Raw genomic sequence first — 144,179 nt, 5'->3', positions numbered from 1 at the left:
ATACCAACCACGCTTCATATTTTCAAGCATGATGGTGACTGAATCATGTTATGGGTATGCTTGTCATCGGCAAGGACAAGGGAGTTTCTTAGGATAAAAAGAAAGAACACAACTTTAAGCACAGGCAAAATCCTAGTGGAAAATCTGTTTCAGTCTGCTTTCCACCAGCCACTGGGAGACTAATTCACCTTTCAACAGGGCAATTACCAAAACACAAGAACAAATCTTTACTGGAGTTGCTTACCAAGATTATATTAAATGTTCCTGAGTGGCCTAGTTACAGTTTTGACAACATTTTTAGAGTTTTGACTTAATCTTTTTAGTTCAGTGGGCTAAATCAGGGTTACACAGAGTGTTTGCTGGTAGTCCTAAACACATCTACTTTGAAACAAAAGTATACACCTCACACACTTGCTTATGATCTTAAAAAATAAGCCACCTGTACCATGTCAGATATAGAGTTTAAATGTATTCAATTTTGATATTACATGTTATATACATCAGAGACTGAAATAATACAAACAACCGTTTGACATAGACACCAGATTTTCTGCGTTATTAAAAAAAGTTGATTATTTATGAAATTATGAAAAATATTATATTAACTTTCCATCCATGAGGCCACTAGAGGGCGATTTGGTTATTTGACTCCAGGAAAGGGCTATATTGGCTTGAAAATCTACGACAACAAGAGGAAATCAACAATCATCTTGACAGAGCTTGAAGAATTACAAAAAAGAATAATGGACAAATATTTTATAATCCAGGTGTGCAACTCTCTTATACACTTAACCAAAAAGCCTCACATCTGTATTCACCACCAATGGTGCTTCTACAAAGTACTGACACAGGGATGTGAATGCTTTTTTACCTTTATTTAACTAGGCAAGTCAGTGAAGAACAAATTCTTATTTACAATGACTGACTGGGAACAGTGGGTTAACTGCCTTGATCAGGGGCAGAATGACAGATTTTTACGATGTCAGCTCAGGAATTCAATCTAGCAACCTTTCGGTTACTGGCCCAGCACTCTAACCTCTAGGCTACCTGCCACCCAATATACGTACGTATTTTCAACATATTTGCAAAAATGTTTTCACTTTGTCATTATGGGGTGTTGTGTGTAGATGGTTGAGAAAAAAATATATTTAATAAATTTTGAATTCAGGCTGTAACACAACAAAATGTGTAATACAGTGCCTTGCAAAAGCATTCATCCCCCTTGGCGTTTTTCCTATTTTGTTGCATTACAAACTGTAATTTAAATGTATTTTAATTTTTATTTCATGTAATGGACATACACAAAATAGTCCAAATTGGTGAAGTGAAAAAATAAATAAATGTATTGCTTCAAAAAATAAAAAAAACTGAAAAGGGGTGCATGTACTGTATGTATTCACTCCCTTTGCTATGAAGCCACTAAATAAGATCTGGTGCAAAACAATTACCTTCAGAAGTCACATAATTAGTTACATAAAATCAACCTGTGTGTAATCTAAGTGTCACATGATCTGTCACATGATATCAGTATATATACACCTGTTCTGAAAGGCCCCAGAGTCTGCAACACCACTAAGCAAGGGGCACCACGAAGCAAGCGGCACCATGAAGACCAAGAAGCTCTCCAAACCGGTCAGAAACAAAGTTGTGGAGAAGTACAGATCAGGGTTGGGTTATAAAAAAATATATACAACTTTGACCATCCCACGGAGCACCATTAAATCCATTATTTAAAAAAATAGAAAGAATATGGCACCACAACAAACCTGCCAAGAGAGGGTCGCCCACCAAAACTCACGGACCTGGCAAGGAGGGCATTAATCAGAGAGACAACAAAGAGACCAAAGATAACCCTGAAGGAGCTGCAAAGCTCCACAGCGGACATTGGAGTATCTGTCCATAGGATCACTTTAAGCCGTACACTCCAGAGAGCTGGGCTTTACGGAAGAGTGGCCAGAAAAAATAAGCAAACATGTTTGGTGTTCGCATAAAGGCATGTGAGGGACTCTTGATGGCTTTTTGGCCATCAAGAAAAAAGCCCAGACCTCAATCCAATCAATCCAATCTGTGGTATGACTTAAAGATTGCTGTACACCAGCAGAACCCATCCAACTTGAAGGAGCTGGAGCAGTTTTGCCTTGAAGAATGGGAAAAAATCCAAGTGGCTAGATGTGTCAAGCTTACTGTAATTGCAGCAAAAGGTGGCTCTACAAAGTATTGACTTTGTGGGGGGGGGGGGGGGGTGAATAGTTATGCACACTCAAGCTTTCTGTGTTTTTGTCTTATTTCTTGTTTTTTTTCACAATAAAAAAAAATATTTTGCATCTTCAAACTGGCAGGCATGTTGTGTAAATCAAATAATACAACCCCCCCCCCCAAAAAACAATATGTATTTTAATTCCAACAAAATAGCAAAAAATCAGAGGGGGTGAATACTTTCGCAAGCCACTGTAGGTCAAGGGGTATGAATACTTTCTGAAGGCACTGTGTGTTTCCTTACCCGGTGTTAGCTTTTCTCATTGGAAAACATGTCACAGTTAGCCACCTGGATACCATGAGTCACTTGTATTACCAGGAACAAATAACAAATCAATCAATGCAAAGAATGTATGGTAGTAGTGCGCCATCCAATGAAATGTCTTGAAACATGTAAGCTTGGCCACCAGAGGGAGATCCAAAAAAGGCTCAACTTGATCCTCTAGGTCTGGAACAACTGGACCAACGTACAGTGCATTCAAAAAGTAATCAGACCCCTTCACTTTTTCCACATGTTGTTATGTTGCAGTCTTATTCTAAATTTGATTAAATAATTTTTCCCCCTCATTAATCTACACACAATACCCCCATAATGACAAAGCAAAAACAGGTTTTTAGAAATCTTGCAAATGTATTTAAAAAAACAGAAAAATCACATTTACTCAAGTATTCAGACCCTTTGGTAGCGAGTACAGCCTCAAGTCTTCTTGAGTATGATGCTACAAGCTTGGCACACCTGTATTTGGGGGGTTTCTCCCGTTCTTCTCTGCAGAGTCTCTCAAGCTCTGTCAGGTTGGATGGGAAGCGTTGCTGCACAACTATTTTCAGGTCTCTCCAGATATATTAGATCAGGTTCAAGTCTGGGCTCTGGCTGGCCCAGTCAAGGACATTCAGAGACTTGTCCCGAAGCCACTCCTGCATTGTCTTGGCTGTGTACTTAAGGTCGTTGTCCTGTTGGAAGATGACTCTTCACCCCAGTCTGAGGTCCTTAGAGTTCTGGAGCAGGTTTTCATCAAGAATCTCTGTACTTTGCTCCATTCAACTTGCCCTCAATCCTGACTACATCCCACAGCAGGATGCTGCCACCACCATGCTTCACCTTAGGGATGGTGCCAAGTTTCCTCCAGATGTGACGCTTGGCATTCAGGCCGAAGAGTTCAATCATGGTTTCATTAGACCAGAGAATCTTGTTTATCATGGTCCGAGAGTCCTTTAAGTAAATTTTGGCAAAATCCAAGCGGGCTGTCATGTGCATTTTACTGAGGAATTTCTTCCGTCTGGACACTAACATAAAGGTCTGATTGGTGGAGTGCTGCAGAGATGGTTGTCCTTTTGGAAGGTCATCCCATCTCCACAGAAAAACTGGAGCTCTGTCAGAGTGACCATCGGGTTCTTGGTCACCTCCCTGACCAAGGCACTTCTCTCACGATTGCTCAGTTTGGATGTGCAGCCAGCTCTAGGAAGAGTCTTGGTGGTTCCAAACTTCCTCCATTTAAGAATGATGGAGGCCACTGTGTTCTTGGGGACCTTCAATGCTGTAGACATTTTTTGGTACCCTTCCCCAGATCTGTGCCTCGACACAATCCTGTCTCTGAGCTCTACAGACAATTCCTTCGACCTCATGGCTTGTTTTTTCTCTCTGACATACACTGTCAACTGTGGGACCTTATATAGACAGGTGTGTGCCTTTCCAAATCGTTTCCAATCATTTGAATTTACCACAGGTTGACTCCAATCAAGTTGTAGAAACATCTCAAGGATGATCAATGGAAACAAGATGCACCTGAGCTCAATTTCGAGCCTCATAGCAAAGGGCCTGAATATGTTCTGTTGTTTACAAAAATTCCTAAAAACCTGTTTTTGCTTTGTCATTGTGGGGGGTTGTGTGTAGATTAACAAGGATTTTTTATTTATTTAATCCATTTTAGAATAAGGCTGTAACGTAACTAAATGTAGAAGTAGTTGGTCTGAATACTTTCCGAATGCATGATGCATCCTTACGACTTGACAAAATTCAATAGCCATGTTTTTCTCCTTTTTGTCATTCACTGCCATGTGCTTTTAAGGATAAAGAAAAGTCCTGCTCGTCCTTCAGTCAAATAATGCATATGTGACCAAGTAGATCGTTTGAATAATGTTAAGCGTTGTACTGTTAATTGTACATGGCTATGGTATATATGTAATAATCATTATTATTTGCAGGGGTTAAATTAAGCCAGCATGGTCCGGTACTGTGCCCCGGGCAAAATAAATAGTGGGGGTACGCCATACCGGTCTATTACAATAATACATTTAAAAATATTTTTAAAATGTAGGCTATTACACCATTATTTATCATTACCACATGTTAAAGGCACGACGAATGAGCGAATGGACTTGTAAACGGGTGGTATACACTCTAAAATGCAATGTGGTTCAAAGAAAACACTGACATTTTGCCAAGACAGGGATGAGTGGCCGACACCAACATGCGTGGACAACAGTGAATGCATAAATTCTGGCCTAGTGACAATGGACAAATGTCATCATACTTTTTGGTGTTTTGTGTAACAGATGTCTCTTTCCATTCACCACTGTTTGGAGGCTGTAAATATGTGGTGAGTGGATGAACATGCGCAGGTAGCAGTAATGGAGCACTTTGGAGTGATCGTTTGACAATCAGATGACAACATCATAACTGGTTGTGTTTATGCCACAATAAAAGGTCATTTGTTTTAAAAGATTCAAGACAAATCTTTACGACTCGGTCCACAGAGATCCTATTGAATTAATAGTAATTCTATGTAATTCTGTGATCAGGCCCATACATGTTTTTCTCACACATAGAGGTATTGTATCTGGTCAGCTGGTGGTGTTAGCATAGTGGTTAAATGTGACAAGTTTTCTGGTGGGAAAATCTAGCACTAAGCATTTTTGTTTGAAAAGGTTTACACCTGAGGTTTAAGGAAGAGTTTGGACCCACAGAGATTAAAATCCACACTATTCACTGTCATCAACTGCTAGCATTTTTAACACAAAAAAAACAATAGATATCGATGTACCCTAGTTTAGAGTGTTTATTTTGGCATGCAATTCATATGATGCTTATATCGAGGGTGTTGACAACCAGTTTTATGAGGAGGGCAAACTGTGGAGCAACAAGGTCAATAATGGATTATTGTAGATGCCATCTCTATCTTATCAAGACAACTCAAGGTAAAATGAATTTCCTGGAAATAAGCTCAATCATCCTTTTAACTGTGACAATCATCTCGGGCTGCAACTACAACAACAACAACATGTACTCACATTTTTATGCTTGAGTAGTTCAACTTCATTCCCCAAATACTAAAATTAGTATTTTGGGGTCTACCCTAACTCTATTTAGCCACTAGCTAAACACCTCTGGTAAATACTAGCCAGCCCAGTAGTATCTGTAAGGGCAAGGTTCCTGTCTCAACTCTAGATGACCCAGAACGGAGCAGCCAGGATGCTCTCATAAACTACACAAAAAATCCACAATCCCTGTTTTATTCCATCACAATTGGCTTACTGTTCAATACAGGACTACATTTAAGATTCTGCTGCCCACCTTGAAGGTTCTACCTACATATATATGCCAACTTCTAGATAACTACTCCCCAGCATGCACACTTCCATCATTATTCAACCTAGTCACACCAGCCACAAACCTGTGCCAACATGGGTGACAGGTCCTTCTCACATGTAGCCCATCAGCTCTGGAAGGCTCTATCGACATATTTCAGCTTTAAGTTCCCTGTCTACAACACAACTAAAGACCTACCTATTCAAGCTAACATTTAATGGTTGATCGCATAATCTCTTTCAAGTCTATATTTTGCATTAGTAGTCAATGGTTTGATGTATTGTGATGTATTGTTTTTTATACTTTTTTATGTATTGTTGCTGTTTTTTGTTTTTGTTTTGCTTTCTCCCTTATGCACATTGAGTGTGGAAAATTTGCTGTACAAATTAAATATTATTATTATTATTATTCTAATAATCATTATTATTATCTAGCTTGCTATATGGCAGTAGCCCACGCTCAATGTGAAGCTTGTTGGTGCTTGCTTCTGTGCGCAAATCATTTGACCGGTGCAGTTTGAGATAATTTATTCCCTTATTTATGAAAAGAAGCTGGCCTTTATTATTTACGATTTATTTAGGATATTTTAGCTTAATCAAATTGATTATATTATGGTGTTTCTATTCCAAGAAAAACTAAAATACATATGACTATGTATCGCCTACCTAAAACATCCGTTAATACATTTGAAGTCCTTCAAAATAGAAAGTAAATATCTAATGGTAGAAAGTAGAATATTAACTAGATATAGGCTACTGTGGGTGGGGTAGGCTAAATCATTACAACCGAATATGCATAATTAAAAGAATGGTGATAAAGGAAATGTAAAATGCTAAGCAGAGCATGCCAGAGCTTGCGGCTGAGCAGTCCCAGAGCAAAATTGGTGAGGGAGAGAAGGCTAACAAATGTTTTTTTAATCTGCTCTAATTATGCCCTGCTGCTCACTCCACACTTGCCCACTTACATGCTCTGGCATTCAAAAGTAGCCCTTCTTTAGGTTAAAAGAACTGAAAATTAATAAGAATTTCAATGGATGGACTCAGTGAATGAATGGCTGCAGCAACCATTACATGGTATGACAAGTTGCTTAAATCTTCTTCGGGCTAGGCATCCCGCCAGCGGGACACCTTTTGACAACTTCCAGTGAAATTGGAGGGCGCGCAATTCAAATAAATAATCATAAAAATTATGGATATTAAACATTTAGGTACATACAAGTGTCTTATATTGGTTAAAAGCTTAAAGTCTTGTTCATCCTACTGCATTGTCTGACTTACAATAGGCTTTACAGCGAAAGCATGCCATGCGATTGTTTGAGGATGGCGCCCCACATCAAAATATTTTTCAACCAGCACAAGCTTCATAAAATCACAAATAGTGATTACATATTAACTTACTTTTTGAAAATCTTCCTCTGATTTTGCAATCCAAAGTGTCCCAGCTACAACATGCATGGTCGTTTTGTTAGATAAAATCCTTCTTTATATCACAAAAAGTCAGTTTAGTTGGCGCCATCGATTTGAGTAATCCACTCGTTCAACATGCAGAGAAAGGAATCCAAAAAGCTAGTGCTAAATCTTGTTAAAACAAGTCAAAATATGGTTCTATTTAATCCTCAGGTACCCAAAAATGTAAATAAACTATAATATTTTATACGCAAAGAAGTATGTTCAATAGAAAAGCAAAATTAGCAGGTACCCCTCCTCTTCGTCGCTCGCGCACAAACTAATTTCCAACTCTGACTCCCAGTACTAAAACTCAAAATTCTTCCTCGTTTTGGAAGTTACAAGCCTGAAACTTTGAGCAAAGACTGTTGACATCTGGTGGAAGCCATAGGAATTGCAATCTGGGAGCTGCATTTGGATATGACCCTATCTATACGTTCCATTGGAAGAGCATGGGTTTTTCCAGTTGGATTTTCTCCTACCATATCAATTGTTTTATAGTCTCATACATTATTTCAACATTTCTACAAACTTCAAAGTGATTTCTATGCAATGCTACCAATTATATGCATATCCTGGCTTCTGGGCCTGAGTAACAGGCAGTTTACTTTGGGTATGTCAGTCAGACAGGAAGTGGAGAAATATAGCCCCTTGCCTGAAGAAGATTTATATAACAAATGAGGCCTAATTAGACAAAATAACAATTAAGTCGTTCAAACAAAATAAGTAATTCATTTTTCCTATGTTATTTTTTTATTAATGATTCCTGACAGAAAATTGATGTACTGTCATTGAAACCTGAAAAATCTAAATAGTGATATTGGTAGCTACATTCGCTGCTTAATAATTCTTGAGAGTTTCTGGATTGAAAGACCTTTATGTAGAATATCAGAGTACTTGATGATATAGGGGGTAAACTCCACTCTTCCACCAGCAGTATGTAGCACCCACCTGGTCTATTCTCAACAACCTTTGCCACTGTGACTAATAGTCACATTTTCCCTACTTCTGTGGTGATTTAAGGACTATGCAGTCACTTATAATCATTTCTGCAGTACAGTATATGTGGGTAAATGCCATAATTGCATAGTGTGCTGCCCTGAATGTATTACATTGGAGTTAGAAGTGGGATATTGAGCTCTTTTCCTGGAATGTATTGTCTACTCTAAACAAAACAGATGTCATTGATATTTACTTTAAACTATGTATATAATTTGAATAAATACTTAAACCACTCATTGTGAGTAAGATGACATCTGTTATGTTATGAGAGTGGACATATTGTGGATTGACATGAAATGTGATGTCTAAATCTTAAACCCATAGGAATGTGGTAAGGACACACCTCATAATGTGCCACACCAAACTGGAAGTCTTCCGACTAGCTTGGAAAGACAGTACCGTGGAATACCGAAGAGCCCTTACTGCTGCTCGATCATCCTATTTTTCTAACTTAATTGAGGAAAATAAGAACAATCCGAAATTCCTTTTTGATACTGTCACAAAGCTAACTAAAAAGCTTTCACTTTAGCAGTGACAAATTCATGAACTTCTTTGAGGAAAAGATCATGATTATTTGAAAGCAAATTACGGACTCTTTAAATCTGCGTATTCCTTCAAAGCTCAGTTGTCCTGAGTCTGCACAACTCTGCCAGGACCGAGGATCAAGAGAGACGCTCAAGTGTTTTAGTACTATATCTCTGGACACAATGATGAAAATAATCAAGGCCTCTAAACCTTCAAGCTGCATACTGGACCCTATTCCAACTAAACTACTGAAAGAGCTGCTTCCTGTGCTTGGCCCTCCTATGTTGAACATAATATTTGTAAAGTGGCTGTTCCACTGCATGTCAGAAGGTGAATTCACCAATTTGTAAGTCGCTCTGGATAAGAGCGTCTGCTAAATGACTTAAATGTAAATGTAAATCTGACTATGGGATCAGAATGCGTGATCTGACTATGGGATCAGAATGCGTGATCTGACTATGGGATCAGAATGTGAGGTCTGACTATGGGATCAGAATGTGTGATCTGCCTATGGGATCAGAATGTGTGATCTGCCTATGGGATCAGAATGCGTGATCTGACACTATTGTAAAGTGGCTGTTCCACTGCATGTCAGAAGGTGAATTCACCAATTTGTAAGTCGCTCTGGATAAGAGCGTCTGCTAAATGACTTAAATGTAAATGTAATAATAAACGGCTCTCTATCCACCGGATGTGTACCAAACTCACTAAAAGTGGCAGTAATAAAGCCTCTCTTGAAAAAGCCAAACCTTGACCCAGAAAATATAAAAAACTATCGGCCTATATCGAATCTTCAATTCCTCTCAAAAATTTTAGAAAAGGCTGTTGCGCAGCAACTCACTGCCTTCCTGAAGACAAACTATGTAAACGAAATGCTTCAGTCTGGTTTTAGATCCCATCATAGCACTGAGACTGCACTTGTGAAGGTGGTAAATGACCTTTTAATGGCATCTGTCCTCGTGCTCCTAGACCTTAGTGCTGTTTTTGATACCATCGATCACCACATTCTTTTGGAGAGATTGGAAACCCAAATTGGTCTACACAGACAAGTTCTGGCATGGTTTAGATCTTATCTGTCGGAAAGATATCAGTTTGTCTCTATGAATGGTTTGTCCTCTGACAAATCAACTGTAAATTTTGGTGTTCCTCAAGGTTCCGTTTTAGGACCACTATTGTTTTCACTATATATTTTACCTCTTGGGGATGTCATTCGAAAACATAATGTTAATTTTCACTGCTATGCGGATGACACACAGCTGTACATTTCAATGAAACATGGTGAAGCCCCAAAATTGCCCTCGCTAGAAACATGTGTTTCAGACATAAGGAAGTGGATGGCTGCAAACTTTCTACTTTTAAACTCGGACAAAACAGAGATGCTTGTTCTAGGTCCCAAGAAACAAAGAGATCTTCTGTTGAATCTGACAATTAATCTTAATGGTTGTACAGTCGTCTCAAATAAAACTGTGAAGGACCTCGGCGTTACTCTGGACCCTGATCTCTCTTTTGAAGAACATATTAAGACCAATTCAAGGACAGCTTTTTTCCCATCTACGTAACTTTGCAAAAATCAGAAACTTTCTGTCCAAAAATGATGCAGAAAAATGAATCCATGCTTTTGTCACTTCTAGGTTAGACTAATGCAATGCCCTACTTTCCGGCTACCCGGATAAAGCACTAAATAAACTTCTGTTAGCTAAATACGGCTGCTAGAATCCTGACTAGAACCAAAAAAATGGATCATATTACTCCAGTGCTAGCCTCCCTACACTGGCTTCCTGTCAAAGCAAGGGCTGATTTCAAGGTTTTACTGCTAACCTACAAAGCATTACATGGGCTTGCTCCTACCTATCTCTCTGATTTGGTCCTGCCGTACATACCTACACGTACGCTACGGTCACAAGACGCAGGCCTCCTAATTGTCCCTAGAATTTCTAAGCAAACAGCTGGAGGCAGGTCTTTCTCCTGTAGAGCTCCATTTTTATGGAACGGTCTGCCTACCCATGTCAGAGACGCAAACTCGGTCTCAACCTTTAAGTCTTTACTGAAGACTCATCTCTTCAGTGGGTCATATGATGGAGTGTAGTCTGGCCCAGGAGTGGGAAGATGAACGGAAAGGCTCTGGAGCAACGAACCGCCCTTGCTGTCTCTCCCTGGCCGGTTCCCCTCTTTCCACTGGGATTCTCTGCCTCTAACCCTATTACAGCGGCTGGGTCACTGGCTTACTGGGGCTCTCTCATACCGTCCCTGGGAGGGGTGCGTCACCTGAGTGGGTTGAGTCACTGATGTGATCATCCTGTCTGGGTTGGGTTGGGTTGGCGCACCCCCCCCCTCCCCCCCTTGGGTTGTGCCGTGGCAGAGATCTTTGTGGGCTATACTCAGCCTTGCCTCAGGATGGTAAGTTGGTGGTTGAAGATATCCCTCTAGTGGTGTGGGGGCTGTGCTTTGGCAAAGTGGGTGGGGTTATATCCTTCCTGTTTGGCCCTGTCCGGGGGTGTCCTCGGATGGGGCCACAGTGTCTCCTGACCCCTCCTGTCTCAGCCTCCAGTATTTATGCTGCAGTAGTTCATGTGTCGGGGGCTAGGGTCAGTTTGTTATATCTGGAGTTCTTCTCCTGTCCTATTCGGTGTCCTGTGTGAATTTAAGTGTGCTCTCTCTAATTATCTTTCTCTCTTTCTTTCTCTCTCTCTCGGAGGACCTGAGCCCTAGGACCATGCCTCAGGACTACCTGACATGATGACTCCTTGCTGTCCCCAGTCCACCTGGCCGTGCTGCTGCTCCAGTTTCAACTGTTCTGCCTTATTATTATTGGACCATGCTGGTCATTTATGAACATTTGAACATCTTGGCCAGGTTCTGTTATAATCTCCACCCGGCACAGCCAGAAGAGGACTGGCCACCCCACATAGCCTGGTTCCTCTCTAGGTTTCTTCCTAGGTTTTGGCCTTTCTAGGGAGTTTTTCCTAGCCACCGTGCTTCTACACCTGCATTGCTTGCTATTTGGGGTTTTAGGCTGGGTTTCTGAACAGCACTTTGAGATATCAGCTGATGTACGAAGGGCTATATAAATAAATTTGATTTGATTTTGATTTGATTTAATGAATACAAATTGTTACACCCTGATCAGTTTCACCTGTCTTTATGATTGTCTCCACCCCCCTCCAGGTGTCGCCCATCTTCCCCATTATTGCATGTGCATTTATACCTGTGTTCTCTGTTGTCTGTTGCCAGTTTGTTTTGTTCGTCAAGCCTACCAGCAGTTTTCCCCCTTGTGCCTGTCTTTGCTATAGTTTCTGTTTTCTTGTTTCTAGGTTTTGACCATTCCTGCCTGCCACCTTGTACCTTTGCCACACCTATCTGGATTACTGTCCTCTGCCTGCCCTTGACCTGTCCTTCTGCCTGCCCCTGTTCGAATAATACACTTTTGTTCATTTGACACTGTCTGCACCTGTGTCTTACCTTAAACGTGATACAAATTCTGGACTCAGGCCATTTTGACATAGATCTGCAGGTGGTAATATGTTTATTAGGATAAAGCAGTTAGATAATTTTAATAAATATCAATAAACAATACTGTGGAAGGGTACAGTTAGTTCACTTTTGAAACACCACAGACTTCACACAAAGTCTAGTCTCTGATAAATGTATATATTTTGTGACAAACAGACAATTCATTTTAGGATTACATTTTTTTGCAATTTAAATGGCATATGTTCTCCAAATCTAATCAAGGGAATTAAACATTCTGTTATCCTACTGCACATACTACTATTTAGTTTTTTTAACACTTTCTAAAATATGCGTTTTATCCTCTTCCCTAAATCTTTTAAGCATGTACACATTAATTATTGCTAATGTCTGGCAGATTATGCTAAACCACATCTACGAAACAACGTTTTTGCTCTTGCCCTAAAGTAAACAAATCTGAATAAGTCAGTCCTCCATCGGAGTTCTGAGACAGGCAGACGGAAGCACTACTGTGTGAGCTGCTGTCTCACATTTCAGCCGATGCGAGCACAGTCTCCCCTGTAATGGTTGAGCCTGCTGTAGAAGACAGATGGAGAGGATGCAGGTGGAGGTCAGGAAGCCCACTGCCACTCCAAGACTTGAAGTTGAGTTAGAGTTGTTGAGTTAGAGTTGTGGAGTTAGAGTTGTTGCTGCCCATGAGTTGTTCTTTTGATGCTACAATGCTCTCTGCTTTGGTGGTAATGGAAGAATAAGTGATTGTTTTGTACTCTGTCACTCCATCTACAGTTTCAGGAACAACACTCCTTCTCCTCCTATCGTTACAATGCTTGAACTTACTGCAGGTTCCCCTCTGACAGAGACGGGTGATGCAGTGGACGAAGTAGGTGGGCACGGTCTCATTCTGCTCAATGAAGCGGAAGGCCGGGAAGGAGAAGCAGACATTATGACTATCTTCGTTTTCCTGCAGGGTCATCTGGTCCTTGTTGCTGGCGACAAACAGGTTGAAGTAAGTGGAGTTAGTGAGTGGATGAGAAATGGAGGGGTAGCATCGGTCCAGGAGCACATGGTACTGGGAGGTCAGGTTGGTTGCCTTGACTTGCACATGGACTTTGGTTCTCAGCTCAATACCCAGTTTCGGAATGACCATGGGAGTAGTGTGGTTGAGTTCAAGGCTCAAAGTGCTGATGAAACTACCATTGTTGTCCTTCACTGCAATGGAGGATGCTGACATCAATCAGGGTGTTGTTGATCAGGTACTCTAGGGGATAGGTGCAGGAGTAGTGATAGCTCAGCGTTATAGGTGTCAATCATATGATCAGACCACACCACTGATGTTGACTGTCTGGATGTTGGAGAAGTCAGAAAATATCCCTGTGCCTGGAGCGCTGGTTGTCCTGAAGAGGCTACCACAATAATTGGTCGTGTTGAGGGGGAATTTAAACCTTTAAGTTATTGAGATATCAGTGTATTCTGGGCGTCTTAAGTTTGTTCTGCATTCACTTAATTGTAGTTGACTGCTCTTTGCAACCATCATGGCCAAAAGGAAAAAGCTTGGAAGATGCATTTTGAGTTCCTTGCTGTGTTCGTATCTTGACTGGGACACTAAAATGTGTACTTTGCTGGTTGTCTCCTGCTTTTTGATTCTGTTGAGATGTATGGAGGTGTTTTCATAGCCATGCAGGGCTTCTTGGGATTGAACAGAAGCAAGCTCATAGTCGCTCTTTGTATTGAAACAATTGCATTGTTTTGATGGTTACGCCTCACCACGACTCACCACCTTCCCTCCCCTCAGGGAGTTTTAAGCAGATGCTAAAACCTACAAAAAATGTTGTTTGTTTATTTGGCTAGCTCAGTTAACGTTGTTTTGTTCTTTTTATTTTACTCTGCCTGCAAACACGCTGGATGATTCAGAATCCATTGAATAGCCTGAATGATTCATTGACGAGAGATACTTACGAACTCAAAGAAACATGTCGGTGGTTTCGGAGGATTCAAGGACTCAATGAAAGGCTTGTCAAACTTGATATCTTTGATATATTACGAGAGGACATCAATGCATTGTGCCAGTCTAGAATTCAGCCAACGTCAGATTGATGATCTAAGGAAAGAGAAACACGGAGCTGCAAGGTACTGTAGACTCTATTCATGGCAAGGTGGAGGTGGTGCAAAGGGAAAACAAACAACTAAAAGAAACCTTGCTTGATATACAGTGTCGATCAACGCGGGACAATCTAATATTTTCAGGGATACCGGAGAATGACCACAGCAGAAGCTGTGAGGACACTGTCCGATACTTTGTCAACTCAACTGAAACTGCCCACTGATATTGTGCATAATGCCACTTTCTCCAGAGTCCATAGAATAGGTAAGGCCTCTGGGAATGGTTGCATGTTTTGACAAATTTAAGCAAAAGGAAATGATGAAGAGCAGGGGCAGAGAACTCAGAAACACTGATTTTGGAATGAATTATCACTTCCCCACTGAGATCAATGAAAGCATTGGCTAAATCAATGAGTCTCCATGGTTATGGATCAACTTTACATCAACGGGCAATTGTTGTATCAGGACTCTAGAGTAACTCCCTGGTTATTTGAATTTAATGTTCAAATCTGAGTTTGTGTTGTAGTGTATCATGACAACTTCAACTATAATGAATACATGCTCTATTGATCTCCACTTGACAAGGAAAGGGTTGCATATAGCTCAGGTTAATGTATGTAGCCTTCCTAACAAATGCATGAGGTTTTTAACTTGGTCAACATGAATAATATTCATATTTTGGCTTTGACCGAAAAGCATTTAGATGCATCTGTAAATGATGGGCAAATTAACATTCAGGGATATAGTCTACTGAGAAGAGACAGGAATAGGAATGGTGGGGCTGTAGCACTGTATATTCAGAATCATATACCTTTTAAGAGGAGGGATGACCTTAATGTAGGTCAAATAGAGGCACTATGGGCTCAAGTACATCTGCCTCACCAGGCAGCCATATATTGGTAGGATGTGTGTATAGACCTCCTAGCTCTAAGGTGTCCTATCTGGATGACTTAAGCACTGGGTTTGACCAGGCCACAGACAGCAGCAAAGATGTATTTATCTTGGGTGATTTTAATATAAATTGGAAGAATCCTAATAGTTTGAATAGAACTAAATTGATGAGATATTCCGAGAACTGTGGTTTGAAATAAATGGTTAATGATGCTACTAGATCATCAACTTGGGTCATTGTTCAGACACATGCATTGATCTGATCTTCTGTAATATTCCATTGCAATGTTTTAAAGCCAGACCAATGCCAGTGGTCTGGACAGACCATAGTATTGTGACCATAACCATGAACACCACGGTTCTCTGGGATTGTGGTCAAGAGAAATCTTAAAACATTTAATTATGACCTATTTCAAAATTATTTGTCTGCTATGCCCTGGGAGCTGATTTATCTAGAGGATGATTTAAATCACGCTACAGAATGTTTTATTGATTTGCTCACTGAGGTAACGGACCATCATGCCCCAGTAAGAAAGAGTACAGATGGGGCGTGTCCATCTCCATGGATTGATGATGAACTGGGTGAGGCTTTTTATGGTTCTCTATGGTCAGGGCGTGACAGTATCAAATCAAATAAACAGAATTATCACATTTACAAAAGCATTCAGACTCTTTACTCAGTACTTTGTTGAAGGTTGTAAAACAACAAAATGTGGAGAAAGGGTCTAAATACTTTCTGAATGCACTGTAGGTTGCCTTGATATGATATGTCATGAAGTAAGCCACAAAACTCAGTCAATACTTTGGTGGTCTACTTTACTGGGTCTCAACAAAACCCGTCTGACCTCTAAATTCTTCTGACCCAAATGTTTTCATTATAAAGCACACAGTGCCGTGCCCTACAGGGTTATCTCATCACTTTGCAACTATGTCACTTTGACAATAAACAGAGGGAAAATTGACAACTTTTCTTGGATTCAGGCATTCTTTTTATTCAAATTATTTCCTTAATTTTAGCCAGCAACCTGGTTCCCAGTAACATGCACACCCTCACCATTCTCCACTGTCTGAAATGGAACATGAGTAGGGGTCATGGTTTAAATCGAAGAACCCTTTCCGCAGGAAGGTGAGAGAAAAGCAGCTACTCTTACCCAGAGCCATTTATGTGAAAGTCCATTCAGCTAAAACAACCACCTATAATATAACATACACTATATATATAAAAAGTATGTGGACACCCCTTAAAATCTGTGGATTTGGCAATTTCAGCCACACCCGTTGCTGACAGGTGTATAAAATCAAGCACACCGCCATGCAATCTCCATAGACAAACAATGGTAGTAAATTGGCCTTACTGAAGAGCTCAGTGACTTTGAACGTGGCACTGTCATAGGATGCCACCTTTCCAACAAGTCACTTCATCAAATTTCTGCTCTGCTGGAGCTGCCCCTGTCAAGTGCTGTTATTTTGAAGTGGAAACGTCTAGGAGCGACAAGGGCTCAGCCGTAAAGTTGTAGGCCACACAAGCACACAGAACGGGACCTCGGAGTGCCGAAGCACGTAGTGAGTAAAAGACCTCTGTCTTCGGTTGCAACACTCACTACCATGTCCCAAACTGCCTCTGGAAGCAACGTCAGCACAAAAACTCTTTGTTGGGAGCATCATGAAATGGGTTTCAATGGCCGAGGAGCAGCACACAAGCCTAAGATCACCATACGCAATGCAAGAGTCGGCTGGAGTGGTGTAAAGCTCGCCGCCATTGGACTCTGGAGCAGTGGAAACGCGTTCTCTTGAGTAATGAATCATGCTTCACCATCTGGCAGTCTGACAGACTAATCTGTGTTTGGAGGATGCAAGGAGAACGCTATCTGCCCCAATGCATAGTGCCAACTGTAAAGTTTGGTGGATGACTAATAATGGTTGCGGGCTGTTTTTCATCTTTTGGGCTAGGCCCCTTATTTCAAGTGAAGGGAAGTCTTAACACTACAGCATACAATGTCATTCTAGACGATTCTGTGCTTCCAACTTTGTGGCAACAGTTTGGGGAAGGCCCTTTCCTGTTTCTGCATGACAATCCTCCCATGCACAAAGCGAGGTCCATACAGAAATGGTTTGGCAAGATCGGTGTGGAAGAACTTGACTGACCTGCACAGAGCCCTGACCTCAGTAATGCTTGTGGCTGAATGGAAGCAAGTCCCCGAAGCAATGTTCCAACATCTAGTGAAAAGCCTTCCCACAAGAGTGAACAGCAAAAGGGGGACCAACTCCATATTAATGCCTGTGATGTGGGAATGAGATGTTCGACAAGCGGGTGTCCACATACCTTTGGTCATGTCGTATATTATTGCAAGTAAATCCTTGTTCTAAATTTGCTGCTACCGGCAAAACAGTTGTGGTTGAAGTTTTTTGTGCACACATCATTTTGTGTCAGACTCTTTTAATGTTGTTACTGTAGCTGTGCCAGCCGCTAGCTGACCTCTGGCTTTTACAAATGTATGTGCTTTGTCATGCCTATTGAATAAAATGCTTCCTCTCACTTTCTCCCCCAAGCCAGAATGGGTTCCTTATCATCCCTAAACCGTAAACGTATCTTTGTCTGCCAACAGAGCTGTATCACTTTGCTGTTAAGATAAGTCATTGACCACTTAACTCTCATGACAGTTTTCTGTCTTGTAAGGCTTTTCAGGAGTTGATCAGCTCATAAAGCCCACATTGTGCCCTTCACATTGTGTGGGAATTCTCTGTTCTTCATTCCACAACTACCTCCCTCTAAAAAGCAAAGTTTGAAATGTGTTCTCTTGTGACATTGAGTCGAGTGACTCTTGTCAAGGCTCTGGTCAGTCTGGATATATAGTTTGGCCAGGTGTGCTCATGCTACTAGGAGTGAAGGGCTACCACAGCTAATGATAATGAAATTGAATATGTAGCTTTTATTGATAAGGAGTAATTACATTTTTATATCAAATTAGGAATTTAATTTGGCTTGTTGCCTCATATTTATGTTAGCTTTCTAGGAAGTATTATCCACATTACAGTAAAATCTGTATAATATTTTGGTCAACCATTGTTTTTATTCTGAGTTTGTACTAAACTCTGTACTTTGCTGTACTTTGCATCATAACACTATCTTCCTGTAGACAGGTGAGACAAGGAATGATACCATATAAGTGGCCAAATAATACGTTTTACTGATCTAAATATACACAATAGCACATCTCCTAGGCAACAGAAACTGGCACAAATATGTCATATGCTGGAAATCATCTTGAACTACTGTTACGATAAACTAGGAGTGGTGGGTGGAATCAGGCGCAGAGAGCAGGGTTAAGTCGTTTGTCAATTTATTTCACCGGCGCAACAAAAACAGTCACGCCAACACACAGGGCGTGTACAAGTTCTCAGTCCAAACAACAGGACAAAATAGTCAGGAGAATAAAGACACGAACAAAAATAACACCATCCAAACAGAGTAACAAGCCCGCACAAATACCCAGCAGGACTAGTGCCCTTAAATAGCCTACAAACCAACCCTAACACAAAACAGTACCCAATTACCCAATAATCGAAACAAACGGAAAGGGAATCGATGGCAGCTAATAGGCCTGCGACAACGACCGCCGAGCACCGCCCGAAGAGGAAGAGGCACCCTCTTCGGCAAGGTTCGTGACAACTACATGTAACTACCCTCAGAAAATATCGGCATACCTAATTTTACTTTCTTTTTTTGTTGTTGAATTTTTACCCCTTTTTCGTGGTATCCAATTGTTGTAGTAGCTACTATCTTGTCTCATCGCTACAATTCCCGTACGGGCTCGGGAGAGACGAAGGTTGAAACACAGCGCGCATCCAACCCGGAAGCCAGCCGCACCAATGTGCCAGAGGAAACACCATCCCTACCGACCGACCAAGCCCTCCCTAACCCGGACGACGCTAGGCCAATTGTGCGTCGTGCGTCGCCCCACGGACATCCCAGTCGCGGACGGTTACGAACCCAGAGTGGGCGCGAATCCAGAGTCTCAGCTGGCGCTGCAGTACAGCGCCCTTAACCACTGCGCCACCCGGGAGGCACGCCTAATTTTACTTTCTAAAATGTTAACAAAGATCTATAATTAACCTGTCACCAGTAATTCTTTGCTGTATTTTCGGATTCCAGACTTTTTCATCTCACATGTGTACCTTAACAGTGTACATTCATCAATGGCTCTGCACAAAACTATAACATACTAGTATCTTGCTGTCTGTGGATCAGACCGGGAAATTCCACAGCAGACCTAGTTTACACATCTGACAAATACTTGAGGTGCGCTTGATTTAGCTTGCACTTTTGGGACTATTCATTGGTTCCATTGTACAGGACAAGCTAAATAAGGCACAGCTCAAGCATTCCAAAGTATTTGACTGTCACGTCTTCTCCTGATCTCCCTCTCTGGTACTTGAGGTCGCCAGGCTGACTCACACCTGTCGCCATTGTTAAGAGCAACAATTCTTCATCGGACTCACCTGAACTCCATCATGTTATTAATGACCTCCCCTATATTTGTCACTTCCTCAGTTTCTTTCCAGAGTCAGCATTAATGTTGTTATGTGTCCCTTGTCCAGACACTGTTCATGTTTTGTTTCCTGTCTGTTGATTCATTAAATATTCACTCCTTATACTTTCTTCTCATCTCCCAGCATCTAGATTAACATGTATTTGACCTAGGTGTCCCTCACCAAGAAGAGAAGGAGACGGAGGTTATGCTGGATACTCAGAGAGATGAGAGATGAGCACATACAGTATAATAATCCAATTTACACAAGGGAACAAAGAGATCCAATAATGGCCCTATATCCTATTAAAACACTCATTCTCAGCAAGTACTGTAGGTTATGGCTTTTGTGTGATAGAGGTCAACTGAAGACATTGTTAACAGGTACATTAACTGAGTCATATTAGTGCCACTGAAAACAAGAGAACCCGTTTTGATTCACTGTAATTGCTAAGTGAGTCAGAATGGCTATGCCAGCTGTGTGTTTTATAATGTGCATACAGTTCGATCGTAAATAGTCTGAAATTGTTTGATGTACAGGAACTTTTCATAATTGTCCTCTTTTAAAAACATTTCTTAAAGTTTTTGGGTGTAGGAAAGACAAATTATTTGGAGTTTCCCCGACAAGTGTACTAGCTCTTTTTCTTTATACTGTAAGAATTATTAGATAAAATAACTCAAGTATCCTCCATGCTAATTTACAACCGTCCCTTGGTCCCTCTCAGAAAATGCCTAGGTATCCCTGTCCCTGGACAACCCTGCCCCCACATTCCCCTTCGCTATATATACACCCTGTCTGTTGTGATGAAGACGGAGGGGAAGAGGAGAGGGACAGCGCCACGGATGGACAAATGCCTCAAGGTCTCCCATAGCTCCCCTTCTTCTCTGACTATGGCATGGGGGAGATTTATGGGGATTAGCATCACCACTTCCCTTTTCCTCACCTCCCTTATCCTCTCCCCTTCACCTCCCTCACCTCCCTCAACTCCCTCTCCTTCTCCTCCGCTCCATGGCATAAAACTGGTCCCTGGGATTAATGGAAAGACATACAGGTAGAACTTGAGAGTCTCAGGAGCAGATGAGTTGCAGCAGCGGAAATAGACAGGAAACTAGAGGGAGAGAAGGAGGAAGCAGTGAGAGTGCAGGGATTAGTTTAGTCCTTATAGATACTTGGTTAAGAACAAGCCTGTAGATTAGAAGGTAGGTGATGATAGCCACTGTCTGGAGACTGTAGTGCACTGATGGGAAAACGAGACGGCTTATACATTCACTTCAAATATATTTTAGTGTGTACCAGGCTAAAACATCAGCAAACATGATCCTTTTAGCCCTCATCTACAAACACATCCACACATGCAAATAATACTACCTTTTTAAATACCTTCACAAAGTTATACATACTTACAGTGCCTTCGGAAAGCATTCAGACCTTTTGACTTTTTCCACATTTTGTTACGTTATGGTGTTATTCTAAAATGTATTAAATAAATACAAATTCCACAGCAATCAACACACAATACCCCATAATGACAAAGCGAAAACATTTTTTTTTGAAAAAAACAAACAGAAATACCATATTTACATAAGTATTCAGACCCTTTGCTATGAGACTCGAAATTGAGCTCAGGTGCATCCTGTTTCAATTGATCATCCTTGAGATGTTTCTACAACTTGATTGGAGTCCCCCTGTGGTAAATTCAATTGATTGGACATGATTTGGAAAGGCACACCTCTCTATATAAGTGCCACAGTTGACAGTGCATGTCAGAGCAAAAACCAAGCCATGAGATCGAAGGAATTGTCCGTGGAGCTCCGAGACCGGATTGTGTCGAGGCACAGATCTGGGGAAGGGTACCAAAACATCTCTGCAGCATTGAAGGTCCCCAAGAACTCCATCATTCTTAAACGTAAGAACCTTCAAGAAGAACCTTCCAGAAGGACAGTCATCTCTGCAGCACTCCACCAATCAGACCTTTATAGTACATTGGCCAGACGGAAGTCACTCCTCAGTAAAAGGCACAGTAAAAGTTTGCTGAAAGGCACCTAAAAGACTCTCAGAGCATGTGAAACAAGATTCTCTGGTCTGATGAAACCAAGACTGAACTCTTTGGCCTGAATGCCAAGCATCACATCTTGAGGAAACCTGGCACCATTCCACCGGTGAGGCATGGTGGTGAAGCATTATGCTGTGGGTTGTTTTTCAGAGGCAGGGACTGGGAGACTAGTCAGGATCGAGGCAAAGATGAACAGAGCAAAGTACAGAGATATCCTTGATGAAAACCTACTCAAGACCTCAGACTGCGGCGAAGGTTCACCTTCCAACAGGACAACAACCCTAAGCACACAGCCAAGACAATGCAGGAGTGGCTTCGACACAAGTCTCTGAATGTCCTTGAGTGGCCCAGACAGAGCCCGGACTTGAACCCGGTCAAACATTCTGAAGAGACTTGAAAATAGCTGTGCAGCAACGGCTCCTGATCCAACCTGACAGAGCTTGAGAGGATCTCTAGAGAAGCAAGCGAGAAACTCCCCAAATACAGATGTGCTAAGCTTGTAGCATCATACCAAAGAAGACTCGATGCTAATTGCTGTCTAACGTTATTCAACAAAGTACTGAGTAAAGGGCCTGAGTTCTTAAGTAAATTTATATTTCAGTTTTTATAAAATGTATAAAAACCTGTTTTTGCTTTGTCAATATGGGGTATTGTGTGTAGAGAAAAAAAATATTAAATTAATTTTAGAATAAGGCTGTAATGTAACTAAATGTGGAAAAAGTCAAGGGGTCTGATTACTTTCCCAATGCACTGTTTTGTGTGTGTGTCATACACCCTGGCCGAAGGGGGTTGTGACTAAACTAAATTCAGTAGAATAGATCCGACTGCCTCACCCTAGGTTTACACCAAGAGCATACTTCTACCATAGCCTACACAGGTTCTTATCGTTTGGGATTAAGTGGAAGAACATGGAAGGAGGGTCCGAGGCAGATCACAATTCACTGTTTATTTTATTTCTCTCCCAATTTCCATAAATCAAGTTAGCGTTAGCTCTGCACGAAACATGGAGAGAGGCTATAACACAAAACAATTAACAAAGTGATCTCAGAGTCATCATTTCATTATAAGTGATACCTTCTTAGCAAAACCAATGTTTCCAAAAAGGCCTTAGCTTCAAAACAAAATGTCAGCTTCCCTTTCAACTGCACCTACCCCTGGGCAGCTGCATCTGAAAATAAAATAAACAAGGGTTATGAAGAGAGCCAATCCAATACAGTATGCACACACTCATACACCACACAGTCATTCTCTCATGAGGCCGTATTAATTCAGTAGTCATTTGTTTCATTCTTTACAATTTCCTCTAGTCCGAAGCGGTAGTTTAATTAGACCAGCTGACCTGGTTCACGGCAGATGATATATCAGATAATATATCAGGGTAAACTGAGCCCCTGTTGAAGTCAACCTGAGTAGAGCTGTTATGTTAAGGAAATGAAATGTCACATATAAAATGTGTTAACTCTCAGGGGTACAACATGCAACATGTTTAATAGTGGAATTTTTGTAAGAAAAAAAAATCATGACGACTTTAATATACAGTACAAGCTATTTAAAAACCATTGAGATGGGAACTAATGATACATCCTGGGTTTTCCTTAGTGGGATGAAGTAGAGGTAGGTATCCACACATGGATAACTCCTGAATAGAAACATCTTTTTCCAAGAAGTTCACACCTCACACCCATTCTGTTGTATTCATTATTTGATGTATTTAATCAGGTAGGTAAATGAACAACAACTTCTCATAATGACCTGTTTCCCCGACATCCCTTGACCCTGCCTAACAGGGTCACATTGCATAGAACAACAACTTATCATAATGACCTGTTTCCCCGACATCCCATGACCCTGCCTAACAGGGTCACATTGCATAGAACAACAACTTATCATAATGACCTGTTTCCCCGACATCCCATGACCCTGCCTAACAGGGTTGCATTGCATAGAACAACAACTTCTCATAATGACCTGTTTCCCCGACATCCCATGACCCTGGCTAACAGGGTCGCATTGCATAGAACAACAACTTCTCATAATGACCTGTTTCCCCGACATCCCATGACCCTGCCTAACAGGGTCGCATTGCATAGAACAACAACTTCTCATAATGACCTGTTTCCCCGACATCCCATGACCCTGCCTAACAGGGTCGCATTGCATAGAACAACAACTTCTCATAATGACCTGTTTCCCCGACATCCCTTGACCCTGCCTAACAGGGTCGCATTGCATAGAACAACAACTTCTCATAATGACCTGTTTCCCCGACATCCCATGACCCTGCCTAACAGGGTCGCATTGCATAGAACAACAACTTCTCATAATGACCTGTTTCCCCGACATCCCATGACCCTGCCTAACAGGGTCACATTGCATAGAACAACAACTTCTCATAATGACCTGTTTCCCCGACATCCCATGACCCTGCCTAACAGGGTCGCACTGCATAGAACAACAACTTCTCATAATGACCTGTTTCCCCGACATCCCATGACCCTGCCTAACAGGGTCGCATTGCATAGAACAACAACTTCTCATAATGACCTGTTTCCCCGACATCCCATGACCCTGCCTAACAGGGTCGCATTGCATAGAACAACAACTGCAAACCTGAAGTACCGTCTTAAATACAGGTCCATAGAAGAAGGAAGTGCATAGTGACAGGGGCTCCTAAAGGTTTTCTAGTCAGTTCAAGACCCTCGTTGGACAACCAACAGGGTCCATTGCACCATGGTTAGTATCTATGCAACTCAACGGCAAACCATAAACCTCCACAGTCAGAGAATTGGAACATGGCTTTACCATGATGAATGTCAACCGACCTGCCAACACTTGATCGGATTACAATTAGGTTACATTATGTGACTGTCCCTATAGGACAGAATAGTGAATACTTTGTCTGACTTTGTCTCTAAAAGAATGAGACACACATTCTCAGCCACACACACACACACACACACTGTTGTACATGTGTCTGGTTCTGTTAAAGCTATGCACCAGTACAGCACTGATTTACGAGGCACTGAATATTTCTTAGTGATGCCTTTTGCTGCCTTACTCTTTCATGTGTCTCACACACACACACACATACACACGCACACACACACTGTTCTCCACTGTTTCATGTGTGAAAGAGGGCAACTGTGGAGCAGCTGTTTGGATCTGTATCGGGACATGTCCCTCTTCCTGCCAGTGTCTCCACATGATAGTATCCTGCAGGTCACACACACGGGGGGAGGGATGTATTGTATTTCTATGATGGTAGATCAGGGCTATATCTGGACAGATATAATGAGGTACTGTACTGCATATCACATAGCTACTCTCCTCCTCCTCCTCATTCTCTGCACTTCAGATTATTGTGGAGTTTGTGGCCATCACCTGCTGAATCCCTCACCTCTTTCCCTGTTCCTCCCCCACCCCTCCATGGCCTCCAGTTTAGAGTTACACCAGATGTGGACCCCTGCTGTTTGGAAGACTAATTGATTTTGGCCTGCCACAATTCGACTATTGTGTTTGGAAAGCCCAAATAAATAAGTGTATTAGATCTCCTCTTTTTCCCTCTCTGTCTGAAAACTCCAGATATCCTCTATAACAACAGCAGTGGAGGGGGAGAGAAAAAGGTCCCATTTGGTGTACATGGAAAACATTTCTTCACTGGCTTAAGTCGTTTACGGGCCTGCTGTAAGGCAGGGTTCTGAGTGGAGCGGGGCCATAACCATGATAGATAGCCCCTTTGCGTCAGACCGCGCGCGCGCGCGTGTGTGTGTGCGCACGTGTAAGTGTTTGTGTGTTTGCATCTTTTTCGCGTATGCAAAAGTGTGTACTCTATGTGTATGTCAGCGACTGTGTGTGAACGTGTGTCTTTATGCACACTGCTGTGTGTGCACACCTACATGCCTCATGTCATGAGTGTGTGCTCGGGGGGACCCCTGTGTGAGTGTGTGAGTGGCGGTCTCTCTGGGCCGGGCCATAACGGTGATGGATGGGCCGTGTGTGGAGGCCATTATTATTTGTTATGTGAGCGGGTGTGTGTGACAGCCAGGCGTAGTGGGCCATACACCTGCTGCGCGTCCAGAGAGCCCGACCGGGAGAACAGCTGGATGCATTGATTTAGCAGCTCACTCCACGGGCTGCAGGAACAAATCAAGCAACAGCTAATAAAACCTGCCTTTATGATGTCTGCTCCATTTGCCCCCCAAACAACTGGCTACATCGTGTGTTTTTCTAACGCCATTTCACAAAATGAAATCCTGGACTAAGGTGTCACTTCTGGACTTTGTGGCCGTTTTCATGTCTGGGCTTAGTGCTGGGCTAATAGTGTGTGTGTGTGTGTGTGTGCGTGTGTGTGTGTGTGTGCGTGCATGTGTGTGTTGTCATATGTTTCTTTACACATGCATGTTGTTTTTCAAGTTTTATATGTGTTAGTTTTAGCACCTCGCTGTTAATACTTGAATACTTTCAGTAAAGGAAATATGTGTCTGTTTGTTTTGTGCTAAAGGCCACAGCTGTGAAATGAATGGCATGTGGAAGTGTGAGAGGATCTCACCGTGTGTGTGCTTCTATGACATAACTGATGGGTGTCTGTCTCAGTCCCATGTGTCTCAGTGCAGCTGTGTTGTGTCTCTGTGGACAGAGAGAACAGTGGCACCATTGTGCTGTTATTGTGAGGTTTGGCCTGGTAGAGAATGAGAAGGAACGATAGGGAGAGTGAGAAAGAATGGCAGAGGAAACGATACAGAGGAAGATCTAGAAAACCATTTGGCATCGCTCCTGTTGCAGAGCTAATGTCATGCATATGACATCATTTAGCTCTCTGTCTGGATCCTGAATGGGTATTTATCCCAATATGTCCATTCCTGTACATTTGGAGTTACTATGATCTGAATGCATCTGTCCTGCCCTAGCTCAACGAGATTAGACCCATAGAGCTACATATAGTATAAGCAAACAAGTGCGCAGGCATGCTAAAACTAACACATATAAAACTTGAAAAACAACATGCATGTGTAAAGAAACATATGTCAACACACACACACGCACACACACACACACACACGCACACACACACACACACACACACACACACACACACACACACACACACACACACACACACACACACACAGTGTAATGTGATGCCAAGCATTCCCCCTTGTCTATCCATACAATATCTAGGGTCTGGTGAGAACTGTTGAATACTAAGTGTTGTGATTTTGAGATAGCTGCAGCAGCTAGGGGAGCCATGCTCCCACACCTGCTGAATGCACAGGCCAGGCGCTATGTTGTCGTAGGAGCTGTAATATGAAATACTCCGGGTGCCATGGCGTCACTGGGCTGCTGTGTTAAATGGGCCAGGGTGAGATGCTGTGACAGTTACTGTAACATTGTTAAACAGACTAAGTGTTCCACTAGCAGTGTGATGTTGTGATGTTGTGAGAATGATGAAAGAAGACAGGCTGATTGTGCTTGCCCGCCCAGCTAGCCGGGGTAGGTTTGTTATTGGTGGGAGTGTCTTACGTTCCTGGGTGCTGCTATAAATACTTGGAAATAGCAGTTTTACAGGTCAACAAGCACTATTCCAAGAACTGATGAAAGATAAGTGTGAATAATGCATTCATGGTTCCAAATACCTCGGAATGAAAGACGAGGACAAATATTTACAGTAATATGTCAGCGTCTCACGCTCTCGCCAAAAGTTTAGCCACTGGTAGTAAAACGTGTTTCAAGAATTTGAGTTAAATAGAGGAACTGAGAGATTGTCTTTGACAGCACAGTCACACCAAATTTGGTTCACTGTGATATCTATTTCAGGATTCATGCTGGAAGGCCAGGACTGTAAAACACTAAGCCGGACTTGATATGTTAAAGCTATCAGCTGTGTGTGTGTGTGTACGTGTGCGTGCGTGTGTGTGTGTGCGTGCGTGTGCATGTGTGTGTGTGTGTGTGTGTGTGTGCGTGCGCATGTGTGTGTGCATATCACTGTGTATTGTCTGTTGACAATAATACTGAAATCAACAGACAGACAGATCTTCAGCTGAAGCGTAAAGCCACAACATTCCATCAATCTTTTCACCCTTCTGATAAAATGACTGGTGAATGTCACAGTGATGGCGAAAATGGGAAAGGACATGATTAGAGCTTCTTCTCATTTTGTCCCATCTCAGCAAGGATGTGATCTTCCTCATAAAACACTCCTCGCCCTCAGGCTCTGGTAATGTCCAGGACTGGACTTGGCCAGAACCAAGCTACCACAGCTAAACTGAACCCGAGCCATGCCACTGTGCTGCCTACCCAGAACCAGGGCCAACCCACTGTGCTGCCTATCCAGAACCAGGGCCAACCCACTGAGTTTGTATGTATTTACTGGTGTTGTGGAATAATTGTTTCAATCAGGTTTATAATTTATGATAGTAATACATTATGGAGTGCAGAATTCCAAATACATATTATTTTGTTCAATTAGCAGTTGATTTAGTTATTCTGATACAAATTTGATGTAAGTTATTACTGTATGTAACCTATACATGTGTACACATTCCATAGCATGGATTCCTGGATTCAAACATGGCATGCATGTCTGAGGACACACTGTACTATGGGGGGTTGGGGTCAAACAGACCACCCAGTTCTAAGGCCAGATGAATATAAGAAAAGGCATCTGATAACCTTTTACGAGGTACTGTATGTGTGAGGGAGGGGAAGGAGAGAGATACTCTCTACAACACTCACAGCACTACCAGTACTAACCCCTGTCCTTCTAAGCACTTAGCAACAGGTCTTTAGCTCTGTTAAAACCTCGACGCCAACGTGCCTTTGCATGAACCATGCATATACAGCTACTGTTGATTTAGTACTTTCAAAATGTATTTCAAATACCATCTGGCAGAATATTTGGTTTTTACAAAGGCATGTAAATACAGTACTTCAAATATAAGTAGTTGTTTTGAGCTGTATTTTCAAATGAGTTAAGTAATTATGTGTTTGAACCTAGGTGTGGCACGGATCCATATGGGAATTAATTCTATGAGGGATCAGGGCCCTAACCAGGGTTTGCATGTCAGTGAGATCCGTAAGGGGGCCATTATCACTTGTTGTAGGTTCATTCACCTCAGTCGATCTACAAACACAGAGCCTATTAGCTATACAAGTGTAATGTTATAGGGGGGAAAGGGGGGAAATGTGAGAACTGATTCACACTGACACGTAGCATCAGTGACTGTTTCGTCAGTTGTAATGATGAATTACATAAAATAGTAAACTAGTTACATAGATATCTCTTTTCTCAAATTACAAAGCGTTCACAATTGTCCTCCGAGGCACTAATCAAGCTCCGCACCAGCAGACATCAATGGAGCACACAGATGATCATATTATCACATTTACATGAGTTAATAGAATATTACTTACAATTCTGTATTCAGAACAGTGATTTAGGGCCAAAAAGAAATGGGTAATGGGTCAACTATAAACTCCAGTGGGCGATGAAGATAAGACAAACAACCACCGATATAAACAAAAACGATGACATTTTTAGAACTGCATTGCTTGCTTTTTAATGTAGGTATCGGCCTATAGGGAAGATAGGCCATGTGGGGATGTTCATACTGAAACATATCTTCCTAACTTGTTTGTTAAGATTAGTACAGATTTTCTCAGGGGACCCCACCTGAGGCCCCAGACCCCAAGTTTGGGAACCTATGTACTATCCGCTCTCTCTCTCTGTCTCCTCTGCTTCTCCTGCATGCATTGCAGCCTGCCTCAGCCTCACCACTGAGTGACACATCACTGTCTGTCTCAGTAGTCCACTCTCTGTAAAGCAGTTACTGACAACTTAGTAGACAATATTTTGCTCCTTCTGAGGTAGAATCCGTTTAACGTTAGCTTCTTACTTCATCCTTCTAGGATAAGGAATACTAGCCAGAGCCCTTCAACGTTACTGCAACAGATGTCTCTGCCGGCAGCTAGCCACCTGACTGACATATCAGTAAGCGACTATTTACCAGCAGTCATTCTCAGAGAGCTGTTTGTTTGGTGGATGTCTGTAGACACAGCAAGAGTCGCGGGACAGTTTTAAAATTGCATTTTGTCCAGCATCTAGCAAAAACACTGTCAGCAGCGTCTGTAGTTGCCTACTTGAGCCAACTACAAGCTAGGGTAGTTTGTTTCACATCTCCGGTCCTTGGTCTGTACTGCAAGAGGGCGGAGATAGCCATTTGAGAGATTGTTGGATGTGCTGCTAAAAAAAGGCAAATCTGGAGGCATGTTCGCGAGCGAACATAACAAACAAACCACTGTTCATGATTCCACTCATTCGCAGAGAGGCAGGCATGATTACAACTCAGTCAGATCAAAAATATAAGCACCTTGAGCTTTGATCAACGCTGGGAGCAGAATTGACAAGTTTACCACTAATTGATTTTCTTTATGTTGTACAAAAAATATAGTTTTATTATATTTAAAAAATATCAAATTAGTAAAAATTAGGTCTGAACCTTGGTGTTCTCATATGTAGTTACAGCCCTGTGAGGGATAGAGTTAAAAACAATGTATGTACTGTATACACAGACAGAGATCAGTGGTAGACCTACATATTAAACACACAGACAGAGATCAGTGGTAGACCTACATATTAAACACACAGACAGAGATCAGTGGTAGACCTACATATTAAACACACAGACAGAGATCAGTGGTAGACCTACATATTAAACACACAGACAGAGATCAGTGGTAGACCTACATATTAAACACACAGACAGAGATCAGTGGTAGACCTACATATTAAACACACAGACAGAGATCAGTGGTAGACCTACATATTAAACACACAGACAGAGATCAGTGGTAGACCTACATATTAAACACACAGACAGAGATCAGTGGTATACCTACATATTAAACACACAGAGAGAGGTCAGTGGTAGACCTACATATTAAACACACAGAGAGAGGTCAGTGGTAGACCTACATATTAAACACACAGAGAGAGGTCAGTGGTAGACCTACATATTAAAACACACACAGAAAGGTCAGTGGTAGACCTACATATTAAACACAGAGAGAGAGAGGGGACAGTGATAGACCTACATATTAAACACACAGACAGAGGTCAGTGGTAGACCTACATATTAAACACACAGAGAGAGAGGACAGTGGTAGACCTACATATTAAACACACAGAGAGGTCAGTGGTAGACCTACATATTAAACACACAGACAGAGATAAGTGCTAGACCTACATATTAAGCACACAGAGAGAGAGAGGACAGTGATAGACCTACATATTAAACACACACAGAGGCCAGTGGTAGACCTACATATTAAACACACAGAGAGAGAGGACAGTGATAGACCTACATATTAAACACACACAGAGAGAGGACAGTGGTAGACCTACATATTAAACACAGAGAGAGAGAGGTCAGTGGTAGACCTATATATTAAACACACAGAGAGAGAGGACATTGGTAGACCTACATATTAAACACACACAGAGAGAGGTCAGTGGTAGACCTACATATTAAACACACAGAGAGAGAGGACAGTGGTAGACCTACATATTAAACACACAGAGAGAGAGGACAGTGGTAGACCTACATATTAAACACACACAGAGAGAAGTCAGTGGTAGACCTACATATTAAACACACACAGAGAGAGGTCAGTGGTAGACCTACATATTAAACACACAGAGGGAGAGGACAGTGGTAGACCTACATATTAAACACACAGAGAGAGAGGACAGTGGTAGACCTACATATTAAACACACACAGAGAGAGGTCAGTGGTAGACCTACATATTAAACACACACAGAGAGAGAGACCTACATATTAAACACACACAGACAGTGGTAGACCTACATATTAAACACACAGAGAGAGAGAGTGACAGTGGTAGACCTACATATTAAACACACAGAGAGAGTGGTAGACCTACATATTAAACACACAGAGACAGTGGTAGACCTACATATTAAACACACACAGAGAGAGGTCAGTGGTAGACCTACATATTAAACACACACAGAGAGAGAGGACAGTGGTAGACCTACATATTAAACACACAGAGAGAGAGGACAGTGGTAGACCTACATATTAAACACACAGAGAGAGAGGACAGTGGTAGACCTACATATTAAACACACACAGAGAGAGGTCAGTGGTAGACCTACATATTAAACACACAGAGAGAGAGGACAGTGGTAGACCTACATATTAAACACACACAGAGAGAGGTCAGTGGTAGACCTACATATTAAACACACAGAGAGAGAGGACAGTGGTAGACCTACATATTAAACACACAGAGAGAGAGGACAGTGGTAGACCTACATATTAAACACACACAGCGAGAGAGGACAGTGGTAGACCTACATATTAAACACACACAGAGAGAGAGGACAGTGGTAGACCTACATATTAAACACACACAGAGAGAGGTCAGTGGTAGACCTACATATTAAACACACACAGAGAGAGGTCAGTGGTAGACCTACATATTAAACACACAGAGAGAGAGGACAGTGGTAGACCTTATTAAACATATTAAACACACAGAGAGAGAGGACAGTGGTAGACCTACATATTAAACACACACAGAGAGAGTGGTAGACCTACATATTAAACACACACAGAGAGGACAGTGGTAGACCTCAGTGGTAGACCTACATATTAAACACACACAGAGAGAGGTCAGTGGTAGACCTACATATTAAACACACACAGAGAGAGGTCAGTGGTAGACCTACATATTAAACACACACAGAGAGAGGTCAGTGGTAGACGTACATATTAAACACACACAGAGAGAGGACAGTGGTAGACCTACATATTAAACACACACAGAGAGAGAGGACAGTGGTAGACCTACATATTAAACACACACAGAGAGAGGTCAGTGGTAGACCTACATATTAAACACACAGAGAGAGAGGACAGTGGTAGACCTACATATTAAACACACAGAGAGAGAGGACAGTGGTAGACCTACATATTAAACACACACAGAGAGAGGTCAGTGGTAGACCTACATATTAAACACACACAGAGAGAGGTCAGTGGTAGACCTACATATTAAACATGTTCTCTCAGTGTTAGAGCAGCTAAGGGCTCAGTCTGTACGTGATTCATTCCCATGCCCACCCTTCCCCAGGAAGAGCCACTATATTATCCAGAGGGGAACGGCCTGCCAGACCACAAATTAAGGAGGAAAAAACTTTTCAACGTGAATTATTTGCTGGACATGACTGTGGTGCCCCAGACATCCCTTTATAGCTCCGACTCCCAGCTTCAGAATGGGTTTCCGTCCCATTTTTCCTACTTCAGGGAACTGTCTACACTCCCCCCTTTACCAAACACATACACACACACACACGATCACCTCCACAGTTTCATTATCGCTCAGAGATGTCAACAAAGCCAGTTCTCAGCCCCCGATTTACTGCAGATTTCTCCCTGCAGTGTTTTGGGACACTTGCTGGCCACCGTAAATGACATGCTCCAATCAGTGTTCGGCATTGCAGGAGATGCCATTTGGGAAAGCCATCAGGGCCACTTTACGCGTCTGACCTTCACGTGTCTACATGCTGTAAATATCCCCCTGGCCCCTTTGTAGACAAGCTCAGAGCACAGTAACTTGGAGCGAGAGAGAAAAAATAAGAGTGAGAGAGAAAGGAAAATAGTTGCCTCCTGCATCTGTCTGTCAATCAACCAGAACTACCAATCACCAGTCACGGATCATTCTCTGACCAAATAATTAGGGTTTGTCAATTAGGCCTTGTGATTGGAGTGTCCGCCCTGACATGGAGGGTTGGGGTTTCGATCCCAGGTTGATCCCCAGGACCCAGTCTGCTTGGCACTCAGCATTAAGAAGATTCATTTGTAGAAAGGCCCTGCGACAGACTAGCGTCTTGTCCAGGGGGTGTACTTGTACATCAAGCTACCTCACGCTACAGAAACAGGAGATAGGTTCCTGCTCTATTGGTCGTTATGGCTCGGGTCAAAGGGCGAGCCGAGCACAATCACATTATGGGTCCAAAGAGAAAAACAGGATAAAAAGTATGATAAACCAAGGATAAGGTTAGAATTAGGGTTAGGGTTGAGGCTAAGGTTAAAGTTGAGCTAGGATTAGGGTTATGTTTAGGGTTAGAGTTAGGTTTAGGGTTAGGGTTTAGCCAGGGTGTGAACATGAAGCTAGGGTTAGAGTTAGGGTAATGGCTAGGGTTAGGGTTGATCTGGGCTGTGGACATGAAGCTAGGGTTAGGGTTAGGGTAATGGATAGGGTTAGGGTTGAGGCATGCTGTGGACATGAAGCTAGGGTTAGGGTTGAGGCATGCTGTGGACATGAAGCTAGGGTTAGGGTTAGGGTTGAGGCATGCTGTGGACATGAAGCTAGGGTTAGGGTTAGGATAATTGATAGGGTTAGGGTTGAGGCCTGATGTGGACATGAAGCTAGGGTTAGGGTTGAGGCATGCTGTGGACATGAAGCTAGGGTTAGGGTTAGGGTTGAGGCATGCTGTGGACATGAAGCTAGGGTTAGGGTTAGGGTTGAGGCCTGATGTGGACTTGAAGCTAGGGTTAGAGTTAGGGTAATGGCTAGGGTTAGGGTTAGGGTTGAGGACTGATGTGGACATGAAGCTAGGGTTAGGGATTAGGGTAATGGCTGGACTGTGGACATGAAGCTAGATTTAAGGGTTAGGGTTAGGTTTGAAGCGTGCTGTGAACATGAAGCTAGATTTAGGGGTTAGGGTAATAGCTAGGGTTAGGGTTGAGGTGTACTGTGGACATGAGGCTAGGTTTAGGGGTTAGGGTTGAGCTAGGCTGTGGACATGAAGCTAAGGTTAGGGTTAGGGTTGAGGCCTGATGTGGACATGAAGCTAGGGTTAGGGATTAGGGTAATGGCTGGACTGTGGACATGAAGCTAGATTTAAGGGTTAGGGTTAGGTTTGAAGCGTGCTGTGAACATGAAGCTAGATTTAGGGGTTAGGGTAATAGCTAGGGTTAGGGTTGAGGCATGCTGTGGACATGAAGCTAGGGTTAGGGTTAGGGTTGAGGCCTGATGTGGACATGAAGCTAGGGTTAGGGTTAGGGTAATGGCTAGGGTTAGGGTTGAGGTGTACTGTGGACATGAGGCTAGGTTTAGGGGTTAGGGCAATGGCTAGGGTTAGGGTTAGGGTTGAGCTAGGCTGTGGACATAAAGCTAGATTTAGGGGTCAGGGTTAGGGTAGTGATTAGGGTTAGGGTTGAAGCGTGCTGTGGACATGAAGCTAGGGTTAGGGTTAGGGTTGAGGCCTGATGTGGACATGAAGCTAGGGTTAGGGTTAGGGTTGAGGCCTGATGTGGACATGAAGCTAGGGTTAGGGTTAGGGTTGAGGCCTGATGAGGACTTGAAGCTAGGGTTAGGGTTAGGGTTGAGGCCTGATGTGGACATGAAGCTAGGGTTAGGGATTAGGGTAATGGCTGGACTGTGGACATGAAGCTAGATTTAAGGGTTAGGGTTAGGTTTGAAGCGTGCTGTGAACATGAAGCTATATTTAGGGGTTAGGGTAATAGCTAGGGTTAGGGTTGAGGTGTACTGTGGACATGAGGCTAGGTTTAGGGGTTAGGGCAATGGCTAGGGTTAGGGTTAGGGTTGAGCTAGGCTGTGGACATAAAGCTAGATTTAGGGGTCAGGGTTAGGGTAGTGATTAGGGTTAGGGTTGAAGCGTGCTGTGGACATGAAGCCAGGTTTAGGGTTATAACATAAGAAGTGACATTTTCCCTCTCATTGATGTTCATTTATATCTGAATTAAATGTAAATATTAGGGAGCCAAACAAAATAATGACAAAAATAGATTCCTAATCTTTCACGTTCTTTCCTTTTATTTCCCCCAAATCCTGATTTGACTTTAGAAATGTTATGCCCCGGGATGCTCAGTGTGTGGTGATGGGATGCTGGGTGTACACTGTTCCTGTGGAGTGTGTTAGTGACCTGCTTAACGGGTCAGTGGGAACTCTGTGTTTGGATGAACGCTGTCATGTGTGATAGAGGGGTATTAGAGGTGAGTTAGCCAACCGACACACCCAGATCTTTCAAATAAGGTCACTTTCTCTTACATACACACCCTCACTTTCATTACACATGTGTGTGCATGTATTTGTGTGTGTGTGTGTGTGTGTGTGTGTGTGTGTGTGTGTGTGTGTGTGTGTGTGTGTGTGTGTGTGTGTGTGTGTGTGTGTGTGTGTGTGTGTGTGTGTGTCACTCCTCAGATGGTGGAGCGGTGTGTCTGTCCAGAGCTCAGGCCGTGAAACCGTCCCTCAACGGCACATCTGGACACCACACCACTACTACAACACACTACTCATACATGAGCTACTACTCATCCAGGATCAATAAGGCTACCAAAATAAGTTCTTCTAAGATTCAACTCATTTGATTTCATAACTAATTATTTATAACTCCTTATAACTTAATATGTAACTTGTAATTACATATTAATGCATATAAAATCATCCTGTATGCACAATTGACTTGAAGAGTGTTTAGAGCATATTTTTAGAGCATATTAAACGCACAGCATATTAAACACAAACACATTGTAACACCTTATGTATGGTGTTACAACTAATGTAAATTGCATTTTTTTAGAGGATAAATGGTTGAATCCAATTGAACTAAATAGCTTATTACGTGTTATTGTTTCAGCTTGTAATGGGTTTAAACTGATTTGACCTCTGACCTCCGAGACATGTCCTCATGTCATGGAGTGTTTAGATATGGAGGCTGACAGAAAACAAATGTCCCTGTGAAAATGTAAATAATTTAAAGCTGATGAAATCCCTGTGCTTCTGGGGAAAGTAATGTTCTGGAATGTTGGTTCTAGAAGGCAGATCCTTTGTTGGGGTTTTGAACCAGAACAAAAACATGTGGGGTAAAACAATGTCTCAATTAAGACAAAATCTGTGAAAAAACGTTTAAATCTAAACATTTACTCTACAGTGGACAGTTCTAGGAAAAAGAGAATGGCTCACAGTGTACAGTCTATCAAATGTGGATATAACATTAAAGAGCGCCTCGTTGTTTGTCAACAGAAAACAGCAGACAAGGACCAACCCTGCAATCCACCATCTCCAGCCCCTTGGCCACAGCTTGGCACAACCTCCCCTCCCAGTCGTCACACACAGTCCAAGCATTGGCAGGAGGTTCTGGTTGGTTGGAGTTAGTTTAAATGTGAAAGGTTACTGTGGAGGAAGCTGAAGAGAGGGAGTATCCGGATCAAAACCACAGAGCTGGGATATACTGAGCAGGTGTGTGCATGTGTGCTTGTGGACGTGCGTGTGTGTGTGTTTTGTGGAGGATATTGTTGAAGGTGGGAGGTGGGAGACAGAGGGGGGTCTGGATTTAACGGATACGGTTACACAGCGAATCACTTACCAGTGCCGATGGGAGGGAAGCTATAAATTGATGATGCTGCCCAGCGGCTGTACCTCCACTTATCTCCTCTATTCTGCTGGATGGAAACACACTCACCGTCACGCACAGTTAACATTCATCCTTAAAAAAAAAACTTTTTCAGCCTGCATGCAGCAAATAACAGCTCTGTTACGACAGAGAGAGAGAGAGAGAGAGAGAGAGAGAGAGAGAGAGAGAGAGAGAGAGAGAGAGAGAGAGAGAGAGAGAGAGAGAGAGAGAGAGAGAGAGAGAGAGAGAGAGAGAGAGAGAGAGAGAGAGAGAGAGAGAGAGAGAGAGAGAGAGAGAGAGAGAGAGAGAGAGAGAGAGAGAGAGAGAGAGAGAGAGAGAGAGAGAGAGAGAGATTATTTTTCCTGCCACAAATACCACTACACCCCCCGCCCCCTGCCATTACCCCTAAATTTAGTGTGGGTGTTCTGGATGACCACCCGTCCTGCGCCCTGCTGACATTCTGCTTTCATCCGTCTTTGTCAGACAGGATGATCTGTCAGGCTGGCGGTCCTGTGGACATCCCTGGGTGTGACATGAACTTTCTGATAAGCTGTGAACAATGTTGTTGCATGTTAAGGATCCCCCAACGGAAACATGATGTATTACCCCCCCAACCCCCTCCTCTGTCCCCTCAACCCCCTCCTCTGTCCCCTCACCCCCCTCCTCTGGCCCTTCACCCAGCAGAGCACCTCCCAACAGAACGTTGTCATCTCATTGGCTAAACACAGGTCCCCCTCTGGCCTTTTCTCTCTCTGTCTGAAAATTTGAGCTGTCTATGCTCTCCTTTCTCGATGATAATGTGCACGTCTCTTTGTCTGAACACTCTCAACATTGAAATACATACATGCGTAATTAATCAATCAATTCTTTCTGGAGTAGTTCTTTATCTCTCTCACACATACACACACACACACACACACACACACACACACACACACACACACACACACACACACACATACACACATACACACATACATACATACATACATACATACATACATGCATACATGCATACATACATACATACATACATACAATTAGCCCAGCACTAAGCCCAGGACCTTAACTCAGGGCCATCAGGGTGTGGACAGGCAGGTGGGGAGGATCCAACAGGGAGCTGCTTCCAGGGAGAGGCCCAGTCCAGCTGCCCTTTGTGTGTGTGTGTGTGTGTGTGTGTGTGTGTGTGTGTGTCCAGCTGCCCGTGTGTGTGTGTGTGTGTGTGTGTGTGTGTGTGTGTGTGTGTGTGTGTGTGTGTGTGTGTGTTGTGTGTGTGTGTGTGTGTGTGTATGTCTGAGAGAGAGAGAGATCCACAGGAATCCACAGAAGTCACATTCATAGCACTGTGCCTTTGGAGGACTCCCTCAGCTATCACTAGACCTGGAAACACTAATTTACAGTATGTAAAAACTTCTGGACTTAATCCTAACTTGAGATACACAGATGTCACTTTTTTCACTTAAGTCTGACATGCATATGTCAGAATCATATGTGCATTTAAATTTGGTTTGGATTTGTCCCTATGTGAACTGAGGAACATTAGAATAGCACCTACTCGATAGTTACTGCTTTCACCTCTACAGACCATGTAGTATCTATGGGGCATGGTTTGGAGGCTGTGTGTATTGCCTTGCCTGGGTGGTTGGGTGTATTGCCTGGGTGGCTGCTGGGTTGAGAGGGTTTGTTATCCCAGCTGTTTGGGGGAAAGCCTGCTCCCATGTGACCAGTGTTTCTCCAGCTGTTCCTGGATCAGCACCCCAGTGCCCTCTGCTCTGCCAGTAGGACCCACTGAACCTCAGACTACGGTACACTACAGCAGCCTGTTACACACAGCCAGTCTCTCACTGTGTAGGTACCCACGAGGCCTGAATCGCAAGGCCAGAGTCTGGAGCACCAGGCCAGACTACACTACAGCCTGCTATACTGAACTTGGTGGGCCTTAACCTCCAGGCCAGTCCAGACTACACTACTAGAGGTTACCTGAGCAGAGCCCCACCATGCCCAGGAAAAGGAAGAGGAACAAGAAGAGGAGAGGGACTCCAGATTTCAACAGGGAGCCAGAGGTGGTGATGACACAGGTGTTCTCCACACACATATTGCAGAACACCGATCCCCTTATCAACCACGTCATCTCACATTATCTGTCACATCTGCTCCTGCCATGCCCTCTAGTGCTCATCCTGTGTCTCCTTGACCTCCCGCTACTCCCCCAGTGCTATCTCCCTCTCTGTGTGTGTGTGTGTTTTTAAAATGTATTTATTTCACCTTTATTTAACCAGGTAGGCTAGTTGAGAACAAGTTCTCATTTGCAACTGCGACATGGCCAAGTGAAAAGCATAGCAATTCGACACATACAACAACACAGAGTTACACATGGAATAAACAAAACATACAGTCAATAATAAAGTAGAACAAAAGAAAACAAAAAGTATATATACAGTGAGTGCAAATGAGGTAAGATAAGGGAGTTAAGGCAATAAATAGGGATTGGTGGCGAAGTAATTACAATATAGCAATTAAACACTGGAATGGTAGATGTGCAGAAGATGAATGTGCAAGTAGAGATACTGGGGTGCAAAGGAGCAAGATAAATAAATACAGTATGGGGATGAGGTAGGTAGATAGATGGGCTGTTTACAGATGTACAGGTGCAGTGATCTGTGAGCTGCTCTGACAGCTGGTGCTTAAAGCTAGTGAGGACATATGAGTCTCCAGTTTCAGAGATTTTTGCAGTTTGTTCTAGTCATTGGCAGCAGAGAACTGGAAGGGAAGACGACCAAAGGAGGAATTGGCTTTGGGGGTGACCAGTGAGATATACCTGCTGGAGAGCGTGCTACGAGTGGGTGCTGCTATGGTGACCAGTGAGCTGAGATAAGGCGGGGCTTTACCTCGCAGAGACTTGTAGGTAACCTGTGGCCAGTGGGTTTGGCGACGAGTATGAAGCTAGGGCCAACCAACGAGAGTGTACAGATCGTAATGGTGGGTAGTGTATGGGGCAATGGTGGGTAGTGTGTGTGTGATTGTGTGGGCAAAGACAGGTGTACTGGAGTCAGAGCAGATCCCCACCAGCTGCAACCTGTTCCATAATCAAGACCTCTACATATACTCAAGCATGTCTCTTCCACACTGCCAGATCATACTCTCTGCTCAGTCAGTCCATGTCGTTTGTTCCCGTTGTCCTGTTGTGCCTGTTTTCGCTTGCCTGACACTGTTTTCCTCTCCGTTACAGTTCTGCCTGCTCTGACTCTGGTCCCTGTCTCCAGTCTGACTTCTCGTCAGTCCTGCTACTCTGTCCTGGATTCCCCACTCTATCCTCCCTTGGATGCCCTCCGGACCTGCTTACCCTGTCTCAACCCCTGTCGCTCCAGCCTCAGCCTCCGGACCTGCTTACCCTGTCTCAACCCCTGTCGCTCCAGCCTCAGCCTCCGGACCTGCTTACCCTGTCTCAACTCCTGTTGCTCCAGCCTCAGCCTCCAGACCTGCTTACCCTGTCTCAACCCCTGTCGCTCCAGCCTCAGCCTCCGGACCTGCTTACCCTGTCTCAACTCCTGTTGCTCCACCTCAGCCTCCGGACCTGCTTACCCTGTCTCAACTCCTGTTGCTCCAGCCTCAGCCTCCGGACCTGCTTACCCTGTCTCAACCCCTGTCGTTCCAGCCTCAGCCTCCGGACCTGCTTACCCTGTCTCAACCCCTGTCGCTCCAGCCTCAGCCTCCGGACCTGGTTTCCTGCAACCCGCCCAAGCTTCCCCTGACCTGCACTCAATCTTCCCCCGTGTTTCAATAAATACCTTGGTTACCTCATCCCAGTCTCCTCGTCTGAGTCTGCTCTTGGGTTCACCTGTTCTGCTCCGCGTGACAGTATCCCTGTTTATACCTGATGCTAGCATGTGTCCTTTGTCCTGATCTTGTCCACATTCTGATTGTGCCCACATATTTAGACAGCTGTAGACAAATAAAACATGCATTGTAATCTGACTGTGATCAGATATTATAAGTGTAATCAGACAAGAACAGGACAATATCAGGATGAAGGATGCATGTTAGAACAAGGTATAAACAGGGCTATAGACACATTAGTAATGAGGACATCAGGTCACAGCACATTGTTTCACTAGATGAATCGGTGTACGTGCGTCATGTCGGAGGGGTTAACTTTGATCTGCTGGAGGCATGTCCAATTAAAATGGCGAGAGCTCTGACTGTCAACAGCCAGGTGTCGTGAGTTAAGTGGAATTTAGCACATGACCGCGATGAAATTATACGCTCGTCTTACAAGGTATGAGACACCAGTCATTCAGCTAAATTCTGGACAAACTGTTTTGTCAGAGGAATACCCTCCCATGAGTCTGTGCGTCCAGCATAAGAATTTAAAAAGTTAATGGACCAGACAGCCTTACCATATTCAACAATAACAATCCTTATTTTCTTGCCTTTATTTACCGGGGCCCGGGGGTCTCTATTTACTTTGAATGTGTATTTATAAGGGTGTGTGTATGTGTGTGAGGGACCTGTTCTGCACAGGGGTTAAACTGTCCCAGCTGGTCCTACATGTCTGTCATCAGAGCTATTACAATCCCCCTGCGGGGGGGAGGGGGAGAGACATGGGCCAGTGACCTTGAAACCAGTGCTGAACATTACCCCCCCACACACATACATATATATATATATATATATATACCAATATACCTCTCTCAGACTTAGTTTCTATGTGTCTATATAAATGTGTTCATTTGCTACATGCAGGCTGATTGGCTACGAAGTTTGGCTGATTGTCAGACAGCCAGGAACATATTTTTCACACAGCCTGGCCATTTCAGCCAAAGTAGCATTAGCACCCTGCCCTACAGTATATTAAGAAACTCAGTGTGTTGCCGTGGAAATCTTTAACGGAGGACAAAGTGCTAATGCTACAATGGGACTCTAATGAGCGAGCGTCAGTGTTAATTTCTCTGTTCGACAAAGGGCCTCTGTGATCCGTCAGTGTGTCAGCGGTTAGCAGCTAAGGCCTGTGTGCTGCAGCAGGTGTGTCCTCCACACTTCCTCCGTGCTGAGACACACGGCATGTGTCAGCTCAAAGACAGCATGGGGGTCCGTGGCTGTGGAGGGGGCCGGGGGAGGACGGGGGGGTCAGCGGGCGGGAGGGGTCCTGCTGGGGGTTATTTGGATCATGCACAGAGTGGTCAGCCTGAACGACAGCTCATTTACATCTCCCTGCGTAACTCTGTAGCCATGACATCAGAAGCTCCTTATTTTCCCACCAGGCCCCTCTCTGGGCTGAGGCCTGATGATGATTGTTACCTGTCAAGGGTTGGGCTGAGAAACCCAGTGGAAAGAAGAAGAGAGAGAGAGAGGGATATAGTGAGACAATAAAAGAGAAGATGCAACAGTGCGAAGGCTCAGAGAAGAGTGAGGAGAACAGGATAAGAAAAGAGTGAAGAAGGCTGGCTGACTGGGTGACTGGGAGGCTGGGTGAAAGTGAGTGTTTGAGGGGCTTTGTGTGCTCAGGAGAGTGTTGGGGAGTGTTGAGTTTCTCAGAGTGTTGCTGTGAGTCTAATCACTCAGCAGCCATCGTCTCATCAGAATTGATAACGATAGAAGAGATTTAAACGTGTTACATGTCGATAATAATTTGTTACATGTTACTAGTCATTTGTTACACGTCATTCACAATCTGTTACATGTTATTTCAATTATGAATTCCAAGTAAGCCCTGCCCATGCAGAGATACTAATAGCCAGGACGGGACGGTAAACCTTTCCAATGCGGAGAACAGTAAGAACTGATCCAGCAGGGTACTCAAGATCTCTGGAGGAAACTTTGCCAGGGTCAAGTTCTGCTACCTCTCTTTCTCAAATTAGAGCCTCCAGTTGGTTTGGAACACCCATAAAATATCTCTCTCAATCCACTTCCTCAATCCACTTCCTGCAAAGGGCAGGAACCATTTGTTACTTAGGATGTATTTATTCTCACCAACAGCGCTGTTAGAGATCCACTGTCATAGGTACTATAAGGCTATTTTGGAGAATCAGGGAGTCACATTGTGATGTCATCATTCCTTTTTGCCAAAGAAAGGGCGATTTCACATTATGATGTCATCATTCCTTCTTGGGGCTCTGGATGGTTTAGCTTAGCGGTGGCTGCTAGGTTTTAAAAGTGGCTCAGTTGGGGATCCGGAGAGGAACACACCTCACCCAGTCTGGTGGCTTCTGGGTAGTAAAAAACGGCACAGGAATGATCCCATTTGTGACTTTTCATTGAGCCCGGTGCAGGAATCCAGCACGGCCCCAGTTAGCCAGTCTGATCAGGGTCCTGCCGTGAGCCCAGCGATGACTACCACATCATTAAAGTGACCCAAAACACCAACTGAAACAGAAACACAGCCGCAGTGAACCCTCTGAGGCCTACGCATGCCACTTCACCCTTCTTTAAAGACCAACGGTCAAATCAAATTAAAGTTTACAGAAATACATATATTCCAACATTGTGGTTCTGGGTGTGAAAACATTGTGCTGTTGTAACACACAAGTTGCGGTAAGAAAATTGATTAAAATGTATGTTAAATGATTTGGCTCATTTTCACACTGCTATCGGATAGCCGAGTGTGATCTATACCATATTACGGCTGGCATGGATTGGAGATTAGTCCGCAGCTGTCTCAGTGAACCTTATCGTGCCGAGATCTCCCGGTTTCCCGGAGAACAGGATAACCTTTTCGTCCCTTGAGGGCGAGCGGCTGGGACCACCTGACACCGGATCGCCTTCCTGGAATTTGGGGAACGGCGGTGTCCGTTCATAGAGCCCACCCCACGAGGGACGTGGCATCCCTGAATTGTGTTTATTTGTTGGCACCCTGTCGTGAAAACCTTCCCATCAACTGCATATTAATCTTGTCAGCGAATTTCCAAGGCTTTTTTTCTCCCCTCTCTTCAAAACCACTCCACCACTCCACGACCTCTTGATTAATTTATGACCCTCTCCTCACTTCTCCAGTCCTCCCTGTCCTCCTACCTCTTCTCTCCTCCATGTTCCTCTCTCCTGCCCTACTTATTTCTCAGTGTTCCTTTGCCCTCGTTACACACAAACACACACACACCTTACATACACACACATAAACACGTAGTAGCCCTGCCCTTTGCTGACACATCGGCCTGGCAGGCTGGTCAGGGCACACCAACATCAATTTATGGGCTCAGCACTGGGCACCTAGAGAACTGCCCTTTCACCCTCGGAGGAATGAAGGGATGAAGAGAAGCAGAGAGAGGAGGAAGAGTCATGGCAGAAGGTAGTCTCCTTGAACCTTTTTATCTCAGTGTACCTCTCTTGGCTTGCCAACACAGCAGTAGCGACAGGCTCTTGTAAAGTGGTGTGTATAAACAAGACAAGGCCTTCGATGCGCATTCCTATGCTTTTCCCTCACTTTTCTCTGAATTATCAGGTGCTTAATATGTGTGTTTTATAGGCTTGGGCCAAACATGTGTGCTGGGATTCGGGTTGCTGGGGTCTGGGAGTTTAGAGGCCCTGAGGGACCTATCCACACCATGAGACCACAGCACAGGCAGCACTGTGGGTCCCCCAGCACCACACACACACACAAGCACGCACACACATTTGGCACACATAGCAACTGCAAAATACTACACACACTACACTGGGAGATTGGACTCACGTTGAGGATCTGAGCAACCAAGAATAATACTGCAGACAGTAGTCAACAACATATCATGACATCACTGAGCTTATTTACTTGGGTGGGGAGATCAGCATTTCTGTCTAAATTTGGAATGATGTTGAGTTCCAAGCCACGTTGACAGGTTGACAACTAATGGAAAATGTCTCTGAAACAAAATGTCTGGCACTGAGGCTTGTGACTGTGGGTGACAAAAACAAGTCCAAAAAGACACACGGGCAAGTAATTAGTCAAAGCTGAAATTACTGACTATTCAGCTCCTCACGTCAACTGAAATGCAGAAACTCACACCTGGTGACAAGATCAGGAGTCAGAGGGTTGTCTGCCACTCAAAACCCAAAGGTCACCCGTGGTCATCCCATCACCACTCTGCCCCTGTCCTCCCACCCTCACCTCGTCTGCACTTTCCCCCTGTCCTCCCACCCTCACCTCGTCTGCACTTTCCCCCTGTCCTCCCACCCTCACCTCGTCTCCATTCTCCCCCTGTCCTCCCACCCTCACCTCATCACCACTCTCCCCCAGTCCTCCCACCCTCACCTCGTCACCACTCTCCCCCTGTCCCTCCCACCCTCACCTCGTCACCACTCTCCCCTAGTCCTCCCACCCTCACCTCGTCACCACTCTCCCCCTGTCCTCCCACCCTCACCTCGTCTGCACTTTCCCCCTGTCCTCCCACCCTCACCTCGTCTGCACTTTCCCCCTGTCCTCCCACCCTCACCTCGTCACCACTCTCCCCTAGTCCTCCCACCCTCACCTCGTCACCACTCTCCCCCTGTCCTCCCACCCTCACCTCGTCTGCACTCTCCCCCTGTCCTCCCACCCTCACCTCGTCACCACTCTCCCCCTGTCCTCCCACCCTCACCTCGTCACCACTCTCCCCTAGTCCTCCCACCCTCACCTCGTCACCACTCTCCCCCTGTCCTCCCACCCTCACCTCGTCACCACTCTCCCCTAGTCCTCCCACCCTCACCTTGTCACAACTCTCCCCCTGTCCTCCCACCCTCACCTTGTCTGCACTCTCCCCCGTCCTACCACCCTCACCTCGTTTCCACCTCCATATATCCTACCACCCTCACCTCGTTTCCACCTCCATATATCCTACCACCCTTACCCCATCTCCATTCTCCCCCTGTCCTCCCACTCTGGCAACTATGGCTCCAGCCTGCCAGCCTTCCAGATTTACCGCCACGCTGAAACATGGCGAAAGGGATCTGGCACTTTCTGAGTACACCATGCGAGAGACGGCTGCAAAGGCAGACGAGTGTCAGGGCGGAGAGTTCAGAGGGCAAAAATAACAGAGACAATGATCGCGGTTATAAATTCTGGCGCAGACGCATCAAGCTGTCCACGCGCTCCTTAGGTAGGGTGTCAGGCCATTGGAAGTGAAAACATTAACCCCATCCTGACTAAAAAGGTCATAACTCACAGCCCAGCTCTGACATGAGTTACTGTCGCTCATTACGGCTGGACAACCTGTCTTCTACTCCCTCTCTCTTTCTATCTCTCTCTATGTCTCTCTCCCTACTATCATTGATGTGATGGTGGGTGGATGTATCCATTGCTAGAGTCTCTGGAGTGTTAAAAGATACTCTTACCCCCTAAAAAATGTGAATGGCCCCCAGTGTGCAGCGTGAGGAACCGAAAGCAGCGGTGGTGTCACTTCATTTTTACAATTCGAACACAACGCTCTCATATGATATGGGCTGCTATTCGCCTCGGGTGTAATTTATATTCTACTCAGGCAGTGTGTGAGGCAGCTTCAGAATGAGGCTCCCCCACTGCTTAGTGGCACTCTGCCCAGGCCAGACCTCTCTGCCCTCACTTCACCAACACTCTGAAAACCTCACCAGAGAGAGAGGGAGAGAGAGAGAGCAGTCCTTAACACCCCAGACCATCTCTATTCAAGACCTGTCTTATCTACGATCACCTCATTTCCAACCTTTGATTTAACCTTTGCTAAATAGAAGGGAAACTCATTTATTTGTAAAGAAATATATACAAAAAGGATAGAAGGGACAAACATAGCATTCAAAGGGGTGGTTATGTGTTAATAATTCTTCTTAACTACTTGGCTAAACCCAGATGAAATACGAAGAACTTAAATCAACATAGACTTTGAATGGACTATAACAGTAGTAGTGCATGATAAATGAAGAATTTATATCGTTTTACAGATTTTTTTGTCACAGTAATTTGGGTATGAAATAAAAAGTGCTGCCAAAGTGGTGTAATCGAAGCGTGGGAGTCACTGTGTGCTTTAGATAGATTTATGGCCCTGCCGCAAGTTAGCCAGATAAAATGTTACTTGAGAGCAGCTGAAAATGTTAGTAAAATGAACAGAGGAATAGAGAGGAGAAGAAGGGAAAAGCCTAAAGAAAGCTTAGAGACCAGGATAACACATATCTAATGATCTCACACATGGCACTTATCTTCCCAACAGCTGAAAACACCATTTTTTGCTCCACCATCGATAAAACATCCAAAGGGAGAGTACTTTCAAAGAGATTTAATCTGTTTTCCTTCCTTCCCTCCCCTCCATCCATCCCTCCATCCCTCTACAGCTAGCACCAACCTCTGGAGATCAGGCCTGACTCTGTTTAGCCGGCTGGTGCTAAAAAGGTTATCTGCAATGTATGAAGGTGCTAAGCAGAGATCTGTCAGTGTGAGCACGCCTGGGGGCTAGTCAGGGATGGAGTGCGAGGTTAGAGAGGAGGGGAGGGAGGGAGGGAGGGAGGGAGTGAACCGCTTAATGGTTTTATTGAATTAATCACGAGTGAGAGATCAGCCATGGCCAGAGGCAACCACAAGGCCCTAGCTGTATAGCTGGAGCTACACGGCGGGGCGGACGGCAGGGCGGTGATCCCAGCCCATTGGAATGCCTGCTCAGAGCCATGAAAGAATAGACGACTTCAATTGGGTTATTGGTCTGTGGAGAGACTAGTGCGGCAGAGAAAGGAGAGGTCTTTTAACTTAATTAAACACTAATATGAAGCAGTCAGTGACTCTCCCTCTTTGTTCTGGGGGGGCTTTGGAAAGAGGGGGGCTGAAATCTCGACCTTTGTGAATCGTGATGTCCAGCATGAGGTGAGGTGGGGGGGGATTAGACGAGGATTAGACTGCGTGTTTTGGTGGTGTGTGTGTGCTTGTGTGTGTGCGTGTGCCCAAGCTGGTGTTGGCTGCCCGGTCCGGTCAGAGGTCTGATCACTGACACCAGGATTACCCTGAGCTCAGAGCCCAAACCTTCCTGCTGACAGATGACTGGGTCCAACACACACACAGGGGACACACACTTTGCACCCTCATCTGACCTCTGGATAGGAGTGTGTCTGTGTGCTTGTGTGCATTATGTGTGTGTTTGTTTGGATCAGTGATCGTAGTGAGCGGGCAATAATCCAACAGGCTGGCAGCCAGTCTAACCTTACAGGAGGATAAATATTAGCTATTCAACTCTGAAATATGGAAAGAGTGAATATACTAGCTTTATTGTCCCTGCAATCTGCCTACATTTACCTTTGCTGACAGTAGAGCTGCTAGAGAGTCAGAATCTACCCAATGTATAACATAGCAAAGATGTAAAACAACTAGATTCCAATGGTTTGGAATAGCTCATGAAAATATCTGTTAACTTTGCCCCATATTAAACTAATGCATCGGCATTCCCAGATAATTACTATATTGTATTTATCAGTTTCACGGTGGTAATAAAAGACTAAAGAGCATGTTTGTTTCTGGTTGACTGACAGTTCGACCCTGTTTCTGGGTGGTCTGGGGGGTGGGGGATCTTTGACAGGCCATCCTTACCCTCCTTTCAGACATTTATTTTATTTTCCTCTCTCTTTAAAAAAAAAGCTTTAAAGGGAATAGCCGTGCCCACGTCAGGCTTCAATTTCTCATCCCTAAAGGCTATCCTGACATGTTAGACACAGATTCCACATGTTCTCCTTTAAATGAGCCACTCTTTCCCTTTAAAGATTCAACCCCTTCTCCCTCTTGGGCTATTTTGACACACTTTGACATGGTTCACTCTGCACTCATTACTCACAGGCATTTTTGGAATAGCTTCTGATTCCGCCTGATTATTCCATGTTTCCTCGACTTTGTAGCTGGTTTTGACACCTTGATTCAATGGTAGGTCAAACCGAGACATGCCCACTGGAATAGAGCATCCATGCCATCTCTCTCGCTACACTACAGGATGTTTGGGTAGTTGGACTTCCTCAATGTGTGTTAATTGTTTGTGTGTCGAGGGGTAGATCACCAATTATCTCTCCAGTCCTCCTATGCTGCTGAAGTGAACTGATATGGGTAGTTATCTTCTCCTAGTCCATACAATATGTTCAACACACCTGCAGTTAGGCCTTACAGTATATATATATTTTTTTATTGAACATTTATTTAACTAGGCAAGTCAGTTAAGAACAAATTCTTATTTACAATGACGGCCTACCCCGGCCAAACCCTAACCCGGATGACACTGGGCCAAATGTGCGCTGCCCTATGGGACTCCCAATCCCAGCTGGTTGTGATACAGCCTGGAATCAAACCAGGGTCTGTAGTGACACCTCTAGCACTGAGATGTAGTGCCTTAGACCGCTGCGCCACTCGGGACCAATTGGTCAAATTAAGGTAAGGGAAGAACTACGTTCATGTACTATAGAGAAACATTCCAGTATTCAGGCTGACTCAATCATGCAACTCAAAATGAAACTTTCGACCTACGAGGTAAGGACAGCAGGGTGCACAAAGCCCTACAGTGTGTTTGTGAGTGTGAGTCTGTACAGTGCAATATTTATGATGTGGGTACAGGTTTTTGGGATTCTTTGATGTAAACTCTATATAAACCTGTATGTCATCGTTGCTATGTGTTTGTGGTTTGGTCCTATACGTACTGGTTCCTGTGTTCCCGGATCGCTGCGTTTATAGATCTATGCAGCCAGGCTTTTCTGACACAGGAAATTGGCTGTCTGTCTGGGGGATTGTGGGCCCTCTGTCCAGCCTCCTATGAGATTCACTCCCAATGTGACGGTAGGAACTTCATCACAATGACAGACGCACTGCACTCTACACTCCACTCCCCAGGAAAACATTCCACAAATTAGTTTCAGCCTTTTTAGAGCTTAGATTGATTATTTGTTTGGACGTTGTAATTTCTAGCACAGTTGTTTGCATTACTTTGTACATAGTTCTATGTCGGAAATACATTGTTTGTTGAGACCATTTACATTTAAATTAGTATAATTTCTGTGAAATACAGTGCTTTGAGAATGTATTCAGACCCCTTGACTTTTTCCACATTTTGTTACGTTACAGTCATATTCTAAAATGGATAACATTTTTTCAAATACTCAGCAATCTACACACTATACCAGATAATTACAAAGTGAACGCAGGTTTCTAGACATTTTTGCAATAGAAATAGCTGATTTACATAAGTATTCAGAACCTTTGCTATGTGACTCTAAATTGACCTCCGATGCATCCTATTTTCATTGATCATCCTTGAGATGTTTCTACAACTTGATTGTAGTCCACCTGTTGACTGGCAAATGACAGTATTTGCCAAAAGGCACCTAAAGACTCTCAGACCATGAGAAACAAGATTTTCTGGTCTGATGAAACCAAGATGAAACCCTTTGGCATGAATGCCACGCGTCACATCTGGAGGGAACCTGGCACCATCCCCACGGTGAAGCATGGTGGTGGCAGCATCATGCGGTGAGGATGTTTTTCAGCGGCAGGGACTGGGAGACTAGTCCGGATTGAGGTAAAGATGAACGGAGAAAAGTACAGAGAGATCCTTGATGAATACCTGCTCCAGAGCGCTCATGACCTCAGATTGGGACGAAAGTTCACCTTCCAACAGGACAACGACCCTAAGCACACAGCCAAGACAACGCAGGAGTGACTTCGGGAGAAGTCTCTGAATGTCCTCGAGTGGCCTGGCCAGAGCCCAGACCTGATTGAACATCTCTGGAGAGACCTGAAAATAGATGTGCAGCAACGCTCCCCATCCAACCTGACAGAGCTTGAGAGGATCTTAAGAGAAGAATAAAAGAAACTCCCCAAATATAGGTGTGCCAGGCTTGTTGTCATAACCAATAAGATTTGAGGCTGCCAAAGGTTCTTCAACAAAGTACTGAGTAAAGGGTCTGAATACCTATCACATTTACATATTTCAGTTTTTTTATTTAATAAATTAGCAAAAATTTCTAAAATCCTGTTTTTTCTTTGTCGTTATGGGGTATTGTGTGTAGATTGAAAAATTGAATATAAAAAAAATCAATTTTAAAATAAGGCTGTAATCTACCAAAATGTGGAAAAAGTCAAGGTGTTTGAATACCTTCCGAAGGCATTGTATGCCCCCTCCTAATGTTAGCTTTAATGATGCTCATTGCAATAAATGCTTTGTGTATTTAGGCTACTTCATGGTTTGTAGCATAATACGGTCTACTATATCCATTTATCCATTTGACAAAGATATTGTGCTCAGTAGCTACTTTGTGAAAGTGTATGTATTCCATTAGTTTCCATAGTGTTTTTCCTTTCACAAACTAAGTCCCCACTGCTTGTGTGTAATCCAGATTTATGTCAAAGTATATTTAGATAATAACTGATTAAACCTTTGACAAACATCTCATTCCATGTCATTTCATCCATCAGCCCTGCTGCTTTAAAACCTACTCCATAAAACCTCAGGCAGAGTGCCGTTGTTCAAGTGTTTTTGGAACAAATCGGAGCAGAGCTAGTCTAATGGGTTTGTATTTATTTTCTGTGTTTAATTGGACAAATTAATTGCATTCCCGCAGTGGAGTATAGTGGCATTATTGTTCTAGAGAATAAACACGGAGAGGTCCAGCATGGACTATAAAACTGTAGGATAAACAGGGCTCTCAAAGGAAAGTATTGAATGTCTGTTTATGGGTAGTAATATGAAGTGCAGGGCTCTAAAATGACTAATTACATCAGCTATGTGGATTTCTGGGGAGAGCTCTTGAAAGGTGAAAGTGTGTGTGCGTTTGTATGTCTGTTTTCAGATAATGGGATGGATGTGTGTCTGTTTCTGTATTTGTTTGTGTGTGCGTGTCCATGTCCGTGTCCATGTGGGGGGCTTCATAAGGGCCCAGGGAGGGTTGACCTCGGTGCGGGGCAGGGGGAGAAATGGTTTCCTCTCCCCTGATCTCTCCAGACTATTAAACCATGTTCCTCTTTTCCGCCCAGATGAGTGGAGGCGTGCTGCTGACCCACTCGACATGTGTGACTGCCTGACGCTGTGGAGGGAGCGCCACCACTTTCACCTCCTTGGGCTGCAGTATAACAGCCATGACTCTCTATGGAACACTACTGGAATGGATCATGAGGAAATGGGAATCCTATTATACAATATTTCCATCTACTTTTTCAAATGTTGAAAGTGGAGATAGCCTACAAATAATTAGATGGAAATCCTGGTTCATCCACATGACCGCTGTAGCTGTATGAATGTGGTGGGAGATAGAACAGAAAGAATGCAAGACACACTAACCGTACGGGGTTATTCAGAAAAATAACGCCACAGTGAATAAAAAATTCAAATAGAAACTAAAGAAAAAGAAGAGGTAAATAAAGAGAGTAAAAGGGTGGAGGCAGATAAAGGGAGCGTTCATATGGTAACTACCCCAGAGAGAGGTGGTCAGAGCTGGGCATGACTGAGCGTTCTGCCACCTCATCACTTAGATGACCACCAAAACCTCGCCTTCTCCTGCCGCGCTCCCACAGCAACCAGGTTATGACTCAGGGTCTCCTCGGACCGATCCGCCACCCCATATCTTAGTCAGGTAGCTGCAGGCTTATTCAGCTAGAGTGCTGGATGCAGATTTAACCTAACACACTATTGGAATGACTTGTGAAATGATTCACTCACTAACTGACTAATTGTTAACTTACTGTTCACTGTTTCAATCTGTTCAAAAAGCTGAACACGTCCTCCAGTTCAGCAGGTGTTGCTCATAGCTCATCTGAACAACTTCTCAGACTTGTTTGCGGTTGCTAAGCAAAAGCATCCAAACAGAGGCCAAAGAAATGCCACACTGACACTGTAATACTAGAAGACATATAAATCTATGTGAAAGATAGGGGTCATGTTCTGTTTGAACTTGAACACTATAGATAATGGATTATTTGGGGTCTGTCACCTCCATGCTGTGGTATGCAACTAATATGATGACGATGCTGTATTGATGTGGAGTTTGGATCAGTGGTCAGTCAGTGTTGGACCCTGTCCTAACCTTAACCATTATGAGCTGAACAGCAGAACAGGTGCTAGGGCTGTAATCTACACTTGGATAGGGGCCTTTAGATTCACATGGACACCATATGTGGCTACCGCCAAGTGTTTTGGGAAAGGTAAGCCTTCCACCCAGTGGTCAAGTTCAGTAGTGTAGCCTACTGTCTCAGCTCGGTCACCTGTGATACAAGTCAGTATTAGACTTTGGGAGATGTCATAGAAACCAGCCACTAGGACCAATAGTGAGTGTCTGCCTCACCATACGGTGTGCAAAAAGGCTGCATGTTCGAATCCAGTGATAGAATGTTGTTAAGCCTATCCCAAACCTCAACTCTTCAGCGTTAATGCCTACATTTTACCATAACCTTAAAAATGTGGATTTAATGCCTCTGGTGCATTAGAGGCCTGTTAGAAACCAGTGATAGAAAGTTGTTTTAAGCCTATCACAAACCTTAACCCTTCGGAGTTAATGCCTAAACTTAACCTTAAACTATTTGAAATTTGACATTTGGAACACCTTCGAAATTTGAGAAATATGAATGAACGTTTAATTCTGACGTGAGTCTGCGGGAGCTTGTGACTGTCTAAGCCAATACACTACGGAAGAAAAAAACTAGTTTTCTCTCTCGCTCCAATCCAACAGTGTGCCACGGCTGACGATTTTGGAAAACATTGTACATGGCACACCTGATACAGCATGTCATCATATTATCTGTACAGCCTCAACACTTCTGTACATATAGGAGGGGTCCTCTGCATGAATGCCGCAATTACGATACATATCTGCTTTCGACCTGACCTGTGCTTATAGCTTACTTTTTGATAGTTATTCCATTCTCTTATAAACACTGATCTTGAAACTGGATTTGTCAATCCATAGTAATTTATCCAGGAACACCTTTTAAATAAGACTACGAGAGGTAAGCACTTATTCTAAATTTCTCTTTGACAGTTTACTCATCTGAAGAGCCAAGAGTCTGTCATTTTCAAGAACAGTCACAGCTATGGAACCTACTGCCATTTCTCCCAGGTACACTGGCCTGTTGTCTGTGAAAAGCTATGAAGCTGAAATGAATAATAAACTCGGGGTCCATGAGTATCTGTAGCCACAGTGCAGATGACTGAGATGGAGGGAGGGAACACCATAAACATTTCACTCACTGTGTGCTATAGCTGTTATGGGTGTTCGGTTAACAGCCAGAATATGACATGTTGACGAAAACACCAGGGAAATATTGCTATGAAATCGCTCACTTTTAGATATTGTTTGAGGCAGAGAAAGAGATTACACACAATAAACTGGAAAAGTGCACTGGAGGCTGTACTGAATAAGACACGGTTAAATTTAATTCAGAGGTTTTACTGAAAAGTAACTTGGGGTAATTTTGGGGTCAAACTTTGTTTGCTAAATAAAAGTTTATCTAAAAGTTTTCATTCTGTTTTGATAATAAATGATGCATTCGAATGCCATTTACATTAGTTTTTGTAATCTATTGCTGTTGGTTTGTAACAGTGTGTGTGTGTGTCTGAGTCAGGTTTTTTCTGAAGAATTTTTAATTTTGGTAGGTGTGACATTTATGGCTTAAAGAGCCAAATCCAGCCTCATAAAGAGTTGCCGTCCCTTTTTACAGCCTTATAAATACAGAGTAAATTTTTTTTTTGTCTGACGCGAGATTAAAAAGTGAACAGAGGGAGGTGTTTTAAGGTGTCCATTTCATTAATTCCCGGCACCCTGCGGTCAGGATATAAACAGGATAAAAACGTGTTTGATGTAGGTGTGAAACACTGCTGTTACAAGATTAACATTCAGGGTTGGGTGGGAAAACGTAAGCAGTACATCTTTCAGCAAACTTTGGCGCTGAAAACTGAGATGGCAGATGTGGGTACTAGACTCTAGTCTTGCTAGACTTCTTGAAATATGTAGTCTATGTACACGAGGTATAGACCCCCTAAATTCAGCCTGGGTTACAAGAGCAGCGAAGTAAAGCTGAATCTGACTTTCTCCCACTGATGGCAGTATAAAATAACTGGAGAGAAGAGGGAGGGATTCCCAGTAGCTGACTGAATCTAGTTCTGTCCTGTGTGCTCTTTGGGAGCAGTAGTCTTGGTGGTCTGAGACTCTGGTGGCCTGTGACTGATCTGACACCCACCCCCCCGAAGCCCACTTGGGTCCGGTTTGGCCCTGATCCAGCCATGAATCACTCCCCTAGGCTGTGTTACAGGAAGACCCAGAGAAACAGGCCTAAATCATACCTGTCCAAAACCCATGTGACAGGAAGCTAAGACCAACCAGAGAGGGAAAAGTCCAACTCGAAATGTAACTATTAAAGAAGGAGTTTTATATGAATGTTTTATACGAGCCTGTGGTTGCAGAGGGATCTGCTGTGTATACATACAGTACGTCCTTTGGACTTGAGTTAGGGAGCAGTGGATTTATTCATTCACAGGCCTTCTGTAAAACCTGAGGGAGTGAGGCTCAACATGAGTAACTCAGACACAGTTTATTTGGGAAATGAAGCATGTCATTGAATAACACAGTGTTATGTCCTATCAGGATCCTATAACAGTTCAGATATAAAACTAACAGTGTAAATCTCTCTGCTTAAGGCCACCCCTGCAGTAGCCTACTGGTCATGATGTGGGGTATATATATATATATATAAAATCCTGTGGTGATTCAGGCAATAGTGAGAATAGCTCTCTCTCTCTTCTTCCTCTTCCTCCTCTTCTCTTTAAGGAGACCGGTGGCGTCCGCGAAAAACATGATCTCCTCTTTGCTCTCGACCTCCCTCTGGAGGAACTGGAGACCAGCACTGTTGAAACCCAGAACATCCTGGAGCAGAAGAAGTACAGTTTTATATGACTTGAGGATCATTAGCCTTTAGAGTACATTTTCTATATTTTCTGATTAGACTCACCCTGATCTCTCGGACTTTAGAAATGGTGTTGATTCTCAGATCGTCTATGACGGTCAGCAGCATCTGGTTACTGGAGATCTGGCCAAAGTGGATTCTGGAGAGACAAGGACAAGCACAGTGAAGACTCACCCTGACAGTACTTTAGGCTCATCTACTCACACTTCAGGTACCTTAGAGACACCAGACACATACTTGTGTGAGGTTGTTTGCATATGTGAGAAACACACAAACTGAGTAACAAACACTAATGATTGGTGCGAGGTTGTTTGTTAGCATAACCGTAGTCTCAAGGAGTCATCCTTCCAAATCTCGTTGTGTTGACTCAAATTTTGTAAGTCTGGAGAACTAAGAATTGGATTTTGCGATTGAAAGGAAGCGCTGGCTGTTAACGCTCACATTTTGTTGGCTCGGAGTAGAAATGATGTTTCCCTTCAGGAGAGGCATTTCCTTGTCTTCCCTTATTTTCCTACCGTGTGTCAGACAAAGATTTATTAGCCTATGCAGTGTCATTTGTTTTATCTTATGGTAGCTAGCTTGTTGCAAGCCAGACAATTATTCAGAAACAGCACATCTTTTTGGAACTCCACCCATTCAAAATAGTTGATTGGCTTGATAAGTGGCAATGCGTCACCTGTTTAAATCTAAACTCAACCTGGAGAAGTTCTCCTCAGGAAGAGGTGTTCACACTACTTGAGAAGCCTGGCGTCAGAGGCTAGCATACCTGAGCAGGAAGAAGAGACAACGGCACACTAGCTCCACCTCCAGGCCGTCCTGGACATAGCAGTTGAAGAGAGACAGCAGGTCTGGAATGTAGGGGAACGGCAGGACCAGCAAAGACACCTCCAGCTCACTGGACCGGACCTTCTTTATTACGTCCAAGACGTAGCGAGACGGCTGCAAGAGAGGGAGGAGGATGTGGTACCGAAGTTAACATGATAGTTCTGTTCCTCACTAATCTAGTACCCTGGGCTATGTATGTATTATGATAATTTCAGAAGGAATTAAAAACTTACAGAAACGTTTCCAAAGGCCACAAGGATAGGATTGGCCTTAGGTGGAGGCAACTGTTTTCCGGCTGACTGGCAGGCTATCTGATGCTCCTCCATTTTCCTGCTCTCTGATCTGTACAGCTCCAGAGCCTCCATGACACGCTCAGCCTAAAGAGACACACACACCGGCCATTACAAACTACACACACACACATACCTATCCGAACGTGCACACACACACAACCTTTCCATCTCTGCAGTCTAGTTACTTGACATGGAGACTCACAGCTTTGACTGTCTCTATGGTTTTCTTCGCCGCTGGTGCTGCCTCTGCATCCTTGATCTCTCCTGGAACCTGTGAGACACACAAGACATCAGTGAGACTGAACGACACTGAGAAAACAAACATTTTCATTTCCACTGGTTTGAAATAAAGTCAGCACTTACCACAGGCTCATCCCCTTTGGCCATGCCCTCCTCAAACTCAGCCTCTCTCTCCTAAAGAAAAACATTTGAGAGGGTGAAAAAGTTCAAGATAAAACCTGATTGGTGTCCACTATCTCCCTTCCCTTTTACCCACAGACAGAGCATGTTTCTGGGGCACCACTACCCACCATCTCCCTCTCTTCCTCCAGGATGATGGGTTCTCTGGTCCTCTCCCAGAGCCTCAGGGACTTGTCGTGAGACGAGGACACAATGTGGTCCCCGTTAGGACTGATGGCCAGACACCAAACCTCCCGATGGTGACCCTGAGGATAGCACGTCACACACATGGGTCAGCGGTTAAAGGTCAACACTAGGGGTGGGGTCAAATCCATTTTCAATTTAGTCAATTAAAGAAGGGAAATGTAATTCCTCCAATGGGAAAGAAAGAGCATTTAGGTAATTGGTTATGTCACAAAATGTTATCATGAACTCTAGGCCTCATCTCCATATGAGAAATGTAGCCAACAGCATGGGAGTGAATGTCACCTCTAAGGTCTGGATGTGCTCAAACTTGTCTGCGTCCCACTGTTTGATCTTCTTGTCCTTCCCCGCTGTGAAGAACAGATGGGTTTTGGGGACAAACTGAAGGAACATGACGCTGAGAAAAGAGAGAGAAAAAAGCAGACGAGAAATAAAAAATAAAAAACAGCGACATGAAAGAGCAGATGGGGGTGATGTCATCGGTCAGAGGCAGCTAACAAGGACAGTGTTTCTGAAACTGGAGATTAAATTAAATATTTTACTGGAAATGGGGAGAATGAAGCCAACATCTATTAAATTATATCATTCAAGACCGTTGGTCAAGCTTCCACACTGAGCCATTTACACTGACCATATGGCTGACAGCTTAGGACGAGGTGTTCTTGCAGTATATTCTATATTCATATTAATATATAAACTCAACAAAAAAAGAAAACGTCCCCTTTTCAGAACCCTTTCTTTCAAGGATAATTTGTAAAAATCCAAATAACTTCACAGATCTTCACTGTAAAGGATTTAAACACTGTTTCCTGTTCAATGAACCATAAACAATTAAATGAACATACACATGTGGAACGGTCATTAATACACAAACAGCTTACAGACGGTAGGCAATTAAGGTCACAGTTATGAAAATTTAGGACACGAAAGAGGCCTTTCTACTGACTCTGAAAAACACCAAAAGAAAGATGCCCAGGGTCCCTGCTCATATGCGTGAATGTGCCTTAGGCATGCTGCAAGGAGGCATGAGGACTGCAGATGTGGCCAGGGCAATAAATTGCAACGTCCGTACTGTGAGACGCCTAAGACAGAGCTACAGGGAGACAGGACGGACAGCCGATTGTCCTCGCAGTGGCAGACCACGTGTAACACCAGCACAGGATCGGTACATCTGAGCATCACAACGGCGGGGCAGGTACAGAATGGCAACAACAACTGCCCGAGTTACACCAGGAACGCACAATTCCTCCATCAGTGCTCAGACTGTCCGCAATAGGCTGAGAGAGGCTGGACTGAGGGTTTGTAGGCATGTTGTAGGGCAGGTCCTCACTAGACATCACCGGCAACAACGTTGCCGAAGGGCACAAACCCACCGTCACTGGACCAGACAGGACTGGCAAAAAGTGCTCTTCACTGACGCAAGACAGGAATGTCAGTGTTCTGCCATGGCTAGCGAAGAGCCCGGATCTCAATCCCATTGAGCACATCTGGGACCTTTTGGATCGGAGGGTGAGGGCTAGGGCCATTCCCCCACTGAAATATCCGGGAACTTGAAGGTGCCTTGGTGATAGAGTGGGGTAACATCTCACAGCAAGAACTGGCAAATCTGGTGCAGTCCATGAGGAGGAGTTGCACAGCAGTACTTAATGCAGCTGGTGGCCACAACAGATACTGACTGTTACTTTTGATTTTGACCCCCCCCCCCCTCCCTTTGTTCAGGGAGACATTATTCCATTTATGTTAATCACATGTCTGTGGAACTTGTTCAGTTTATGTCTGTTGTTGAATTTTGTGATGTTCATACAAATATTTAAACATATTAAGTTTGCTGAAAATAAACGAAGTTGACAGTGAGAGGACGTTTCTTTTTACCTGGGTTTAATACATACACATATACAGTTGAAGTCGAAAGTTTACATAGACTTATGTTGGAGTCATTAAAACAAATTTTTCAACCACTCCACGAAATTCTTGCTCACAAACTATAGTTTCGGCAAGTCCGTTAGGACATCTACATTGTGCATGACACAAGTCTTTTTTACAACAGTTGTTTAAAGACAGAATATTTCACTGTATCACAATTCCAGTGATACAACACGAAGTTGACTGTGCCTTTAAACAGCTTGGAAAGTTCCAGAAAATTATGTAATGGCTTTAGAATCTTCTCATAGGCTAACTGACATCATTTGAGTCAATTGGAGGTGTACCTGTGGATGTATTTCAAGGCCTACCTTCAAACTCAGTGCCTCTCTGCTTGACATCATGGGAAAACCAAAAGAAATCAGCCTAGACCTCAGAAAAAAACATTGTAGACCTCCACAAGTCTGGTTCATCCTTGGGAGCAATTTCCAAATGCCCGAAGGTACCATGTTCACCTGTACAAACAATAGTACGCAAGTATAAACACCATTGGACCACTCAGCTGTCATACCGCTCAGGAATTAGACGTGTTCTGTCTCCTAGAGATGAACGTTCTTTGATGCGAAAAGTGCAAATCAATCCCAGAACAACAGCAAAAAGACCTTGTGAAGATGCTGGAGGAAACAGGTACAAAAGTATCTATATCCACAGTAAAACGAGTCCTATATCGACATAACCTGAAAGGCCGCTCAGCAAGGAAGAAGCCACTGCTCCAAAACCGCCATAAAAAAGCCAGACTACGGTTTGCAACTGCACATGGGGACAAAGATGGTACTTTTTGGACAAATGTCCTCTGGTCTGACGAAACAAAAACAGAACTGTTCAGGCATAATGACCATTGTTATGTTTGGAGGAAAAAGGTAGAGGCTTGCAAGCAGAAGAAAACCATCCCAACTGTGAAGCACGGGGGTGGCAGCATCATGTTGTGGGTGTGCTGCAGGAGGGACTGGTGCACCTCACAAAATATATTGCATCATGAGGATAGAAAATTACGTGGATATATTGAAGCAACATCTCAAGACATCAGTCAGGAAGTTAAAGCTTGGTCGCAAATGGGTCTTCCAAATGGACAATGACCCCCAAGCATACTTTCAAAGTTGTGACAAAATGGCTTAAGGACAACAAAGTCAAGGTATTGGAGTGGCCAACACAAAGCCCTGACCTCAATCCTATAGAACATTTCTGGGGAGAACTGAAAAAGCGTGTGTGAGCAAGGAGGCCTACAAACCTGACTCAGTTACACCAGCTCTGTCAGGAGGAATGGGCCAAAAATCACCCAACTTATTGTGGGAAGCTTGAGGAAGGCTACCCGAAACATTTAACCCAAATTCAACAATTTAAAGGCAATGCTACCAGATATTAATTGAGTGTATGTAAACTTCTGACCCACTGGGGATGTGATAAAATAAATAAAAGCCAAAATAAATCACTCTCTACTATTATTCTGATATTTCACATTCTTAAAATAAAGTGGTGATCCTAACTGACCTAAGACAGGGAATTTTTACTATGATTAAATGTCAGGAATTGTGAAAAACTGAGTTTAAAAGTATTCAGCTAAGGTGTATGTAAACTTCCGACTTCAACTGTGTGTGTGTGTGTGTGTGTGTGTATATATATACACACACATATATATATATACACACACATATACGTATACATACACACATACACACACACACACACACACACACACACACACACACACACACACACACATATATATATATATACACATACACACACACACAGGCAAGAAAAAGTATGTGAACCCTTTGGAATTACCTGGATTTCTGCATAAATTGGTCATAAAATTTGACCTGATCTTCATCTAAATCACAACAATAGACAAACACAGTCTGCTTAAACTAATAACACACAAACAATATGTTTTCATGTTCTTATTGAACACACCGTGTAAACATTCTTAGTGCAGGGTGGGAAAAATATGTGAACCCTTGGTTTTAATAACTGGTGTGCCCTCCTTTGGCAGCAATAACCTCAACCAAACGTTTTCTGTAGTTGCGTGTCAAATATGCACAATGGTCAGGAGGACCATTCTTCTTTACAAAACTGTTTCACTTCAGCAATATTCTTGGGATGTCTGGTGTGAACCGCTCGAGGTCATGCCACAGCACTCAATCGGGTTGAGGTCAGAACTTTGACTGGGCAACTCCAGAAGGTGTATTTTCTTCTGTTGAAGCCATTCTGTTGATTTACTTCTGTGTTTTGGGTCGGTGTCCTGTTGCATCACCCAACTTCAATTGGTGGACAGATCGCCTTACATTCTCTGGCTTACATTCTCTGGCAAAATGTCTTGATAAACATGGGAATTCACTTTTCCGTCAATGATACCAAGCTGTTCAGGCCCTGAGGCAGCAAAGCAGCCCCCAGCAAAGCAGCTCCCTCCACCATATTTTACAGTTGGGATGAGGTTTTGATGTTGGTGTGCTGAGCCTTTTTTTCTCTACACAGTGTTCCTTCCAAACAACTCAACTGTAGATTCATCTGTCCACAGAATATTTTGCCAGTAGCGCTGTGGAACATCCAGGTGCTCTTTTGCGAACCTCAGACGTGCAGCCATGTTTTTTTGGACAGCAGTGGCTTCTTCCATGGTGTTCTCCCATGAACACCCTTCATGTTTAGTGTTTTACGTATTGTAGACTGGTCAACAGAGATGTTAGCATCTTCCATAGACTTCTGTAAGTCTTTAGCTGACACTAGGATTCTTCTTCACCTCATTGAGCATTCTGCACTGTGCTCTTGCAGTCATCTTTGCAGGACGGCCACTCCTAGGGAGAGTAGCAACAGTGCTGAACTTTCTCAATGTATCTTACCGTGGACTGATGAACATCAAGGGTTTTAGAGATACTTTTGTAACCCTTTCCAGCTTTATGCAAGTCAACAATTCTTAATCTTAGGTCTTCTGAGATCTCTTTTGTTCAAGACATGGTTCACATCAGGCAATGCTTCACGTGAATAGCAAACTTTGATTGATTTGACTCCAGGTTAGTTGACTCCTGACTCTGATTAGCTTATGAAGAAGTCATTAGCCTAGGAGTTCACATACTTTTCCCAACCTACACTGTGAATGTTTAAATGATGTATTCAATATAGACCAGAAAAATAAAATAAATGGTGTGGTGTTTGTTGAAGCACACTGTGTTTGTCTATTGTTGTGACTTAAGAGGAAGATCAGATCAAATTTTAAACAAATTTATGTAGAAATCCAGGTAATTCCAAAGGGTTCACATACTTTTTCTTGCAACTGTGTGTATATATAATATATGTTGTATTATTTCTGTACCTGTCATCGTGGGCAAACATAGATCTGTGACAGTCCCCAAAGTCCAGACCCCAGATCTTGACGTTTCTGTCTGCAGAGCCAGTTGCTATTAAGGCACTGTCCTGAGAGATGGACAAGTAACATTCAGAGTTAAGACAGATTGAAAACATACACGCAGCAACTTTAACCAACACATACTCAAGTATGCACATTCCATTTTCATCTACTGTCACTCATTACATTCGTTTTTCGTTTAGTTTGGGGTTGCTAGGATGAGTACCGGTACTCACATGAGAGATGTCCAGGCAGAGCACAGGCAGCTTGTGTCCATACAGAGATAAGAAGAACTTGAGTGTGTCTGTGTAGAAGACCTTGACGGTGCAGTCCAGCAGGGAGACAGCCAACAGTCTCTGGTCAGGAGAATATTTCACACACAACACATCCTCATCCAGCTGCAGTGTACGCATGTGTTTCACCGTCAGCCTCCTGCAACACACACACACACACACACACACACACACACACACACACACACACACACACACACACACACACACACACACAATTAGAGCAGAGTAAACAGAAACTCCAGTCAAGTGCTCACTTGATAAAAGCTCACTTGAATAACAGCGTGCAGCCTGACTGGGCATAAAACTAGTTGCCTCTAGTATGAAACTGCATTCTAAGTGTTATTGACACTATGTGAAACAGAAGGAATAAAGCTTGGCTTACTTCTGTGCAGCGTCTTCATCCTTAATCAGCTCAAACTCCCAGAACTTCACCGTCTTGTCAGCCCCGCCAGTCACTATCCCCCTCTGAGGAAATCACATAATTACAGTCAAATAAACAGTCAGAGCAAATGGGAATGTTGTTTATTTTATTTTTTTAAATACTTTTTTATGGGCTTTTGTCTACAGATAAGGGGCCTATGGAGTTGTAAACTACATTTATTGTGGATGATGTTGAACATAGACAGAAAGAGGCAGATACAGACAGTACCTGATCAGGAGACAGACAGAGGGACCACAGAGCTCCGTTATGGGCGTCGACAGTCTCCAAGAGGGTACCTGATGCCAGGTCAAAGATCTGAATCTTACCACTCTGATAGAGAGAAGGTTAGCCTGGGTTACACATAATAGATTAATACTGGATAATACACTTATACAGTAGTTTGGTGTATGTTAGTGTGTGCATGCGTGTTACCTTGGTCCCTAGGATGATCTGCCTGTCTCCAGGGACAAACAGGGAGCAGAGGGCGTAGTCACACGCCATGGTGCGAATCACCTGCAGGGTAGACCTGTGACGGGGTAGAGACTTCCCGTTAGACACCCAATCAGAATGTAGAAAACGGCTCATAATACAGTATGTGTCTAGGAGTCATAACATGTGTCACCTTTAAAAGAGGCTGGAAAGCCAGCTTAGTGAACTAGATTTAACTTGTATAGTGAAACCACACTGTCAGATCAGTCCTGTGTGACCTGACTTTCCCACCTGTTCCAGACTTTGACGGTGTCCCCAGAGGCAGAGAGGACAGCGATGTTGTCTGAGCTGAAGGCCAGCGTGCGGGCATCGGTGCGGTGGCCTCCCAGGGTGAGCCGGGAGGTCTTAATGCCCGTGGGATTCTTGTCAGACGTCTTGAGGCTGTAGGTCTCCACGGTGTTGTTCTGGAGCAGCATGGCTACCTTCAACTCCCCACCCGCACACATCAGGCAGTCCACCCATCTGGGATATACATGACACTAAATGTTGGTTGGTTGATTGATTGAGTGTGTGAGAGAGTGCACGTGTGTGTGTTGCTGTGTACCTGATATTGGCGGAGGCCTTGATGTTGGTTAGTCTCACAATCTCATTTGCCAGTTTCCTCTCCACCACAGGCTCTGGGGCGTCCTCTGCAAGCTGCGCATCCCTATACCAGAGGGCAGCAGCACCTCATCTTTACATTTCACCAATTTCATCAACATAACTTTATTTATAAACATTGGAAGTATTTAGTTTGATTGGAATTAGATTCCACACATTTTCTTATTTCAAATCATCTCTGAAGGCTTTGCAGTATCGGCCTGGCCCAACTTGGGCTATCTGCAGACTGGTCCCTGCCGTGGCTGAGGTGACAGTGTGATCTCTACTGTGTGCAACATACCTGGCCTTCTTCTTGGCTCTCTTCAGCTTCTTGGCCATCACCCTCTCCACCTCGTCCTCCGGCAGCACACTGAACACCTCCAGCACTGTGTCTGAGCCCTGAGAGAGAAGGATGTGGAAAAAGAGGAAAGATCAGAGGGAAGAATACACATTACATTAGTGATCTGAGAAATGTATGACAATAAATCAATATTACTTGAGGGTAAGTAAGACTGTACCAACATTAAAAGGTCAATACTTACATGGCACGCCAGGACCTTGGCCTTGGCATCGGTAGTCATGGAGACTACCCTGTCCCTGGCCTCTCTCAGCAAAGAGCCAGCTTTCTTACAACTCAGGATCCTCTGTGTGAGAGAGAGAGAGAGAGCGAGGGCAAGAGGGAAAAGTATGAAACACATACAGATTTCAGATACACATGTATTAGACAGCAACGATAACTAACAAACTTCCGTACTTGACAGTGTTCCGTACACGTGACCAAAAAAATGTATATACTAACAGGTCAACTGTAATATGAATACCATTGTAAGGCACAATTTCTCCTCTTACCAGCCAAATCAATGACGAGACCTTCATGCTGCCCATCTCTGCATGATTGAAGAAGGCAATGGAGCTCCGTCTGATCTTTTTAAAAATGGTGGGTGGGGAAGTGAAGGCTACTGAGTAATAGTGAAAAGGGGAGATATGTCGGATGCGGAAACGGCTTTTTTCACCCGATTTGTCCAACTGATCACCTCTAAAATTGTTATAAAACACTATAAAGAGTTTATATAATGTGTCATCACATACCTATTTGAAGATTTATGTTGAATTTGAGGACTTTTAGGGCGACAGTAAAGTGATCTTCAGATGAAAACAGCGGCTGTCATGGCTTTTGAGTCATGATGGCTTGCAGTGATGACGCAAACAATGAATGCATTCAGTTGACTACAATTGACTCGGTATCCATTCCCCTTTGCTTGTCGCGGACACTTTCTTGTTTTGTTTTTTTTTATCTGCGAGAGAAGTGCTACCCCTGGTGGAAAGGCTGTATGGCACACGTGTTGCATAATGCGCCATACAATACGTTGTGATACGTCACAATGTATCGTACAGCGTCAGAGGGGTCCGATTTTTTCAACTTCTCAAACTATTGGTCTATTAACATGTCAATCAATGCTTGAATAGAAACTTAGTTTACACCCCGGATTTTGATGCCAACAATCACTCAGTCCCATTAGTTTTCATCGCAGCCTCGTTTGAATGCATCGGTACACAAAATCTGTACGGAAACAGTGTTAGCTACCGTTACATATGCCATTCATTACTAGCTACTATACTTCTTCAGAGTTATTTTCTAGATGAACTGATTCACTTGTGCTGCAGGTAACCAATCATGGTGTTTTGCCCTGTAGTGGATCATGGTCTGTCCTACCTCCTCAGGGCTCTCGTCCACAACTTCCTCCTCCTCCTCATCATCATCATCAAGTAGGCTTTTTCCTTTCTTCTCCTTTGGTTCACCAGCCTCTCTGCCCTGAACGATGAACAAACCGAGAGAGAGTGAAGGACTCAACTAGCATTTTATTCAGATAAGATATTTTAGACCTTTTCATTATTGTCCAAAATATGTAGTTATGTGTGTAGAAGGCTCATTGTAGCTCCTCTGTGCTTACCTCCTGTAGGTAGTTGATGTCCCAGGCCCGGAGCTCACTGTCAGCTGAGCCTGTTATCAATCTACTCTCTTGGTTCAGCAGTGCCATGCCCCAGACCTGACAAACACACAACCAAGGTGATCCAATCAGATGTGTCTCTCAGACATGACTAACTAATCAGACAAGAGATCCAATCACCTCTTAGTACACCATACAATGTCAACAACACATGTGACAATCAAATGTTAAGATAGGCAGGAGCACTCACCTCACTGCGATGTCCCAGCATGGTCTTAAAGCAGTGCTGAGTGTCCAGGTCCCACCACTTTACAAAGCTGTCCTTGGAGCTGGAGAAAACAACAGAAAGATAATTCAGACATCAGGGGGGGATGTAACTTTCCCTAGCTGGTATCCAACCTGCGCTCCTCGTCTTTCAACGCCAGAACACTAAAGGCGTCCGAATGCTTCCCAAAACAGTTCAAGCATATATTCTGACATTTTGTGAAGTTGTTAGTTTTGGTCTTCGGCAAGGGTTTTTTCCAGCTGTTCGCGCAAACAACATTTTTTCTCGATGCAAGACAAAGTTGGTAGCCGAAGGCTACACCCTTTCGTTGGTGATTGGTCAACAGTAGGGATTCTTCAATAAAGTGTTCTCGTGCACATTTTTTAACTTGAGAAATACTGCACCAAACATCTTAGTTAGATGTAAAATTAAGCGACTATGATCTCCTCTGCAAAAACAGAAATTAATGACAGATCTTTTTTGTTGAGGAAGTGTATACTGGCTACGGCATCAAAAAAATAAATAATTGAGCGGCGGTCTTTTAAAGGTCATGAACAGTCAAAATCTTTTTTTTTTTTCATTCAATTTGAGGATATTTGAAGGAGACCTAACCAAAGTATGAAACATGACTTGCTTCTACATTGATAAAGTTTGATCATAAAGCTACTGGTCCCCTCCCCCCATGTCAAAAACTTGGAATCATTATTAAGGGGACAAGGTGACATCACCTTAACTCTCATTTTAATACATCAATGGTAACATGATATTCAATCAGCATGGAACAAAAGGGGGGGGGTAACTGAAGCAGCAGTCATGTCAACACATCCATCAGCGCTGCTATGAACCGCATTACAAGAGACACGCCAAATGAGAGATGTATATAACAAAATTGATATCATTGATACAATTTCAATGTTGTTTGAGTTGCTTTATGTATCACCAAATTAACTTGAGATGATTTTACTGCAACACTGCATCCAAGTTCCTCGACATAGGCGTTTCAAAGAGCTGTCAGTCAAGGCGAGCTCATGAATATAAGCTCCCTGCCCAATCAGCCTGTCTTTTCAAACTTCCTGGTAGTTAGCCATGGGAGAAAAAGTACTTTTCAGAATGACTGTTAAACACCTTTAAGGGAGTATGCCGACGCCTTAACAGTACCAAGGGCCAAGACAGAAAGTCAGAGCCCTACATATGAGTGATGTACTACCTGGTGACCAGAAGGTTCTTGTCTTTGAGGAACAGGGCCTGTGTGACAGCGTCTTTGTGTCCTTTCAGTCGGTACAGACCACACTCGTTGATCACATCCCACACAATCACATCCGTGTCCTGAAAGGAAGAGATAATAATAGGCATATTACTAACCATATTTTAAATGCAAACGCCTTAGCTTGACCATGACGTCAGTGGACATCCCTGGGGACCTTGCCATCTCTATGGCAGCATAGTTCTGTTCTTACCCTGGATCCGGTCACCAGCCGAGAACCGAGAGTGTCATAGCGGATCACAGTGACTGCGGACTTGTGCCCGTTGAAGGACACGTTGCTCTCGCCGTTCAATAGGCTGAAGATGCGCACAGCCCCGTCCTCGTAACCCACAGCAACATAGATGCCATCGGGGGAGGGGCAGAGGTAAGTCACCTCGTGCTTGTTCCCCTTGAGAATAAGAACCTGGGACAGAGAAGAGGACAATTTCAAAGGAAGACATCTGACCTAATATGTCATCTCTCACTATGTGGAAATATTGGTGATATAAACAGTTACAACTTGTTATCACTGGCCAAGTCATCTTATTTGAGTTATCGACAGCCATGGGTTAGGACATTTCAGACCCAATTATAAGAGCACTGTCAGCAATGATGACCCTGATATCGGCTATGACCGCAGCAGTAGCCTACTGACAAACCCACCGAGTCAACCCTACATGAATAGATCATCCCAAGTCTCTCACCTTCTCTGCTTTACGCACGTCCCATATGAAGACATGCTCACAGGCAGCCACAGCCACAAAGCGTCCTCTCTCCCCTCCTCGCATGGTTACAAAGGCGATGTTGGCCTTCTGGCTCCCAATTACTCCGAACACGGCGCTGGCAGCATAGCGCAGGTACTGCTTGGTCAATCCCATGGTCGCAAGATCAGGGCAATATCACAGGCTAGGGAGGATGAGACAGTGATGATGAATATCATATGATGATGGATTGGAGAACAGACAAGGAATGACAACTGGAGCATCAGCTAGCCCTTCTGACGTCAATGCATTACAGAAGTGCAAGTACATCACCATTATGGAGGCTAAACGGTGAAACAAGTGTACAATGTGCATTATAGCAATCCTGGGTGCCAATCTGTTTCTGCCCCTTGCTAAAAACTCCTTATGGAATTGTCCTGCTTGGCTTGACAAGGAGTAACGTTAGGCAAGAGCACAAACAGATCTGGGACCAGGCTACATTATAGCTACAAAACAATGTATACAACAGTTACTAGTAGTACTGTAATAGCTAGCTAGCTACGTCAATTCTGACAACTACATTTGTTAGAAGACTTGGTGAGATCCAGTGACCATGTGAGACCATAGCCAAGGACAGCAAAGGAGTAACGTTACCGTTAGGCAAGAGCACACACAGATCTGGGACCAGGCTACATTATAGCTACATCATACAAAACAATGTATACAACAGTTATTTGTACTACTGTAATAACTACCTAAGTCAATTCTGAGAACTGCATTTGTTCGAAACTTAGTGAGATCCAGTGACCATAGCCAAGTTCCGCTGCAGTAGCTGGCTAGCTATGTCGCTAGCTTTAACGTTAGGCCCACGTGGTGTTCCACAGCATCGCGAAACCAACTAAATTACACAGTAAAACAAGCAAAACATGTTTTGAGACTTATTGATAACCGTTTCGTTTACACATGTATGATATATACTTTTCCCAATTGTTTATCTTACTTGAATAATGCTACTAATTCCCAGATTGAGGCATCCAGTCAGTGATGTTTTCTGACTTCTTGGCACACGAGGAAGACCCTACTAATCAAACACAGTTGGTCGAACACAAACACATAAGCACACATTGATGTCTCTCAAATTTCAGAAAGTCAGATACGACAATGCGTATATTTAAAACATGTGTTACCTGAGTATTGTACTTATGGTTATTTTGCAATATATGAAACTAACGATCAATCACATGGACTTTCATATGTATCCATTACTTTAGTCTGTATAATGGGTATTGTGTTGTTGATTTACAGAAAATATCTCCTCAGCCATATATTTGACCATATCTAAATGCCTAAATTTACCGACAATATTTACAACTCTCGAGGATTTACATACAATTCCAACCGCTCCTGTGGCGTTGGCCTATGCGTATTACACAAATGTTGTGATTTATCGTGAGACCCTAGCCATTATTCCGTAATATTTGTTGTGTGTGTGTCTTCTACGGGGGGATAGGTGTGTTATTTGTCGTGATCAAAGATTTTATTTCATATTGACAAGATAGTCGAGTGACCGCTCTAACAATGGAAATACATGTTCTCAAATATTGAAGACAGGCGGGAGGAGACGAGATCAGGTGGGACCATTCTAGCAAGACAGTACAGTATGAAGCAATATTTGGTTTGGGGTCCTCTCACCTCGAGGTAAAACATTTCAGTGGCCCCCCTCGTGACGGTGGTGAGAAAAGTTTTAAAGTACATTTCCTGAAATTCTACACATTTTGCCATGGGGCATAGAGAAAATGTTGCAGTTTTAAAGGCCCAGTGTAATCAGAAACGTGATATTCCTGTGTTTTATATTTCCACACTATGTGGTTGGAATAAAACTGTGAAATTGTGAATATTATGTTTAGTGTAAGAGCTGTTTGAAATTTCAGCCTGTTTTGGTGGGATGGATTATTGGGCTTCCATAGAGTTCATAGAAGGTTTTCTACAATTCTACACATTTTGCCATGGGGCGGAGAAAAAAAAATTGCAGTTACAGATAATTTCCTACAACATCTGTAGCCATGAAATGCTTTGAAAGGTTGGTCATGGCTCACATCAACACCATCATCCCAGACACCCTGGGCCCACTCCTACTCGCATCCTGCCCCAACAGACCCACAGATGGCACAATCTCTATTGCACTCCACACTGCCCTTTCCCACCTGGACAAGAGGAACACCTATGTGAGAATGCTGTTCATTGACTACAGCTCAGTGTTCAACACCATGGTGTCCTGGTAGGCCTGATCACCAACGACGATGAGACAGCCTATAGGGAGGAGGTCAGAGACCTGGTAGTGTGGTGCCAGGATAACAACCTCTCCCTCATCGTCAGCAAGACAAAGGAGCTGAACGTGGACTACAGGAAACAGAGGGGGGAGCACGCCCCCATCCACATCGACGGGGCTCAAGTGGAGCGCGTCGAGAGCTTCAAGTCCCTCGGTGTCCACATCACTAAGGATCTACATTATCATGGTCCACACACATCAATAAATTAGTGAAGAGGACCTGAAACATGTTCAAAAGCTTCTTTTTTTTAAACAACATTTTTTAACTAGGCAAGACAGTTAAGAACACATTATTAGTTACAATGACGGCCTACCTTGTGCACTGCCCTATGGGACTCCCAATCACAGCTGGTTGTGATAAACCTGGAATTCAACCTGTCTGGGTCTGTAGTGACACCTCTTGCACTGAGATTCAGTCCCCTGACTCTGTAGTTAATACATACATTTTTTAAATGTCAATTAAGAACAAATTCTTATTCACAATGACAGGCCTACACTGGCCAAACCCAGACATTGCTGGGCCAATTGTGCAACCTCTCTATGGAACTCCCAATCATGGCTGGTTGTAATAGAGCATGGATTCGAACCAGTGTGTCTGTATTGACGCCTCTAGCACTGAGATGCAGTGCCTTAGACCGCTGCGCCACTTGGGCTCAAAAAACAAAAGCACAGATGGACTCTTCACTTTTTCTTCATTCACCACACGATTCATCCGACGTGCATCAATCACTACTTCGCGGTCTTGTTTGAGTAGACAGATTTTGGGTAGAGTGAACCCTCTCGCTTCGCGTCTTCCTCTCTGTCGCGAATCAGCTGATCAGGAACTCACCAAACTGTAGTAAACGTGACAGTACGATGGGAATTGGCTATATCAAATCGAGTTTTGCCATGTTTGGGATGTTAAGAACATCACGAACACCCCCTGTATTCTTTGTTTTTTTGTAATTCAGTCATACTCAGAGTCGACAACTAATAGATTCGTGGACAAACGAAAACGGGTAGGTGTAACATTTTCTCCTGTAGCTTCCTGATATATAGCTACATCTTTAAATTCCTTTCCATTTTCGGCATGCTACTATTTTCTGCCGTGCTAGCAGATAACATTTGCGAATCAAAGTAAAAAAAGAAAGCAAACGCTACACTGGGAATGTGATGGTCAGCTGAGCTCGAGCTCCATGGTTGGGGATTATGACATATTTCGTTTTTTCATAATTAGATGTTTTCCCATATTTTGCACAAGCAAAAACACTGTGGGAAATGTGAGAGGAATACTATTGTTCGTCAAGTGTATTTGACCCATGCTGCAGTCAACAAAAATATAGACCAACTAGCTATATGTTTATCTTCATTCTGCATTTCAATACGTCCTTATGGTGCTTTTGAATTCCCTGTCTGTCTAGGTTCACTTCACGGTAATGCCCTCCCCTCTCGTGCCATAAGCTCCAAAACAGAACTGTTCCTAGAACGCGGCCAGTCTAATGTTAGACAGAGGCCCTCAGTCATAGGTGTTGACATGGTATGTAGTTCGCTGATAGTCTCGAAAACACAATCTTAAATAGCTGCAGGTTCTGGAAAAAAACGGAGCCAGACCTTGCTTGCCTGTTTCACCCAATTTTCTTTAACTGCCACCTAACCTCACACAAGTGCATTCATTATGTGAGGCTTCATTTTCAGGCTGTATACTAGAGGTTAGAAGTACTGTAAACGGGATGGTTTGTTACTGTCTTGGCTCTAGACACTGGAAGCTATTTTAAAACTGTCAGTCAAAGCCTTTCTTTGATTGTGCAAAAATGCTTTTGCTTTACAAAATGTTTTTTTTTTATATTGCCAAGCCTACTTCATTATGAACACTGAAACACCATGTAATCACCAATTGTGACTGTTTTTCCTTGTCATAGATGCTTATTTTGAGTATTTTTTTCAAACATTTAAATTGAACCTTTTTATTTAAATAGGCAAGTCAGTTAAGAACAAAGTCTTACTTACGACGGCCTACACCGGCCAAACCCGGGCCAATAGTGTGCCGCCCTATATGACTCGAAGTCACGGCCGGTTGTGATACAGCCTGGATTCGAACCAGGGTGTCTATAGTGACGCATCTAGCACTGTGATGCAGTGCCTTAGACTGCTGTGCCACTCAGGAGAGCAGTCGAGTTAAATGCGGAAGACACATTTCCGTTGAATGCATTCACTTGTACAACTGACTAGGTATCCCTCTTTCCCTTCCTTCCTATTTGGTTCCTGGATGTGGACACTGAAAATACACTTTAAAGTCTTTCTCTGGCTTTGTTTGCAGTGTCGAGCATTGAGGTCCCGGCCAGCGCAGTGCAGGAATGGATCCTCTGGGAGCACGCTCTCAGTTTGTGGAGGTCCAGACTCTGTCCACCTGGGAGTGGCAGCCGGACCTTGAGGGAGAGGAGAAGGAGTACAACTTCAGCCAGCAGGCCTTCCAATCCCCCTTCCCCTACAGAGAGGACATCAACAGGAAAATAGTGCTCTAGTGAGTCACACACATACACACTGGACCTCTCTCTAGTACCACTTCTATCTCTTGGTCTCTCTCTTTTGCTCTCTTGCTTTCTTTTTTCCCCTCCATCTCGGGGTTTCGCTCCTTTTCTCTCACAATCGTTATTGTCAAACTCATATCAAATGCGTTTGTTGATGGTTATAAGGTCTCAAGGTGTAGCCCTGGCTCTTTGCACCACTGAGAATCATTGCACCACTGTGGATCACTCCCCTCAATAAACACACTCTCTTTCTCTCTCCCACCCCCATCATTCTAGCCTCTACCTTATAAATCCTCTTTGTTGTGGAGGCTGAGCACATGATGTGTTCAGAGGTTCCACTGGTAGGAGTTTCTCAGTTAGACATTCGTACCCAGGCTGCCCCAATCCCTCCTCACATTCCTGCTGCAGTTAAAGGAACAGATCTCTGGGCTGAATTTGGGCCTATTTACACAGGTCTTAGGAAAAGCACTTTTCTGCTCCTGTTTTGACTTAATTTCCGGGAGTTGACACATTGTCTTGATTGACTTGCACTCCCTTTGAGCAAGGATCACCACAAGTGTCACTTGCTTAAAACGTTAAAGGTCAACTGCCCTTGAAAACCAACTTCTTTTGAAAATGGCCTATGTGGCATTGATACAAGTCAGAAACATGTATTATAGTATCTCAATTGACTACAAAGTGTAAATAGAATAATTTTGGTCATAAAGTCACTTGTCCAAAAGAGTTTGGTAAGTGACTGCATCATTACTTACTTGAGGGATTGGATTACAATTATGTAAAAAAAAAAATGAATGCCCCCTTTTCCAATTAACACTTGGTGGCACTGTTTTCACGGAAAAGACTGGGTGAGAGAGTTTTGTGTGGCCCAGTGCCCTGGGTGGGTGGAGACATCTCCTTAGGATGACTAATTGAATAGTTGAAAATGAGCAAACCCCGCCCACCCGGTGCAAAACAAATTTCCCAGAAGACACTGTAGCTTGATGTGCACTGCAAATATTGATTGGGAAATAGCTCCTCTAGTGAAAATGGGCTTCTGTGTAACAATCAGATGGGTTTGTCAAATGTGAGACTGTGCCTGGTGTTGTTGCTGAGAGTTGGTTACACTAGCTATTCGCTAGCATGATCAAATAATGTAGCTAGCAAGGTGTTGTAGAACAAGTGTCACATGAAACACATTCCAGACACTGGTTCTTGCTGTCTTGGCATAACTGTGATTTGATGAAAAACGAGGCTGTGCACTTCTCCTTTAACCACAAGTGTGTACAAGGCCTAAGATACTTCGCTCATTCACATCCAACCTTTTTGAAGTAGCACTGTAGTAATTTGCCAAGGAAGTGTGAGGACGCAATTATGATTTTTCCATAGCTTGTTTTGCTACCTCAAGCATTTTAGTGAAGTGAAACAGACGTGTTTCACCGTAAACTTGATTGTGTGTGTGCTTTGTTTGTGAATACAAAAACCTAAGTAGCACAGTTGCCTTCTGATTTGATGTCCAAAATAAAGGTTTTTGAAGTTTCATTCTTTTTCATAGTCATTGAGATGAGTCTCTCCAACCTGATTCCTGGAGAGCTACAGGCTTGTAGGTTTTTGCTTCAGCCCAATTTTAACTAACCTGATTCAGCTTATCAACAAGCTAATCATTAGAATCAGGTGTGCTAGATTAGGGTTGGAGTGAACCTACAGGACGAGCTCTTTAGGAACCGGGCAGGGCTAGCCAACCTTAGGATGTCATGACCCAGTACCGTCACGCTGCTTGAGTAGTTACCCTTGTGCAGCTGGACAAAGCCCTATGGGCAGGATTCTCACTTCAAACACACATGTAGGCTAACTTAAACTGTTGTGTTACATAGGCTGCATTTACACAGGCAGACTGAATTTTTTTTTTTTTAGTAATTTGTCTTTTTACCAATCAGATTAGCTCTGGAAAAAATATCTGTGAAAAGATCTGATGTGATTGGTGAACATATTAATTATTGGGACAAAATATCAGAATTGGGCTGCCTGTGTAAATGCAGCCATTGATGTATTTATTGAGATCCCTGTTTGCTGCTGCCATGGGAGCGGCTACTCTTCCTGGTGTCCAAACAGGAATAAATCAATACATCATTGTAAAATAATAGTCTACATCCTAAATAAAACGATACATTATACAATATTAGTGTGTGTAGAGTTTGTTGGAATGTGTGTGTGCCTCGTCACAGTCCATGTTGTTCCGTGAGGTGTTTTTTTTTTAAATCAGATTTTACTGCTAGCATGTTCAGTGCTTCAACATGTCAATACCTCTCACAAAGACAAGAAGTGATGTAGTTAATTTCTTGATACGAAACACTTGGGGCTGTGGCGTCATGACATTTTGTCAGCCGGTGATTTTCAAGCAAATAACTGCCGGTCTCATGGTAATTGACAGTTAATTGGCATGAACACGTTTAGCATCTCCTGGCTTCCACGCATAGCCTACAAGCCATTGATGCAGACCTTTGGAACATCTACGTTTTAAAAAGTGTAATAAATCCATGTAATATAGCCTACACTTTCACAATAAATCCATTATTTATTTTAGACAGTCGCACACTCCATATATAAACTCCCAGTCATTTATTTACCCAATACATTACTGGGAGTTTATATATGGAGTGTGCGACTCTCTATATCTTTATAGTTTATTCGCAGTTAGTCAACACCTCCCAACAAAAATAATTTTTCAGCTCATGTTTTTTATTAGACAGTTATAAAGAAACATGGTATGAAGAAAATGTAGTCTATTTCAGTAGAACATAATAGCATACTCTATTGTCCTTATGTTAATATGGCTATGGGTTACACTAGTTCATTTAGTAGACAAGATTTGCTTAGAATTCTGTGGCATTTTATAGTATGAAATAGAGGCCGACCGATTATGGTTTTTCAACGCCGATACCGATTATTGGAGGACCAAATAAAAGCCGATATTGGCCTATTTTTATTTATTTGTAATAATGACAATAACAACAAAATAAGTGTTCATTCAGTATTAACTTAATATAATACATCAATAAAATCAATTTCGTCTCAAATAAATAATGAAACATGTAAAATTTTGTTTAAATAATGCGAAAACAAAGTGTTGGAGAAGAAAGTAAAAGTACAATATGTACCATGTAAAAAAGCTAACATTTAAGTTCCTTGCTCAGAACATGAGAACATATGAAAGCTGGTGGTTCCTTTTAACTTGTCTTCAATATTCCCAGTTAAGAAGTTTTAGGTTGTAGTTATTATAGGACTATTTCTCTCTATACTGTTTGTATTTCATATACCTTTGACTATTGGATGTTCTTATAGGCACTATAGTATTGCCAGTGTAACAGTATAGCTTCCGTCCCTCTCCTCGCCCCTACCTGGGCTCGACCCGGGGACACATCGACAACAGCCACCCTCGAAGCATTGTTTCCCATCGCTCCACGAAAGCGATGGGTAATGGCCCTTGCAGAGCAAGTGGAACAACTACTTCAAAGTCTCAGAGCGAGTGACGTCACAGATTGAAACGCTAACTAGCGCGCACCCCGCTAACTAGCGCGCACCCCGCTAACTAGCGCGCACCCCGCTAACTAGCGCGCACCCCGCTAACTAGCGCGCACCCCGCTAACTAGCGCGCACCCCGCTAACTAGCTAGCCATTTCACATCGGTTACACCAGCCTAATCTCGGGAGTTGATAGGCTTGAAGTCCTAAATGGCTCAATGCTTGAAGCACAGCAAAGAGCTGCTGGCAAATGCAGGAAAGTGCTGTTTGAAAGAATACTTACGAGCCTGCTGCTGCCTACCACCACTCAGACAGACTGCTCTATCAAATCATAGACTTAATTCTAACATAATAACACACAGAAATACAAGCCTTAGGTCATTAATATGGTCAAATCCGGAAACTATCATTTCAAAAACAAAACGTTTATTCTTTCAGTGAAATACGGAACCGTTCCATATTTTATCTAACGGGTGGCATCCCTAACTCTAAATAGTGCTGTTACATTGCAAAACCTTCAATGTTATGTCATAATTATGTACAATTCTGGCAAATTAATTACGGTCTTTGATAGGAAGAAATGGTCTTCACACAGTTCGAAACGAGCCAGGTGGCCCAAACTGCTGCATATACCCTGACTCTGCTTGCACGGAACCCAAGAGAAGTGACACAATTTCCCTAGTTAAAATAAATTCATGTTAGCAGGCAATATTAACTAAATATGCAGGTTTTAAAAATATATACTTGTGTATTGATTTTAAAGAAAGGCATTGATGTTTATGGTTAGGTACACAATGGTGCAACGACGGTGCTTTTTTTGCGACTGCGCTTGTTAAATCATCACCCGTTTGACGAAGTAGGCTGTGATTCGATGATGAATTAACAGGCACCGCATCGATTATATGCAACGTAGGACAAGCTAGATAAACTAGTAATATCATCAACCATGTGTAGTTAACTAGTGATTGTTTTTTATAAGTTTAATGCTAGCTAGCAACTTACCTTGGCTTCTTGCTGCACTCGCGTAACAGGCAGTCAGCCTGCCACGCAGTGTGATCGTCCACAATCGGTTTCCAAAAATGCCGATTACCGATTTGTTATATGAACTTGAAATCGGCCCTGATTTATCGGTTGACCTCTAGTATGAAGAATACAATTGAACATAGCTAAATAGTAAGGATATTTTCCCTAAATGATTTGAAGGAGTGCTTAACAAAGAAACAAGTACTCCTATATGCTTAATTTAGAGCTATTTATGTAACTTTAGGGCTATATGTTTAATTTTGAATACATTCTAGGTCGGGATGATGCGACTCAAATGATAATTTGAAAAAAGTTGCATGAAAGGTATGAGCTCTGCTTTGTTTTCTTTGTGCAGGCTGTACACACTTGCACAATATTTGACAAGCACTTGATAATGCCTCGAATTTCCTGGCATCCCCTTTGTGTGGTAGTAATGCTGCCTAAAAAAAAACATGCCTTTTGTGGCCGTTGTGCCCTTAGGCTGAATATAATCATTAAAATTCCCTTCTCCCAGCTGCATGCTCCGATGCACCTCACTCACATGGCTCTCCGTCACATGATCGGGTCTTTCTCACAGGCTACAAGTGAAGACCAACATATCGGGGACGCAACTGCGCACGTCCTTAACCAATTCCGAGGCGCATATTAAAGATATTGGATGAACTGTCCAATTTCACTTTGTCAGCCAACAAGATGAGAAGGCCTAACGAACAGCAAAAGCACTAGAATATGTCGGTCTACTATCCCCCATAGAATATGACAACTTTTGTACTATCTAGAAAGAAATATTCCAAACATGTTGTGGGATGAGATGAAGCCCAAATTAATACAACCACTAGCATCAAAAAATAAATAATGCAATGAGGCTGACACAACCAATCAGAACGTTTAGCTTAAAATTTTGATACGCTGTTAGGCTATTTCTTCACATAAGCGCAGCAATGCTCACACGGCAGTAGGTTATTAGCGTGAATGTTCCGTTAGCGGGAAAACACCATTCTCAAAAGTGACTGTAAATGTGATTATGCATGTAATGCTTTTATTATAAAGGTGAATTCTTATGGTGAAAAAGGATCTTCCCCAAACTTAAAACTCAAGCGCTGCTAATGTCTGGCAGTTAGGCTCTGCACCCGTTGTAAAACAGATTCATGTGCTTAATTTTAAGAACTTATTTGGCCACTTTAACAAACCTTAACAAAACATATACGCCTATGGGCTAGGCTACATGAGGTGTGTGACTATGATTTGAATTCTACAATGTAGAAAATAGTAAAATAAAGAAAAACCCTTGAATGAGTTGGTGTCTAAACTTTTGACTGGTACTGTATGTTTTTCCAGCAGTTTCGATAATGTCAAAAGCTGCACTTTAAGTCTAACAAAACGGCTCCCACAATCATCTTCTTAATTTCTATGCATTTTGCAATGGTTAATGCTGTGTTCTTTTGCCCAAACGTGTTATTATTTTTGGGATTATTATTGTTGTAGGCATGACATGCCAACAACAATCTTGCCAATGAAAAAGTAATACAAGTAGTTGGCAATATCAGAGGGAATATGAATCAAAATTGTATTGAAGGTAATCCAAATCTTTCATCTTTTATATAACTTTTTCATAGTAGTTTCTTCTTCTTTTTGATGTCAAAGGGAGATATGAGATGGAGCTTGAGTATGGCCAATACAGTTAAGACATCTGACCCTCTTTCATTCTGCTGTCATCTCTCAGTAATGGCAATGTTGCCCTGCTGAACTGCACAGCGATCGTAAACACGAGTAATGAGACTCTGACGGACAAGAACCCTATCTCTGAGAGCATCCACACTTACGCTGGGCCTGAACTTCGAGACGAGATGCTCAAACTGAAAGGTAGGGAGCGCCACTAACTCATCAGGTTAATGACAACATGACTGGTTTGCGCTCAGTGGGCACGAAACATGAGAAAGTACCACATCCGTTTCAAAACACTATTTCAACTTGATCCATCAGAATGCTTATTTTTGTTGTCCAATTAACTTCTGTTGGTTTGTCTCTACTGATCATGACCTTGTGTTAAGCTGGGAAAGTGAATGTCATGTGTTAACATAATGTGAGCACTGTGGAGACAACACAATAGACAGGTTTTTATACAAATGCATATTTTAGAAAAGGAGAAAGTGTTGGTTTGTGTCCATTGGGTATTGTTGCTATGTAAATCCCCTTCTAGGCTGTGTTGAAGGTGAAGAATGTTCTCTTGGTGTGTTCTTTGTGGGATCTTGATATACTTGTATTACCGGTATGTATGCGTTTATCCAAAGGATGTCGGACAGGCGAGGCAAAGATGACCAAAGGCTTTAACCTGGCGGCGCGCTTTATCATCCACACGGTGGGCCCCAAGTACAAAACCAAGTACAGGACGGCTGCTGAGAACTCTCTGTACAACTGCTATAGGAACGTCATGCAGCTCGCCAAGTAAGACATTAAAGATGCACTATGCAGAAATCGTTCTGCCATTTCCTGGTTGCAGAAATTCGAATAGTTTGCCTAATTTCAGTTTGTTACAAAACAAGCAAGTATAGTGTAGATAATCATTGTACCATCTAAACCATTGTGCAAGTTGATTAGGCATGTTGATTAGATCACAGCTTGTTTACATACGAGAGAAGTGTTCTCTCCCCACAATACCACACAGGTGTGTGTGTAACGTGAGGTGCTCCCTTACAGCCTCATGCCTCTATACACAGGGCCTGAGTAGTCACTGAATGGTTTGATGAGCATGAAAACGATGTAAACCATATGCCATGGCCATCTCGGTCACCATGTTTCTCAAATCACTTTTTTGTCACATGCACTAAATACAGCAGGTGAAATGCTTACTTAACCAACAATGCATTTTTTTTAAAGAAAATATTTGATATTTCATTATTTATTATTTTAAATGCAGAAGTTACACACAATAACATAACACAGCTATATACAGGGGGTACCAGTACTGAGTCATTGTGCAGGGGTACAGGTGAGGTAATATGTACATAAACCACTTTACTCTGGTGTGTACTGCATTGTCAATTGAATGGGGTTTGTGGTGTGGCTACTGTTAGTATGTTTGAGCTGTTTGTATCTGCAGAGAGCAGGCTATGGCATCTGTGGCCGTCTGTGTGGTCAGCACAACTAAGAGAGGATACCCACTGGAGGACGCCACACACATTGCCCTCAGTAAGACACAGCACACACACAGCACACACTCACATGCACGGCATACATTCACTAAGTTAATGATCTCTTATACATTAGCGGATAGTACACTGTCACAATTTCATGTAGTTAACTTGTGGCTGTCAACTATTGACACTGGCATGATGTTCAGTAACTCATCCAAGACCCCTGACCTATATGAAACATATGAAGGTGTGTGCAATAATAATTTATTGCATTTATATAGCACCTTTACAAATGCAGTAGGTGCTCAAAGCACTTTACATTGTAAGGGGGAAACTCACCTATCCCACCACCAATGTTTAGCACCCACTTGGGTGATACAAAGCAACCATTTTCTGCCAGAATGCTCACTACACATCAGCAAGCATATCTGTTGTCTGTTATGGTGTGTCTAACTGTGTGTTTGCAGGAACGGTCCGCAGGTTTCTGGAGAACTATGGAGAGAGCATAGAGACGGTGGTGTTCGCTGTGACAGACACAGACGAGGTGTCTTCTTTTTTTCTTGCTTTACATGCTTAGGTTTTACATGCTTAGGTTTTACATGCTTAGGTTTTACATGCTTAGGTTTTACATGCTTAGGTTTTACATGCTTAGGTTTTACATGCTTAGGTTTTACATGCTTAGGTTTTACATGCTTAGGTTTTACATGCTTAGGTTTTACATGCTTAGGTTTTACATGCTTAGGTTTTACATGCTTAGGTTTTACATGCTTAGGTTTTACGTACATATAATTGCACTGGCTTGTTCATTTTTTTTCTGGTGTGAAATTCAACTTAAGGGGAATGTTTGGAGCATGAAATATTTAAGCTGTGTGTCGAAAGTTTTCTTGTGATTACTCACTAATTTGTTTTTCATAGAGAACATTAAATATATCAAATATAACATGAATGTTTCAGTTTGAGGTAATTATTCATGTCGAAGATGGCAAACACAAAAAGACAGTGTATTTCACCGATAAGAGGAAAAGTGCACATAGTGATTAGAAACTGAGGATGTGTGTGAAGGTTTTTGTGTTAGAAAGCATGTGTGAGTGTGTGGCTTCTAATATCTGTGTGGTTAACATCATTTTGTGTGTCACAGCCCACATACAGGAAACTGCTGCCTCTCTACTACCCTCGTTCTGAGGAAGAGGAGCGTGCCAGCCTGCCCCTAATCCCGAATGACATCGGGAACTCTGAAGGTGAGCCTGTAGTCCCAGAGAGACAGATCCGCATCGCCGAGAATCCAGGCTGTCTGGAAGGTAAGACTACATTTCCCACAACCTCCTAGATGTGACTCATCTCTGAGCTGTTGTGCATAGTGGTTTCAATAGGGTTACCATAGAAACAACATCAGGGCCTGAAACAAACTTTTTGATCCACCAGCCACTGTGGCAGGTAGATTAAAAAAAAAAAAAATTAAAATCTACCAGCCAATCAGATTTTTTTACAAGCCAAAATATTTTTCCCGACATAATTATACCATAAACAAAAAAACGGATGAGCATGCTTTGTAATGTTTCTAAAGCAATATATGTATTACTAGCAAGAAGTGATCTGGTATATTGCAACATTTTTACCCCAAAGATGTGACCCAAATCTTTTAGCCAAAATATATGAGCCAAATGTTCAGCTGCTGTTTTAAGGGCAGGAGGTGACGGCACTTGGAGCGGCTGGAGTTGTCAGTGACAGTGTGACTTTGACATATGAGAATCTGACTGCTTAGCGAAGACATGCTACTGTACTCAAACATTAAAAAACAATCTAGCTTGTGAACAAAACATTGTAAATAGCTAAGAAACACAAAGAAAAAACACTCACTTTAGTAGACTTGAAAAAATGAATCTTCACTTCAATCACAGTGTGCACAGCTCTCCAGCCAGGCAGTGTTTATGCACAATGCGCGAGGTATTTTATATATATATATATTAGGATTCATAGGTCTTTGTGTGATTAGGTACCAGCTATGAAGCAAAAAGACAAACACTTCAAAAACAGCCACTGTAGAATATATATGTATATTTATTTATTTTTTAAGCTCTAAATGTGCTCATGCTTGACTTCGAAAGCCTATTTTTATTTGCAAATACAAGTGAAATGCTCTCACTGTGGAGCCCTGACCACCTGCCAACGTGGCTGGTGAAATAAACATCTTACCCGCCAATTGCAAAATCTAGCCGCATTTGGCGGGTGTTCAGTTTAGGCCCTGAACAACATCCATTCCATGTAGGTGATGCTTTGTATAAATACATGGTGATAATAGACCTGCCGCCACCGGCAGTTCTTCATCTCTAAGCAGCAGCTGTGTTTCCTGGAGTCTGAACAGCACAGTCCTGGCCAGTACTACCTGGTTTAAAACCAGGTCATTTGTATCCATGGATCCACTCAGTGGATATTGGAGAAGAATGCAGGATGATCTTTCATAGTCGAGTTAGTGGAACATCTCAGTCATACCCTCGGCCAGTGGTGGAACACACACTACACACAGACAGAGTGATGGCTCTTACATCGGTGTGGAAGGCATTAGGAGCCTAATTGTTAAATTAAACATGTCTTTCTGTTAGTTCATCTTTTCCGCTGAGCGCTGCCCTGACAGGTGCTCTGATGGCTGAGAGGAGGATCTGCAGGTAACTGTAAAAATAATGAAAACACTTGAGTAAATGAGGGATACAAAGTATATTGAAAGCAGGTGCTTCCACACAGGTGTGGTTCTGGAGCAATTAACATCCCATCATATTTAGGGTATGAAAATGCTAGGCAAGACATTATTTTGGCTACCATGGCTATGCCCCCATACACAGGGCATGAGTAGTCACTGAATGGTTTGATGAGCATGAAAATGATGTAAACCATATGCCATGGCCATCTCAGTCACCAGATGTCAACCAAATTGAACACTTATGGGAGATTCTGGAGTGGTGCCTGAGACAGCGTTTTCCACCACCAACAAAACACCAAATGATGGAATATCTCATGGAAAAATGGTGTCAGATCCCTCTAATATAGTTCCAGATGCTTGTAGAATCTATGCCAAGTTGCGTTGAAGCTGTTCTGGCTCGTGGTGGCCCAATGCCCTGTTAAGACACTTTATGTTGGTGTTTCCTTCATTTTGGCAGTTACCGGTATGTCTTCAATAAAGGAATGCAGAATCCCTCTTGTGTTCAGATATTTTCTTGAATGTTGAAAAGGTTTCTCATCCCGTAAGGTTGTCTAGATGTGTTGATGTATATGAATACACTGGACTGGTATACTATCTTCAGTTACTCACATTAGCCATGTGTATGCTTTTATGCCTTAATATTGCCTCTCCTTGGATGACTGTTGTCCATATGGGGCTCAGCCCTAGATTAAAAACTCCAGACCTAGAGGTGTGAGTCAGGCCCAACGACAACAAACACTGGAATAAACACACACACAGACTTTTCAGAGCAATGGTTTCAAAATATGATATTTGTTGATATAACAGTTAGGGAGAGTGTATTTTCTTTTAGAGTTGAGCCATTTTCATAGATTGTTGTATCTGTGTGTGTGCTGTGTAGTTGACTCTGAGGCGGAGACTCTAGACTCAGACCTGGGCCAGGTGGGGACTCATGCGTTTTCCCGGATGGAGGGAGACGTGGACAAACAGCGCAAACTAATCCTGCAGGGCCAGCTGTCTGACGCAACCATGCAGAAACAGCACCAGAGAAAGTGTGTTACACTACATCCCTACCATGCATCCTATACCCTAGTTTTACCAACATTTACAGTACACCCTAAGTCAGTACAGTGTTTCTGTAATGTGTTAAAACCTCTCCTATCTTTGCAGTTATAACCGCTGGTTATGTCGAGCCAGAGCAGAGGACTTGTCTGACATAGCAGCACTGAAAGCCTTATATCAAACTGGTGAGTTCAGTGTGTGTCTGTATGTGAAATCCTTTTTCCAGCTCATTGAACACAGCATCCGGGGGTGAAATAATCAGTTTTATCATTTTTCTTTCTCAGGATAAAAAATGACCAGTAATGAAACAGCCTCTGTTATGGCAGGACATCTTTCTTTCACTCCTTCTCTTGCTTTCTCTTTCCTCAAACTCGTTAATTTAGTTAGTTGGATTGCTTTTTATACTTTTTCAGCCATAGATATAATATAGTGAGGCTAATGACACCCTCCTTTTTCACTGAATGTAATTGTTCCATGTCTCCTCTAGGAGGCAGTGTAGTAATACTGGCAGGCTGCTGATCTTATCTTTTAGTGGTGTGTGTGTTTCCACAGGTGTTGACATGTGTGGCAGGACAGTGATGGTTCTTGTGGGCAGAAATATTCCTGTCACCCTCATCGACATGGAAAAGGTACCAGGCTTCATTTGGAGGCAACATCATGAACATCACCGTTTTAGTTGCACAATAGAAAATAAATCAATATTGTTGCTCTGTGAACAAACTTTGACCTCTCCACCATGTGTGTATTACTTCACTACAGGCCCTGCTGTACTTCATCCATGTCATGGACCACATCACAGTGAAGGAGTATGTGATGGTTTACTTTCACACTCTGACCGGAGAACACAACCATCTGGACTCTGAATTCCTTAAGAAGCTTCATGAGATTGTAGACACCAAGTAAGAGGCACACCACATATTTTACTGATTTAGTGAAGAGAGAGAGAGAGAGAGAACTGAAGTCGAGAGACAATTAGACTGTTGGTTACCAGATACAACAAGTGAATCAAATCTGAATGCGTAAGATGAAACCATTCTCCCTGTGACTGGGGATTTACTGTGGAATTGTTCTGCGGTCTTTAACCCCTATGAACTATCAGCTGTAGTTCTTTAGAGCGTACAGTTGGCTCATCCAGTAATAGTTGATTTTCACTGACCAGTTCTGGTTTATCACCTTTTTGTGTAGCATCTATTTGCATTGACGCCCCCCCTTTGTTTTTTACACTGCTGCTCCTCGCTGTTTATTATCTATACATAGTCACTTTACCCCTACCTACATGTACAAATTACCACTTTCTGAGAACTGAAACGGGATAGCTTTTGGGTACACATACGTTTTGAAAACCTGGAGTCTGTTATGGAACGGCTTCCCAACGCTCTGAGAAGGTTCCCAGAAAATGATATATTGGCGGTGACACAGCCCAAATCAAAGACACCAACATTATGAAAATATTTGCTTTTCTGGCCAACTCTACAAACTTCACTGATCAACCGGCTTGTTGCTGACAACAATCGGCCATGAATGAATTTCATGTGCAATTGAAGAAAATGGCATCAGGTTCTACGTGACTTCTAATCTCCCCTCTTCTGTTTCAAGATGTCACAGCACCATACATTTTAACTTGGCAGTGCCAATGTCAACACTATACACCATAACCATGCGTACCCTCTGCTTTAGTACGTCTATTACTGTCTAAGACGAGGTCGACTACTAAATACTTTTTTCCTGGTCTACGGACACATTCACACTGCACAAAAGCTGAACCAGATGCCTTCTCACCTCAACCCCACAGCCATAGATAAGGCAGCACCACCCACAGTACTCCAACTTCTCAGCAGTGGTCGTACTACACAACTTCCTCTTTCGTGAACAATGTGAGATTAGTCTTTGAAGCTAGTTGTTATAGTCATTGAGAGATTCTACAACCGACTGTATTTTTAAAAATCTGGCTCTAACCAGAATAGAAAGAGGAGTGGGAGGTCCCAGTACACAACTGAGCAAGAGGACAAGTACTTTAGTGTCTAGTTTGAGAAACGGAGGCCTCACAAGTCCTCAACTGGCAGCTTCATTAAATAGTACCCACAAAACACCAGTTTCCTGCGGTTGATTGTGGCCTGTGGAATGTTGTCCCACTCCTCTTCAATGGCTGTGCGAAGTTGCTGGATATTGGCGTGAACTGGAACACGATGCTCTACTTGTCGATCCAGGGCATCTCAAACAGGCTCAATGGTTGATATGTCTGGTGAGCCTGCAGGCCATGGAAGAACTGGGACATTTTCAGCTTCCAGGTCCTTGCGACATGGGGCTGTGCATTATAATTCTGAAACATGAGGTGATGGCGGCGGATGAATTGCATGACAATGGGCCTCAGGATCTTGTCTCGGTATCTCTGTGCATTGAAATTGCCATCAATAAAATGCAATTGTGTTCGTTGTCCGTAGCTTATGGCCCAAAGCCACCATAGGGCGCTCTATTCACAACGTTGACATCAGCAAACCACTCGCCCACACGACACCATATACGTGTTGTGCGGTTGTGAGGCCGGTCGGATGTACTGACAAATTCTCTAAAATGACGGAGACAGCTTATGGTAGAGATCAGAGCTGTTGCCAGAGAATTGGTGGACATTCCTGCAGTCAGCATGCCAATTGCACGCTCCCTAAACTTGACATCTGTGGCATTGTGCAAATTGTAGTGGACTTTTATTGTCCCCAACCCAAGGTGCACCTGTGTAATGGTGCTTATATTTTTGTTCAGAGTTTCCACCAGTAAACAGTATGCTGATGGGGTAGTAGGTCCATCATCCAAATAAACCAGCTTACAACCAGAAGAACATGTTTGATAACTCTTGGCACTGCTGACTTATTTTCCCAGTAGTTGTGATGAGCAAGTTATGTCCCACATAAGAGAAACTGTGTGGTCCTCCATGACTGCACTGCTGCTCTAGACCAGTGATGGGAAACTTTGAGGGTGGAGGGCTGCGTACCCACATCCATACCCACACATAGTCAAGGCCAGTCCTAGCCTTTTTGGGGCCCTATGTGAAATTTTGTTGAGGGGGGACCACTTGAAAGCAAAACATTTTAGCTGCCTGACTCTTGACAGCGGGGAGAAATGTTTGCCATTTTTAATGATATCTGAGTGAGAAGTAAATCAATGGGGTTCCCCCGGACGGTAATTTGACTATGATTGCTACAAGTTTAAATTGTTGGCTAGACTAATTTACCAAAATTAAAAATGTTAGCTGACATGGGATAATTGAGTGACTGTCAGTGACTGACATAAGAGGAAAAACTGCACAACCAAATTTCAGAATTACTATTCTAACTCTCAACAGTAAGTTGAGACCCCGACTGAGTTCCTTTTTGGAAATTGATCGAGCCAGCTGCCCATCTCTGTTCTAGACCAATAAATGGACTTGCAACATTAGGAATCATCTTACCTATAGCTCTTTAGCGTTGGCTCTTGGAGCAGAGGTCCATTTTGGCAATACTATTCTTCCCCTAGGCCTCATGATCCTGTCTGGCTGGGGAGATGAGGGAGTGAGCGGCTGGTCCACCAAAGAGACAGATTTTGTTCCTTGAGGACTGGCCCAAACAAGGCTCTACTCCACCTCCCTGTGGTGTCTTTTAGGTCTCGCAGAACACTGATGAAACAATGGTTAAATGGTCATTTGTTTGGGGTGGTTTTTTTCCTAATTGTCCTGTAAAAGTGTCAGCATGCTTCAGTTCGGCCAAACCGAACGAGTGTGCTCGCATATTCCCTTAAAAGACCTTCACTTAAAAAACGAGAAACTGCTACGTTTTAGCCGAGGAGGTCTTAGTCAAGCAATTTTACATCTAAGATTTGTGGTGCAGTATTCCTCTAACTCGTTTGCATGCAGAAACAAAATAATCTTTCATTGAATGACAAGACTTTATTGAAGAATCTGTACTGTTGACCTGGCACTGACAAAGTGGCACTGACAAAGTGGCACTGACAAAGTGGCACTGACAAAGTGGCACTGACAAAGTGGCACTGACAAAGTGGCACTGACAAAGTGGCACTGACTTCGGCTTGCCTCAAGAAAAAATGACGTGCCCAAAACGTCACAAACTCTTCCGAATTGTTTCGGCTGGGAAGCAGGCAGACTCCTGTACTGGCCATGGGTGGGTACTGTCTACAAAATGTGCCTCTGAGTGATGATGGGTTGGTTCCACATTTGGGGACTAAAACCATGTAATTGCATGTTAGTTACATAGGCAGTTGTAGCCTATTGATGTTGCATGTCCATGTCAGAGAGGCATGGGAAAGGGTAGAGGGTTATGTGTGCGCATGCTGTTGGATGGCCTTGGATGATTTACATTTTTTTCTAGTTTGTGTTCTTTTGACAGTACCTTGGCCTGAGGACAACGCAACAATTGGAGCACTTTTATGGACATTTTGGTCGTTTTGTAAAAAAAAATATGTTCAAAGGACCCAATTGAATGCAAAAAGAAGAATAACCAGAACTGTTCTGGAAATACTTGAGTAAACCTAAGCAGCTTGAAGAACTTGATGGCAGTTAAAATGGGTGATCCATCACTGGAAACAACTGGAATTGCTATGTAGTTGAATGTTAAAGCTACAATGTAACTTTTTTGGTCGACCCAACCAAATTCACATAGAAATGTGACGTATAGATCTGTCATTCTCATTGCTAGCAAGTCTAAGAAGCAGTAGATCTGTTCTATGTGCGCTATTTCTATGCTTCTTGTGCTTAAGTCTTCTTTCCATGCATATTTTTGATATTGCTGTTTTTTTTCTCAAGGGCGATAATAAATCATTATAATAATTATAACTATTTAACATGCTAGCCAATAGTGACATGTCAATAGTGAAATGGCTTTTGCTTTGTTTTGTATTCCAGGTTTAAGAATAACTTGAGGGCTTTCTACTTTGTACACCCCTCTTTTCGCTCTAAGGTAAAGTCAACAGTACCCCTGTTTTACTTATTCTCAAACACTTGTTAGGTGTATTTCTACTACTAGGCATTATTAGGATATGTACAGTATATACCAGGGTTGGGGTCAATTCCAGTGAGTTCAGGTACACTGAAATAAAAATTATTTTCAATGAGGAAAATTTGGACTTGGAATTTGGTTTACTTTCTGAATTGACTGTTTTATGCCCTCTGTTAAGTTTACAATCTTTTCTGACCAAGATCAGCAGGGCTCTTTTCACACGCGCACACACACACACCACCCCACTACTATTCTGTAGTTTCACCAAGACTTATTTTGGCTGTGAGCCTCCCTGACACATTACCCTGTTCAAGCTTCAACCTCTGGTCTCATCTGCTTTGTTACTGAGTTGAATCAGCCCTTTAGATGGGAGAAGGCTCACAGTTTAGCAATCTACTAAAAAGGTAAATTTAAAGGATCCAGGAACTCCGAGGTAACTTGACTCTGAGGTGTGTATGAGAGATGGGCCAGGCATTGTGCTGGGGTCATTAGAATGCATGCTGAAAATGGGTTTAAATGGTTTGGAATGGGAAGCAAAGCACACACTTGCATACTGAAGAGGAGAGTGAAGTCTATTGGCCTTATTCAATCAAACCTAATAAGTGGATTTTAGGGAGTAGTACATTCGTCTCAATAGATTACCACTTAAATACAGTGGAAGGCTTCAGCCAAAACACATCTGTGTTATAAACAAGTATTACAATTGAACCTTCAGGGCAAGTCCAATTGTAAATACCCCCTCATTTTCACCAGTTTTCAATGTTTCTTATCCTATGTTAATTTCTCTTGTCAGGTGTCCACCTGGTTCTTCACTACGTTCAGTGTGTCAGGGATGAAGCAGAAGGTCCATCATGTAGAGACCCTCCAGCAGCTGTTCACCTGTATCCTGCCTGAACAGATAGACATCCCTCCCTTTGTCCTGGAGTACGATGCACGGGTGAGGCCCTATACACACCATTCTCTCTGTTTAGCTTACCAACCTTGCTGACCTACATCTACAGGGCTACACACACACACACACACACACACATGCATTGAGTTGTGGGTATATTCCCACATTGTATCAGTTTCTAAGTGTTGCACTGTGTGTGTGTTACGATTTTAAAATGTAACATGTACCTTATCTTCAGGCTATTTTTGTTGGTTTGTTCAAAGGACCAAATTGTCTGCAAATAGAAAAATAACCAGCAAACTGTTCAGCAAATACTTTTGAGTAAACCCAAGACATTTGCTAAAATGGATGATCCATCACTGGAAATGAAACCGGAATTGTTATGCAGTAGAATGTTAAAGCTGCAATATGTCACTTTTTGTGTAACCCAACCAATTTCACATAGAACATAGACTTATCGATCTGTCATTCTCATTGAAAGCAAGTCTACGAAGCAGTAGATCTGTTCTATGTGTGCTATTTCTATGCTTCCCATGTTTAAGTTTCATTTTTTTCTTCTTCTACTTTCGGTTTTGTACACCAGCTGAAAATACAATATTTTCGGTTTTGGAATATACAGTACCAGTCAAAAGTTTGGACACCTACTCATTCAATGACTTTTCTTTATTTGTTTTACTATTTTCAACATTGTAGAATAATAGTGAAGACAAACTATGAAATAACACATGGAATCATGTAGTAACCATAAGTGTTAAAGAAATCAAAATATATTTGAGATTCTTCAAATAGCCACCCGTTGACAGCTTTACACACTCTTGGCATTCTCTCAACCAGCTTCACCTGGAATGCTTCAACAGTCTTGAAGGAGTCTTGCTGAGCACTTGCAGCAGTCTTGCTGAGCACTTGTTGGCTGCTTTTCCTTCACTCTGCAGTCCAAACCATCTCAACTGGTTTGAGGTCTGGTGATTGTGGAGGCCAGGGCATCTGATGCCGCACTCCATCACTCTCTTTCTTGGTGAAATAGCCCTAACACAGCCTGGAGGTGTGTTGGGTCATTGTTCTGTTGAAAAACAAATGATGGTCCCACTAAGCGCAAACCAGATGGGATGGCGTATCACTGCAGAATGCTGTGATAGCCATGCTGGTTAAGAATGCCTTATTCTAAGTAAATCACAGTGTCACCAGCAAAGCACCCCTTCACACACCTTCACACATCCATGCTTCACGGTGGGAACCACACATGTGGAGATCATCCGTTCACCTACTCTGCGTCTCACAAAGACACGGCGGTTGGAACCAAAAATCTCACATTTGAACTCATCAGACCAAAGGACTGATTCTCCTTTCTGGTTCTCCTTTCCTGTGGCGGTCCTCATGAGAGCCAGTTTCATCATAGCGCTTGATGGTTTTTGCGACTGCACTTGAAGAAGCTTTCAAAGTTCTTGAAATGTTCTGGATTGACTGACCTTCATGTCTTAAAGTAATGATGGACTGTCATTTCTCTTTGCTTATTTGAGCTGTTCTTGCCATAATATGGACAGTCTTTTACCAAAGAGTGTGCAAAGCTGACCACAAAGCGAAGGGGGGCTACTTTGAAGAATCTCAAATATATTTTGATTCGTTTAACACTTATTTGATTTTTTACTACTTGATTCCATATTTACTACTTGATTCCATATGTTCTTTCATAATTTTGATGTCTTCACTATTATTCTACAATGTAGAAAATAGTAAAAATAATGAAAAACTGTTGAATGAGTAGGTGTGTCCAAACTTTTGACTGGTGCTGTATATTTCACAGTGGTTTAGATGATTCTCTACACAATACTTGCTTCTTTGTCACAAACTGAAATTAGGCAATCTATTAATTTTAGCAACCAGGAAATGGTGAAGCGATTTCTGCATAGTGCATAGTTATTTTAGCTATTTATTCTGGGTTATTTCAAAGTTACTGGTCAGTTGCTAAAATACCTCCACTGATGAAAACACTTGATATGCCTGTTTAGTATACTTACACAGGTCTGTGTGTTCTATTTAAAACTCAATTTGTCAGCTGGAGTTATCACCCTAAATCAGATGGAAAGGAAAAGCAGAACTGAAAAGGAATGAGCATTACACAATAGCTCTTTCAATATCTATATTTTTTGGATCTTGTATTAAGATGAAGCAGAGAGAGGGGAAATGATGCAATGACTCCTTACTGGCTCTGGGTGACTTGTTAGTTTGGAGTTGGTTCATTTGTAAGCTTATGCGCTGATAGTGGTGCCTGGAGAAGTGGTTATACCATATGCTAAAACATTTCTAAAATGCCCGCCCAGTGAAGGAAAGGTGCCCTATGAGAAACGGTGACTTTTACACTCTGAATGACCTAAAATCATAAATTCCATATTGGTCTTTTAGTCAGGCCAACCCAAGCTGTACTGGGCAAGTAGGCTAATATTAGTCCTCCTATTGAAACTGATAAATGAGACTGTCAACTGAGTCAGAAATGTACAGGTTTCAGATTTGGCTCTCAGTCACTTTAAAAAAAATGTTTTTTTAAACATAAATACAACACAATTCTATGTTCTAATGCTTAAACCACATCAGGAGACCAAATTTGAAAAATCTAATGTTGATTTGAGTGTAGTTGCCTTTTAACTCGAAGTGTGCAAGCACGTAGCACTGTTTGGTTAGCAGTATTTCTGTTGTACATGAGATGGAGTTTGCAAAAGAAATGGCCACTGGATTGATGCTAATTATCATTATCTTCTGGCAGATGACTAGCTCCAAAGTAGACTATGCCTAACATTTTAATAGAGTTTTTGGGAAAGCCTTTCCATCTACCAGAAGACATTTAGGCCTTAGCATCCCTGGACTTTTCCTGTTGCTTCATTGTTTGACACCTGGACATTTTACTTCATATTATGAGGCATTATCTTGCTTCGAAGTAGCATTTTTTTTTGACTTACTCATATTCATTCTATTGGTTTTCTTTAAACTTTCATTGTCTCGCAGCTGAATGCATTATCCTAGTTATATTAGCGACCCATGAAAGTTGTTGCATCTTTAATCTCCCTTCTTTCAAAGTTTCTCACCGATATTTCCATCTCTGGCCATGAAACCGCTCGCATGTGCGGTGCTCATTTTAGAATGGTGTTTTCCCGCAATTGAATTTTGGAACATTCATGCGTAAGCCTACTGCTATGTGTACATTGCTGTGCCTAAAATGTGAAGAAATAGTAGTTTAGCAACATTTTAAGCTAAACATTCTGATCTGTTCCATCAGCCTTATTAATTGATATGGCATATACATTCGGAAAGTAATCAAACCCCTTGACTCGCATTTTGTTACATAACAGCCTTATTTTTAAAATTGATTAAAAATGTGTTTTCCCTCCCTAATCTACACACAATACCCAATAATGACGAAGCAAAAATTGGTTTCTATAAATTATAGAAAATGTGTGTATTATTTTACTAAAATATTACATTTACATAAGTATTCAGACCCTTTACTCAGTACTTTGGCAGCGAGTTCAGCCTTGAGTTTCTTGTGTATGATGCTACAAGCTTGGGGCACCTGTATTTGGAGTTTCTTTCATTTATTCTCTACCAGGTTGGATGGGGAGCATCTCCGCACATATATATATTTTCAGGTCTGTCCAGAGATGTTCAAACAGGTTCAAGTCTGGGCTCTGGCTGGGCCACTCAAGGACATTCAGAAACTTGTCCCAAAGCCACTTGTGCCTTGTTTTGACTGTGTTCTTAGGATCGTTGTCCTCTTGGAAGGTGAACCTTTGACCCAGTCTGATGTCCTGAGCGCTCTGGAGCAGGTTTTCATCAAGGATCTCCATGTACTTTGCTCCTTTCATCTTTCCCTCGGTCCTGACTAGTCTCCCAGTCCCGCAGCTGAATAATATCCCCACAGCATGATGCTGCCACCCATGCTTCACCGTAGGGAGGGAGCAAGGTTTCCTCCAGACGTGACGCTTGGCATTCAGGCCAAAGCGTTCAATATTGGTTTCTAGAGAATAATTTTCTCATGGTCTGAGTCCTTCAGGTGCCTTTTGGCAAACTCGAAGTAGGAGGTCATGTGCTTTTTACTGAGGAGTGGCTTCCATCTGGTTGGTAGAGTGCTGCAGAGATGGTTGTCCTTCTGGATGATTCCCCCATCTCCACAGAGGAACTCTGGAGCTCTGTCAGTGACCATCTGGTTCTTGGTCACCTTCCTGGCCAAGGCCCTTCCCCGATTGCTCAGTTTTGCCGGGCAGCCAGCTCTAGGAAGAGTCTTGGTGGTTCCAAACTTCCTCCATTTTAAGAATGATTGATGCAGGACTCACGTGGGACCGCCAAAAAAGAAGGCAGCACATTAGAGAGCTCCTAATACCCAAATGTAAATACTGAAATTTAATGGCACACACTTTCATGTTTGTCTTAATATATTGACTTGTAGTACAGTTTAATATAAAGATAATTCACATTTTGAAACGGCTCGCTAAGGTGGCGTTATTGGAATGTCAATACACACGAAAAACTTCAAGCCTATTCACAGAAGGCCACATTGGCTAGCAAACAAACAACAAGTCCTCCTGAATTTTTGCTAGAGTAAGGTGTTTAGCCTAAATAAAGATGAGACGTAGTAAAATACAAGTTGAATTGTATGCTGTTTACTATACAAATGAAGGTAGCTTATGTGTTTGCGGGACACGGGAGTGTTGCTAATTTAGCCTAGGCTTTCAAGTGCCTCACAGACCATAAGGAATTTTAAGTTGAGACTGCAGGTTCTTATCTATCATCAAGAAGCAATGTTACGTTCCTAGTTGCTGTTTTATTTTGGGATTGGTTTTCTATGTTTATTTACACTGTTTTATTGTACAGCTGGAGCATATATCATGAAATGTTATATACATGTGTGAAATGGGACACTTTACACTCACAGGCTATAACCATTAGCCATATTTGTGATGATTAGTTATGTAAACAATCTATTGGAATATAAATGGTTGTGGTAACCAAGGAAAAGATTGACATTTTAAAATCAAAACAGGCAAATATTGTGTTCACCCAGGAATCACATTTAACAGAGGCACTGAAATTTAGTGGAGGCTGGGTTGCAGAAGGTTATCATAGCTCATTTGATTCCAAACAAAATGGGGTGATTATTCTGATAAACAAAATACTTAATTTTGAAGCAACACTGACGAGTTTGGCAGGCTTATCTGCATTGAGGCTCTTTTATAAATGGGCATATATAGCATATATGCTCCTTACAATGATAACATGGATGGATGGATATATATATCTATATCTCATGAGGTAAACGTTATACTGGGAAATATGGAGGGGCAGATCGTCCTTGCTGGAGACTTCAACCTAGTGATGATTGATAGAAGTACATTTACAAGTAACTCCACGCCAAAGGATAGACTTGCAATACATATGCTAGAAGAGGATATGGGCCTTACAGACATATGGAGATTAGTCCATCCTAATGATAGAGAATATACCTATTTTACCCACTTTCATAAGACACACACTAGAATAGATTTCTTCTTGATATCTAATTTCATGGTTAATAATGTGATTCATTGCAAGATTGGGCCCATTGCCCTCACAGATCATGCTATAGTAGAGTTACATATTGATATAGACCATGCTATTACAAGATGAGATATTTAGCCAATCGCTAGCAGATGATCTTACATCCTTTTTTGAGATCAACATAGGCTCAACCGGAAAAGAGTTTCATGGTATGGGAAACCTATAAAGCATATATTCGATGGAAAATAATGGCACATGCGTCCAAAAAGAAGAGTGAAAGGGTTGAAGCAGTAAAAATATTAGACATGGGAAGGGATTTGACAAGACATTTTACAGATGGCACATTTCAAACTGCCTGCAAATTGACATTTCAGTTACATGAAATGGATAACAAAAAGGCAGAATATGTACTGTTTTTATACTTTTTTAACCAGTTTTTATGAGGGAGGTGAGACTATGGGCGGGCTACTAGTAAGACAACTAAAAATGCTGAACACTTCTAACAATTCCAGCAATTAAGAAGGTGACTTCATCCAAAGAGAAAGTGTTTCAATGTTTTTATGAAGATTTATATTAGAGATGCATGATTTATATAGGTGAACATATCGGAATCAGACAATATTAACTAAAAATGCCAACATCGGTATCGGCCGATGTCTATTTTAACGCCGATGCCAAAGCTGACGTGCATACCTATATAACGTAGGTACGTGATGTAATGATGCGCTACACGTGCAACACAGCGTTCCTAACTTAGCCCACAATGTCTGCTGTGTGGGTCGAGCAGTCAACATTTCGAGCAGTCATTTGAAAGAGTAAGAAAATTCAAAGGCCGAAATTCATTAAAGCCAAGATAATGGAATTCATTGCCCTTGACAATCAACCGTTCTCTGTTGTGGGTGGTGTTGGCTTTCACCGACTGGTCGAGCGCCGGTACACACTACCTAGTCCGCTATTTTTCAGATGTTGCCCTACCGGATAGCGCCACTGCTATTAGCGTCACGACATGCATACAATGGAACGCCATTTGGGTCTTTGCGTGTCAAAAGTTACAGTACCACTGTCAAAGCTGTATAAACGTCTGCAAACACCGGCCATGAACGATGCGTTTTCAATACCGCTTTGGTAATAAAGCATAATTTGTTCGACTGCAACTTCGGGGGAAGCTAGCTTTACCTTGGTACCTACAGTTGAAGTCAGAAGTTTACATACACCTTAGCCAAATACACAAACTCAGTTTTTCCGAATTCCTAACATTCAATCCTAGTAAAAATTCCCTGTCTTAGGTCATTTAGGATCACTACTTTATTTTAAGAATGTGACATGTCAGAATAATAGTGATTTTATTTCAGCTTTTATTTCTTTCATCACAAATGTACATGCACTCAATTAGTATTTGGTAGCATTGCCATTCAATTGTTTAACTTGGGTCAAATGTTTCAGGTAGACTTCCACAAGCTTCCCACAATAAGTTGGGTGAATTTTGGCACATTCCTCCTGACAGAGCTGCTGTAACTGAGTCAGGTTTGTAGGCCTCCTTGCTCACACACTCTCTTATTCAGTTCTGCCCAGAAATGTTCTATAGGATTGAGGTCAGGGCTCAATACCATGACTTTGATGTCCTTAAGCCATTTTTTTTGTTTTTATTTTGTTGTTGAATTTTACCCCTTTTTCTCCCCAATTTCGTGGTATCCAATTGTTTTAGTAGCTACTATCTTGTTTCATCGCTACAACTCCCATACGGGCTCGGGAGAGACGAAGGTTGAAAGTCATGCGTCCTCCAAAACACAACCCAACCAAGCCGCACCAATGTGTCTGAGGAAACAGTGCATCTGGCAACCTTGGTTAGCACGCACTGCACCCGGCCCGCAACGGGAGTCACTGGTGCGCGATGAGACAAGGACATCCCTACCGGCCAAGCTCTCCCTAACCCAGACGATGCTTGGCCAATTGTGCGTCGCCCCACGGACCTTCCGGTCGCGGCCGGTAATGACAGATCCTGGTCGCGAACCCAGAGTCTCTGATGGCACAGTTGGCACTGCAGTACAGCACTCTTAACCACTGCGCCACCCGGGAGGCCCTCTTAAGCCATTTTGCCACAACATTGGAAGTCTGCTTGGGGTCATTGTCCATTTGGAAGACCCATTTGCGACCAAGCTTTAACTTCCTGACTGATGTCTTGAGACGTTGCTTCAATATATCCACATAATTTTCCATCCTCATGACGCCATCTATTTTGTGAAGTGCACCAGTCCCTCCTGCAGCAAAGCACCCCCACAACATGATGCTGCTATCCTCTTGCTTCACTGTTGGGGTGGTGTTCTTCTGCTTGCAAGCCTCCCCCTTTTTCCTCCAAACATAATGATGGTCATTATGGCCAAACAGTTCCATTTTTGTTTCATCAGACCAGAGGACATTTCTCCAAAAAGTACCATCTTTGTCCCCATGTGCAGTTGTAAACCGTAGTCTGGCTTTTTTATGGTGGTTTTTGAGCAGTGGCCTCTTCCTTGCTGAGTGGCCTTTCAGGTTATGTTGATATAGGACTCGTTTTACTCTGGATATAGATACTTTTGTACCTGTTTCCTCCAGCATCTTCAAAAGGTCTTTGCTGTTGTTCTGGGATTGATTTGCACTTTTCGCATCCAAAGTACATTCATCTCTAGGAGACAGAACGCATCTCCTTCCTGAGTGATATGACAGCTGCGTGGTCCCATGGTGTTTATACTTGCGTACTATTGTTTGTACAGATGAACATGGTACCTTCAGGCATTTGGAAATTGCTCCCAAGGATGAACCTGACTTGTGGTGGTCTACAATTTTCTTTCTGAGGTCTTGGCTGATTTCTGATTTTCTATGATGTTAAGCAAAGCGGCACTGATTTGAGGGTAGGAAATACATCCACAGGAACACCTCCAATTGACTCAAATGATGTCAATTAGCCTATCAGAAGCTTCTAAATCTATGACATTTTACTGGAATTATCCAAGCTGTTTAAAGGCAAAGTCAATTTTGTGTATGTAACCTCCGAAATAATGTCTGTAAACAATTGTTGGAAAAATTACTTGTCATGCACACAGTAGATGTCCTACCGACTTGCCAAAACTATAGTTTGTTAACAAGAAATTTGTGGAGTGGTTAAAAAAACGAGTTTTAATTACTCCAACCTGAGTATGTGAACTTCCAACTTCAACTGTAGCCAGCACCAATACAACCAGCCTGAAACAGAAATTGCAGAGTTGCAAAGGAAAATGCATATCTCTGTCCAGTGTTTGTTGTTATGCCCATCTTTTTATTTGCCAGTCTGAGATGTTTTTTTCTTTGCAACTCTGCCTAGAAGGCCAACATCCCGGAGTCGCCTCTTCAATGTTGACGTTGACTGGTGTTTTGCAGGTACTATTTAATGAAGCTGCCAGTTGAGGATTTATGAGTTGTCTGTTTCTCAAACTAGACACTCTAATGGTACTTGTCCTCTTGCTCAGTTGTGCACCGGGGTCTCCCACTCTTTCTATTCTGGTTAGAGACAGTTTGCTCTGTTCTGTGAAGGGAGTAGTACACAGCGTTGTATGAGATCTTCAGTTTCTTGTTAATTTCTCGCATGGAATAGCCTTCATTTCTCAGAACAAGAATAGATTGACAAGTTTCAAAAGAAATGTCTTTTGTTTCTGGCCATTTTGAGCCTGTAATCGAACCCACAAATGCTGATGCTCCAGATACTCAACTAGTCCAAAAGAAGGACTGTTTTATTGCTTTTTTTAATCAGATCAACAGTTTTCAGCTGTGCTAACATAATTGCAAAAGGGTTTTCTAATGATTATTTAGCCTTTTTTGTGAATGATAAACGTGGATTAGCTAACACAACGTGCCATTGGAACACAGGAGTGATGGTTGCTGATAATGAGCCTCTGTACGCCTATGTAGATATTACACAAAAAAATCAGCAGTTTTCAGCTACAATAGTCATTTACAACATTAACAATGTCTACACTGTATTTTAATGGAACAAAAGTTGCCTTTTTAACGGTAATTTCTAAGTGACCCCAAACCTTTTGAACGGTAGTGTATGTAAATGCCAACAAAATAACTTGTGTGTCTGTGTGCAAACCTTTTATTTAACATGGAAAGTCATGTGAGAACATTCTTATTTACAATGTAAGACTACCCCAGACGACGCTGGGCCAATTGTGTCCCGCCCTCCCAATCATGGCCGGATGTGATACAGCCTGGATTCGAACCAGGGACTGTAGTGACTCCTCTTGCACTGTGATGCAGTGCCTTAGACCGCTGCATCCATGTGTGTTTCAGCTATTTAACTGTACTAGAATGCTTAAGGCTTCTAAAATGTTAAATATCTTGTTTTTTTTAAGCAAGGAAATAATTGGATATCTGTATCTGCCAAAAAAGTAACATCGGTGCATCACTAATTTCCTCCTTTTCAGCGAGCCCTATAGATATGGGTACAGAATTACCTAGATTATCAGGTAGAGGACATGGACTGTACTATAACAGAAGAGGATGTTAGAGCTGCCATTATATCTATGAAAGCAGGGAAATCACTGGATCTAGACAGCCTTCCTGTAGAATATTATAAATTATATTGACATTCTTAAACCTGTATTGACAGTGGTTTTTCCAGGAGGCATTTAAAAATGGCTCCCTTCCGGACACCTTTTAATGAGGCTTTGATATGGCTGATTCCTAAAAAGGATAGAGATACTACAGAACCTGGGAATTTTAGAGCGATCAGCCTCCGTGTGGATAGTAAGATTTTTACGAAGACCCTAGCAATACGCTTAGATGGCACTACCTAATATTATACATAGTGACCAAGTAGGATTTATTAAGAACCAGACTTCAACTGTTAAGAGGCTTTTACATCTCATTTAGTTAAACCGATCAAATATCGTTCTTATCGCTGCTTTCTCATTAGATTCTGAGAAGGCATTTGATAGGGTAGAGTGGGCTTTTCTCTTAAGAACCCTAGAAAAATGTGGTTCTGGACCTGACTTCAAAATGGATAGGGTCCTCTATTCTAATCCTAAAGCATCAGTACAAATGGAATTATGTCTCCCTTTTTTTAGTCTTTCTAGAGGCACAAGGCAGTGTTGCTCGATCTTCCCTCTCCTGTTCACCATAGTTTTAGAGCCCTTGCGACAATGATAAGAACAGATCCAGAAATCAGGGGTGTACATTGAGGAGGAAAATAATTCAAGCTGTTTATGTATGCAGATGATATTCTACTGCTGGTCTCTGATCCTCTTCAGTCTGTACCACAATTACTTACTTGTATTGAATCATATTCTAGTATGGCAGGCTACAAAATCAATTGGAGTAAATCAAATACAGTTTTATCGACCACATACACTTGTTTAGCAGAGGTTAATGCGAGTAGCGAAATGCTTGTGCTTCTAGTTCCAACAGTGCAGTACTATCTAACAATTTCCCAACAACTACCTAATACACACATCTAAAGGGGTGAATGCGAATATGTACATAGAAATATATATGGATGAGCGATGGCTGAGCGGCATACACAAGTGCAATAGATGGTATAAGATAGTGTGTATACATAGGCTATGAGTAAGATAAGATATGTAATCATTAATAAAGTGGCATTGTTTAAAATGATTAGGGATCCATTTATTAAATTGGCCACTGATTGGGTCTCAATGTAGGGAGCAGCCTCTGAGTTAGTGATGGCTGTTTAACAGTCTGATGGCCATGAGATAGAAGCTGTTTTTCAGTCCCTCGGTCCCAGCTTTGCTGCACCTGTACTGAACTCGCCTTCTGGATGGTAGCGGTGTGAACAGGCATTGGCTCGGGTGGTTGTCCTTGATGATCTTTTTGGCCTTCCTGTGACATCGGGTGCTGTAGGTGTCATTTGAGGACAGGTAGTTTGCCCTTGGTGATGCGTTGTGCAGACCGCACCACCCTCTGGAGAGCCTTGCGGTTGAGGGCAGTGTAGTTGCTGTACCAGGCTGTGATACAGCCCGACAGGATGTTCTCGGTGGTGCATCTGTAAAAGTTTGAGGGTTTTGGGTGACAAGCCACATTTCTTCAGCCTCCTGACGTTGAAGAGGTGCTGTTGCTCAGTTTGTCTGTATGTAGTAATAAGACTTAATATTTCCTGGGGTAACAATGTAAGAAATAATGCATAAAAAAACAAAATGCTGTATAGTTTCCTAAGGACTCGAAGCGAGGCGACCATCTCTCAGCGCCATCTTGCAATTAGTCAGAAGCAATGCCAATTAATGCCATATGTTACTATGGAACCATTACCCTATTTAATTTCAAATGGATTCCTACTGGGATTAAATATTTGGGCATTAAGTTGAGCTCAAATTTGGACCAAGTGGAGAGACAAATTTTGAGCCACTACGATTAAAGATTAAGACCATTTGTAGAAAAATGGTAAAAGGTAACTTTATGGGGAAAGATCAATGTGATTAAAGTGGTTGTGGTCCCACAATTTTATTATATCTATGCAATGTTACCTATGAATATTTCAGACTGAACAACATGACAAATTAACTAAATACTTTGTGGGATAGGGAAAAACACAGGATTAATATGAATAAAATGTGCTCACCAAGGGATGTTGGAGGCTTGGCTTCACCAGATGTTAAATTGTACAATTTATAATTTGAAATGGCTAAATTGGCAAAGCTTTGGGGCAAAGGGATGCTGGCTTGGATTGTATAACAATAGATAACAATAAAGTTATCCTTTCACTTCTGTTGATACTCTCACATAGTCTTACATGAGAGTTTCAATAGACCTCTCCCAACTCAATTTTGTTACACTCAGAGGTGTAGGAACAGTACACAAGATGTGTGGAATTTCACATCTAAAACAAGGATACTCATCATTGTGGCACAATCCTAGGCTACGGATAGGAAAGAAGGCTGTGTACTGGAAACAGTGGCTAATGAAAGGAATTCATACTATAGGTGATCTGTACAATGAAGATGTTTTAATGTCCTACTCCGATTTGGTACGAAAATAGGATGTTGGAGACGGGACATTTCTGGAAATATTTACAATTGAGAGAATGTTTGTTAACCGGCTATCAATGAAATCCAGGAAAGAACCCAATAGCTGAGTATTTGGAATTACCCAAACATAAAGCAGCCATTTTCTACTCAATATTTCATCATCTGCAGAGTAAAGACTGTAAACACCTCAGAACAATATATCAAATGTACCTTATTTTTTATTTCACCTTTAATTAACCAGGTAGGCAAGTTGAGAACAAGTTCTCATTTACAATTGTGACCTGGCCAGGATAAAGCAAAGCAGTTCGACACATACGACATAGTTACACATGGAGTAAAACAAACATACAGTCAATAATACAGTATAAACAAGTCTATATACGATGTGAGCAAATGAGGTGAGATAAGGGAGGTAAAGGCCATGGTGGCGAAGTAAATACAATATAGCAAGTAAAACACTGGAATGGTAGATTTGCAATGGAAGAATGTGCAAAGTAGAAATAAAAAAATAATGGGGTGCAAAGGAGCGAAATCTAATTAATTAATTAATTAAATACAGTAAGGAAAGAGGTAGTTGTTTGGGCTAAAATATAGGTGGGCTATGTACAGGTGCAGTAATCTGTGAGCTGCTCTGACAGTTGGTGCTTAAAGCTAGTGAGGGAGATAAGTGTTTCCAGTTTCAGAGATTTTTGTAGTTCGTTCCAGTCATTGGCAGCAGAGAACTGGAAGGAGAGGCGGCCAAAGGAAGAATTGGTTTTGAGGGTGACTAGAGAGCTATACCTGCTGGAGCGTGTGCTACAGGTGGGAGATGCTATGGTGACCAGCGAGCTGAGATAAGGGGGGACTTTACCTAGCAGGGTCTTGTAGATGACATGGAGCCAGTGGGTTTGGCGACGAGTATGAAGCGAGGGCCAGCCAACGAGAGCGTACAGGTTGCAATGGTGGGTAGTATATGGGGCTTTGGTGACAAAACGGATTTCACTGTGATAGACTGCATCCAATTTGTTGAGTAGAGGCACCTAAAGTGTAAAATAGAGGATGATACCTGTTTGAAGATCTTGTCCAGCTCAGGGAGGAACATAAGGGAAGCCAGGGGGCAACTTACTTAATATAAGTTACTACATAGGTTTTATTAGAACCCAACAGGGCTGACCAACAATTCTGTGTTGAAAATGTCAAAAAGACACTGGGACATTTTTACACGCAATATGGGAATGAACATTAGTTACACATTTCTGGAAGGATGTTTTGAAATATCTGGAGGAATGGTTGGGGTTAACAATTCCAGTTTCACTGAGAATGTCTCTTGGGCAATAGAACAGAGTTACATTAGATAACAAATGAGGAATTTGCACTGATCACTGTTGGTATCGTTACAGCAGCTAGAGTAATCCTTAGAATTTGGAAGGGTCATGCCTCCAATCAATGTTGGAGGTTGCATCTCATGAACAAATGCTTGCTAGTATCACCGATAGAAACGACAATTCTAGAAGCTAGATGCATTTTATTTGTAATGTTTCTAAGACTGGGAGGTGATTGCTTGTGAACCCATTCAGTTCTGTATTGTAACTTGTGAGATACTATTTGACTGTGCTATGTTGGAGGATTTGTCTTGATGTCATGCTCAATGTTTTTATGCTGTACAATGTTTTATTTTTTATTTGTTTGTGGAAAAAATAAATCTAACCAAAATAAAAAATAATGATTGAGGCCACTGGGGACCTTCAGTGCTGCAGAAATGTTTTTGTACCCTTCCCCAGATCTGTGTCTCAACAAAAACCTGTCTTGGAGCTCTACGCACAATTCCTTTGACCTCATGGCTTTGTTTTTGCTCTGACATGCACTGTCAACTATGGGACAGTGCATGTGGGACCTTATAGAGACAGGTGTGTGCCTTTCCAAATCATGTCCAATCAATTTAATTGACCACAGGTAGACTCCAATCAGCTGTGGAAACATATCAAGGATGATCGATGGAAGCAGGATGTACCTGAGCTCAGTTTTGAGTCTTATAGCAAAGTGTCTGAATACTTATGTAAATAAGGTATTTCTGTTAATTCATTTGAAATAATTGTATCCATTTTATATTAAGGCTGTAACGTGGAAAAAGTCAACGGTTTTGAATACACTGTACTTCCGCTAGACTACTTGGATGCGTATTAGTGTGGATGAAGAAGGGAGTATGCGCAATGCCCACTGAAAGTGTGTATGTGGTCTATATCTGCGTATACACCACTGCTGATATCTCTCTTCTTGTCCTTGTTTTGCCTTGCCTGTGTTGGGTTACATTGGGTAGGGAAGGGAATTTCTTTGAAGTGGAGACTTCATTATGGATCTATCGGTATGTAGATTAGTTGATGTTGCAAAGTGTTGCACTTTTAGCTCTTCATGCTAACTATGGTAACTACCTCAGTCTCTCCCCTCACTATCCTGGCCTATGAGTGCATCAACAGCTGGACTGCAGAGCGGCCGGTGTTAGCCCTAGCCCGTTAGCTTTCCTTGCAGAGCGCTAGCTTTCCCTGCAGAACATTTAGTTTAAATGATCTTTCAATTTTCAGACCAAGCGTTGGTACCATGAGGGTTTAGCCACAAGGCTGTGAACAGAGAGAAATTACCTCATGAGGAAATAGTAGACACAGCTAATTGAACTGCCCAGAGGAAGTAATGAGTATTACTGTACACTGGCCTGCTTACCACTTTCTATGTGGAAAATTCTAGAATAGTGAGATGTCCACTGTTGTGGATGCAACTCAGTACATTACAATAATGTACCAGCAAACACTGCCATTTTAATGACTTCAGGGTTGTCTACTCAGTAGGCATTCCTATCCAGAAACATTTAGTTGAAATATGCCGGTTTGTGTACAGGTGAAGTCGGAAGTTTACCTACACTTAGGTTGGAGTCATTAAAACTCATTTTTCAACCACTCCACAAATTTCTTGTTAACACATTATAGTTTTGGCAAGTTGGTTAGGACATCTACTTTGTTCATGACACAAGTCATTTTTTCCAATAATTGTTTAGATTGTTTCACTTATAAATTACTGTATTATAATTCCAGTGGGTCAGAAGTTTACATACTAAGTTTACTGTGCCTTTTCAAACAGCTTGGAAAATTCCAGAAAATGTCATGGCTTTAGAAGCTTCTGATTAGGCTAAGTGACATCAATTGAGTCAATTGGAGGTGTACCTGTGGATGTATTTCAAGGCCTACCTTCAAACTCAGTGCCTCTGCGTGACATCATTGGGAAATCAGCCAAGACCAGCCAAGAACCAAGTCTGGTTCCTCCTTGGGAGCAATTTCCAAATGCATGAAGGTACCATGTTCATCTTTACAAACAATAGTATGCATGTATAAACACCATGGGACCATGCAGCTGTCATACCACTCAGGAAGTAGATGCGTTCTGTCTCCTAGAGATGAACGTACTTTGGTGCGAAAAGTGCAAATCAATCCCAGAACAACAGCAAAGGACCTTGTGAAGATGCTGGAGGAAACAGGTACAAAGTATCTATATCCACAGTAAAACGAGTCCTACATCGACAACCTGAAGGCCTCTCAGCAAGGAAGAAGCCACTGCTCCAAAACCGCCATATAAAAGCAAGACTACGGTTTGCAACTGCACATGGGGACAAAGATCGTACTTTTTTGAGAAATTTCCTCTGGTCTGATGAAACAAAAATAAGAACTGTTGACCATCATTATATTTGGAGGAAAAACGGGGAGGCTTGCAAACCAAAGAACACCATCCCAACCGTGAAGCATGGGGGGTGGCAGCATCATGTTGTGGGGGTGCTTTGCTGCAAGGGGGACTGGTGCACTTAACAAAGTAGATGGCATCATGATGTAGGAAAATTATGTGAATATATTGAAGCAACATCTCAAGACATCCGACAGGAAGTTAAAGCTTGGTCGCAAATGGGTCTTCCAAATGGACAATGACCTCAAGCATACTTACAAAGTTGTGGCAAAATGGCTGAACAACAAGGTCAAGGTATTGGAGTGGCCATCACAAAGCCCTGACCTCAATCCTATAGAACATTTCAGGGCAGAACTGAAAAAGCATGTTTGAGCAAGGAGTCCTACAAACCTGACTCAGTTACACCCTGTCAGGAGGAATGGGCCAAAATTCACCCAACTTATAGTGGGAAGGTACCCAAAACGCTTGACCCAAGTTCAGCAATTTATAGGCAATGCTACCACATACTAATTGAGTGTATGTAAACTTCTGACCTACTGGGAATGTGATGAAATAAAAGCTGTAGTAAAATATGATGTAAAAGCTGAAATAAATCGTTCTCACTACTATTATTCTGACATTTCACGTTCTTAAAATAAAGTGGTGATCCTAACTGACCTAAGACAGCGAATTTTTACTAGGATTAAATGACAGGAATTGTGACAAACTGAGTTTAAATGTATTTGGCTAAGGGGTCTGTGAACTTCTGACTTCAACTGTATATACACTCAGGTTTGTGTGCTCTACTCAACTCAAACTCAACTCAGACAGAGGCCAGGCCTACAAATGAATGAGATAATTATACAATCGCTCTTTAATATCTTTTATTTGGTCTTTCACTTCTGCTTTCATTGCCTTTTTTGGTAACATCTTTTTCGCAGTAAAAATGCTCTCCGCCCACTACTACTACTACTACTACTACTATATATATATATATATATATATATAATATATACACACACACACACACACACACACACACACACACACACACACACACACAGTGCAGTGTGTAACCTGATAGTAAAATGTCAAGCAATGTTTATAGCCTCATTGTAATGACACGACCTGTATGTATTTGTCCGTGTGTGTTTTAGGTGTGAACCAATCAGAACTCCGGCAGAGAGGGAGAGCGAGAGAGAGAGAAAAGCCAAGGACTCTGAGGGTGTTTCTCAAAATGCATACTTCCATATTCCACTCAAATAGGGGCACGGGAGGGTTGAAGTATGAGTCCAAATCAAAGTATGCGAAACAGCACCGAAGGCACTTCTCGAATGCACATTCTGTTTTTGTACATATTTTGAAGTATGCATTGATGCTAGCTTCAATGGAAAGTATTAAGGAAATATGACGCAACAACGTTAGAAATGGAGAATTTCCTGAAATCATTGGTGGCCATTATTTTAGCTGAAGCAGAGCAAATACACTCTGACATGTTGCCTATTCCCATCTCAAATGTTTCCTGACTACAATACTTTATCATTATATGTTAATAAATACATGCTGTGTTAATTTTGGCATGTTTAACTGCCTACGATCCGTAGATATCAAGCACATAAGTCAATAGGGTTAACTGGCTAGCTACCACTGTTAGCCAGCCAGATAGCTACGAATAATTTACATATTGCAAAATATTAGTTTAGGTAATTGTTGCTTGTTAATAAAGTATCTGGTTAGCTACATTTACGATTCTCATATCTAGCTGATAATTATGAAGTAAAATGTTGCTTTGTGAATTCTTGTTTTGTCTTGTTGCCATTGTGGCTGGAAGAAGGTTCAGTGATGGGGAAGGTAAAGCGTGAGGTAATACAGTAGGGGGAGTGCGAGTGCTTCTCAGATGTGATGTTTTATGCATTCTCCACACTCTCGTCCTCATAAGAACGTACTCAATGAGAGTGAGAGTGTGGAGCACGGTAGTATGCATATTAAGAAACACCCTGAGACTCATTCTGCGTTCATATCCAAGTGGGAAGGATGTTTCTACCACATACGACTGGGAAAAATCCACTTGAATGCCCCTCCAACTGGTAATTACTAGTGGGAACCTTGTCTATGGCCCCTGCGCTCCAACCACATAATTTTCAGCAGATAAATGCAACAACAAAACAATATATATTAATATGATTTGTGAACACTCAGTTGTTTACAGGCATAATAGCTGTACTTTTAATTTATGGTTGAGGCAGCTGGTTTGCTATAAAAAAAATAGAGTTGCCCACACTATGAACTCCCAGTAATTTATTGGGTAAACCAACGTTTTGGCATCCCTGTGCCGCCTTGACCTGGTTCAAGCATTCATGACATTACCCTTTATGTGGACAAACGGTGCACCCAATGTTAGGGTTATTAGGTTGATTAGAATGAATTGAGTGACACTGTTAAGATCATAGTTTACAGCATGAATATATTAGGCTATTATCATATGGCAACAAAATTAGATATTGTACATAATATTAGCATCAACATACATTGTTTAAATTAATTTCACAGTAACAGTCAGAAGTTTGGACACACTCGTTCCAGGTTAGTTAAAAAAATATATATATATATATTTTCTACATTGTAGAATAATGGAGACATTAAAACTATGAAATAAAACATGGAATCATGTAGTAACCAAGAAAAGTGTTAAACAAATCAAAATATATTTGAGATTCTTCAAAGTAGCACCCTTTTGCCTTGATGACAGCTTTGCAAACTCTTGGCGTTCTCTCAAACAGGTTCATGAGGTAGTCACCTGGAATGCATTTCAATGAACAGGTGTGCCTTGTTAAAAGTTAATGCATTTGAGCCAATTAGTTGTGTTATGACAAGGTTGGTATACAGAAGATAGACCTATTTGGAAGGGAAAAAAAGTCCATATGGCAAGAACAGCTCAAATAAGCAAAGAGAAACAACAGTCCATCATTACTTTAAGACATGAAGGTCAGTCAATACGGAAATTTTCAAGAACTTTGAAAGTTTTTTCAAGTGCAGTCGCAATGTGTATTTTCCACCGTGAAGCATGGAGGAGGAGGTGTGATAGTGCTTTGCTGGTGACACTGTCTGTGATTTATTCAGAATTCAAGGCACACTTAACCAGCATGGCTACCACAGCATTCTGCAGTGATAACGCCATCCTATCTGGTTTGCACTTCGTGGGACTATCATTTGTTTTTCAACAGGACAATGACCCAACACACCTCCAGGCTGTGTAAGGGCTATTTGACCAAGAAGGAGAGTGATGGTGTGCTGCATCAGATGACCTGGCCTCCACAATCACCTGACCTCAACCCAATTGAGATGGTTTGGGATGAGTTGGACCGCAGAGTGATGGAAAAGCAGCAAACAAGTGCTCAGCATGTGGGAACTCCTTCAAGACTGTTGGAAAAGTATTCCAGGTGAAGCTGGTTGAAAGAATGCCAAAAGTGTGCAAAGCTGTCATCAGGGCAATGGTTGGCTACTTTGCGGAATCTAAAATAGCATATATTTAGGATATATAACACTCTTTGGTTACTACATGATTCCATGTGTTATTTCATAGTTTGTCTTCACTATTATTCAACAATGTAGAAAATAGTAAAAATTTAGAAAAAGCCTTGAATGAGTAGGTGTGTCCAAATTCTTGACTGGTACTGTATACATTTAATTGTTTCCAATTTAATAAAATGTTTGTTACATGTAATCTTTTGGTTCAACCATAATGCATAATAAGCATCATCAACAAGGTGAAAATATTGGGTGTACACTGATAAGCTGTAGAAAGAATATATTCATTAATAAGACTTTAAGAGTTCAAAGCATGTGAGTGCATCCAACTGGTAATTAACACTTTCATACTTGGTTATGGACGCAGCATAACTACATCTACAGTCACATGACTGGCTCCACTTCCATGTTCTGACCGGCAGGACCCCTGTGGTTTAGCTCTCTGACCAGACTATAAGCCACCCAGGGCCTCAGTGGGCTTTGTCTGGGACCTCACAAGGACAGTATACCGGACGCTGACACTCTGAAAAGCCTGGATACTGATGAACCTAAGATTATGTTTTTATTAGCAGTGTGATGCAATCAGATGACAGACGGATAGAAGGATGGATCTCTCTGTGACGGAGCCTGTGTGAACGCACCAACCTATCCCAGGACACTCCGCCGGCCTCTCTTAAAAACCTGCCCTCCTGTGTGTGTGTGTGTGAGAGTGACATCGCTCATGTTATGTTTCACATTTTTTATTTTTGCAAAACTTCACCGAATGGTAGGTTTTGGATGTTGTATATTTTCAAAGGCTGTTTAAATGTGAATCTGTTTTTAGGTAAAAGTACTGTAGTGATTAGTGTGTGTGTGTGTGTGTGTGTGTGTGTGTGTGTGTGTGTGTGTGTGTGTGTGTGTGTGTGTGTGTGTGTGTGTGTGTGTGTGTGTGTGTGTGTGTGTGTGTGTGTGTGTGTGTGTGTGTGTGTGTCACTTGAAACAATGAGACCATCAACACGGTTCTACTGCTTCTGTCAGAGAACATTCATTAAATGCCATAGAAGTTAATTGTTGAACGGATTAAGAGCGTTTGATAAAATAATAAATACTAGCATTCTGTTTTTTCTCTGAAAAACACAAGGCAGATAGTTTGTTTCTGGAGTGTACTTAGTGCGGTACTGTGTGTAAGAGTGTTTTTTTTTTAATGAAGAAGCAAACGGTTCCTATTTTTCTTTACATTGAATTTATACCATAAGATGCTGCATCTTCCAATGCCCATTATCACAGAAAGTTATACGCCAGATGTTAGGAATGCCATAATAGTGTAGCATCCTAAATTTAAACATCTTGTATCCAGAATTTATTTTGCACAAATCTCCTAGTGACGTCAATGTGTAATTTTGGATTTCTGAATACCAAATGAACTAATGATTGTGTTCAGCATGCGGTCAGTTTCTTCATAAGTATGTTTAACTTTACCATGGAGTCAGTTTCTTCATAAGTATGTTGAACTTGATTTCTCCTTTGTTACCTCCTCTATTACATTGTGATTTGTTTTCACTGTATGCCAGCCTTGCTCTTCTGTCAATTAACGCACAAGCTTTCCTGAGACATGTAAGTGAATGTAAATATCAGCTGCAGTTAGTGTTGTTTTATTGGTCTATTAGAGAGAATATGTAATCAGAGATTTGAACTGCATCCCAATACATTCCATGTCATGTTCATGATGTAGAGAGTTTTTCATTTGGAGGTAAAGACATGAAAATAAACAGTTGTATCATTCTGGTTTATTCTGACCTTGTGCTATTTGAAACTGTATCTGCTGCTTACCGATATTGTGAGGGTGTGTGCTTTCGAGAAATACACTTATACATCGTTTTTGTGAACTTTTATTACCAGTTCCTCCTTTTCTCACCCTAACTTGTAAGCTCACTAGCAAATCACATTAATCACAACAGGGAAAATTCAAAAGACTATGCCATGATTGTTTTCTAAGTGTAGGATTTTTGTTTTGTCTAATCCAGTTTGACAATATGTACATGTATAAACATACTGTACTCTAATATATGAATTGTAATGATTCAAATCCACGTTGAACATTTGATTTAAAAATGGCTTCTATCAAACTGTTATGGAAGCATCTGTGCCATGGCCCAACATTACTGTAAGGACGGGAGAAAACAACAGATAAGCAGTGGAGGGATAAACAGCAGGTGTTTGACACGGAATCGTTTTTTTTCCATTACACTTGCCTTCCACAGAAAAGAGCAATCTCTTCCAGGAAGCTGTGAAGTGGTCTCATTGACTAAAACCTGTCCGCGCTACTCTATTTCCCTCTTTTCTCCCTTTCCTCTGCTCCCGTGCCCCTTTCCCCCCACCTGCCCTGTCCCTAACCCTCCATCCATCACCTTTATCTTGTCTTTTTTTTGTTTTCCATTTATTAATCAAAGCCGGATTAAAACTCTGGACAGAGACAAAGCTGGAAGGAGCGAGGGATGGGATGAAAAGCGGGGTAAATCCATCATTCACAGACTTCCTGTTGTGAAGGAGGGATTACTTGGGTACAATGGTGTGGTGGACAAAGCAACACACACACACCTGGCCACCTTTCGCTCTGCTCTCCACAGAGGAATGGGTGAGATAGAGGTCAGGCAGAAGGGTCAACACTGCTACACTAACAGCGATTAAGAGAGACATGCTCTTTTAGTTTCTGATCACAGGAAGTGTGTTATGTTTCTGGCTTTCAGTTTCACTGATTTTGATACACTGGAGGATGAAGGCGGCGTCCTTTGGAGTGCTGCCCATTTAATTTTCTATGTAGCTGTTGATTAGTAAAGGACTTCAGTCCCAATGGGCACTCTCTTATGTGGATGATTTCAAGGTTGTCAATGATCACCATGTGCTTGAGTCCAATACACTTTACATCTCTTCCTTTGATGTGGAATACATGCGGACTCCACAGAAACCTGACTTCCAGATGATATATAGATAGATATATATATATATATATATAGTGGGGGGGGGGGCACTACCTGGTCCAGAATCAACCCTTGAAATCAAATACAATTTTATTTGTCACATGCTTTGTTAACTAACAGTGAAATGCTTACTTACGGGCCCTTCCCAACAATGCAGAGAAGAAAAGGGGAAATAATAACGAGGAATAAATACACAATGAGTAACGATAACTTGGTACCAGTACCGAGGCGATGTGCAGAGGTACGAAGTAATTGAGGTAGATATGTACATACACTATAGGTAGGGATAAACTGACTAGGCATCAGCAGATGATAACAGTATGTTATGAGTCAAAAGGGTCAATCCTGGAGTCTCCTAGAATTGGCCTCTGGGAGCTGCACAGCTAATGCCTACATTATTAATACAGTCTCCCCAAATTATTATGGTTTTAGGGCTCTATTCAACCTGTATCGCTGAAGTGTTACAGATTGGGCAATAGACATTAAGTAATTTCAGATTGAGCTGACATATGCTGAGTTTCAGGGTTGGGTAGGTTACTTTCTAAATGTAATCCATTACAGTTACTAGTAACCTGTCCAAAATTGTAATTAGTCATGTAGCTTTTGGATTACCCAAACTTAGTAACGTAATATGATTACTTTGTTATTTTGGATTACTTTCCCCTTAAATGGCATTGGAAGACAAAAAGGATCCATCAAAAGCTTTTGGTGTGTTATCACAGTGGGCTCTGTCTTGTGGTCAGACTCACTCAGGTGGAATGATGAATTGAATTCCATTGAGAAAACACAAAAAGGTGACAATGTATTTTTTGCATATTTTCTGGAATTCAAAGTAATCCAATAAGTAATATCTAGTTTTTCAAAAGTATCTAAACTGATTTCAATATTTCGTAACTGGAAGTTCACACACATAACTGGAAGTTAGGGGGGGGGTCAAATGGTGATATAGAGGTGCTTCTGAGAAATGTCTCCGCCGGAAACATGCAGTAGTGCATGCAGGCCAGTCTATTCTCTCACTCTCTGTCTTGCTCTCTCCGTTTCAACCACATTGGTATCTGCCTCAAGGCGAACCCCCCCTGCTTTTTCAGGACCTTGAGTATGTCTCCTGTTATAAATGGCACTCCTTGCTTTAGGGCTGTTGCTGGGGGGAAATGGAGGATGTCTGTGCAGCTTATCCATTTCCTGAACGGGAGGGACAGTTTGCTCAAACTGCTATATTTCTCAGAAGTTAGTTCCACAGGCCACAACTCAGGCCTGCAGAGTCAGGAGGATGCCTCAGAGTGTTGTACAGTCATGCTGACCAGGACTCATTGCGATAAGAGGTGTCACGCTTTATTTCTTCCCCCTTTTACACACACTAACACACTGAGTGGATCTCTGTTTTACACTGCTCTATAGAGAACACAACTCATTTCAGTTGAATGCATTCAGTTGTACAATTGACTAGGTATTACATTGCCCCCAGCACTGCTTGTGGAGCTGAGGCTGTGTTACCCAGAAACTCTTTCCCCTTCTCTGAACTTCTCCTGACTTTGAGCCTACTACGTGGACAAGCCCAGGAGTGGGGGGTTCACTAACATGTGGTCCCAGTCTGTATCAAGCACAACAAACACACAATCAGTCATGTCATCACACCCTTTAAAACAGATGTGATCGATGCTATAGATCACCTTGAACAACACATTTTTGGGTTGTACATGTGAGTTACATCAACCTTAATCAACCACAGAGCTAATTAGTGGCATTTGGCCCAGAGACCTCAGATACAAACCAAGTAAAGCAGAGGAGATATTGTAGAGATCATCAACTTGATTCAGCCGCAGGCCAATTTTCTTGAGAGGATGGCCTGGGGGACGGAACATAATTTTAAAAAGTCAAATTGACCACAGAAGCCCAAACTGATATGACTAAAACATTAATTTCAAAATTTGCATACATTTGTATAATCACATCTTTATGGGAATACTTGGGGACAGATTTCTAAAATTATTATTATTATAAATAATTTGAAACTGATATCCTGGTGTTTTTACAGTCTTTTATGTCCAACAATAAAATTGTAATATTAAAAAAAATATATATGTATATTTTGCTCTGAAAATTTTTGGGGGGGCCAAATATAACCACCCACTGGCCACCAGTTGGGGAACCCTTCTGTATCTTTTAGGATATATTACCAAAACTGCGTGTGTGTGCGAGAGAGGACAGTCGGGTTCATTGTGGCCTTGTCCCGATGGGGTCTCTCCCTCACCCCTTTCCTCCCTCTCTAAGCATTCTGCTGCATGTTGCATTTTCATTGTCTCTTTGCATATTTCTATTTGCAGTATTCCAGAAATCAAGCATTGTTTGGCCTGGCCATACGCTGGGCTGTTTTTGTGTGTGGGTTTTGGATGGTGATTGTCTATTGGGCTGGACAGGGAACTGGGAGGGATGCATTGTGCCCACCCTCCTGTCACCTACCTCTGTGGCCACTGATGCCCACAGGAAACGAGAGATTTACCATCCTGTAGCCGCAGAAGCCTTTAGAGCATGACAGGCATGCAGTTATACTGAGGACACCGACAGAGTGAAGTGTTGTGTCTTTGGCTTCATTAAAGGTGAAGACTTATTTTACCAAATCAATTCTCTGTAATTATTATTACGTGATTAAACTAATCATATAAATTTGATTAACTAGGAAGTCGGGGCACCACGGAAAATCTTCAGATTACAAAGTTGGAATTTGTCTGAATATAACTCTTCAGATATTTTAATATCTGATCAATTAGTCTTCTATTAATGAATTATTCTTTACCTCACGTCAGGCTCATCTGAACATCGTAAATTGTTGGTTATCTGCACAAACCCAGCCTGTCCTATAAATCATCCGTACACCAATTGGCTTAATCAGTTATTTACTAACTAAACAATCACAGAAATGCATAAACAAACAAACAGTAGATATTGGTTACTAACAATGATAGGGAAGATCCCCTAGTGGTCTAAACCAATATGACAGCTTTGGTGGACAAAGGGAAGGGGGTGTGGACTGATAAAGAAGCGGGAAAGACAAAATGGCTTTACTACACAGTGGATAATTATATTCATGGAAATGCTAATCCTTTGCACATGAACGCTCACTCAATCGGGAATAATTGCAATCAATATATTTACGCCCATATATAGTATTTTCTGTTGGAATTGTCGGTCCGTCTGCTGGAGAGTCAGTTCATGTCTCTCACTTTCTGTTTCCCTGAAGATCAAAGTCATTTGTGGTTAGAATGGATACTTCAGAGTACCATTCAGAAATGTTCTCATAGATGTTTCGGCGGTTGTCTGTATTCTAGTCCTCGGTTTACGTCATTTCTAGCTGCAGACTAGTACTTTGTATCTAAGATTTGCTCATTTTCTGTAGGGATTGATAGTCTCAGAGTTTAACTATTTCCAGCCGTGTAGCCAATGCTCCACGTGGTATAGTTTTGGTACTCAACTATTCGCAATCACAACATCCGCTGTAGTTTACTTAGTCTTGGTACTGAAATCTGTGCCACCTCAGCTTACACTGAGGTATGCGTGGTCTGAAGAGGATTACCTCAGGAGGGGTAATAGAAAAGTAACAATAGAAAAGGCGGTTCTATGACACCAGATCATGTCTGTACTCATGGGGGCGTGGTCGCTGACTATTTAAACTTTACAGGGAATATAATTCTCTCAAAATTAAAGGTTAACATCACGTTACGTCATTTAACAAATATTTATCTTTACTCATTAATTTTATACAAGAATTAGATGCAAACCCCATAATTGAGAATTGTACAGATTGAGATAGAGTTGTGTGTTTCCTGTCCTTCGTGAGGTCACAAAATTAAACACACTCAACATAACTGTCCCTTAAGTGTCCATGGACCTTTTCTATACTCTCAAAAGGTGGACATAGTTTAAAACTCCCAATTTGGGGATTTAGGAGCCAAGTGAAATCCCTTCACTGTGGTCTCTCTCTGCATGAAAAGGGGGAGAGCCTCCACCAGGAATTTACAACCCGAGATAACAGAACCTGGGTGTAGGAGAGGGTGAGAAGCCACGATCTACACCCAGAAAGGATCACGTCTAACAGAAGTGTGCTTTGGAATTTAGTGACAGTAGAGGATATTTAAAGATTTTACAAATTTAAAGTCAGCCATTAAAGCCAAGTGGGGGACTAAGTCTATTCGGTATTGCTCAGATCGAACGGCGGGGATGTCACAATGCCATCAGCATATGGCGTCTGAATTATATTTTGCATAGAGCTTTCAATACAAGTAACAAAGCGCATCACATTGTAAAATAAAGAAGCAAAGACAGGTGGGAGAAAATTAGTAATTAAGATCATACATTAAAAGCATCTTTATTTAAAAAAAAAAAGTTTAAAAAAAATGTGGCCAGCAGGGAATTAAAAAGAGGCAATGAATCTGCAAAAGTCTAGGAGCCCGAATGCCAGATTCCCAGTCTCCTTTCGTTTTCAACCTAGACTTGAATGACTTACGGGAGACGGTTATGCGATCAATTCAATGAAGTCAGAGGAAGAGTTTAAATTATACAGAAAGACAGTGCGAGTGCCTTGGGTTAACGGCAATGAATGCGCATTGACGGAGGTGGAAAAAGTGGTTAAGAGATTGTGCGGGGGACACAGCTGCATCACTTAAGTTACACCATGACTAATTCCCAGCAGATAAGTCACCTTTTTATTAATGGCAGCAGGGTGTGATTCAGTGTCTACGCTTGAGGTTTCCAGCATTACGTATGGATGGATAGTTTGAATACTTTTTACCCAGTTCTTTAACCAAAAAACAAAACAAAAAAAATGTGATTGATCAGGTTCACACTTCAAGGTATGAAAGCACTAGAATACCAAAATCTCACCAGAATCCAGATTGTTGGCTGACCTGCTCTCGGAGAGAATAGTGAAGTGAATACTGATGGAGTTAGCCATTGGACCCTAGGTAGGCCGTGATGCTTCCAAGTGGTCCAATGCAGCAGGTTGAGAAAACAATGTCCCGCCCATTAGAAAACCATTACATGGAACAGACCGCATCAAAATGATTGTTCAGCAATTACAGGCGTAGGAATAAAGACTGGAGTGTTCGTAACCATTTCCTTATTGTGATCGAAATGAGAAAAACAGAGGCTCGAGGTTATTGACCAAATGGCTTTAGTCTAATAATAATAATAATAATTTAAAAAAAGTTGAAAGACAGATTTACTACACATTAAGTTGAGGAACAAATTAGCTTAACTAAGGCACAAAAAAAAAATGCACACAATGTACCCACTGACACACCTCAAAGTGCAACCAAACATTTTAAAACCTAAACACAAAACACATTTAAAAATGGTAAGAATTAACAGAATAGCAACACCATTACTCTGACAACATTTGGGATTCAATACTTTATTTAAATGTTGTTTTTCCCTCTTCAAACACATTTTCCTGATGTACATTTATATCCAAAAGGAAAACTAAAAGGTAAAAGTGCTGAAATGAAATAGTATAATGATATCATCAACATCATAATCAGAAAGCTGACAGCTCTTTGCCATTAAACCATTTCAAAAAATAAAATGTGCAAGAATTTCATATCTTTAACTTAACTCACATCCAGTCATCCTCATACACACACAAAAAAAAAACATCTGCTGTAAAATTCCACAACTCTTAATGCAAAATAGCAAAGAGCTTCAAAAAGGGATCATCACTTTCCAAAAAGATAAGACTTTCTCTTTGAAAAATCACATCCAAACCCCCCCCCCCCCTCCCAAAATCACATGGAATTACAGCAGACAAGAAGGGCAAAAATAGGACAAACATCACTTGCACCATCCATGAAACATACGACCCCAAATATGGGCAGCGATATATCATATAGCCAAGCCTGGTCACACCCATTCTTATCTAGGGGAGCATACATAACACTCATCTCTGGTTTACAATTGATAAATAGGCACACATTCCCAGTTAGGATAAAGACAGAGACCACAATAACCATAACACATTCAGGCAGGGTAAGGGACACAGACACAGAATTTACACGAATTCAATATCAGTGGGTCTACAACCCTGGTTCTGGAGAGCTACTGAGCTGCTGGTTCTGGCTCAAAGCTCAATTGAGTCATCACTTTGCATGGTGGTAAACATTTGTGGGAATGACTGACAGCTCCTCTCCACCTGAATTATGAAGTAATGCTGTGGAAGAAAAGTGACTCATCAGAACCAAGGTTTAGACCATCGGCACCAAACACAACAAGCTTTCACAAATTAAAAATGGTCTCAGGGCGGAGACAGATGAGAAGTCTTCTCTAATATACACCAGAGAGGGAGACAAATACCAAGTATAGGAATCTGGTGGCCAAGATGGGAGCACAATTTTTTTTTTAAACGTTCCAAGGTTCAAAAAGTTCACACACCAGCCTTCAAAAGTGTGAAACAGCCCTTCAACCTCCCTGAGAACCAGCTCACCGCCAACATACAGGCTCCTCCATAGCTTATGTGCGTGTACACTCTCCGCTAGCTGGGTATGGAGTAAGACAAGGCCTCTAAAGTGCTTCCATTGAGTGGGGTGTACAAGTCATTTGACGCCAGACAGTTATTATGTATGGCTTGTCATTGCACTAGCTGCAGGTGTTGCTTTGGTTTTGATAAATTGAAGGGGAGGGGGGGTGGGGGCAAAAAAAAGAAATGCAGACAGAGCATGACAAATAATTACTGGAATGACTAGACAGCTAAGTTTCAAAGTATGGTTTGGGGTTGGACTTAAAAAGAAAAAAAAACGCTTCACATGACACCAAAAAAAGAAGAAGTCTACATACATAATTCAATGGCAGTGTCTCAACCCATAAACGAAAAATAGAATTCAACCAAACGCAAAATGACAATTTCATGGTAACTAGTAGCAACTATTCTTAACTAATTCTCTCTTCTCCCACCCACAAAAAAATAAATGTATCCCACCAAACATAAAGGCACTTAAGTGCTTAGTTGCTGGTTCAGACTTTGGTCCACACCAAATGTGCCCACATGGTGGCTAAGCTAAAGCTAACCCAGGTTAAAATTGTTCCATTGCCACCCACAAAATAAATTGCTGTTCCGTGCCCCAGCACACAAGATGGTGAAATGAAAAAAAATTATTACGTAGATAATGTTATGAATATGAACACCGGTTCAAAAATTGCATTCATTTGTTATTTAAAAAAGTTACTTTTGTTGCACACAGAACTATTCATGAGTTCAGTGTTTGTCCTTGCATAGGCTCAAGCAACACTGATCCAGATGAACCCCAAAACTATTAAATGTGTTTTAACCACGTACAGTCGTTCTCAGTTAATGTAAGACGTACAGCCTACAAGGGCCATCATTGCTGCTTGCCAAACTAAAGACAGCACATTTGCTAGCTAACACAGCTCTCAAAACATTCAAGGTTCCAACAGCTACATAAAGCAATTTAAACACCTTGGAACAGTTTCTTATCTCGTATCATTTCGTGATTCCTCAGGTCCGTACATTGGTTTCTGCAAGCACGGACAACAGAAAGTGTTACTACTAACATGGCAGCCTCCGTTGCTATGGGAAATTAACCATAATGACCTGATTGAAATTGTACCATTGATTTATAATATTTAATGAATGTGTTCATATAATTGTCTACATAATGATGTTGAAACTTACAAAACTGCTTTCCTGGGTCACATAATGCCTTTTCTGAAGCCTTTATTAGTGGGTGGCCCTTGGACTAAAAGCAGTGTCCACGTTTAGTTTGGGCTGCTGAGCCAGCTCAACGTGCCCCGACCCATGGGAGTGACCCGCTCCAGAGACCATGCCGACCCTCCCCCCCAGGCCTGTGAACGGGGCAGATAACCACATCCTAGCTCTTATCTGGATGTGCATGTTAGTTTGCACAAGTTGATAGAGCAGCAGCTGGCACCTAGGGAGTGTAAGCAGAGTAGAGGGACAGGGAGCAGGCTGCTGGCACTTACACAAGGAGTTCAAGAGCAATTTAGCATTTCTGTGTTGGAGAGCCAACCCGGGGGGGGGGTGAGTCACTGCTGCTCATCCATCAGTGAAAGCCGTGTTGCCTTCAAGGTCCAAAAATAAGTCCCTGGGTCTGGTTGGACAGAAATACTTAAGGCGAACAGTTGGCTCACTAGACTAGAAATTAAAATTGTCAGGTCAGTAGAAAAGGAGATGATGGTGGTGCAATTTCTAAATGGGTTTTAAAGTTTAATTAGGGTGGGAGGGGGTACTCGGATGCCTGTCGTAGAGCAGAGTACAACTTCTGCCATGTAAATCAAGACGCGTGAGGTCCAAAATGGGAACGGAATTCCAGACACTTACATTTTGTTGAATGTGCCAGGCAGGCAGCAGTGCTCCCCTATCCTCCCATGACCAGAAAAGGTTTCACACCTGCCCCCTGCAAACCCTTAGGGGGTGGTGGAGAGGGAAGTGAGTCAGCCCCCACGCATAAGGTTGCCGTCACACACTGGCACAACCTCGCCATTCTCTACCTTACACTCCCTCCCCACTTTAATTATTGGCTGCCGTTATAGCTATTGGCTGGCCTGCACCAGACTGGGATCCCATTTCAGGCCACTGCCTGCAAAGGAAGGACTGCAAGGGGTTCCAGGGCCTCGCCAAGTGGGGCTCCTTTTAAGGGAAAGGACAGTCTCTCTCTGACTTTCAGACTAGACTCCAGAAAGAGGGAGGTGAAGGCCCTGTAATGTTCTCCGAATGAGCTTACAGTACAGACCCCACCACATGGACCATAAACTCTGACATCTGAGTGGTCACTGCTGCACCAATGTTTTGGAAGAGGTTTAAAAGAAAAGAATAGCAACTCCCCACAACATACATTAGCCACGATCGGTGAGCAAAAAGGCCCAAAGAATTACACTATGGTGTGCTTCTCAATACTCGTTCATGGCTTCCTTTGCTAGGCTCCTTTCAAGCATTACCACAAACAGGTGAAAGGTTTGGATAGGCAGTCTACATTTCTACTTGACCTGTTGCATGGAGGAGAGGATACTAGGGAGAGGAAGCCACTTAACACTATTGAGATGCACCCTATATAGTATGAACTATTGTCTATACATAGTATTGGCTGAACAGATTTAGGAAGGAGGCTAGTCACAGCAGAAAATAAAATACACATTTTTCTCTACAAAGTCTGTCTACAAGGCACAGGCACTCTGGCAGCACTGTGCTAGTGATATTGGGTCAGATTACCTTTCCTTTTTTACACCTTTGCTTTAAAAACAAAATGAGCCACTCCTCTGCCTCCCGTTTAGATTGGATGCCTTCTAAATGAGATGGGGACAGTCATCTCACTAGTAGAAAATTCCTCAAAACACCGATGAGCAAACCCATACTGCTCATCAGTGAACTAAACATTGATGTCATCTCAGGATTACCTTTTACACTATGTGCTTCACATCTCTTTAGTTAACCATTATTATTTTATACTTTTTTTTTTTTTTTTTTTTTTTTTACAATTTTCAGCATTTTTTTCTTCTTTTTCTTCAATACACACAGGGGCAAAACCCAAATAAACTTCTAAATATTTGTTTCCCTTTCTTTGAAGATGGACCAAATACACTTAACATGTGGGCACCAAGTAGAACTCATTCTTGAATCAGGACATTAATTTTAAGCCAATTTTCTCATTAGGGGAAACAAAAACATTACAATCTGAGAAAAGGCAAAAAAATATAATCAAAATAACACTTAAAAAATATCACTTTTGATCCAATGATCTTGACACCTCTGTAGATAAGGAATGAGAAAGGAGAAGGGAGACCAAAATAAAAACTAAACACTTGGCCATTTAAATATATCCTTTATGACTAGAGCAAAATTTCTCATTTCTATTTTTTTTGGCACATCCGACTCTCTTTTTTTCCCCCTTTCTCAAAGCAGCAGTCTTCATGTTATATGGGTCTCTCAGTTACATGGCAGCCATGTTGGAATATTCTGGTTACACGAGGCAACGTAGTAGTTGCTGAAGTTGTGGTCTCGGACGTAGGGCGCCGGCTGGTAGTAGCAGGTGACACTGGATGCGTCTGGGATGGCGTTCTGCTCAGCCAGCACCCTGAAGGCTGTGAGCGAGATAAGGTTAAGGGTCTGCCGCCTCTCGTGGCCCATGAGGCACACCGTGCTCTCGTTGACCACACGCCGCAGGATCATGAGGTAGTCATACTTGCTCTTCTCCTCACCCACAAAGTGGCTCTGTAAATAGGCTTCCAACTTCCGTTGCTGCTCACCAATGTCGGGGAAGTCGATGAAGAAGCGGGAGCACATATAACGCTCCAGGCCCTTGAACTCCTCCTCCGAGGTGGGCCGGAAGTCTCTCACCAGTAGGTTGCAGTACTTGAGAAGGCCGCCGCCACGGATCTCCTCCGGCCGCTTGGTGGCGATCAGTTTGTTCATGAGGTGGTCCAGAGACGCACCAAAGTCCCCGTACACGCTCTCACCCACCACAGTGGGGTGGAAGTGGCTAGACATAGGGTTCTCCGGCGAGAACTCATAAAAGGAGAGCAGCGAGTCCAACACGATCTGAAATGAATCCACACTGAACTCAAACTGCCGGCGGATAGAGTCCACAAACTTCAGCTCCACGTTGCGCCCGTTGTTGTTGGAGAGGGAGATGAGGCTCCAGCGGTCCTGCTCTGTATACACCTTGACCAGCTTCTGAACATAGACCTCCTTTAGGGTCATGGGGGTGATCTTTTCCTTGTTCACCCCCTCAGGGAGGAAGTCCAGCAGAGTGCCCAGCACCACATCTTTGACCAGCTGGAACCCTGACTCCAGGGGCAGGTCCACCCTGAAGATGATGTCCAGGTCCTTGTAGCTCCAGCCAATGTCCTGCACCAGCACATGGCTGGCTGTAGAGCCGTTCAGACGAACGTCTTTCACTTTAATTCCCCTTAGCTCCAGACGGGTGCGCACCATCTGAACAATGTCTTTCAGCCGCACCTCCAGGGTTGGGAAGTTCCCTCGGCCGTGGACCGGCACCACTGCTGTCAGGACCTCATTGAGACGGCCCACCTGGTCCCAGCTCAGCACACTGTGGGACACACTCTCAGTAGTGGAAGTGCTCATTGTGGACTCTGCCTTGTTAGCCATCTTCTAATTGTCTTTAAATTAACTAGGACAGAACAAAAAAAAATTAGTTTATGAGTACCAAAAATAACAGTCGTTTCTGTCCACAGAACATGCATGGCATGTCTGAGAGATGCCAAAACAGAATGCACTGGAATTCCAGCCTTTGATCACTAGCTACTATGATGCCTCCTGAACTTCTAGAACAGTGAGAATGTTTTCAAATCGAGAACTAAGCAGCAGAGTAAAACAGAAAGGTGCTAGAGAGCATTCATTTGGAGGTCACAAACATCGTGCTCTAAATTATTTTATATTTTCCTAATCAAACAATATTTTTTTTAAAATGTTAAGATTTTAACTAGCTACCTAACTTAACATTTCATTTCAAGGGGGAAGATTATTTTTAGGAATACATGTACGAAATATGTATATTTGGGGAAATAACACAGGCATGAATAAATCGGCCTCGCTAACTTTACAATAATTTGACTGACTGGCTAATTCCACATTTTACAGCACGCGCCCGTGAAACGTGTTGAACGTGGAAGCCGACAGAACAAGTTCGTGCAAGTACAGTAACTATTTCTAAAATGCACTTCACCAATTCGTCAGATGGCCACAGGAAACGACGCGAAAGGGTTACAAGATAGACAACTATAGCGTGTAAAATTGATACCTAAACCAATTGTTTCTTAGTTTTTTTAAACAGGTAAGAAGTGAACTGCTGGCGAGCCTAGCTAAAGTTTACATCTCACAAACAGGCAAATCAAAACGTTTGGTAAATCGCATCAACTACCTAGATGAAAAGGGTTGTAGTCAGAAGTACACACAGAATGAGCTGATATGAAAATTATACATACGGTTATGAAGGTATCCTCTCAAGGCATTCAAATTACACAATTAGAAAATGTTAGCGGCGGAAACGTGCAGACACTTCCATAAATCCAGTCGTGAGTCTTACACTAAAATGTCAGTGCCTGTAAGTGCGCATCTACTAAAAGAAACGCCTTCTTCTTATATGCCGAAGAGCAACTGGCTGAACAGCCCTCCACGTCGCACTACACCATCCCCAGCCCAGCACTATAAAACACGTTCCCTATTCACAAAAACCTAACGAGATTCAGATGAGTCAATTAAAATATGAATACAAAATATTTACCTTTAATCGAACTTCTTAATAATTCTATAGCAGTGACATACTTGGCATTTTCTGACAACTAGATAGCTAGTCTTTCTATTTCATTATATTAATGCGCTGAGCGAAGCACTTGATTGGCTAGAGAGGTTTTTGTGTTGCCAGGTTACCAGAAGCGTCTGCTGCCTTCATTCGAATGCTGTCGTTGGATGATTTGGTTTCCCAGTTGACAAACAAATTTGACACATTTAACACATTTAACACATTTAACAGAGATGTGATACTTTTGCTGCAATCTAATCTCCTAAACACAACTCAGTTCTTCCTTTTTGAACTGTTATGTTTTACGGAAATTATTAGCAGGGCATGGATTTGCAATTAGTGAAAACTCTCAAACCTTGTTTAGTTGGTAATCTATTTTAAAAATTATAGCCTTATACTAAAATGGATTAAATCAATTGTTTTCCCCATCAATCTACACACAATACCCCATAATGGCAAAGCGAAAAAAGGTTTTTAGAAATACCTTATTTACATAAGTATTCAGAACCTTTGCTATGAGACTCGAAATTGAGCTCAGGTGCGTCCTGTTTCCATTGATCATCCTTGAGATGTTTCTACAACTTGATTGGAGTCTACCTGGGGTAAATTCAATTGATTGGACATGATTTGGAAAGGCACAAACCTCTCTATACAAGATCCCATAATTGACTGTATGTCAGAGCAATAATCAAGCCATGAGGTCAAAGGAATTGTCCATAGAGTTCCGAGACAGGATTGTGTCGTGCCACAGATCTGGGGAAGGGTACCAAAACATGTATGCAGCATTAAAGGTCCCCAAGAACACAGTGGCCTCCATCATTCTTAAATGGAAGACTGTGGAACCACCAAGACTCTTCCTAGAGCTGGCCACCCGGCCAAGCTGAGGAATTGGAGAGAAGGTCCTTGGTCAGGGAGGTGACCAAGAACCTGATGGTCACTCAGCGCTCCAGAGTTCCTCTGTGGAGATGGGAGAACTTTCCCGAAGGACAACCATCTCTGCAGCACTCCACCAATCAGGCCTTTATGGTAGAGTGGCCAGACAGAAGCCACTCCTCAGTAAAATGCACATGACAGCCAGCTTAGAGTTTGCCAAAAGGCACCTAAAGGACTCTCAGACCATGAGAAACAAGAGTCTTTGGTCTGATGAAACCAAGATTTAACTCTTTAGCCTGAATGCCAAGCGTCACGTCTGGAAGAAACCTAGCATCATCCCTACAGTGAACCATGGTGGTGGCAGCATCATGCTGTGGTGATGTTTTTCAGCGGCAGGGACTGGGAGACTAGTCAGGATTGAGGGAAAGATGAATGGAGCAAAGTACAGAGAAATCCTTGATGAAAACCTGCTCCAGAGCGTTTAGGACCTCAGACTGGGGCGAAGGTTCACCTTCCAAAGGGACAATGACCTTAAGCACAAAGCCAAGACAACACAGGAGTGTCTTCGAGACAAGTTTCTGAATGTCCTTGAGGGGCCCAGCCAGAGCCCGGACTTGAACCCGAGCGAACATCTCTGGAGACACCTGAAAATAGATTTGCAGAGATGCTCCCCATCCAACCTGACAGAGCTTGAGAGGATCTGCAGAGAAGAATGAAAGAAACTCCCCAAATACAGGTGTGTCAAACTTGTTGCGTCATACCAAAGAAGACTGGAGGCTGTAATCGCTGCCAAAGGAGCTTCAACAAAGTATTGAGTAAAGGGTCTGAATTCTTATGTCAATGTTATACTTCCGTTTTTATTTTTATTTTATACATTTGCAAACATTTCTACAAAAACAGTTTTTGCTCTGCCATTATGGGGTATAGTGTGTAGATTAGAAAAATAAGGAGAAAAAAAAAACAACAATCCACATTAGAATAAGGCTGTAACACAAAAACATGTGGAAAGAGTCAAGGGGTCTAAATACTTTCCGAAAGCACTGTACTGACTTTTTCATAACTGGGACAAATAAAATAAAAAATGTATTTTGAACACAGCATATATCAAAAAAATAAACAGCTGCATCCTTTAATTTTTCATGGAAGAGTTGGAATCCTGTGAAAAGGGCAGATTCAACTTTAAGCCACAAAGAACAGCCTGTTGTGTTTTGCAGGAAACGTGACCTCAAGCTGCAGCTGGATAGCTATTGGCCCTTCTAGGTCAATAGAAAGACCTCTGAGAAAAGCTGTATGTAGGAGCCTGCTTCAGGGTAGGTTCCAACTTAACATACTCCTCTCATGATGCACTTACCATAGAACTTTTGGTTTTGATAATGTATGACAGGGGAGGGGAAATTCAAAGTAAGGAAACAAATAATAAACTTGGTTTTCAGTTGTGTGTGTGTGTGTGTGTGTGTGTGTGTGTGTGTGTGTGTGTGTGTGTGTGTGTGTGTGTGTGTGTGTGTGTGTGTGTGTGTGTGTGTGCGAGATTGGGCTGCTGCAGGGGTTAACCTTCGGGGTGGGAAACGCAGTAGAACATTAGTCAATGGAGTAGAACAGTCCCCCTCATCTGGTGAATCAGCAGACTCACAGCCAACAGTCAGAAGGAGAACTGATGGGCCATGAGATGTGAAACCAGGGGAATTCCCGTCTCTCTCACTCTCTCACTCACTCACTCACTCACTCTCTCTCTTCCTCTCTCTTACAAGGAGTTTCAGGGGTGACAGAGGGAATGAGAAAATATATATATATATATATATAGAGAGAGAGAGAGAGAAGAGAGAGAGACAAATAGAGATAGAGGAAGAGAGAGAGAGAGAAGAGACAAATATTGAGTACATTTTGCCAAAGCATTAATGTTACAACTGAGAGAAACTTCCAAAGAAAGCAAATGAGGCGATTATGTGCTGAAGACGGCAGCCAAGGGCTCACAGCCACGCTGCATATTATACTCAAATCTGTTTGACAGTAGGAGTGACTCACGACAGAACAGAACAGAGCTATTACACACAGTCAAACGTGGCACATGAGCTGTACAAAAACATTTAAGGGAAAGACTCAACTGAGAAAATACAAAAATAGATGTACACTATCATTACACGTCTATGGTATGACTACAGTACATTTCAATAATGCTTGGGTTGCACACCCACTGACGCATTTATCTCTTTGTTACTGGAAAAAGTGGTAACACAAAGTGACTAATAAGATATCCTACTGTCTATTCCACTGTTTTTCTTTCTTATCTTCTTACCATTTGATTTGAATTGTTGCCCAATGGGAAAATGAATTCTACTATACAGTAGGCCTACATCTACACACTTTCTCTGCATTTGTCTGTGCAGGTGCTGGCAGTGCTAAGTGGTTTCTTAAAGTGTAGTTTCTCTGAAGCAGAATCTTCACATTGTGCAACAGCTTGAGTGTGAGGTGCTGTAAGTAAGAGTGTTGTTCCCCGCAGCTTAAGAAGATTTGTGTTTCTTTTCTCTCTGGAGTTTCACATAAATTTTGCACCTGGTTCTTTTCGCTTGGGACCACACACACACACACCTTTATTTAACTAGGAAAGTCAGTTAAGAAAAAATCTTATTTACAATGACAAATTAACCCAGCCAGACCCAGACGACGCTGGGACAATTGTGCGCTGCCCTATGGGACTCCCAATCACGGCTGGTTGTGATTCAGCCTGGAATCGAACCAGGGTCTTTAGTGACGCCTCTAGCACTGAAATGCAGTGCCTTAGACCACTGCCCCAATTGGGAGCCCTACACATACACACACATACAGAGCAGGAGTGTGTGTAGCAGGATGAATGTGTGTGTATGGCATGAGGAGTGTATGTAGCAGGAGTGTGTGACGAGAGGATTGTGTGTATAGCAAGAGGTTTGTGTGGGGCAAGAGAAGTGAGTGTGTGGCAGGAGGAGTAAGTGTGTATGTGTGTGTTTTGGCGTGTTGACAGGTAGACATAATGTTGAAATGTAGAAACAGTGTTGAGGTAGAAACAGTGTTGAAAAGTAGAAACAGTGTTGAAAAGTAGAAACAGTGTTGAAATGTAGAAACAGTGTTGAAAAGTAGAAACAGTGCTGAGAAGATAAAAACAGTGTTGAGAGATAGAAACAGTGCTGAGAGGATAAAAACAGTGTTGAGAGATAGATCAGTGCTGAGAGGATAAAAACAGTGCTGAGAGGATAAAAACAGTGCGGAGAGATAGAAACAGTGCTGAGAGGTAGAAACAGTGCTGAGAGATAGAAACAGTGCGGAGAGATAGAAACAGTGTTGACAGGTAGAAACAGTGCTGAGAGGTAGAAGCAGTGCCACCTGCTGCTGTTGGGCCCTGTGCCAAGGGGATGTGACTCACTGTCCATGCCACGGATGGGTAGGCAGGGGCCATTAACACATTAAACACACGCACTCACACACGAACAGACACTCACAGCAGCAATTAAACCCACACAAACACTCTTCTGCACAGTACACACACTCTTTATTATGGTGGGAATCAAACCAGTAAGTATAAACACACACACACACACACACACACACACACACACACACACACACACACACACACACACACACACACACACACACACACACACACACACACACACACACAGCTGCCATTAACACATGAAACACTCCAGCACGTTTGCAGATGTCCATGCAAATGTTGTCTCTCTCTGCAGCGTGACTCATGCAGTATCACATTGATAACTCAGCACTTCCTCTGACATCATCAGCAACCCCCAGGTCCTATTGATTCTCAGTGGCAGTAAAAAAAAAAACATCTTCAGGTAGCCCTTTGGAGAGGATCATCCTACAAACACACAGGCGTGAAGCAGGGAGCCTCTTCCTGAGGACTCCAATCTACATAACGGAAAAAGCCCTGGGCTGCGTTTCAGATCTAAAGCCAGCGGGTTATGGGCTACGGATTCAGAACGGGTCTTGTTGAAGAGGGCAGGAATTTTCACTTTCAAATAAAGCTCGACCTGAGAGGAAGTGCTGTTTTTTGAATTAGTTGATCTGGATTCTGGAACTAACTAATTCTATGTGTTAATAATGCTACTCTCGTGGTTTTATAATGGAACATACAGAATAGGACATTCTGTAGTGGGATCCTTCAGTGACATTTAACACTGACTAGGTCAGAGACAACATGTTCATCAGGTTCCACTGAAGTGCCTTCTGACTGCTATAGACCCTCTCCTTGCTCAGCAATTACTGTTTAATAGAGCACAGCTGAAAATAAATGTGCCTGTCACTCTCCATGAAGACCGAGCCAAGTTAAGAAAGTGCAGAGGCTGAGGTTACAGAGCCATGAGGTAATCCAGGGGTCAACATACTTACAGTGCTGTGCAATTGCAGGGCTGAGCTGAGTGTGGGCTGTAAGGCTTCCCCCTGAACTGAACTTAATGGGGTGTTGAATGAAAGTGAGGGGTCTGAGTTGAAAGAGGTGCATCCGTTTGTGGGTGAATGTTGTCTTTTACTGAAAGGATCCTCTTGTTATCACTGGTGTGAAAAGTCACCTAACGCGAGCCTCAATGTTAATTTGTCTGCGATGACAGTGGTTTCTAATCCCCGTTGCATTGGGAGGGACCCATGTAAATATTTTGAAGTAATTTTTCTGACCCATGAGGTACAGAAAATCAGACTTTCTAGCAAAACCCGTTTTAACTTAACTTAAGCCACAACCCAAAAGGGATCAGTCCCCAGTCCCGACTCTTCATTTGAGAGAGCAGAGGTTGACACTTTCTAAATGATCATCACAAAGCAAGCATGGTCCCATAAACTTTCGCCTTATGTGGACTTCATTTGAGTGTTACCAACTTTATTGGGACACATCTGTGTGTTACTAGACCTATTGCATTATTTCATATTCACCTTCACGTTTTCCAGTGACCTCACCAAGCTGTTTAAAAGAGAGAGGGTCAGTTTTTCCACATGAGAGAAAGATTCTCCATCCTTGATCTTTATCGCTTCCCTTTCTTTCTCCCTGCCCATATACCCTTTGCCTCCATCTCCCATCCATCTCATCCCTGTTCTTTTCTACCCCATTTCCTCAATATATCCCCCTCTCCCCCCTGCTCTCCTTCATTTTGGATCCCCTCTTTCCTAACATACACAGACATTTTTGCTGGAGACTGAGGCCAGATAAACACTAGGATGACTAATAACATAAACACAGCAGGAACTACATGCCCAATCTCTCAGTGTTTCCCAAATATCTCTGACACTAATACACTTAACATGTTTTACACTTTTCTAGGCATGAGTAATATTAATTGTAAACATGTCTATACAGTAACAGCGCAGCAGAAGAGCAAATCGTTACTGAACTTTTGATACAAATCAGCTTGGTAGTTGTCCATCATATAGCACAGGGATGGGCAACTCCAGCCCTCGGGGGCCGGACTGGTGTCACACTTTCCGCCATCCCTAGCAAGCACAGCTGATTCAACTAATTGCTTTCTAAAATGAAGATCATGATTAGTTGAATCAGGTGTGTTAGCTGTGTCTGAGGCAAAAGTGTGACACCAATCAGGCCCCCAAGGACTGGAGTTGCCCATATTTACACGTAGCGCAATAGTGTGTTTTCCATTCAGTGGTATTGCAACAGAGAGAGTAGCACTATACTCCATCCTCTGACCAAGCTGGGGGCATTGCATTGAGTGAAAAAGGTGATAGTCCATGTGATCTTAAAAAAATATATGAACAATACTCTCTCATTACATGGAGCCTCCACAGTCCTACATGACATGTCGGCTAAACTGTTTTATCTGGTTCTTCAACGATAGATGGAACAGACAAGGTTAACTTTGATTCTATACAAGTAAAGACCAACAAAATACAACCAATTACATGGAATGTGCACAGGCTCCATGATGTCAAAAGAAAACATATTGTTCTTGAACATTTAAAGAGATTGTCAGCAGATGTGGTTTCCTGCAAGAGTTACATTTCAAAAAAGGAGAAATGTAATATTTAAAGAAGAACTGGGTTGGAGAGGCCTATGCTGCTACCTACTGTAGGGACAGCAGACGGGTAGGTATCCTGATAAATAACAATACACCTTTCCCTTATAGCCCAGCACACAGACCAAAAATGCAGTTTTCTAATGTTAAATTGTCATTTACATAATGAAAAATACACATTGATTTCATTGTATATCGCCCCAGGGACAATTTAGGTGTTTATAGATATAATTCAAGCTATATTAGATCAAATCCAGACAGGAACTACTATTTTAGCAGGCAACAAAAATCACACATTCGACAAGTTAGACAGACACTATTAAATAAAGGCAAATTCAAGGAGTCTCCAAAGAAGCTGAAAAAGGTCATATCTACAAATAATTTACAAGAAACCTGGAGATTACTATTCCCGACTACAAAAGACTACTCATTATTTTCTCAAAATAAGAAAAGCTATTCAATAATTGTCTACATTTTTATTTCCAAGAATGCACTCAATAATTTACTGGGTTAAAAAATCTATGACATAGTGATATCGGGTCATTCTCCTGTATCATGCTTTATTACACCAACAGAAAATGCACTTAGTGAGAGAATACCCTAAATGTATTATATACAGTGCATTAGGAAAGTATTCAGACCCCTTCCCTTTTTCCACATTTTGTTACAGTACAGCCTTATTCTTAAATGGATAAAAAAGAATCGAAACAATCTGTACGCAATACTCCATAAAGACAAAGTGAAGACAGTTTTTTTTTAAATTTTTTGTAATTGTATTAAAATAAAATAAAACAGAAATACCTTATTTATTTAAGAATTCAGAACCTTTGCTATGAGACTCAAAATTAAGCTCAGGTGCATCCTGTTTCCATTGATCTACAACTTGATTGGGGTCCACCTGTGGTAAATTCAATTGATTGGACATGATTTGGAAAGGCACACACCTGTCTCTATAAGGTCCCACATGCACTGTCCCATAGTTGACAGTGCATTTCAGAGCAAAAACCAAGCCATGAGGTCAAAGAAATTGTCTGTAGCGCTCCGAGACAGGATTGTGTCGAGGCACAGATCTGGGTAAGGGTACTGTACCAAAACTTTTCTGGAGCATTGAATGTCCCTAAGAACACAGTGGCCTCCATCATTCTTAAATGGAAGAAGTTTAGAACCACTAAAACTCTTCCTAGAACTGTCCGCCTGTCCAAACTGAGCAATCGGGGGAGAAGAGCCTTGATTAGGGAGGTGAACAAGAACCTGATGGTCACTCTGATAGAGCACCAGAGTTCATCTGTGGAGATGGGAGAACCTTCCAGAAGGACAACCATCTCTGAAACACTCCACCAATCAGGCCTTTATGGTAGAGTGGCCAGACGGAAGCCACTCCTCATTAAAAGGCACGTGACAGCCAGCTTGAAGTTTGCCAAAAGGCACCCAAAGACTCTCAGACCATGAGAAACAAGATTCTCTGGTCTGATGAAACCAAGATTGAACTATTTGGCCTGAATGCCAAGTGTCACATCTGGAGGAAACCTGGCACCATCCCTATGGTGAAGCATGGTGGTGGCAGCATCATGCTGTGGGGATGTTTTTCAGCGACAGGGACTAGGAGATTGGTCAGGATCGAGGGAAAGATGAACGGTGCAAAGTACAGAGAGATGCTTGATGAAAACCTTCTTGTAACGGGTGTCATCGGAAGGATGAGACCAAGGCGCAGCGTTCTTTGAGTTCCACATAATTTATTAACGAAGTGAAACTTTAGAAAAGACAAAACAATAAAGAATACAACGACCGAACAGCTTCGTTGTGCAAGCTACCTGCACACAAACAAAGAACAAGATCCCACACAGAAGGAGGGAAAAGGGCTGCCTAAGTATGATCCCCAATCAGATAGACAGCTGCCTCTGATTGGGAACCACACTCGGCCAGAAACAAAGACATAAAGAACATAGAATTCTTATAGGGGAGGGCCTGGGTGGGCATCTATCCGCAGTGTTGCGGGACTTAAAGGCCGCTCCACCTCTCGCTCACCCCACTTTGGTGGAGCCTCTGGTGCGGGGACCCTCGTCGCCGACTCCGGACTGGGAACCCTCGCTGCGTGCCCCGGACTGGGGACCCTCGCCGCGGGCCCCGGACTGGGGACCCTCGTTGGCGGGCCCCGGACTGGGGACCCTCATTGCGGGCCCCGGACTGGGGACCCTCGTTGCGGACCCCGGACTGGAGACTGTCGCTGGAGGCTCCGGACGGGGGACCGTCGCTGGAGGCTCTGGACTGGGGACCGTCGCTGGAGGCTTTGTGCCATGGATCATCACTGGAGGCTTCGTGCCATGGATCATCACTGGAGGCTACGTGCCATGGATCATCACTGGAGGCTTCGTGCCATGGATCACCACTGGAGGCTTCGTGCCATGGATCATCACTGGAGGCTGGGTTCGTGGAGCTGGCACAGGATATACTGGGCCGTGGAGACGCACTGGAGGTCTGGAGCGCAGAGCTGGCACAACCTGCCCTGGCTGGATGCTCACCCTAGCCTGGCAACTGCGGGGTGCTGGCATAGGATGCACTGGGCTGTGGAGACGCACCGGAGACACAGTGCGCAGAACCGGTGCAGGATATCCTGGACCGGAGAGACGCATCAGAGTCCAGGAGCGCTGAGCCGGCACAACCCGTTCTGGCTGAATGCCCACTCTAGCTCAACAAATGTGAGGAGCTGGAATAGAGCGCACCGGGCTGTGCATGCGCACCGGAGACACAGTGCGCATCACTGCATAACATGGTGCCTGCCTAGTCACTCTCTCCACACGGTAAGCATGGGGAGTTGGCTCAGGTCTATAACCTGACTCCGCCAATCTCCCCGTTTGCCATCTCTCAAAACATTTCTGGGGCTGCCTCTCGTGCACGCCTCGTTGAGGCAACTCCTCGTAGCGTCAGCGTTCCGCCTTTGCTGCCTCCTATCTCCTCCTTAGGAAGGCGATATTCACCAGGCTGTTCCCAGGGTCCCTTGCCTTCCAGTATCTTCTCCCATGTCTATTCCTCCAGGAAAGGCTGCTTGGTCTTTTTGTGGTGGGATCTTCTGTAACAGGTGTCGTCGGAAGGATGAAACCAAGGCGCAGCGTACTTTGAGTTCTACATAATTTATTAACGAAGTGAAACTTTAGAAAAGAAAAAACAATAAAGAATAGAAAGACCCAACAAGATCCCACACAGAAGGAGGGAAATTGCTGCCTAAGTATGATCCCCAATCAGAGACAATGATAGACAGCTGCCTCTGATTGGGAACCACAATCGGCCAGAAACAAAGAAATAAAGAACATAGAATGCCCACCCAAATCACACCGTGACCAAACCAAAATAGAGACATAAAAAGGCTCTAAGGTCAGTGCGTGACACTTTTCATGGACCTCAGACTGGGATGAAGGTTTACCTTCCAGCAGGACAACGACCCTAAACACACAGGCAATACAATGCAGGAGTGGCTTCGGGACAAGTCTCTGAATGTCCTTAAGTGGCCCAGCCAGAGCCCGGACTTGAACCCAATTGAACATCTCTGGACAGACCTGAAAATAGCTGTGCAGCAAAGATCCCCATCCAACCTGACAGAACTTGAGAGGATCTGCAGAGAAGAATGGGAGAAACTCCCCAAATACAAGTGTGCTTGTAGCGTCATACCCAAGAAGACTCAAGGCAGAAATCGCTGCCAAAGGTGCTTCAACAAAGTACTGACTAAAGGGTTTGAATACTTATGAATATGTAATATTTAAGTTTTTTATTTTTAATACATTTGCAAAAATGTCTAAAAGCCTGTTTTTGCTTTGTCTTTATGGTGTATTTTGTGTAGATTGATGAGGGGAAAAACTTTTCATCCAATTTAGAACAAGGCTGTAGTTCAAATGTGGAAAAAGTCAAGGGGTTTGAATACTTTCCAAATGCATTGTACAAAAATAACAACCTTTACCATTACAAATGTAGACAGAGGACAGAGAAAAGCCAGCCCAGACATAATTTTTGATGCTTTTAAGGCGGACGTTAAGGAAATGATAATCTCATACTCGGGTCAGAAATTACATTTGAATTTGAAATAAAAAAGAAGTAAATAAATCACTATCTTAGAAAAAAACTGTAAAAAAATCTTTACAAGCAATTAACATAAAATGTCTGAACTTTAGCAGGAATATGATATTTTACTTTTAAGAGAGCCAACAACTACAGGTTAAACTCAATAAAGCAAATAAACCTGGTAAACATCTCACAGCCCTTACAAAATGAATGCACACCAAACAAGTTATAATTTTAAAAGATAAGGATACAAATGCTTTAATTAGAAACAACAATGTTATTAATGACCATTTTTAAAGCTTATGAAAATCGATATTAATCAGTTAAACAGTTGTACTGCTCCTACAGGCTTCTTAGGCTCAACAACCCTGAAACAACTGTCAGCAGACAAAAAAAATCATTACTAAAAATGGAAATCACCCAAAGAAATATGAGACACTGTTAAAACATTTATGATGAGAAAAACAGCAGGTATGGATGGCTTTCCCATAGAATTTTATTTAACATTCTGGGGCAAAGTAGCATCCCTATTTACACAAATGACAACACACGTCACTCAATTCAGTACTTCCTAGTTCATGTATCAAACAGATATTTCAGTTATATTAAAACCAGAAAAATCTGGAGAGTCCCCTGCTGATTACAGACCCATAAATTTAATAAATTGTGAGAATATGTCACGACTTCCACTGAAGTCGGCTCCTCTCCTTCTTTGGGCGGCGTCACCGCTCCATTTTTCATATATCCATTTGTCTTGTCTGGTTTTCATACACACCTGGTTTTCATTTCCCCAATCAATCTAATTGTATTTAACCCTCCGTTTCCAATCATGTTATGTGTGTCATTTGTCAATTGTTTTCATGTCAAGCGATGTTCGTTTAGCGCTTTACTTTATTGTTCTGTGTTTTTGAGTGCGTTTGTTTTGTTGTGCAAAGCTCATAAGCAACAGAACGGCAAAAGTCTTAATACATCTGAACCAAACAAGGGTTATTAAAAATAGACATTTACAAACAAATACAAGAACATGTTTCAGTATAATACAATACGCTAAAAAACACAATATAGATTTATAAATAATGCCTGTAGTTTCCAAAAAGGCTTTCAACCATCTTGAATGGCCTTTTTAATTCAAAAACTTTGGGACACCTTCAACTTTCCTGCTGAAATAATACATTTAATACAAATATAAACTGAACTTAATTGCAGATCATCCTGATAATCCTAACCAATATTGAAAACTCAATGCCACCCTTGCAAAAAAAAAAAAAATCTGAATATTCAAAAATATCTAACATTTTTCTGAAAAAGAAATGCCATAATGGCAATGGGAAAAATAAAAATAATACTCATGATCTACAGAAATCCTTTAAGTGGACCACAAAAAAATATCAAATACTTAGGAAGCTTAATAAGTGACAACAAACATATAAAGATAACTTCACCCCATTACTCAACAATATGAAAGCAGATCGATTTAAATGGAACTGTCTGTTTAAATGGAACCCATAAATCTTACAGGTAGAATAAACCTCTTTAGAATGGCATGGCTCCCAAAGTTTTTGAATTTATTCTCGGTAGTACCAATTACCCCACTGAAGACATTCTTTAAAAAAGTACACTCTGCCATAACAGACTTTATATGGACAAATAAAATTCACAAAATAAAAAGGGAAGTTTTATATCTCCTTAAGTCTGAGGGTGGGTTTAACCTCCCAGACTTTAAATTGTATAGACTCGGCACCCAAGGCTTTTACTTGAGACATTGTGTTATGTACACTAAAGAGGATCTATGGGTAAATATTGAAGATGCACATGCTTACCGCTATAATCTTTTCATGCGTCTTTTTTCAAAGGATACTGTAAAGCTAAGAACATTAAGAACTTGATAGTTCAGAAAACTATATCAATATGGAGGAAAATGAAATGGATTCTACAAGAACCAATATCACTCCCAAAAAAACACAGCACTGTTGAACAATCCTTGGATAGCGTTTCAGAATACACTGACGAATTGGTCCACATGGAAAACTAAAGGAATACAGTGCCTTCAGAAATTATTCAAACCCCTTGACTTGTTCTACATTTTGTTGTGTCACAGCCCAAATTCAAAATTGATTAAATCAATGTTTTTCTTTCACCCATATACACACAATACCCCAAATATGTTTTTAGAATTTTTGCAAATTCAATAAAAATAAAATACAGAAACATATAATTTACATACAGGACTTGGTCTTTTACAAAATAGGGCTATATCTTCGGTATACCAACCCTAGCTTGTCACAACACAACTGATTGGCTCAAACACAATAAGAAGGAAAGAAATTCCACACCTGTTAATTGAAATGCATTCCATGTGACTACCTCATGAAGCTGGTTGAGAGAATGCCAAGAGTGTGCAAAGCTGTCAAGGCAAAGGGTGGCTACTTTGAAGAATCTAAAATATAAAAGTTTAACACTTTTAAGTACTTTTTTGGTTACTATATGATTCCATATTATTATTTCATAGTTTTGATGTCTTCATTATTATTCTATAATGTAGAACATAGTAAAAATAAAGAACAATTCTGTAATGAGTAGTTGTGTACAAACTTTTGACTGGTACTGTAAGTAGTCAATACTTTGTAGAAGCACCTTTAGGAGCAATTACAGCTGTTAGTATTTCTGGATTTTTGGGTCCCTAAGAGCTTTCCACACCTGGATTGTGCATATTTTCCCATTATTATTTTCAAAATTCTTCAAGCTCTGTCAAATTGGTTGTTGTTCATTGCTAGACAACCTTTTTCAGGTTTTGCCATAGATTTTCATGTAAATTTAAGTGAAAACAGTAACTTGGCTACTCAGGAACATTCACTATCTTCTTGGTAAGCAATTCCACTGTAGATTTGGCTTTGTGTTTTAGCTTATTGTCCTGCTGAAAGGTGAATTCATCTCCCAGTGTCTGATGGAAAGCAAACTGAACCAGGTTTTCTTTTAGGATTTTGCCTGTGCTTAGGCCCATTCCGTTTCTTTTGGATCCTGAAAAACTCCTGAGTCCTTAACGATTACATAAAATTATGCAGCCACCACTATGCTTGAAAATATGGAGACTGATACTAAGTGATGTGTTGTATTGGATTTGCCCCAAACATAACACTTTATATTCAGGACAAAAAGTTAATTGTATAGCATATTTTTGAATATTTTTATTTTGTACAAGCTTCCTTCTTTTCACTCTGTCAATGAGGTTAGTATTGTGGAGTATACAATGTTGTTGATCCATCCTCAATTTTCTCCTATGACAGCCAATAAACTCTGCAACAGTTTTAAAGTCACCATTGGCGTCATGGTGAAATCCCTGTGCGGTTTCCTTCCTCTCCGGCAACTGAGTTAGGAAGGACACCTGTAACTTTGTAGTGACTGGGTGTATTGAAACATAATCTAAAGTGTATGCGGGGCATTTAAGCCCTGAATGATGCCTGACAGCAAATCAAATCAAATCAAATTTTATTTGTCACATACACATGGTTAGCAGATGTTAATGTGAGTGTAGCGAAATGCTTGTGCTTCTAGTTCTGACAATGCAGCACTGTCTCCCAGGCTGCGTGCTGGCCCCAAGACTACAGCCAATCGCATGCAAGGAACAATGCAGCTAACTTGGCTAGTTTTTTGAGCTAGCTAGTTAGCTAGGAAGTCTTGTTAGTTGCTTAGTAGCGTTCAGGGCTTAAATGCCCCACGAGGGCTTAGATGCCCCAAACGCACAATATTAGAATGAAAGGGGTCAGTGGGTTGCGGCTGCGAAATGTTCAGCAGGCTCTTAGCACGTCATATCTGGCTTAAAGACTACTGCCACTCTGTTGGCATAACTTTTATTGACAATCTAGACACTTTATGGAAACAAAAGATGCTCTACAGAGATGATGGACTCCACCCAAACCACCTAGGAGCCTGGATCCTCTTTTCATATTTCAAGGCTGTGTTAAGATATCGACTCAGACACAGACCATGTTCCACTCAGGTAATACCTCCCATCCACTCTAAGTGTTATCGTCGTACTGTTGTCTATACTGCCAGGGGTGTTGTCAGTTGTAACCTTGTAACCATTCGTTTGAACTGCACCTGTAGATATCCTATTGTTAGCTCAAAAGAGAAGCCCATTGTGGTCTGTTCACACAGTGCTTTTCGTTGAATTATGAATTCCTTAAACTTGAATACCCCCTCGGTTTTCAAAGCACGTAGAGGGCTTGGGCTGTTGCATGATAGCAACCAAAGCCCATGTAAGTCAGTTTATATCATTCCATCATTGGTTACTCTGAGTGTTCCTAATTTTGACATTGGCTGCAGCCTCAGTCCCTATGGTGTTAACCTTGGAAAAGTAATTCCAATTTCTACTCCTTCCTCTATTGCTAATAGGGATAGACCAAATGGTGCAGTTCTATGCAATCTTATAGCCATAGAAACTATATCAATATCAACCATCAGACAGGGCCTGCAACCACCTACTGAACGTAGCTTGTTTGAGTTGGAGTTTCCATGAGACTTTAAAAATTGTTAAAAAAAATTGGTTGATGCATCTGAACATTAGGAGCTTACTTCCTAAACTGGATAACATCAAGATCTGGGCAATGCAGACACATCTGGTTATTCTGGTATTACATTTACATTTACATTTAAGTCATTTAGCAGACGCTCTTATCCAGAGCGACTTACAAATTGGATTGACTGAAGCTTGAATCATTCTGGAATCTGATATTAATATTGAGGGTTATCATGTGTTCAGAACTGACTGGTGGTGGAAGGCCATTTTTATTAAAAATAATTTCTCTGTCTCTTTACTGAAATCCATTTCCCTTGCCAAATAATTTGAGCTACTATCTTTAAGACTTGGTCTGGGGAAAAATGTATCCATAACTGTTATAGGGGTCTACTGTCTTCCCTCAGTTAATCATGGTGCACTCGAGCAGTTAACTAATTTGTTGTCTTCTTTTACTAAATCAGAAGTTATCCTGGGTGACCTAAATTATGATTGGGAAATGCAGGCTTCAGACAATCTAAAAAAACATGTATAATGATCTGAATCTAACCCAGCTGGTGACTAAGCCTACACGGCCCAACCCTAGAGATCCTTCAAAGTCAAATCTGATTGATCTTATTTTAACGAATACACCAGTTTCTGCTGGTGTATTTGCCCATGACATGAGTGACCATTGCCCAGATGTTTGTGTTAGAGATGTGAGAATACAAAAATCTTCAGTGAACAGGCTTTTTGACATTATCTTTATTTTTGTGACCTTGGATTGTATTTTAGCTATCCCTGATCCCTGAAGGGTTGTACATCCTCCTCTCTGCCACGACAAATTAATTCAGACACTGACCTCATTACAGGAAAAAATGACATCATTGATGCATTTAATCACCATTTTATTTCAGCGGGCTCTCTTTGAAATAACTTCAAATCAAATCAAATTTGATTTGTCACATGCGCCGAATACAACAGGTGTAGACCTTACAGTGAAATGCTTCTATTCTAGTCTATTCACAATGATATTGGGCTGGATAATGATAGGGGAAACGTGCTGAATGATCAGAGAAATTATAGTCAAAGCATTTCTTTTAGGATATTTACATAAAAATAAGTCCTGGATGCTGTGCTAGCAATAGACAAGAAATCCACAGGGGCTGACCAATTGGATCCTAGTCTGCTTACGTGTGCAGCGCTCATTATTGTTGGCTCAATAACCCACATTTTTTATTTAACATTGTTACCAACAAATATTCCAAATGTACAGAAATCAGCTTGTGCTGCCACTCATAATTTTTATTTTATTTTACCTTTATTTTACTAGGCAAGTCAGTTGCTTGGGACATCAAGTCCGTATTTACCCATTCAGATCACTGTAACCTTGGCAGAGTTCCATCTTCGACACACCTGTCCTGTTCCTCTACACACAAATATACACTCAACTCTGTTCCACTCCAGGGTGTGTGCAGATGAATGAGCCTACAGGAGCAGGACATTTTGCCAGTTCATAGACAACAAACTTTTAAAGTCAACTAATAATGACATTTAGAGGAGCAACCAGTGCACACATAACCAGCGATAGAAATCTATGCCCAAATATTTTCCTAAGCTTCTTTATTACACACATCCAACTAGTCCCTTCTTCAAGAGCACAGGCAAATATATCCTTATAATGTAATTGAAAGGCATTCTAGAAACAGACAAGGCTTAATTTACTCATGTGTTTTGCTATGCTTCATTATTGCCAGTTCTCTTTCTGGCCATCTGGACCAGTACATCAGTGAATCTCAAGTCTTAAGTTGCTTTGTTTATTCTATTTGTCTCTTTTCCTTGAACTGCAGTGATCTGAAAGACCTGGACAGGTGGAATAAAAACAACAGTATGCAAACACCATAGTGCTTTCACCTCTCCTGTGCTTTCACCTATCTTGTGCTTTCACCTATCCTGTGCTTTCACCTCTCCTGTGCTTTCACCTATCCTGTGCTTTCACCTCTCCTGTGCTTTCACCTATCTTGTGCTTTCACCTATCCTGTGCTTTCACCTATCCTGTGCTTTCACCTATCCTGTGCTTTCACCTATCCTGTGCTTTCACCTATCCTGTGCTTTCACCTATCCTGTGCTTTCACCTCTCCTGTGCTTTCACCTCTCCTGTGCTTTCACCTATCTTGTGCTTTCACCTATCTTGTGCTTTCACCTATCCTGTGCTTTCACCTATCCTGTGCTTTCACCTATCCTGTGCTTTCACCTCTCCTGTGCTTTCACCTATCTTGTGCTTTCACCTATCTTGTGCCACCTATCCTGTGCTTTCACCTATCCTGTGCACCTATCCTGTGCTTTCACCTCTCCTGTGCTTTCACCTCTCCTGTGCTTTCACCTCTCCACCTATCTTGTGCTTTCACCTATCCTGTGCACCTATCCTCTCCTGTGCTTTCACCTATCCTGTGCTTTCACCTATCCTGTGCTTTCACCTATCCTGTGCTTTCACCTCTCCTGTGCTTTCACCTCTCCTGTGCTTGCACCTCTCCTGTGCTTTCACCTCTCCTGTGCTTGCACCTCTCCTGTGCTTTCACCTCTCCTGTGCTTTCACCTCTCCTGTGCTTTCACCTCTCCTGTGCTTTCACCTCTCCTGTGCCTTCACC

General features: G+C 42.3%; 3 protein-coding genes and 1 pseudogene across 3 annotated transcripts; 1 reads left to right on the top strand and 3 right to left on the bottom strand.

Moving 5' to 3' along the window:
* Positions 1–12,931: 12,931 nt before the first annotated feature.
* LOC135546836 (zona pellucida-like domain-containing protein 1) lies at positions 12,932–19,787 on the bottom strand (annotated as a pseudogene).
* Positions 19,788–55,735: 35,948 nt separating this feature from the next.
* Positions 55,736–70,124, bottom strand: wdr3 (WD repeat domain 3). Its single transcript, XM_064976492.1, has 24 exons — positions 70,047–70,124; positions 69,050–69,251; positions 68,560–68,769; positions 68,310–68,428; positions 67,088–67,166; positions 66,841–66,936; positions 66,603–66,701; positions 65,431–65,532; positions 65,190–65,287; positions 64,854–64,955; positions 64,541–64,771; positions 64,253–64,346; positions 64,049–64,150; positions 63,782–63,864; positions 63,340–63,535; positions 63,071–63,171; positions 58,129–58,240; positions 57,771–57,905; positions 57,604–57,654; positions 57,443–57,511; positions 57,181–57,324; positions 56,889–57,061; positions 56,168–56,261; positions 55,736–56,082 (listed from the first exon to the last, which is right to left on the bottom strand). Exons 2-24 carry the CDS (start codon positions 69,221–69,223, stop codon positions 55,927–55,929), a joined length of 2,820 nt encoding a protein of 939 aa, XP_064832564.1. The 5' UTR covers positions 69,224–69,251; positions 70,047–70,124; the 3' UTR covers positions 55,736–55,926.
* A 1,900-nt stretch (positions 70,125–72,024) lies between these two features.
* Positions 72,025–112,631, top strand: LOC135547460 (ganglioside-induced differentiation-associated protein 2-like). Its single transcript, XM_064976491.1, has 14 exons — positions 72,025–72,373; positions 73,672–73,875; positions 80,126–80,265; positions 80,694–80,847; positions 81,503–81,591; positions 82,004–82,080; positions 82,675–82,834; positions 85,112–85,262; positions 85,381–85,457; positions 85,825–85,901; positions 86,032–86,171; positions 90,161–90,215; positions 91,048–91,191; positions 108,500–112,631. Exons 2-14 carry the CDS (start codon positions 73,709–73,711, stop codon positions 108,503–108,505), a joined length of 1,437 nt encoding a protein of 478 aa, XP_064832563.1. The 5' UTR covers positions 72,025–72,373; positions 73,672–73,708; the 3' UTR covers positions 108,506–112,631.
* Positions 112,632–123,653: 11,022 nt separating this feature from the next.
* On the bottom strand, positions 123,654–125,956 carry LOC135547459 (terminal nucleotidyltransferase 5C-like). The gene is made up of 2 exons (XM_064976490.1): positions 125,792–125,956; positions 123,654–124,977 (listed from the first exon to the last, which is right to left on the bottom strand). Exon 2 carries the CDS (start codon positions 124,953–124,955, stop codon positions 123,774–123,776), a length of 1,182 nt encoding a protein of 393 aa, XP_064832562.1. The 5' UTR covers positions 124,956–124,977; positions 125,792–125,956; the 3' UTR covers positions 123,654–123,773.
* Between the last annotated feature and the right edge of the window lie 18,223 nt (positions 125,957–144,179).

Source organism: Oncorhynchus masou, chromosome 10 (genome assembly GCF_036934945.1).
Source record: "Oncorhynchus masou masou isolate Uvic2021 chromosome 10, UVic_Omas_1.1, whole genome shotgun sequence".
NCBI lineage: Eukaryota > Metazoa > Chordata > Actinopteri > Salmoniformes > Salmonidae > Oncorhynchus > Oncorhynchus masou.
This window is presented reverse-complemented; position numbering and strand designations above follow the sequence as displayed.

Bases quoted from the DNA above. Each gene is read 5' to 3' on its own strand.
- wdr3 (XM_064976492.1), bottom strand. From the start codon at position 69,223: ATGGGATTGACCAAGCAGTACCTGCGCTATGCTGCCAGCGCCGTGTTC. The intron at 65,533-66,602 runs GTAGGACAGACC...TCTCTCACACAG, and splicing joins TGGACGAGAGCCCTGAGGAG to AGGATCCTGAGTTGTAAGAA. The intron at 56,262-56,888 runs GTATGCTAGCCT...TTGTCTCTCCAG, and splicing joins TGTCTCTTCTTCCTGCTCAG to AATCCACTTTGGCCAGATCT.
- LOC135547459 (XM_064976490.1), bottom strand. From the start codon at position 124,955: ATGGCTAACAAGGCAGAGTCCACAATGAGCACTTCCACTACTGAGAGT.
- LOC135547460 (XM_064976491.1), top strand. From the start codon at position 73,709: ATGGATCCTCTGGGAGCACGCTCTCAGTTTGTGGAGGTCCAGACTCTG. The intron at 73,876-80,125 runs GTGAGTCACACA...GTCATCTCTCAG, and splicing joins AACAGGAAAATAGTGCTCTA to TAATGGCAATGTTGCCCTGC. The intron at 82,081-82,674 runs GTGTCTTCTTTT...TGTGTGTCACAG, and splicing joins CTGTGACAGACACAGACGAG to CCCACATACAGGAAACTGCT.